This window comes from Peromyscus leucopus, chromosome 7, assembly GCF_004664715.2.
Source record: "Peromyscus leucopus breed LL Stock chromosome 7, UCI_PerLeu_2.1, whole genome shotgun sequence".
Classification (NCBI taxonomy): Eukaryota; Metazoa; Chordata; class Mammalia; order Rodentia; family Cricetidae; genus Peromyscus; species Peromyscus leucopus.
The window spans coordinates 84766395-84910573 of NC_051069.1; the positions used below are offsets into that span (position 1 = coordinate 84766395).

Here is a 144179-nt window from a genome sequence, read left to right on the forward strand (position 1 = left end):
GCACAGAAGCCCCATCCAGCTTGCAAGAGACCACCCAATTCCTTCAGCTTTTCCAAACAGCCAACCCGAGCCAGCTGGCTCTGTCCTACCAGGCCTGGCTTGGAGACCACAGAAAACCTCCAAATGTGGCTCTGCACCAACCATGCTACAACAGCTCTTAAAACAAAAATAAATGGGTGCTGCAAGCTGCAGGAAAATGTAATGGAGTCCAGCTACTATCACAAAAGCTACTACTTGGAAAAGTCAAGGACTTTCCCGAAGGTCAAGCCATGGCTTAAGAAGTCTTGGTGATATTTTAGCTTTTGTGTGTATTAGCTGGTTCCTAAAGTGATTTTCTTGTGTGCTTCCAAGAACTCCTAACAATGTAATTATCTAAAATGTCTATCAAGCATCCAAGGCCAAACAAAACCACATCTGTCTCCTAGGTCAGGCTGATAGCTTTATTTCTTGTGCAATTTAGGGTGAAACTCTCCTTTCTTATACAACTTTACTAGTAGACCCCTAACTTCTTACCTAACCACTTCTGGGAATGTAGACTGAGCACACAGATCCCCTTTTTCATATACTAACCAGTCATTAGCACTCAGTTGACCTCTTTTACCACTCCCATTTTGGGTTGTAAAAGAAAGCCTGCGGTCACTGCAAACTCTGTAAGAATTCAAGCCTGGTGACCTTGCTCTGCCAGAGGATTGCTGTTGCTTGGGTTATAACTCGATTCCTTCTAGACTTGGGGAGAACTGAGAGGCAGGAGAGAGAAAAGGATTTTTGAAGAGAGAATTTGAAGACAAGACAGAGAAGAGACAAGAGAACGGAAGAACTAGATGGATAAGAACTGGAGAGGAATGAACCAGATGGAAGAACTAGATTGAAGGGCAAAAAGAGAGGACCAGAGGAACAAGATGGAAGATGAGGAAGAGCCAGATGGGGAAGAACAAGATGAGGAAGAGCAAGATGAGAATGAGATGGGAAAGGAGCTGATATGGGAAAGAACTAGATGGATGAGAACCTAGATGGGGCAGAACTAAGATGATGGAATTAAGACAGAACCTAGAGGGACAGCAGATAAATGTAGAGAGAAATCAGGCAAGAAAGGAGCTAGGCACGAGAGCACAATAGAAGCTGTGTAGAGAGAGAACTGACACAGAATAATGAAGTGTGTGGACTAAGGAGTTTCGTGTACATAGATTCATTTCCTTTCATCAAAGATTAAATTATAAGCTGGTTATAGATTCTTCCTGGACCCCCATTGTCCCTGATTTAATGGGGAGGGGGCAGGGTTGGAGATGGCGGCTCAGTGGTTGGGAGCATTGACTGCTCTTTCAGAGGACCCGTGTTCAATTCCCAGCACCCACATGGCAGCTTATAACTGTCTGTAACTCCAGTTCCAGGGGATCTGACACCCATGGCAAAACACCAGTGCATATAAAATAAAAATAAATAAATAAATAAATAAATAAAACAAATGAGGGGCTGGAGAGGTGGCTCAGCAGTTAAGAGCACTGGCTGATCTTCCAGAGGGGCTGGGTTCAATTTCAAGGACCCACATGGCTGCTCACAACCACCTGCTAACTAACTCCAGTTCCAGGGAATCCAACGCCCTCTTCTGGCCTCCACATTCACCAGGCACTGAGGTGGTGTACGTACATGCATGCTTTAGACAAACACATTGGAGACATTTTTCTGGGGACAGAGAGAAGGGAACTCCAGCTGTGGTCCTAGCAAGAGTCACCTAAGAGTACGGGGACAGTCCAGGGCACCAGCCAAAATATGAAATAAGAATCTATCATATCTTCTGAGCTTTCAACAGTTTGAAGTTTTTGTATTTCACAATTTATATTTTTATTAGCGTCCATATTCTGCTAAATAAAAGCAGTAACAAGACATTAAAAAAACTATACAATTTATGTCTTGAGAATTTAATTTCATTCAAAAAACAAAACAAAACAAAAAAACTTGGTGTACATTTACCTAACTTAAAAATGTTGTTTCATCCATGGTCTAAGATACATGAATGTGGAAGACTTGATTTCCATTACTCAAAATCACCCCGTTAGTATTTTAAAATGTTTTACAACAGAAAGCTTGTCCTCCCAATAAAAAAAGATCCAGTCTCATTCAGCATGTAAAAAATAATTTAAAGCATGCACACATGCATGCACACTCACACATACACAGAATCAAAGCTAATACTTTCAGATCCACTTTTATTTTTTTCCTCCTCACATACAGAACTTCTCACACATTTCTTGCAGCTAAAGTCACTTGATGTTGGCAAGGTACCATTTTATCCCTAAAACTTGGTTGGCATCAAAATATGAGTTACCAGTGTTAAATCCATAAAATATTTACAGAGCACAGCACATTAAGCTTTAGACGTTTGGCAATTACACACAGAAGACGAGACCCCCACTCTGCATGTTTGGAACTGGGAGCTCACTGGTCCCTATCTGGCGACCGTACACTGGTTCAAAGGGCAGCAGCGGCAGCAGGCAGTTACTTCAGAGGACACTGAACACTATGATCTGGAAGCACGTTATGATGTCATCCCAGTGTGTGTACCACACCACCTCCTCCAAGGTGGCCTCAGATTCCTAGAATGGCAGGTCCAGCTGATACAAAATGGAGACAGCACAACATTTATTCTGTGGAGAGGCCCTACTCCTACGGGCGCACTGTGACTTTGAACACAACTCGTCCCAAAAACTTGTCACGTTCATCCTTGTTTTTGAGGTTTTGTGATCCATCAATTTTGCACTCCACGGTTGCTTCTTTCTTGGTGGCACTAGAATCAAAGAGGACCTGGACGGCGACCAGGGGCTGTCGGTACCCGACCTGGCAAACGGAGGAGCAGACATTAGTTCCCATTCTTCGGAAGTCAACTCACCTCCACTCAGGAGCCCAGCTGCAACCCTTTTTTTGAAACAAGGTCTCAATTTGTAGTCCAGGCTGGGTTCCCTTTTCAAGCCTCCTGCCTCAGGACTACAGGCACGTCCCTACCCTACCTTACTTACTTTGTAAAACTAAGTCTATGGATTTAGCCGATGATTTTATCTTCTTCACCTTCCTTCTCACTCGGCTCTCCCCTCAGCAAGCTCTGAGGGCATCCTGTGGGTGATAGGCCAGTTGACTTCTCCTGATGCCCTGATCCCTGGCAATTCCCCACTTTCTTCCCAGGAGTTCAAGGTTTCCACCCCCTGCAGTGTAGGCGTATTTTAAAGTCACAGCATTATTGTATTCTGATCCCAACATATTGATCAATACATTCCACTTACAAATATACTTTTATGAGATTCTAGCTGTTCCATATATGCTAAAAGATGATGTATATTTGCTATGGGCTCAATTATACATTACCATATTTGACAAATATTCCTAAGCTCAACCATTCTGATAATTTCACTTATGCACACCCTTTCTCTGGCATAATTGGGATATGTGTGTCACTTCTTGTGATCACTCTGGCTAGTACGTAGGAACAAGCCTACTGATGACTGATTCAACAAGAACAAATGCTAGAGTTTTCCAGAAAAGCTGGCACACCAACTCAGAGTTTCTATTCTCCCCACATTCTTACTGATGAACAAAAAGAAGTGTGACTTTACAATGTGGAAGCCTAGCTGACCACCTTAAGAGACTGTGGTCAACACACAATAATTGATTCAGTCAGTCAATAATGACCCTTCCTATATGACCTCGAGAAGAATACATTCACTCTCTCCCCAAGAATACACAAATAAATTTAATCAATGAGAAAAATTGATCCCAAAAACAAAAAATTCAAATTCCAGAAACAAAAAACTGCGCCATACATACCAACTCCAATCAAGCCCCTTCCTCCCTGCCCCCCCCATCTCAGACTCATTCTGAAGCGTACAGAAGCATGAAACGGAGGAGCTGAGAAGTTGTTCCAGATCCCAGGCTGCCAAGATGCTACAGCATGGCCTCTCACAAGGAAGAGGCCTATAAAGGCGCCATGCTCGTGCTTTAGCCCACAATGCACAATCGAAAGAGCACACAGATGGGTTAAGATACATGTTAAAATCTGGTAACACGCTTTCAGAAAACATACTATTCTAGCCATTTTGAGTTGGGAATAATTTCAAAAGAAGTTTAAAAATATGACAAAACTTTATATGTTTCTTTTTTGTATACATATATTTCAAAATCTTAAAATCCAAGCCCTGCTGTGTTTAGATAATGAGTTTTTATTTTTACACCTGACCTGTGAAGAGGACCTACTACTTCCCGAACAAAAGCCGCAGTACTACTCTGAAGACAGCCATCCTTTTGTCTGGGTACATGCTTTGCTGCGCCTTCCGTCAGTGGGGCACCCCACGATCCCTCCGTCATTGTTAAACCCGACAGACAGTGTGGATGATGAACGACAACACACATGCGCATCTACCAGACAAGCTGCCTCAGGATATGCAGTTTCCTAAGGGACGACTCTAAATACTTACGTGCCGTTTTTTCCCATAATATGGAAAATATTTTAAGTCTATAACTCCAAGGTCAGGATAAGTTGATATATTTGCTATGGTTTCATCCTAGAGTTGAAAACAAAAGAAATCCTTTTTAGCTCACAGTAAAGGTTTTAAAAATTACTGACAGCAGTTATGACAAAATTAAAGAAAATATGATGCTTCAGCCACTTTAATTACAAGTGTGTTTGAGAACTGCTTGTCTCTGCTGTTGAGACAGGTCTCACTTTGTAGCCCAGCTCTGTCTTAAAGCCATGGCAATCTGCCCACATCAGTCTCCCAAGTGCTAAGATTTCAGGCATGCACTACCACACCTGGCTGCTCATCTTGATTATAAATATTACATAACGAAATGCTTCACATAAACTATCCTGGTCCTCCCCACTTCCTGATCCACCCTAGAGTCTCTCCTCAGTGACAGCGAGCTCTGCTGCCCATGAACTCCTATTCGCCCTCTATGTGGGCAAAGCCAGCTCCTTGGCCACAGACAGCAGAAGCACTCCAGTACCGTGGGGTGAGGTTTTCCTAATGAGTGAAGTACTGTGCTTCTAGACGGAATGTATTGGCACCCACAAGCTAACAACCAGGAGAGGAGCACTCAGACCTACAAGTGGAGGCTACAGTTCAGAACCATTACCAACTGTAATCAGGATAAACCACGACGCAACCAACAGAAAAAGCATTCAGTGTCCATGAATAGAGAAAAGCACCAAATTCTACTTAAGTCAGTCACTAAGTGTCTGTGCATACACATCCCATTCACAGGCGCCCAAGTGGATCCCTAGCAGAGACAAACATGAACCCCACAAACAAGCCCCAAGCTGACAAGCCTCACTCAACACCCGGGCTTTCCATCTGGATGAACTTAGACTTGTGTGTGGTGCTGAAGTTCATGTGTGCTGAGCACACTTGCTCCCGCCGCCGAGCTGCAGGCCAGTCTGTGTGTGGTGTCTACTTCTGAGAACACACACAGAAGCCATGTGACTGCATAGACAGCAGCCTTGGGCTCTGCTTCTTGACTTCGTGCCCGGACGCACGTGTGAAGACACTGTGTACGCTGATGACACCCTCCCTTTCGCCGGTGTGCGGCAGGCTTTTGTTGTTTTCCGAGACAGATTCTGGCTAGGTAGTCCAGGTTGGATTATAGCATTTATCGTCATATAGCAAAACAAACAGCAAAAAGGGACAAGAAAACCCAAGTTCTAATGATCTAGATGAAATGATATGAAGACCAGTAGATAATGACTAAGAAACAATGGCCACATCTAAGAATGACCACCACTCCAAAAGGTATGTTCCTAATCAGGGGTGTTCAAGGCAAGTGTCGCTCACTACACTGTGTGCTCAGCACATAGGTGTAAGTGGATCAATCCCTAGCGCTGAAAAAGAAACTTACAATCTTGTATTTTAGGGCGGGCGGTGGTGACACACGCCTTTAATCCCAGCACTTGGGAGGCAGGGGCAGGTGGATCTCGGTGAGTTCGAGGCCAGCATGGTCTACAGAGTTCCAGGACAGCCAGGGCTGTTACACAGAGACCCTATCTTGAAAACCCAAGAATTACATTTTACATGAAGAAAAAGTCACATACTGATGGGTGTGCTTCCATGTTAACACTATTAGTAGTTTTCATTGAACCTATTTTACTTTAAACACGACACTAATGTGACTTACAAGCAATCTTATGTTCATGTTAAGAGCTCAGAAGTATATGGTAACTAGATTTTTAGAAGAATTTATCAGGAAGAGTTCAGCTACTGGGCAGATGGGATGCTCAGAGGATAAAGCTGCCCACAGCCATAGCAGACAACCTGAGTTTGATCTCCAGGACTCATACAGTAAAGAAAATGAACTTTCCTCCAATCTCACACATGTGCTTGTACAAGTGCACACATACATACATATATACATAAACATCAAATAACAAAAAACTCTTCAGCTAACATGTGACATGCATGTAGTTTTATTTTAAATCAACCCCCTTTTTGAGACAGGGTCTGACTGTCCTGGAACTCACTATGTAGCCTCAAACTCACAGAGATCCACCTGCCTCAACTTCCCAAGTGCTAGGATTAAAGGGGTGCACCACCACACCAGGCTTACCTTCACCCCTGAGTTAGGGTTTTTGTCTTGTTTCACTTAATTTGGGGGCACAGGGTTTCACTAGGTAGCCTTAGCAGGCCTCAAACTCAGAGATTTGCCTGCCTTGGTCTCCCAAGTGCTTGCTATTAAAGGTGTGCATCACCATGCCCTGCTTAAGGGAGGATCTTACTGTGTATCTCAAATTCTTAATTCTCCTGTCTCGCCATCCTGAGTGCAGACATTACAGGCATGTGACACTAGGCCCAGTTAAGCTTCTAGTTTTCTAAGTTTCTTGGAGAACTGAGTGTGCCACGTGACCTGCACACCCACCTAGAAGAGGAGCTACAGACTTCGTTCATTCACTCTGCCCTGGCTGACACTCTCAACTACCAAAAAGCAGCTCCAAGACGACAGCTCAGTGAGGCCTGGACAGTAGCAGCACCTGGACCCAGGGGCACAAGTCCTGGACTCTCCCCAAGAACTACTGAGTCAGAACTATAGGAATGGGGAACCAACAAGCCCAAGAGATTCTGTGGCATGATGACATCTGCAGAGCAAAGTCTCTGCCCCAGTAAGAAATTCATCTCTGACTTAAGAAAAGCTGTTTTCGGTTGATCGCAGTCCTCGGGGAGGACTTGTCCTGGAAGAGGTGGGAATGGAGGGTAGGCTGGGGGTAAGGGAAGGGGGGGGGGGGGGTAGAATAGGGGAACCCATGGCTGATATGTAGAACTGAATGGTATTGTAAAATAAAATATATATATATAAATAATAATAATAATAATAATAATAATAATAATAATAATAAAAAAGAAATGCTGTTTTCTCCTCAACTTGAAATGCAACATCCTAGGTAGCTAGTTCTCCATAAACCGGGGATGAACGCCAGTACCTGGCACCCTGACAAGGTTAGAGCTCAGCTGTGCGTCTTCAGACCTTTTTCACCCGTTGTCTACACGCGTGTCTTAGCTGTGTTTGCAGCATGGAAAGAAAACAAGTTATAGGATAGGAGGAAAAGGGACAGAGAAGAAAAAGAATGTCTCCTCCACCTTAAGGCAAAGGAGCAGACTGCGTTAATTCCCGGTGACACTGATGATAAATAAGCACATCGATTTTAAGACTTGAAAGAAAAAATCCTGATACAGGACGGGACCGCTGGTGTTGTAATGCCAACTCCATTACCAAACTAGAAAAACATACATCCTGGGATTGATGAGATGCAGTGTATGCAAACAAACAAACAGAAACCGCCCTTTTTAATGGTCTATTAGCTAACAGGGATCACCCGAAAAAGCCTGGTGATACCTATTTCAAGTATTTAAAAACCGTCAAAGTGCTGGCGTAGGGGTGGCGCACACCTTTAAGCACTCAGGGGGCAGAGGCAGGCAGATCTGAGTTTGAGGTCGGTTTGGTCTACAGAGTGAGTTCCAGGTCAGCCAGGACTACACAGAGAAACCCTGTCTTGAAGAGAAAAAAACAAAAACAAAAAACAAAAACACCATGAAAGCTTTAGTGATTTGAATACTAACCTTTGTCTCACACGCTATCCGTGGTGATCCCTCTGGTATCAGTTCGATTATCTAAGGTTAAGAAACATGGAGGAGTCAGTGTGTATAAATGCAGCGGAACCTCCGCTTCTATTGCTGGGGATCAGGGAGCAGCAGCTGAGATGAACATTACTCTGCAGACTCATCTCAGTCGTACTAACCTGTGTTCTACAACATAAAACAAACCTTCCAATACAGTGAAGGACTGTACTGAAGCGATTCAGTCATCAACTTTGCCACATTTACAACAACAAACCCTTAAGTTACAGGGGCAGAGGATAACAAACTATTCTGCTCACTTGTTTTGATAAAAGAGCTTGCTATGTCATAGCCTAGGCTAGCCTTGAGCATACTCTGTCTCCACCTCCCAAATGCTGGGAGGACAGGTACGCACCACTACAATCACATACAATAAAATATTCAGTATGAAATTATGTTCACATGGGGTTGGAGATTTAGCTCAGTGGTAGAGCGCTTGCCTAGCAAGTGCAAGGCCCTGGGTTGGGTCCTCAGCTGGGTGGGGGGGGTATGTTCGCAGCTATCCTGTCCCCTAAAGGCACATCTGAGAAGAATCCCAACTTATGTCTCTCCCACAGTGGGTTTCTGTGGTGCTAGGATGAAAGCCAGGGCCTTGACCATACTAGGTGAACACTAAATCGGAGCTGTAAGCCCAGCTGCTGAAGCTACAGAACAACATGGAGAGCAGTAGCTGGTCTCCACTCCTAACAGTTCTGGAAGCAACCAATGAGAAAAACCATGCCAGCTGGATCTGATGCCGCCCTGTGAGTCTGCAAAGCCAGTCTATAAAGCAAGCATGGCCTCTGATTCCCATCATGCAAAGGCCATTTCTAAGAAAAGAAACTCAGAGGGTGGTCCTCTGAGCAGGAAGTAGCTTTCCAGCAATATAGCAGACACAGTGGGGACAGATGTAGCAGGCCAGTGTTACTGAAGACATCCTCTTTAAAACGAATGTCTTAACTCACCTTACAGCACAGATCAAGTTCCACGTTCCTCCTGCCTTGCTGTTTTGGCCCTACTTCTTAGTTATGTCTTGTTAAACACCCCACTAGCATTGGCTATAACTACAACATTGTATTGTGCTCATTAGTATGTGGGTTTATTTATATCCCCACTATTTAATTATATGCACCACTCTATGCTTTAGTACTATTTAGGAAACTGCATAAAATCCACAATTAAACTATAGGAACCTTTTGCCATATTCATTTTCCCCCAGGCATTAACTAGCACTGCTGGCATTTTAAGTTAGTTATCTCAAAGAGATGAAAAGCAGCTATCAGCTTAGCGGCTACATCACATGTACATGACTGTTAGAAACGAGGAACAACAGAGGTAAAATATGTACGTACTCTGTTCATTTTCACAAGAATACAAGGTTGTCCTTTGGAATAGCCAAAATCAACATCATTTACACCACTACAATCTTGAAGCAAGGAAACTGGAAACTGACATGCTTGATAATCTGGACCAGTCTGTTTAAAAAGTATTCCATCAGTACAGTTTGTGAGATTCTTCTGTTCTTCTACAGAGTATGCTAGAAAGGAAATGTGTGTGCCAGGTTAGCCAAGAAAAGATACCAAACACAATCAGAAACAAGTCAAACCATTCCCCAAATGAATGTTTTTCAAAGACAACAACAGCAATGTGAATTACCAGGTAACAATAGCGAGTGCTCAGTAGAGGCTACGTTAGTTCCTTTGCCTGGTAACAGTAGCCAGTGCCCTAAAGCTTCCTGCTTCCCAGAGTGCCCAGGCTGGATTACAGAGAGCTGTTTCACTACTGCGTCTGGCACCAGCAACAGCTACAGAACCATTAGAAAATGCTGCATGTGCCCAACCTCAGCAACAGTGGCAAGGATGTGCAAAGGTGTGGCTGCTGCCCCCATGTCTAGTGGGCAACAGTATCATTTCAACACTGCAGGGCTATGGAAAGAAACAGCACTCTAACCATTTATGGCAAGGGGACCCCACTAACCTGAAAGATGTGTGAGGTAAGGTGGCAGGCAGGATATAGAAAGGCAGAAGCTGGATCATGTAAATTTTGTAAAAACTGTAAAGAACTGAGGCAGAAGGGTTGCCAAAAAAACCACGATGTGCCAGGCAGCAATGGTGCACACCTTTAATCCCAGCACTTGGGAGGCAGAGCCAGGGGGATCTCTGTGAGTTCTAGGCCAGCCTGGTCTACAGAGTGAGTTCCAGGCCAGCCTGGTCTACAGAGTGAGTTCCAGGCCAGGCTCCAAAGCTACACATAGAAACCCTGTCTCAAAATAAAAACAACAAAACAAAACAAAACCCCATTAAAAGATTTTATACCAGGCCGTAGTTACAAAGGGATGACGCCATCTATGTTAGTATTTATGCTATGCAGACAGACCCATGCAGAAAACAGTGAAACAGAGTCCTGATGCAGCACAGGTAAGACGCCAGCTGAGAAAGGTGTACTGAGCATGGTGACGACAGAGGTAACTAGTAAACCAAAATAGTAACGTGTTTAGGAACCAGAAAGGAGGAAAAGGGAGAGATACAAGTGTTGTAGAATATTATTTTAAGGTGTGTTACTTTTGTTTATATTGCATTTGTTTAACTCTGTGAAGCTGTGTTACTGTGCCTGTCTAACACACCTGATGGTCTAATAAAGAACTGAACGGCCAATAGCAAGGCAGGAGAAAGGATAGGTGAGGCTGGCAAGCAGAGAGACTATAGAGAAGGGAAATCTGGGAGGAAAAAGGCAGCAGCCAGAAGAGGAGGACTCCAAGGGCCAGCCACCCAGCTACACAGCAGCCACAGAGTAATAGGAAGATTTACAAAAATTGGGGGGGGGGGCAGGCAAGCTGGAGAGATGGCTCAGAGGTTAAGAGCACTGGCTGCTCTTCCAGAGGTCCTGAGTTCAATTCCCATCAACCATGGAGTGGCTCACAGCCATCTCGTAATGAGATCTGGTGCCCTCTTCTGGCCTGCAGGCAAACATAAAGACAGAACACTGCATACATAATAAATAAATAAATAAATATTAAAATAAGAAAAAAAGAGAGAGAGAGAGAATGGGAAAAGCCCAGAGGCAAAAGGTAGATAGGGATAATTTAAGTAAAGCTGGCTAGAAATAAGCCAAGCTAAGGCTGGGCATTCATAAGAAATAATAAGCCTCTGTGTATATTTATTTGGGAGCTGGGTGTTGGACACCCCAAAAAAAGTACCCCCCCCCCAGCAACAAACATGTACAGAGTACAATCTCACTCTGGGCCCACTGCACTACTGGCATTCAGCGGCATCAAGAAGAAGAGGTCTGAAGGGCCCTTTGCTCAGTGAGCCTGGTCTCGTGTGAAAGGCACTCAGAATTAACATACATGTGAAATTACCTAGTGACAGCTATTGGCATGTGCATACAAGTGGGACCACAAAAGCCATCTAAGTCAACACAAACAGGGACATTTCAAAGGGAATGCTTTCCAAAGAAAATGTAGTGGGGATTTTGTTTTGTTTTTGATACTTTGTGGATAAAAAAGTTATCAATAGTGATGGCTAAATTAGGCTGCCATCTCCACACACAAAGGAAGGAGACTCAACTGAAAAACAGCTCCATCAAACTAGCTTAGAAGAGTATGTCTAAGGAATTTTCTTTCTTTCCTTTTATTTTTCCCCATATACAGTGTTCTGCCTGCATGTATGCCTGGAGGCCAGAAGAGGGCACCAGATCAGATTACAGATGGTTGTGAGTCACCATGCTGTTGCTGGGAATTGGACTCAGGACCTGTGGAAGAGCACCTCCAGCCCTGACTGAGGAATTTCCTTAACTGCTAACTGATGTAGAGGGCCCAGTCCACTGTGGGCAGTGCCACCCCTGAGCAGGTGGACCAGGGCTGTATAAAAAAGGTATCTGAGCAAGCCAGTGGGCAGCTCTCCTCCACGGTCTCTCCTTCAGCCAGCTCCTGTCCTGACCAGCTTCCCTCAATGATGAACTCTAAGCTGTTCTCCCTGACTTGGTTTTGGTGGTGGTGTTTATGGCGGCAACAGCAAGCAAACGGTAACACAAGAGAATTTGTCTTTGAGAGGGATATGGTAGAGTTGGAACTCCTGGCTTCACACATTGTAAACATGTCACCTACCTCTGAGCTACACCCCTTACATGTATTTGGTTAAAAGCAAAGAATGAGTGGGACTATTGGAGGCAACTCTGACTCTCTTCACCCATTTCTCCAGGGTGTCGTTTGTAGCAAAGGGTGCTTTTAGACTGTTTGTCAAGCAGACTTTCACTTCTATACAAAATTAAATGAGAGGAGCTGGGAGGTATGAGCGCATCAGGGGAACACGGACAGTTAAGTTTCAGAGGAGCCAGAGTCCCAACACCCGAGGAAAACTTGAAATAAGAATGATAGTAAAGCCGGGCGGTGGTGGCCCACACCTTTAATCCCAGCACTCGGGAGGCAGAAGCAGGCGGATCTCTGTGGGCTAGAGAGTGAGTTCCAGGACAGGTTCCAAAGCTACAGAGAAAACCCTGTCTCGAAACTGACCCCCCCCCCCAAAGGTACTAAAGAAAAGGTTAATTTTAACAAAATAAAACTTTCAATTTAGAATCTATCAGGAGGGGGAAAAAACCCTTTATTTTTAAACCAGATATTTGTCTTTTAGACATGAAAAGGACATTCCTAAGAATCAACAATGACAGGTGAATATTTAAACACAAAACCAGTGTAGGTGAGATGGCTCAGCAGATAAAGCAGCCACTGCCAGCCTGATGCCCTGAATCCAAACCCAGAATCTAGGTGAGGAAAATGCTGCTCCTACAAGATGTCCTTTGGTCGACAAACACATGCACTATACCTCCCATTTTTTAAAAAAAGTAGTAAGACTTCAAAAAAAAAAAAAATCAAACTCCAAGGGGATTAAATGGTACAATCAGCTCTGGAGAGTTTTTTAAATATAAACAAAAATGAGAGAAACATAAGACCCAACACAGAGCAATACCAGAGAACCTGCAAACAGCTGAGTATGAAATGCTTCAAGTAACTGAAGGATGAACTGAAAAGCCTCATCACTTCCCAGCAAAATGGTTTGGAGGATGAAATCCAAAAAAATGCATTTTAATTTTAGAACCTTACTGAGATAAAAATTTTTTTTTTAAGATTTATTTATTATATATATAACATTCTGCCTCTATGTATCTTGCAGGCCAGAAGAGGGCATCAGATCTCATTATAGATGGCTGGGAGCCACCATGTAGTTGCTGAGAATTGAATTCAAGACCTCTGGAAGAGCAGTTAATGCTCTTAACCTCATAGCCATCTCTCCAGCCCCAAGATAAAGATATTTAAATGCAAGCTGGGGATGACTCGGGCCTGTAAGCTCAGCACTCGGAAACTCAGGCAAGAGGGCCTAAGTTCAAGGCCAGTTTGGACTAGATTCTACCTTAGGAAAGAAAAATTGTACTAATAAGGAAACAGAAAACAGGGCTAGAGAGATGGCTCAGAGGTTAAGAGCACTCACTGGCTGCTCTTCCATTCCAGAGGTCCTTAGTTCAATTCCCAGCAACCACATGGTGGCTCACAACCATCTGTAATGAGATCTGGTGCCCTCTTCTGGTGTGCAGGCACAACTCTGCATAAATAATCAATCAATCAATCTTAAAACAGCTTCCATTCTGCACTCTGGTTTCAAAAGCCATCCCAGTGACTCTTCAAACACGAGTTCAACCCATGTATATTCTCTTCTTAAATCTGCCATCTTGGCCAGTTATAGGAGCCAAGAACATAACTGGTCTCTAAGGAGCTTCAAAACCTGGTCCTCCTTTAAGCCCCAATGTCCATCTCCAACTACTTCCTGGCTTGCTGTATCCAGCCCTTCTCCCTCTCCGATGAACCTTGAACACACTGACTTTGGACACTTCTCTGGCTCCCTCCCCACCCCCTCATCTTTAGGGGGTTAGTGTCACCTAGGCATCTCAGATCAGCCTTCAAAAACTCACAGCCCAGCTGGGTGTTGGTGCTTGCCTTTAATCCCAGCACTCCAGAGGCAGAAGCAGGCAGATCTCTAAATTTGAGGCTAGCCTGGTCTACAGAGTTATTAGTTCCAGGACAGCCAGGGCTACACAAAGAACTCCTGTCTTGAAAAGCCACCCCCCCACCCCAAATTAATAATAAAAATTCAATGAAGTAGTTGACAAGGAGAATTCAATAGAGTACACCCTAGTGTGATGTTTCTGAGGCAGAGGGGACTAGAACCAGAGCAGCAGATGTACAAGTGTCCTCACATGAAGACACGCAGGTATAGGTACTTACTAGTAATGGAGAACCTGGAAGAGCACTGGCCTGAGCACTTCTACTATCCCTTTCTTCTTCTTTGGAGACTGGGTCTCATGTAGCCTAAGGTGGCCTTGAGTTTACTATTTAACTGAGGATGACGTTGACCTTCTGATCCTCCTGCCTCCACCAACCAACAGAGGTTATAAGGAAGTATCCCGGCAAATGTAATGGTGAAGTGGGTGGAAGCCCAGGCGCCTGCATGCCAGGCAAGCACTGACAGCTACAGTCCCATCCTGGCCTTTCTTCTATCGTTCGCAGTAAGACACTATGTTATAGAAGAAGGTAAGTTATAGGGAAGGAAAGGAATCAGAGGCCTGAGTAAAGGCTAGCAACAATCATAGCTTTAGAGCCAGAGAAAGACAATGAATGGGTAACCAGGCAGTCAGGCATGCCACCTGAGGGAGGGAGTGCTAATCCAAGAATTAGGTGGTTTTATCCAGAGCACAGCTCCACCACAAGTAATTGGCAGACTTAAAGACAAGGAATTTTAGAATGTCTGTCAAAGTAAAACTGAAGTGGAAAATCATGGCAATAAACTAGATGGGGGCGGGGCATGGCAGTGCACGCCTTTAATCCCAGCACTCGGGAGGCAGAAGCAGACAGATCTCTGAGTTCGAGGCCAGCCTGGTCTACAGAGCGAGATCCAGGACAGCCAGAGCTACACAGAGAAAGCCTGTCTCAAACAAGCAAACGCTAGACGAGGAAGAAGGCTAGAGGAAAGAGGCTGAGATAGTAAAACCGTCAGTGAGAGCCACTAGCACAAGGTACCGGGAGGAGGCCGACATGCTGGGAAGACACAGCGGTGCTGGGAAAGCTGCTCAGGGACTGGCAACCCGGGAACCACCGTGCTGAACCACAGCTGAGAAGGGGACAAGGGGATCACGTGAATCCAAGCTTCAACTACTTACTCATTTGATTCTTGTTATATTCAGATGAATTTGGTTAAGCCAGCCAGAACAAGGAAGATGTGGGCTAGAGTACTTACTAAAGAGCACCACATACTGGTGACTCTTTAACAAACGTAAAGCGAAGACGTTAAAAATCTGACATGGGTACTATCCCAGAGACAAGAGTTCCACACTGGGCCGTGGTCAGGCAGTGGGAGGTACCATGCTCCATTTCCAGCAGCACAGAGGCACTGCTGTACAGGACACAGATTTGGCTTTAGTCTTCCAACTAACAGTGAGCTTACTTCAGACCTTCCCAGCTGTCTGTGTTTGAAAGGGGAGAATAAGATCAGAAAACAGACTAAAGATGCTGCTTCTAAAGGCGGCTGTGTGTGGCTCTGGGCTCGGCAGGAACTCTAAGCTCTCCATCTTCTAGGACAACACACTTACGCTTTAGGAACCTCTTCAGTTCTTTGGTGAACTTTTCAAAAGTAGGTTGCTCAGACATGCTGTACGTATATTCCAAGGCAGTCAGTGGTTTTGGAAAAACCATAAGTCCTAAAAAGAGACAGGGAGGATTAACAGTAAGAACTGCTCCTCTTTCCTTGGGGCCATGTGTCCACAGATACGCTGCAAACGTTACCATTATCAACAACTCTCTATTTGGATCCAATTATGAAAGACATCTAAAAGAGCTCAAATCTTTACAACTAGTTAGACAAATTAATTAGAAACAGTCCCTAAATTTTATTATTTTCAGTTAATTATAACCATCACTCCTTACTTTAAAACATGTTTTGCCAGGTCTGTGTGCCTTTAATCCCAGCACTTGGGAGGCAGAGGCAGGTGGATCTCTGTCACTTCAAGGCTACCCTGGTCTACAGAGCTAGTTTCAACAAAAAACAAACCAAACACCACAAACAAACCAACCCTGCAAATGCTGCATGCATGTGTTCGTGCGTGGGAGGGCAGGGTGGGTGAGATACGCGCACACACACATACCAGAGGACAACTTCAAGTATTCCTACTCTATCAGTTTCTACCTTGTCCTTGACCTGGGGTCTCTCCGTGAATCTAGAGCAGACCGTTTTTCTGCTCAGCTCCCTGCCTTACCCTCTCCACTGGAGTTACTGGTATAAGTGGCAATGCCTAGCTTTTACTGACTGTTGGAATCTGAACTCAGGTCCCCACGTTTACATAGCAAGTTCTCTTACCACCGAGATATGTCCCTAGCTCTGACTTGGAACTTTCTAAACTCAGGTTTCTATCAAATGCTATTTTAGGTTTTTCTGTATGCTTGCTGCTTCAGATAAACAACAAGCATCTTAGCATACCAGAATACTAGGAGTGTAAGTATCAGCCACCAGCAGGGGCACCTCTGCTCTGTCTAAGCACTTTATCATTCAAAATACAACTCTGAAAACATATCAAAGACAGCCTACTCTTTTAGTTAAAGAGTTTCCATTTAGAACCCTGTAGAAAATATTCTTCTTTCAATAAGTGTTGCTCCAGCACTCAAGTATGTTTGTTACGTATCAAATCTGAATCACAATCAGTAACAATTTCACATCAGAAGTTGATACCCATGCATTATGGAGCAAACAAAAGGCAAACATACTTGTCTATAAAGAATAACATGGCTTCCAACTTTAATGTAAACATTTCTCTTACCTAATTTGTACTAAATACACATATATGTGTTTATATATTTACTTATTTATACTGTAAAACTACAATACAACTGATATTATTATAGAACTCCGTTTTGAACACACTTTACTGTTTAGATGGTTTATACAATTACAAACAGTTTAGCATTTTCTGAAGTAGATCAGACTATGGTTGATAATAACAAAGTCATATAATTTAGATGGCAAGAAAATGAAATTTAAATTAGTGTAGGCAGAGGGCAAAAAAGTGTATTAGGTGTAAACAAAAGAAACTGGAACCACCACCAAAAGTGGCTGGGAAGTTGGTGTGGAGTGGCTGAGAAGATGGCTCAGAAGTTCACACAGGAGAAAGAATAGACAGGGTTCCTTAGCCTCAGCATGAGTTTGAGCTGATAGGTCTGCTGGGAAGGCAGGCTGTCCTGCTCAGCAGCATCCCTGGCTTTTACTAGCAACTACCACTGCAGTTCCAACAACTAACAGTGACTCTAGACATTGCCAAGTGGTCCCTGGAAGACACATCCAAATTACTAACAAAGTTCTCGAGAGCAGCTTCCCACTTTGCCCACTCTCTTTGCTAACCAGATTCTACTCCTCTGGACAGGCACGTGCTAAAAACGTGTTTATCTGGGGAATCTCATGCATGCTTTTCCTCTGGAAATGTCATCAAGACCGGTTCCTCACTAACCTCTCTTACTTTATGGAGCTCTTTTTCACTTTTGCTAACAAGTCATTATTTACTCTGCTGAAAAGGCCAGGACCAGGCTAGGGATGTAACCTGGTGCCAGAGCACTTCCTTAGCCTTTGCGGTGGGGTGGGGAGTGGTAATGAATATTATACAGTTCAGTTTCCAGTATTGCCAAACAAACACTGTCAGCTCCCTGAGGCCAGGGGCCCTGTCCTACTCCCGAGGCAGAACTAGCATTCAAAAACTGTTTCAAAAGAATAAAATCAGGTGAAGAAAATGTAGTTTAGAGCCGGTTGGTGGTGGCGCATGCCTTTAATCCCAGCACTTGGGAAGCACAGCCAGGCGGATCTCTGTGAGTTCGAGGATAGCCTGATCTACAGAGAGAGATCCAGGACAGGCACCAAAACTACCCAGAGAAACCGTGTCTCGAAAAAAACTGAAAGAAAAAAAAAAAGAAATAGAAAAAAGAAAATGTAGTTTATATAAGCAACACTTCAGGTAAGTCTATTTTTTTAGTATAACAGATTTTTAAATGACAACAGAGAATTAGGCATATAAAGAACACACTGATTTTATTCTCTCATGACGTATTTACCACTTCCATACAAGCAATTAAAACCACAAAGCATCTATTTTATAAGACTAATAGTATAACTCAAGCCAGAGCCAAAATATGTGCTTCATATGTAACTTACTGAAGGCAGTATGAAAGTGCTATAACAGTATTCGCGAAACCATACCAACTCTTCATAACGACTCCAACATTCATTTCTGCTTATTCTTGTCAAAGGATTCTAAACTTACCAGTAAGTGAAACCAGCAGGTAAGTAGGAAAGAAATCGTTCATATTCCCGAACTCTAAGGTTTAACTTCTAGATGCTGTGATTTTTAAAAGCTATGATAATGTCAACATCGTTACCTGGACTACGAATCTGGTCTCGGTATTTCGGAATCTCATCATTCAGAGTCTGGAGCATGGCCCACATTGTGAATGTGAAGAGTGCAGCCAAGAACCCATAAAAAACTAGGTAGAAGAGCAAGATCAGACCTGCAGAGAGATGAACACAAGTGAGATGCGGAGATATACACAGGGACTCACATTGGGCTATAAGGGGCAAACCAACTGTTCATTGCAAGGCTATGAACCCATGCTTTGCCATGCATGCAGCCAAGTATCCTCATATTGAGGGTACGGAGGTTGTCTAAGCAAGGAGTTATGGCAAGCAGCTGCCTGGACCCCATGAGCCCTCCCTCCTCTCATCATGTCCTTCCTGCAAAGTTTCCACTACGCATACGCTGGTTCAAGTTAGAACTTTAGCCGGGTGGCAGCAGCACACATCTTTAATTCCAGCACTGGGGAAACAAAGGCAGCAGATCTTTATGAGTTCAAGGCCAGCCTGATCTACAAAACAAGTTCTAGGACAGCCACAGCTACACAGAAAAACCTGTCCCAAAAACCAAAACCAAACAAGCAAACAAAAAAAGGAGCTTTAAAAGTCCAGCACACAGGGGAGTGTTTCCCAAGAAGAATTTCATGCCCTCAAAACTAAGATGTCTTTAGGTGGGATAGCCTCCCCCGACATACTTATATGTTTAAGTGGCAAGTTAAAAAAAAAAAATCCTCCTCTATACCTGTATTTCAGACACTTTATATACAATAAAGTTGTTAGGGTTTTGGTGGTGGTGGGGCTTTTTTTTTTTTTGGCCTTTTTTTTTTTTTAAAGCTTTTTGAGACAAGGTCTTGATATGCAGCCTTGACTAGCTTGGAACTTGCTATGAAGACCAGCTTGGTGTGAACTCAAAGACGTACCTGTTGAGTGCTGGGATTAAAGGCATATGCTACCACACCTGGCTTTGCTTTTATGCTTTAAAGGCTAAGTTGACTTAGAGAATAACCAAGAAATGTGCAGAGAAGGAAGAAAATCACAACGATGAAATTCACTGGAGTCTGGAAAACACTGGCTAAGCAGAAGGGCTGGCTCATGCAGACATGCAGAGAGAGGAGGCAAGAGCAGAAGCAGGCCCTGGGCTGCAGGAGCAAGGCCTGCAGCTGCGCTGAGAGCGCCCTGTGACAGACAATTTCAACACCCAAACTTAATCCCGCCCCTCTAACTGGGAAACACTTGCGTCTATCTCAAGCCAATGATTTGTTTTGGGAACACCAAAAATAACCAGTATTTTCCCCCTCACTTACATTCCAAGTTCTAACAGAAATAACTATCCTCAAAATTATATATCAGAAGTCTTATTTCTATTTCAATGTTTTTAAAAATGATGTGGGGGGGGGGGACTAAACAACATTCAACTCCACGAGTTGACATCTTACCAGTTTACTTTACTCCCATCTTAATATTTGCCAAAGTCCCTTCTGAGTAGAGACACGGCAGGGATTCCCAAGAGGACTCCCACAGGAACAAATTCAAAGGGCTCATAAATTTCCGTAATAATGAAAATTTGAACATATCCATCCACACCCCACAAGTTGATACACAACTTTCTTCGATTCTCAAAGAACAAGATCCCAAAACAGATTATGCCCAAAGCTAGATAAACTTTCTCAATTGCAGGCCAAGAATCCACTTCAAAGGGAGACAGTCTAATCAATTCCATGTTACTTTAGATTAGCATCCTACCCTTCCTCCCAGTTACCAGGAGATAGAGTTGAGAAGACAGAAGGAAGACAGACAGATATCACCTTCCGGCAGCATCGCTTCCCACCACCCACTTCGGTCCTGCTGCAGAAAAAGAAAAAAGAAAAAGAAAACAAACAAACAAACAAAACAAACAAAAACCTCATGGGGTGAGTCACATGCTACAGTGAGAAAAGAAACAGCCCCCGCCACCAGAAGAGGCAGCAGCGTGAGGCATTCAGCTCCAGGTGCCCGGGAAATGATAAAACCAGAGTCACCCAGCACGCAGCCTAAGGAGGTCACACTGACAGAACACAGGAAGACGGAAGGCGGCCAAGAAAGCTCGCTGGTCAGTATGGAAGAAAAGTGCTTAAGAATCACCTCAAAATGTTCTCACATTTTCCAACTTGAAATTTCCAGGAAAACCAGTATAAATGAAACTTATGATATGAACAACACAATAAAAAGTGTTAAAACTTCACATAAGGGCTAGGCAGTGGTGGCATGCGCCTTTAATCCCAGCACTTGAGAGGCAGAGGCAGGGGGATCTATGAGTTCAAGGCCAGCCTGATCTACAAATCGAGTTCCAGGGCTACACAGAGAAACCCTATCTAGGAAAAAAAAACAAAAAACCCAAAACAACAACAAAAAACAAAACAAAAAATCCACACAGCATCACCAACAAAATAACCAAAAGACACTAACATGAATTTAAAGATTCTGAAGAAATGGGGCTGGAGAGACAGCTCAGCAGTTAAAGAGCACTTGTTGATCTTGTAAAGGATCCAGGTTCAAATCACAACACCTACAATGGTGGTTCACATCCATCCTCAACTCCAGTTCCAGAAAGTACAATGCCCTCTTCTGCCCTTGAAGGGCATCAGGCAAGCTTGTGAAGCGTGCATTATGCAGGCAAAACACACATACGAGAGAGAAAAAAAAGAAGAAAGAAAAAACAAAAAAAACCCGATGAAGTATCACAGCCAGCCAGGCATGGTAAGTCACAGCTGTGATCTCAGCACAAGGGAGGCTGCAGCAGGAGGCTAGTCACAGAATGGAGGCCAGCCTGGACTACAAAGTGAGTTCTAGGACAACCAAGGTTACACAGCAGAGCCCTGCCAGAAAGAAAGAGAAGGGAAGGGGTCCAGTTTATTACTGAACAGCATTCTCTGCAAAAGCCACTCTTGCTGTACAGCATTCCCACAAACACGACCTTCTGCTCCAGGACCTGTCAGCATGGACGGACGGACGGACGGACAACTAGAAAGCCTTTCCTCTTCAGAGGGCGTGGCTGACCTCCTCCTGCTTTTTCTTTTCTTTTCTCCCATCATACTGGGGATCGAGCCCAGACCTTTATTTTTGGTCTTGAGAAGCCCAACTTTCGAACTGCACCTCCCTGGTTTCTGATGACGAGGGAGCGCTGGGACAGAGCTCCAGCTGGAGCCAGTGAGCCACGGTTACCGTGGGTCTTGCTAGTTTGCCCCGATCTAATCTAGTTCTGACTTCCACTTCTCCCTCCTGCCCCCCAAAAGAAGTTAACAGTGGCACCTAGCTAAGTATTCAGTTCACAGAAAGGAAACCTGGAAAGTCAAGGTGTTTTTGCTTTCCCATTCACTATTGTGTGCATGTGGGACTGCTGTGGCAGGCAGGACAACTCTCAGGTCCTCTTCTCCAGCATGTGGGTCTCAGGTTCCAACTCAAGAGAGTTGATAAGATAAAAGAAACATGTTTGGAATGGAACTGCAATGAGGTTTCACAGCAAACTCAAGGTTTCAAGTTTAACCTAATCAACTGCATCTACTCAAAAAAGAAAAAGAAAAAAAAAAAAGCTTACTTGAGGTCTGGTTCATGTGTTATCTACACAACTAAGAGGCAAGAAATCTGGCCAAGGTTTACCCTGTCTCACTAAAGAAACCAGTCCCAGGGGCTGGAGAGATGGCTCAGTGATTAAGAGCACTGCCTGCTCTTCCAGAGGTCCTGAGTTCAACTCCCAGCAACCACATGGTGGCTCACAGCCATCTCTAGTGGGATCTGATGCCATCTTCTGGCATAAAGTTGTACGTGCAGATAAAGCACTCATATACATAAATAATAAAATCTTGAAAGAGAGAGAGAGGGAGGGAAGGAAGGAAGGAAGGAAGAGAGAGAGAGAGAGAGAGAGAGAGAGAGAGAGAGAGAGAGAGAGAGAGAAAGAAAGAAAGAAAGAAAGAAAGAAAGAAAGAAAGAAAGAAGGAAAGAAAGAAAGAAAGGAAGAAGCAAACAAACAAACCAGTCCCATCCCACCCTACCACTCTGGTTCAGCTCTAACTGTAAAATGTAGCCCTGCCACCAGGTGAATACAGGCCTCAGATGCTCCACTGGAATGAGTACACAGGAGGAGGCTGGGGCCCAGCAATATCTTGGAAATACTTTTCTCCTTAGCCCTCAGCTTCCATTCCTTGCTAGAAAATCCCAACAGAACTCAGGAGAGCTGTATTTGGGATTTTGAGTCATAAAGCAAGCACACAGGTCCAGGAGGGATGCAGGGTTTCTATCAGGTCCTGGGGTCAGGGCAAGCCTCCAGCACATCTGTTCCATACCCTGGGGGCCCCCCAAATACAGCTTAGTGTGTACTGGGGTCTCATCTTTTAGTGAGGCTTGACTGAATCCTAGGCTGCTCAAGGGACTCAATTAACAACCCCTTCTTCCTTCCCTGGAAGTCAACAGAGTTCAATGTCCCTAAACCATTGGATCCTTGGGTGGCCTTTCAGGTAACCAGCCCTCATCCTGCAGCCAGGGATCTCACTTAAATTCTTTATCAGCATAACCAAGACTATCACCCAGAAAATCCCAGGGTTTTAAAGATCATACCAGAAACCTAGGATAAAGACCAAGTTCTTCAACATACACCACCAGCCTGTGTCAGAGGCCTGGACAAAAGTATAGCAGTGAAGTGGAGTCAGCCTGGGCTACTGTGTGAGGCCCTGGCTCAGAAAGACAGAGCCGAAACAGAAGCAGCCCTGAGTACACACCCTCTAGTTACCCACAGGCACCTGACATGAAAGACAGCTCAGAGGATTCTGTGGCCTGAAACTTTCACCTGATAAATAACCACTCTGTTTATAGTTTTAATTGTTTTAAGGCAGCAGCAAGTATTCTTTAAAAAAAGTAATTCTGGCCGGGCGGTGGTGGCACACGCCTTTAATCCCAGCACTCGGGAGGCAGAGCCAGGCGGATCTCTGTGAGTTTGAGGCCAGCCTGGGCTACCAAGTGAGTTCCAGGAAAGGCGCAAAGCTACACAAGAGAAACCCTGTCTCAAAAAAAAAAAAAAAAAAAAAAAGATTAAAAATTCAGATACACTAATTTTTTAAAATTAGTGTGGTGCACAGAATTACTTTTTTTTTGTTTTGTTTTGTTTTGTTTTGTTTTTTCAAGACAGGGTTTCTCTGTGTAGCTTTGCGACTTTCCTGGAACTCACTTGGTAGCCCAGGCTGGCCTCGAACTCACAGAGATCCGCCTGCCTCTGCCTCCCGAGTGCTGGGATTAAAGGCGTGCGCCACCACTGCCCGGCCAATTTTTAATCTTTTATTCTGACAGTGTCATACATGTTCACTTTGTATCCTCCCCCTCCCCATGTCTTCTCTTTCATTTATTTTATTGTAGTGCAGCCTGCTGCAATACTGACCATCTTGTGAGGCTTTGTGCGAGTTATTAGAATTCAAACAACAACAAATTAGGAAAAAAGAAAAAAACAAACATAAAACTAGAATGTTACTAGTATATGGTTTGCACCGACATTCAAATGTACTATGTAGTTTAACTGTTTCTAGTTATGTCCAGATTTATACAACTTGACCACAAAACATTTCAGAATATTTTAAACAAGATCTATCTCCTACCTACTCCATACTTATCTTCATTCTTTGTCCTCTACCTCACCAGGTTCCTGCAATCACAAATTTTTTAACCTATTTTCTAAATATGTTACATAAACAGAGATGTCTTCTTTTATATCTAAACATGTATGAGCATTTCAGCCCTTTCTGTGGCTGAAATTGTATTGATATACATTTCACTGACCTTTGAGCTACCATTACAAACTAGGCTAGAATATTCCCGAAATACTCTTAGGTATTTATCTCTGTGTTGAACTGTTGGGTCTCATGTACTTCTGAGCTTAGTGAGGTCCCCGCCCCTGCTGTTGTGGATCAGACCAAGGACCCTGTGGTGCTGGTAAGCACTCTATAGTTGAGCTATATCTTCAGTCCTGTTTAGCATTTTGATTTACTGATTTGCAGTGCTGGGGACTGATGTCAGGGCCTTGTGCGTGCTTGGTTACATGACGCCCCGACTCAAGTTAAAAGAGACAGTGTTAGAGCTAGGAACCTCCACGACTTTGTGTGGGTTCAAATTCTGCAGTACTGTTCTTGCTTTATGTATATATATATATGAATATGTAGATAGCCCCACCATCATGAATAAAGACTCAATGTACCTTTGCCAGATGTCCAGAAATTGAGTGATAACAAGGACAGCAAGTATTTTTCAAACACAACCAAGTTGCCTAAGATACACAGAACTGGGCTGGAGAGATGGCTCAGTGGTTAAGAGCACTGGCTGCTCTTCCAGAGGACCCAGGTTCAATTCTCAGCACCCACATGGCAGCTCATGCCTATGTGTAACTCCAGGATCCAACCCACTCACACAGAAATACATTCAGGAAAACCACCAATGTATACAAAATAAAAATAAATAAATTAAAAAAAAAAGATACACAGAACTTTGTAGTCAAAAAACACATTCTTCAAATCTAAGAGCATTTGCCCACAAATTAGCCATGAACTAAATGAAAAAAAAAAAGTGGGCTAGAGGTATAGCTCAGTGATAAACTCCTCTCAGCAGGTGTGAGGCCCTGGCGTTCAATCCCTGGTATCTCTTGTACCCCCAGAAAACTATTTTTTAAATGTTTAATTAAAAAACAGGCAGGTACAGTAGCACATGTCTGTAATCCCAGCACTTAAGAAGCTGAGGCAGGAAGATCAGGAGTTCAAGGCCATTCTTGGCTACATAGTTTGAGGCCAACCAAGGCTACATATGATCTTGTTTCAAAAAAAAAAAAATAAACCAGGCATGGTGGCGCACGCCTTTGATCCCAGCACTTAGGAGGCAGAGGCAGGCGGGAATCTCTGTTAGTTCAGGACAACCTGGTTTACAGAGTGAGTTCCAGGACAGCCAGGACTGTTACACAGAGAAACCCTGGCTCAAAAAAAAAAAAAGAAAGAAAGAAAGAAAGAAAATGGTCTCTGAAATAACCATTGAGCCAAAATTTTTATTTTATTATTTTTTTTTTTTAAAGAAAAACTGGGCTGTGGATACAGCTCAATAGCAAAACATTTGCTTTTTGTGCCCTAGATTCAATACTATTAAACAAAACACAGAAAGGGCTGATAGGGTAGGCCAGCAGGTAAAGACACCTAGCACCACACCTGACCACCTCAATTCATCCCCAGAACCTGTACAGTGGAAGAAGAAATGAGTCCTCTCACTTTCATCCCCACATTATGATGTGCAACATTTTATTTACATGTGCAAAGTAAATAAGTGTAATAAAAAATAAAACACTGTAAAATACTGAAATAGAATATCAAAATGATGTAGTCAAATCAGAAACCAAAGAAAAACCTATACTCTAAGTGTATTCACTAGAGCTGGAGACAGTTCAGCATGAACTCCTCACTCTTCCAGATGACTCAAGTTCAATTCCCAGCACCCACAGCAGGTAGTCACAACCTCTTCCAACTCTAACTCCGGAGTATCTGATGCCTCGGATTTGTGCTGGCACCTACACTCACTTGTATACCCCCCCCCATACATATTAAAACACATTTTAAAAAAATAGATTGACTTTTCAAAAGAGATGAACAAATGTCAGGTTTTCAGTTAGTTGAAGAGTAACTGGGGCTGGGGACATAGCTTAGATTTTAGAGTACTTGCCTAGCACACATGAAGTCCAGGGTTCAATTCCTAGCACAGCATGAAACTAGGTGTGATGGCAGAGGCCTGTAATCCAGCACTCTGAAGGAAGGAGGATGAGAAGCTCAGTTACTGTAAGGAAATTTGTTGCAACTCTGTGGGTTTGGTGCTATCTAGGCTATTTTTAGTTCCAGACAACCTGGGCTATAAGACCTTGCTTAGGTTAGACTTAAGGCCTTACGACTTAGGGTAGAAACACCAGAGTAAAGCCTGGGCTACACATGAACCCCTGTCTCAAAAACACCCAAAAGAGAAACTGATGAGAAAGCACAGCAGTTAAGGGCACCAGCCCCCACATGGCAGCTCCAATGCCCTCTTCTGGCCTCTTTAGGCACACACACAATGCACACAAATGCATGCAGGCAAAACACATACATCTAAAATAATAAACAAGATGGAGTAAGCTGGGCACAGGAGCTGCCCCATGCTATCACTTGGTAGAATGGGGCAGACAAACTGAGTTTTGGGTCAGCCTGGTCTGCACAACCAGTTCCAGATCGGCCAGGGCTACATAGTGAGACCTTGTCTCTAAACAACGGTGAGGATCTAGTTCAGTAGTACAGCACTTACCTAGCATGCACAAAACTAAGTTTAATTTCCAACAATGAACACGCACACTAAATGTAGACTAAAAAATAGAATTAAAATATTTAAAAAGAATAAAGAAAAGCACAAACAGCTACAAAAATATACAAAGGCAGTAACAACAGCACAGGTCTGGGAAGGTAGCTCAATCAGTAAGTGTTCAAATCTCTAGTATGCATGTGAAAAGCTGGGCACTGATGCTCCTGCCTGTGTTTCCAGCACTGGAAGCAGAGAGAGGCAGATACCCAGAGCTCATTGGCTACCCAGTCAGCCTACCTAGCCAAGACATGAGCTTCTAGTTCATCACAGACCCCATGTCTCAAGGCAGTAACGGGGAAAGTAGCAAGGGAAGACTCCGACATTCTGCTCTGGCTTCCAAATGCACTCATGGGGCGCACACACTCACATGGATACAGCACTCATAAAGGTTGTTGCAGGAGCTGCAGGGGTTTGAAATCCCAGCACTGTGGTGAGGTGGAGCGGGGCAGAACCCTGGGGCTCACTTGGCTGGCCATCACAATCTACTTGTTGGGCTACAGGTCAGTGAGAAGCAGCTCATGAGGAACAAGGTGGGGGCTGGCAGGACAGCTCAATGGGTGAAACGCTTGCCTTGAGAGTCTTACAACCTGAGTTCAATCCTCAGAGCCCACAGTGGAAAGAGAGCCAACTCAACAAGGGTGCCCTCTCACCATCACATGCAGACACAAACACTAAATAACTTAGAAAAGCAATCTATAAATCTGTACACTAGGGAATTGTATGCAGTTGTTCAGAAGAATTAAACAAATCTGCATATACTGGTACTGAAACACAGCAAGACATGGTAGATAGAAAAAAAAAAGAAAAAAAGAAAAAAAAAATCCCAAACTGTCTTTTCATATAAAAGTAGAAAAGAAAGCGCTGATGGGAAACTGTAATTTTTTTTAAAAAATTATTTTTATGTGCTGGAGAGATGCCTCAGCAGTTAAGAGCACTGGCTGCTCTTCCAGAGGTCCTGAGTTCAATTCCCAGCACCCACATGGTGGCTCACAACCATCCATAATGAGATCTGGTGCCCTCTTCTGGCCTGCAAGCATATATGTAGGCAGAACACTGTAAACATAATAAATAAATAAATCTTTAAAAAATTGTTTTTATTTCTTATGCATATTGGTGTTTGCTTGCATGTCTGGGTGAGGGTGTCAGATCTTGGAGTTACACAGTTGTGAGCTGCCATGTGGTGCTGGGAATTGAACCGGGGTCCTCTGGAAGAGCAGCCGGTGAGTGCTCTTAACCACAGAGCCATCTCTCCAGTCCTGAAAACTGGAATTTCTGTAGGAAACAGACTGGTGATGCCATTTCAATCAGTATTACTTACAAATAAATGCACAGGCAAGTTGAATGAAATTTAACAGTGATCACCCAGAAGCCCACTCAGTCTACAGTTACCATTTTACCTTCCTGTGTCGGGTTTCTGAATGCAGTTCAAACAGCAGGTGTCAATGTCCTTCACCCCCAAACCATACAGCATCCTACTAGCTAAAGTTGAGGGGCAAGTTTGCATTAAAAAAACCAGATTAATCTCCAACAGATCATTTGACAAAATCCGTTCATCTTTGTAATCCCAACTCCTACCAAAGACAGAACCTCACACCATCACAGTAGATCTCTATTCCCCCTGCTCTAAATGCGGCCATCATTCTGGACATTTCCACCGCATGCAAATGAAATCATGTAGTATGTACTTTCTTCAGTGAAGCGTTCCCAATCATATTACGAGGGTGTTTGTTTGTTTGCTTGTTTTTTAAAATACACGGTCTTATGATGTAGCTCTGGCTGGTCTAGCAATCCCTATGTATACCAGGCTAGCCTCAAACTGCCAACTGCTGGGATCAGAGGCATGTGCCACCACACTCAGCATTATCCATCATCCACGTGTGGCCCTTAATACATTTTTCTTTCTTTCTTTTTTTTTTTTTTTTTTTTTTTTTTTTTTTTTCCGAGACAAGGTTTCTATGTGTAGCTTTGCGCCTTTCCTGGAACTCGCTTTGGAGACCAGGCTGGCCTCAAACTCACAGAGATCCGCCTGGTTCTGCCTCCTGAGTGCTGGGATTAAAGGCGTGTGCCACCACCGCCCGGCCCTTAATACATTTCTTACAGCTGAGTCGTCTTCCACTGGGTAGACACACCAGTTTGTCTGTCTGTTCTCCCACTGGTGGACACTGGGGCTGTTTCCAGTTTAGAGCTATTATGAAGAGAACTACTATGCACATTCTTGTACAAGTGTTTTTGTGGACATGTTTTCATTTCTCTTGGGTAAACACATAGGAGAACTGCTGGGTTGGGATGTAAGTGTGTATTTGCTTTTATAAGAAGCTGACAGACTTCTACCCAAAATAGATACATCAAACATCACATGTTTAAAAGCACCAACACAAATAATAAATAGTGATTGCCCAGAGAAGCAATGGATCTACTGATATCTACTTGTAAAATTGCAAACAAGTGTGTTATCTCTGTTACATGAGAATAGGAAACCCAAGAATCTATATGCCATTCAGACCAGTTCACGATTGTTTTTTCCTTCCTTGCCTTCTTTTGGGAATAGAGGGGGTTGAGGCAGCCTCATACAGCTCGGGCTGGCCTCAAACTATGCTGTGTAGCAAAGACTGGCCTTGAACTTCTGGTTCTCCTGCTCCATGTCCCAGTTGCTAGGATTGATTACAGGTGTGCACTACTGAGTCTGGCCCACTTCACTATTTCTTGAGTCAGTCCACAAGGACTACTTTTTTTTTTTTTTTTAATTTATTTATTATGTATACAGTGTTCTGCCCGCATGTATGCCTGCAGGCCAGAAGAGGGCACCAGATCTCATTACTGATGGCAGTGAGCCACCATGTGGTTGCTGGGACTTGAACTCAGGACCTTTGGAAGAACAGCCAGTGCGCCTAACCTCTGAGCCCTCTCTCCAGCCCCCCACAACGACTACTTTTAAGTCTAGAGTCAACAGTTGCAACTCGTTTTTGTAATCAATACAGACTCACACAACTGTCATCCACTTGGAGTGCCAGTAAAGCTCCAACAGGCACTGTACAGTCAGCAAAGCCTACAATACTCATCTGGTCCTTCAATGTTTGCTGCATTCAGACAGGCTTCATACAGTGACATCTGTAATTACATACCCTTTCCTCTTTACAGAGGCCCAGAGGCTTTTCAAAGAGAAATCTAAGCTTAGATACAAATGTGGAACTGGAATTTAGGTCTGTATTCTATCCCAGCCTGATCATCTTCTTAGTGGACTTCTGAAAGACATCAAGTTATATACATGCGCATAGGTTCACCCTTATTATGACACTTGAAACTTCAAAATCAGTGCAAAACTTAGTGGAACACAGAGTAATCTGGCTGACTGAATTACAACTTTTTGTACAACAAATGCCATCAAACTTTCAATATACAGCTAAAGCAACTAACTCAAAACCCTCAATTTTACTTCAAGGACTAAATGAATCACAAGCTAAAACATTGCTCGTCCCAAAACACACACTACTAGATGCTACAGGGATATAATTGCAGGTGAAAATCCTGCATTATGGAATACACACACCAGGTTAAGATATTATGAGAAATAAGTGATATTATTTTCACTTAGAGTACATCAGAAGGCTTGTGGCAGATCTGACATGCAAAAGAAGTCCAACAGGGAGAATTAATACGAAGAGAATGAACAGCATGGAGAAAGGAATAAGCTGGTCATTCCAGACCATGGAGGCCTCGAGAGCAGTGCAGACTATCACAAAGAGATAAGTGTCAGACCACAGGAAGATCTCTGCTAGGCAGCAGGCTTATAATAATAAAAAAATCCTATGACTAGACAGACATGTAGTCCTCGGATCCTGATACAACGACACTAAGGCTGTGAGGATACACCGCACAAGGAAGCACACACAGTCCTTTGTGCCTGTAATCTAGCACTAGCACTTTGGAAGCTAAGGCAGTCGCAGGACTGCCTCAAGTTCAAGTCTTCATAGTAAAACTGTCTTTAAACGAGACAGCTTAGTGAGTAAAAGCATCTGCTACCAAGAGGACCCTGGGACCCACAACGGTAGGAGATCAACTCTAACAAGTTGTCTTGAGACCTCTACACATGCACAGTTGAAACATTTACATGTGCGTGTGTATACACACACACACAAATATATATATGTATATATACATATATATATAATTAACAAATAGGAAAAATGAAACGTGGATACTTAATATATTAACTAAGCTTTAAAAAGATAAAGTCATTCTCTTTAAACATAGAATGACAAAAATCAGCTATCTATATTTTAAGTATTATAAGCTTTAAACTTTTATTTACATATAGGAGAAGAGACTATTAGAATGTTAACAGCAACTACATGAAATGGTCAGAGAACAGCAGTATTTCTACTTAAAATAAATACAATACAAATATCAGAAAACAATAAATTTATCTTTCAAAAGTAAATGTTTTGGGGGCTGGAGAGATGGCTCAGCAATTAAGAGCACTGACTGCTCTTCCAGAAGTCCTGGGTTTGAATCCTAGCAGTCTCATGGTAGCTCATAACCATCTATACATAACTCCAGTCCAAGGGGATTGGACAGCCTCCTCTGACCTCTGAGGGTACCAAGCACACACAGGGTGCAGAGGTAGGCATGCAGGCAAAACACTCACACACATACAAATAAATAAAATCTTAAAAAAAAGTAAAAACAGTAAACCTTAAAAAAGTAACTGTTTTTTCTTTTACACAATCAGTGCTTATATAACTAGTCCTTAATCAAATGTAATAATAAACCATTGCAAAATCGTTACTGTAGGTAGGTCTTTGTTTCGTTTTTCTAAGGCAGAGTCTCACTATGGTGCCCTGGCTGTCCTTGAACTCAATATATAAACTAGGATGGCCTGGAACTTACAGCAATCCTCCTGCCTCTACTTCATAATTCCATCTTCAATCTCCAAATGATGAAATTACAGATGTGGACTGTCATGTTGACCTATTAACTAGTTTAAAAAATAAAATAAAAGCTACCTATTAGTACAAGTTTAATTCTGATAAATTTTCAGAAATCTACTTTAAGGGAGGAGGAAAAAGCAAACAAACCATTTGGGAGTGAGGTTCTTTAATAACATTAAAATACATGCGTTACAATGGTCCTGTGACCTCTTTCCTTCCCTCCCATCCACTACAGGTCTACTTCCTGCACAGTCCAGGAGTGACGTCTTAGTCCTGCTGGTGACAGTTCAGTACATGCCCTGATCTGGGGCTGCCCCTCCCCCACCGTCCTGCATTTATAACCTGAACACAAGGTAAGGTAAGGTAAGGCTTGTAATTTTTCAAAAGTGCCCATATCTGTAAAATTTCACAAATGTCTTACTCACTAGACAAAGACAACCACCTTATAAAGCTACAGAATACTGGAATGATAAACACACTTGCCTTCTCCTACAGCTAGACACTACCATTAGATGGAATCTATTCTCCTGTGCAGAACATTTGCTAAGGTCTGACCCAGAATGGAAGCAAGTAGTTGCCAAAATGGCATTCCATGGATCTACAATGACAGAGTAGGCATATGGACACATGCAGTCGGCTAGTTATGGACCAGAATTTATGTGACTACGCTTAGTAATCAGAATCTTGAGTTCTAAGTCAATATTAATTTACAACACTGATCAATAGACAAACAAAATAAGATAATGGACTCCAAAGAATGCCCCAAGTGTATCTTTAATGATACCATGCCGGGCATAACTTACAAAACAAAACCTCTGATCTAGGATTCTGTCCTCTCACTAAGTGACTTTTCTCACCTAAGTCTTGTGTACAATTCCTGCTGGAAACATATTTCTTACATCACAGTATTTGTTTTTTTTTTTTATTTTTTTTTATTTTTTCGAGACAGGGTTTCTGTGTGTAGTTTTGCGCCTTTCCTGAACTCCCTCTGTAGTTCAGGCTGGCCTCGAACTCACAGAGATCCGCCTGCCTCTGCCTCCCGAGTGCTGGGATTAAAGGTGTGCGCTACCACCGCTGGCTTACATCACAGTATTTGGTACCTGATGTAAATTTATTTTTTACAGTGTATCTATACACACAATATACAGAAACAATAATAAACAACTCTTCCTTAGGTATGTTTTTTGCTACTATATGCCATAATTACATGTTACTTGTAAACCAGATGTGGTAACCAATGCCTATAATCCCAGACTCAGGAAGTGGAGGTGGGAGAGCTCGCAGGACTCCAAACAACCAAACAAATTTATCTGCAACACACGGTACACTGCCTACCTTAACACTACATTAGCTCTCATTGTGTCTAATTCACAAGCTTATTTAATGTCTGCAGAATCAGGCACCAGGCACCAACATTTCTTGTTCTGTTTTGTCAGAAATGGCAATACTTATTCCTGCTGTGTGCTTACTGTTCAGTTTCAGAAACAAACACTAGGTATACCTCAATCCCCACACTGCCTCTGCTTTACAGGGCTGTTAGGGAAACTAACTGAGGTGTATGCAGGCATTCTGAGACTGCTGTAACCCAGTGTGCAAGATTATCAAGTAAATACACAGGGCAGCAGCTACTCAAAAACTTCAGACAGCTGTTTTCAATATGGTAATGTGATGCAACAAGCAAAAAAATTCATTTTCTAAAATATTTACAGCAAAAGTACAGACAGGGTTCCTCTGTGTAACAACTCTGGCTGTCCTGGAACTCACAGAAATCCTCCTGCCTCTGCCTCCCAGGATTAAAGGCGTGCGCCACCACAACTGGCATAAAATTATTTTAAATATAAGATTTTTAAAATATCTAACATACTTTGTAAAAGGAAACACCTCAGATCAAGATGGAACATGCTGCAGACCTAAGTATAATAAAACCAGAAAACTATGGACATCTTTATAAAATCTTGGAAGGGAGGTCTTTATACAAAACAGACTGAGCAACTTTACAAAGTAAAAAAAAAAAAAAAAAAAAAAATCGCCGTTTTTCTTTACAACCACCTACATACATTAAATTTATGATAAATATTTGCCCACATAAAGAGTTTTTTTTTTCCAAGAATAAAAAAGCTATTACCAGAAAATGTAAAAGCAATCACAAAGTTAAGAATAGCTTCAGCTTGGAAGATAAAACACCATCACACCCTCACTGGTGGGAATATACTCAGACAAATTTCCAGGAAGGCACCAATGACAACATGTTTTCAAACTCTCAAATTTGTATGAGCAGCCTAGAAATCCTATCAGTTTCAACAGATTCCAAGGAGGGGGGCAGGGGATGAAGGATGGACCAGTACATATAGTGGGGAAAAAGGATATTTATACAGTGGGATACCAGTCAAGTAAATAAATTAATAAAAATGGTGATATAGATCATTTTAACATAGGAAGGTGTTTACAAATACTTAGACGATTATATGGTTATGATCTCTTTTGGCTTAAAGCAAACAAACAAAAAATCATACAAACTGCGAAAAGACCTACCAGAATGTTAATGGTGGATCAGGCAGCTGGCTCACACAGGGCTTCGATGACTTTAAGTAAAAAGCACCCTCTTAGCAGACAGCCCCATAGGCACCTACCTGTCCAAACCTCGGTAAAGCCAGAGTGTAGGAGCCCTTCTCCAAAGCAGACCCGCCAAGACCACTAGGTCCTTGGCCTTGAAGGCTGAGAATGGACTCCAGCCTCCTCCCACCCACATTTTCTTAAAAGAATGTCCTTGTGCTGGAATCTAACCAGCCATGCAATCTGCACAGGCTTACAATTACAATAAACTCGAAATTTACTATTTGAGCATAGGGCTAATAAATACTGATTCTGTAAAGAAGTTTTGCCTAATTCTTTCTGCTACAACCCTTATACTTTGCCCAATTCTGAGATACTTTGTACAACTTACTATTTAAATGCCTATTACCAAGGAAATCTCTATTCTACAACAGCACCGTCTGAGCTGCCATGATGGTCCACTCATGTAAGTGGCTGAGACAAGAGGACGACCCAGAAGTTAGCCTGAGGCCAGTCCGGGCTCCGGGGAGGACCTCCAGAAGCGCTAGCAAAGTGAAGACGCTCAGTGCTAGACGTGAGAAAGGCAGACAAGAAGGCAAATGGTAACCTACAAAAATAAATCTCCCCCCACCCCACCCCCAAGTCGCTTCGGTTGAAAGTATCCTCCAGAAACAAGCAATTTTCATCATTCTCCTTTTAACTCTGGGTGGAAGATTTATTTCTTCATCACATAGTGTGCTCCCAAGAAAAGACAGCAATTTAAATAAAAGTCGTACATGATTACTGGGCAGTTAGGCAAGGCATCTGTAAGATAATACAACCACTGGACTGGGATTAAAGGAGACTGGGCTCTTTTCTTGGCCCCGTGGAATATGTAATTTTACATAGGCAAAATCACAACCTCTGGGTCTCATTTTCCTCGTTTCTGGAGTGGAGGTTGGGAATTTAAGGAAAAACAAAAAACAAAAAACCACCCTTCCAGGGCCCCTTTCAGCTGGTGACAGGACGTCAAGTCGCCTTCCATCCTGGAGGAACTCACTTCAAGCTGTTTTCCGAGCCACAGAGCTCACTTAAGGTCCTTATGCTTCTCTTAAAAAATGCCATGCTCCAACGGTTCTCACTCAGCTCTAGAAATCTAGTCTTGCTCGGAATGAAAAAAAAAAAAAAATCTGTCAAGCTCCCCTAACAAAATACTCTTTAAAAGGATTTCAAAAAGATAAAATTGTTGAAGCACAAAGGTAATCATGGAACTCGCTTGTCCACCTTCTTCCCTAACATTTTTTTTTTGGAACAAAAAGGGCACCTTAAAGCAGCAGCAGTACGACACCCAGAAGATGGATTCACTACCTCTTTTTAAAACAATGAGTTCGCGCAGGGAAAAGCTGCTAACATTCAACCATCACTCCAGTGTTTGGAAGGCTCCGGGCGGGCGCGCGGGGAAAGGCTGTTTAGACAGGACTGCCTTTCCCCAAAACAAAATCGGCAAGGCAGGAAAGCGCCGTGACCTCCGAGCACGAGGAAGCCCTCCCCGAGCCGGCCTTCCTCGGTCGGAATTCAAGTGCATTTTCGCGGACAATGTGCCCCAGTGATTAACTCCGCCGTCACACGTCCCTGCAACACACACACACACACACACACACACACACTCACACCCGGCGCTCGCCCGCACTCTCCCGGGCGTCCGGGTGGCAGCGTCGCCGAGTCACAAGATAGCGGACAGTGGAAATTTCCTCTCCCCAGGCAGGCGAGGGGCAGGTCCGGCTTCCCCAGTCGGCGCGGCCCGGGCCTCCAGGGCGCGCTCCCCACAAAGGAGGCCTGGCCCGGCCGGCGGGTCCCGCTTCCGGCGCCGCTCGCGGCGGGAACCGGCCGCACGTGCGCCCCGCTCGGGCCGGGGAAGCGGCCGCCTTAGCGTCGGAGCGGGGCCACCAGGCCGCGGGCAATGAATGGGGCCGTCCGCGGCGCCGCCCGCCCCGCCGCGCGCTCACCCCAGCTCTTGGCGGTGCGCCCCAGGAACTCTCCGCTGGTCGGGTTGTAGAGGAACAGCTTCCACTCGGCCAGGCTCTGATGGAAGGACTTCTTCTCAGTCTTCGTCATGGTGGGCGTGCGGAAGGCGAGGCGGACGCAGGCCGCGGGGCTGGAGGCGACGAGGGGCTCGGCGGCGCGTCCTGGCGACGGCGGCGCAGCCCAGCGACTGCGGCAGAGGACGGCAGGGCCGCAGACAACTCTCCGTTACTAGACCACTCGAGCCGACTGCGCCGCGCCGGGCCGCGGGCGGCCGCTGGGGCCGCGGGAGCCTGACGTCTCCGCCCTCCGCAGCCAATCCCCGCGCCGCTGGCGCGCACCGCGGCCGCTGCCTCCCGCCCGGCTGGGCGCGGCCCGAAGGCCCGGGGCCGCCCGGGTGGCCCCGCCCCCGGCAGCCACGCCCATGACGCCAGCGCCCCGCCCCCGAGCAGGCCCCGCCCCGGCTCCCCGCGCCTGTGGCCCCCACCCAGGTGCGAGGAAGCTAGCACCGCGGGGCTGCGGGCGGAAGTCTGGAGGGCACAGGGACCAGCTGGGTGGTGGCCTGAGGACGGTGGGCACCGGAGTCTGCCACGCTCTCCACTGGAAAGGCCTCGGGCCATCAGCCTGAGGTGTAGCCGTCAAAGCCTGGAGGGTGTCCTCGCTCGGCTAGGGAGCCTCCTGCAAACCGTCGCTGGGCGTTCTCCTCGGGGTCTCTGTGACGTCGCTAAAAGACACCTGCGGCGAGGCTTCGGCTGCATTTGTGGCGTTCAGTGTGGACTGGCTGCTGTGGGCCACCTGACCCAGGGCCTCGGGCATGGCAGTTTTGTTCTAAATGTGCTATTGTTAACGAAATGGAGCACCTCATACGTTTTCTCCAGATTCAATTAAGCATATCAGTTAAATCAATATAAATGTTTTCCTGAGATTCCTGTCCACTGAAAGATGCCCTGATCTTTTTGCCCGGCCACTCCAGTTGTTAACTACAATACTTGATGGAGTGTGGATGCTTGAACCACTTTGCTGGTGTTTTCTTTGCCACTGGTGGCCGCTGCGCCGGGGAGGAGCGGAGGATGCAAGCGGCATTCTACAGGAGATGGAGCTGAAGAGCAAAGAGCTCTCACACCATAGATGGGTTTTTTAAAGACTCAAAATGGGAGTTGGAGCAGAAGGTGAGAATTTTTTTTCCGGAAAGGAAATGGAGCATTGCCTCTGTTAAATAACAATAACGAATGAATAAACGCAACACACTTTGTTTGCAATAATTTTCTTCATTAACACCCCCCCCCCCGATTTATGATGACTATCCAAAATCAAGTTTGGTTTGGCTTGTGTCAGGGCCTTCCTATGTAGCTTCAGCTGACTTGACACTCTGTATCCTCCTGCCTCAGCTTCTTGAGTTTACAAGCATGTGCTGCCATCCTGATTTCCAGTTTTTAACTGTTTTGTTTTGGGGTATTGGGGTTTGGGGGCAAGAATGGAACCCATTGCCTCATACGTACACTACAAGCACATTACCAACTGAGCTGTATCCTCAGCCCTCCAGTTATTTTTTTTTTTAAGCTAATGACATCAGAAGGTTTGCAGAAGCATTTTGTAGAGTTTGGCATGGAGCTGATATTAGAAATACCAAAATATCATGCAAGGAGCCTAGAGTACATTTCTTTAGCTTATAGGCAATGTTAAAGACTAAGGATTGGAAATAATTTTACCTCAAAAACTGAACTGAACACGAGGGTACAGCTAGAGTGCTGAGAGAATTAACTACAAGCTTTTTAGTTTAGTAAGAAGAAAGATACATAGTCTATCTGGAATCAGATATAAAACCTGTCTGCTTATTTGTGTGTGTGTGTGCTAATAACAAGCATACTTACATAGTTACCTGATACACACAAAGAAAATGGAAAATAACATTATGAAACTGTGTTTCAAAGATGGTAGTGTCTGCCTGAGAGTTTCAGTTTCTGTGTTTTTAGTAGCCATAATATGGCTTTTATACTTAGTGCTTTGTGATTTTTCTAAATAAGGGTTTAAATACAAATATAATTCAGTAAACACTTTCAAACCCCATGCCTAGTCTAGTCAGTACAGCAGCTAGTCCCAACAGATTTCAATTTGGCAAAAATATCATACTCTAATCCAGCAATATGGGGACTCTTTGTTTCTCTTCTGTGTAATAATCGAGCATGACCTGGAAGAGAAAACACTGATTGCCTTGGGATATTAGCCTGCCAAATATGAGCAGATGAAATATCAAATTCAGTCAGTTATATTCCATGTAAGTAACCTTCTATTTTACAAGAGAAGTTGCTTTGCCAAGGTAAAATGCAGGATGCCAAATTAAATTTGAATTTCAGAAATGATGCATAACTTTCTTATTATAAATATTTTTAATTTTTTCCCTCTTTTTTATATGTGTGGGTGTTTTGCTTGCACTATGTCTGTATAACACGTGTGTGCAGTGCCCACGGAGGTCAGAAGAGGGCGTGTCCCTGGATGTTACAGACCATCGTGAGCTGCCCTGTAAGTGCTGAGAATTAAACCTAGGTTCTCTGGAAGAACAGCCAGTGCTTTGAACTTCTGAGCCATCTCTCCAGCACTAGTTTAAGTATTTTTATTCGGATATTTGGCCCAGGGCTTGGCAGGGTAAGGGACTTGCTGTCAAGTCTGAGGGCCTGCGTTTGATCCCCGGGACCCACATGGTAGAGGGCGAGAACTGACTCCTGCAAGTTGTCCTCTGGCCACCGCGCATGTGCTGTGGGATGTTCAAGCACACGCACAATAAATAAATAATTGGAATAAATTTAAAATAATAATAATAATAACTTGGGATAGTTGCCCTGAAAAACACTGAGTTTTACCTATCTGAAATTTAAATATAGGTGTATTCAACTTTGAGTATCTTGTATTTGTATTTGGTGAATCTGACAGCCCTACCTACCTGTAGAAGACAAACTTAGGAAATAATGACCATGCGTAGATAACTAACATCCTTGCCCTGGACTGAGTGGTTAGTGTGATTTATTTCATAATCTTCACAAAAACCCAAATCTGAAAGTGTTTGCCTAATTTTATAAATGAGTAAACCAATGTGTAGAGAAACTAATTCACTATGGTCACAATGCTAATGAATAGCAGCAGTTAGATTTAAGTGAGTATCTCTCTTCTGCTGCTCAAGGTAGAAATCTGGCAAAAAGTCATCAAGCTGAGGGAATCGAAAGGAAGACCCAGTTGTAGGCCACTTACTGGGTGGCAAAATTCATTTCCTACTTTCTGTGAATGCGGATAGAATTGTTCGGCCCTTAATTTACTGAAAATCTTAGGATCATTCCTGAATTTTAGAAGCACGTATAGAAAAAAGAGTTGGGGTTCTTCTAACGACTTTGTCTTTTGTAAGTGGGTTTATAAGGGATATGATGTTGGCACTGAGTTGCTGGGAGCTTTGTTCCTGAGAGAATGGATATTAAAATTTCCTGAGCCAGGCCTGGTGGCATCTGCCTCTAGTCTCATCACAAGGGAGGTGGGAGGATCAGGAGGAGTTCAAGAGGTCAGCCTTGGCCACAAAGCAAGTTTGTGGTCAATCTAAGCTACATGAGACCCTTCCTCCACAACAACAAAAATAACAAGGTTTCCTTACCAATACTGTGCTGGCATCTCATTGTTTTTGAGTCATGTTCACACACTCCTTTCTGCAGAGTGACTGATTTTATTCCTGGGTGCTTTTAAGTAAATCCTTTTGCAAATGACATCTCTACACTCTTGCGGATTGCAGAACAGACACATTCGTTGATTATCTTAAGCACAGCATGTAGTCCCAGCACTTGGGAGGCGAAGGTAAAAAGATGGTCAGTTCAAGACCAGCCTGGGCTCCATAGTGAGTTCAAAGCCAGCCCTAGCTATGTTGTAAGACCCTGTTTCAAAAACTCCAAAAACAAAATTGCCTTAGCAGCAGGGAATGGTGGCTTGCACCCTTAATCCCAACAGTTTGGAAGTGTCTTAGTTACTTTTCTGTCGTGGTGAAAAAACACCCAGACCAACACGATCGATAGAAGAAAGAATTTATTAGGGCTTACAATTTCAGAGAGTGAGTCTGTAACTGTTGTGGAAGGGAGCATGGCGGCAGGCAGGCAGGCATGATGCTGGAGCAGTAACTGAGAGCTTACATCTGACTCACAAACACAAGGCAGAAAGACAGCTAACAGTGACACACCTCCTCCAATAAGACCACACCTCCTCATCCTACCCAAACAGTTCCACCAACTGTGGACCTAAGATTTAAACACATGGGGCCATTCTCATTCAGACTACCACACAGGACGGTTGCTGCAAATTTGAGGGCAACATGGGATACATACTGAGTTCCAGGACAGTCTGGGTTATATAGTGAGTTCCAGAACAGCCAGGGATACATAGTAGACCCTCTCTCAAAAAAACAAAAAACTGAAAATTTTAAAGGGTTAGCAAAATGGCTCAGCAGATAAAGGCCTTGCTGTACAAACCTGCCAACCTAAGTTCAATCCTGGTGAGACCTCTTAAAAAAAGGAGATAATTAATTCCATAAAGTTTTCTTCTGAGCCCTGCATGTGCATGATGGCACAAATCCCCCAGCCACTCAATAATAAAAGACAAATAAATATTATATTTATTTGTCTTTTATGTGTGTGTATGCAAGTACACATGCCATGATACCTTTACTCACTGCACCATATTTCGGAGAATGGAATCCAGGGCCTCACACATCATAGACTCTGAGCCATATCACCAACCCCTGGTTGTTATGATTGTAAATACTGTCAGTTGTTGCCATGGTGTGGATGTGCTCTGAGTGTATCTCTCAAAGGACCCTGTTTCTAGTATAGTGGTGTTGAGGTAGTAGAACATTTAAAAAATGGGGCCTAGCTCTGGGGGCTGAGCCCAGAGGTCAAGGAGGGTCATAGTGAAAGTGTCTTCTGGACACAACAGAACCACTGCACTTGGAAACTCACAGGAGCCATGGTGGAATCCAGTCACCATTCCAACCTAGAGGGGCTCACAAGACCCCACCCCTGGCTGAGGATGAGGGACTGTGGACAGTTGGTGGCTTCTCAGGGAGGGAGAGTCAGTTTCCTTTAAAGGGTGTGACCCCCGGTAGGTCGACCACACTCCAGTAAATGGTCCCACACAGGAGTGGAGTTTATGGGCAGTAGAAATTGGACTTGGGAGGTTAGTTAAATAGCAGAAAACAAGAAGCAAGAAAACCCGAAGCTGTGAGGGGGTTGAGGTAGATCTGGGAGGAGTTAGGGGAAAAAAGGGGGGCAGTGAACATGATTATTATGGTATGCATGTATGGAATTTTCAAGGAATAAAAAAAAAAATTTTAAAGGAAGAATCAGAGCCCAGATCTGGAGATGTAGCTCAATGGGAGAGTGTTTAACATACAGATGCCCCGGGTTCAAACTCCAACACTGGCCAAAAAAAAAACAGTCAAAAGAGGAGGAGGGAAGAAGAGGAGGCCTGGGCACAGAGGAAGTAATTAATCATATGGCTTATCTATGGGATTGACACAGTTTTCACACGACCAAGTTACTTCTTCCAGGAGCAGCTTGCTTGAAGGCGAGGGAGGCTGCCCCATTCACGGAGCCCCTTGGCAAGTGGACCAGTTCTTTCCTTTGTCATGTAGTGCAGCCAGAATACCATCGCAAGAACCAAGAAAATGCCAGTGCTGTGCTCTAGAGCACCAGAACTGTGAGTTAAATAAACTTAATTCTTTATAAAGTAACCAGCTATCTTAGGGTTTCTGTTGCTGTGAAGAGACACCATGACCATGGCAACTCTTTTCTTTTTCTCTTCTTTCTTTTTTCATTTTTTTGAGACAGGGTTTCTCTGTGTAACAGCCCTAGCTGTTCTGGAACTCACTCTGTAGACCAGGCTGGCCCTGAACTCACAAAGTTCTGCCTGCCTCTGCCTCCTGAGTGCTGAGATTAAAGGTGTGCACCACTACTACTACTACCACCACCACCACCACCAAGCAACAGCAACTCTTACAAAGGAAAACATTTAACTGGGGCTGGCTTGCAGCTTCAGGGATTTAGTCCATCATTGTCATGGCGGTGTGCAGACAGACAAGGTGCTGGAGAAGGAGCTGAGAGTTCTACATCTTGATCACAGGCAGCTGAAGCAACTGTGAGGCACACTGGACAGCTTGAGCATATAGGAGACCTCAAAGCCTCCTCCACAGTGACGCACTTCCTCCAACAAGGCCACACCTCCTAACAGTACCACTCCCTATGGACCAAGCTTTCAAACGCCCAGGTCTGTGGGGACCACACCAGCCTCAAGGCTTTGCTTATGGCAACATAAAACAGATTATATAACAATTGTGTTTGGCATTTCGAAAGAAAAAGGTCATGATACAGGCCGGGTATGGTGGCACATACTGGAATTCCCAGCAGCTGAGAAGCAAAAGCAGAAGAATCTCTGTGGACTTGAAGCTAGCCTGATGGACACAGCAAGGTCCAGGTCAGTCGGGACCTGTCTCAACAAACAAACAAACAAGCAAACGGGCTGGAGAGATGACTCAGGGGACAAGAGCACGCTGGCTGCTCTTCCAGAGGACCTGGGTTCAATTCCCAGCACCCACATGGCAGCTCACAAGTGTCTTTAACTCCAGTTCCAAAGGATCAGACACCCTCACACAGACATACATGTAGACAAAACACCAATGCACATAAATAATTAAAAAACAAAAACAACCTGGGTGGTAATCCCATCACTTGGGAAGCAGAGGCAGGCAGATCTCTGAGTTTGAGGCCAGCCTGGTCTACAGAGCAAGTTCCAGGATAGCCAGAGCTACACAGAGAAAACCTGTCTCAAAAAAAACTGAACAAACCAGATATAACATAATAAATCCAAATGACTGACTCACTGTGAGAGGTTATTTACTTAATTCAGTTATGAAATTTTGCAGCACTGAATGGAGGTAAACCACGGGTGTTGATTTACTGAAGCTGATAGATGGATTAAAGGGATCCACTAAACTTGGTCTGCTTTGTGTATTTTTGAAATTTCCCAGTATTGGCAGTACTCAGAGAACGACCAGTGCTTCAGTAGCATGCATGATGTCTTAAATTTAATCCTAGGGCCAAATATGGGCAGAGGATAGGCAACCTCCCTGATACGTATTTTTCTGATTCACTTAGCTGAAAAACAGCCAGAAGGAGCTATAAATCCAATGCTGTTGTTCTTCTGGTTGTTTTAAAGGGAGCACATGAGGTCTCACCACTAGTCGAAGCTATTGGTAGTTAACAGCTACCAAAAGTGCGTGTATGTGTATAGTAGTACTAAAAATAGAAGCTGTTTTGGGGATGGTGATGGTGCACACCTTTAATCCCAGCACTGGGGAGACAGAGGCAAGTGGATCTGAGTTCGAGGGCAGCCTGGTCTACAGAGTGAGTTCTAGATCAGCCAGACTACACAGAGAAACCCTGTCTCCAAAAAACGAACAAACAAAACAAGGAAGCTGGGACCTCAGCAACTGCGAGGCAAGCATCGAGCTAAGCCCTAGTCCTCTTTTTACTCTGAGACAGACTCTCACACACTTATTCAGGCTAGCTTTAAACTTAAAATCCCCCTGCCTCGACCTCCTAAGTAGATGGATGGGATGGCAGGCCTGTATTACAAGGCGCAACTAGAAGTTAAAATTTTCTAAAATTAAAAAAGAAAATCAGGGCTGGGGATAAAGTTTAGTTTACAATGTGCTACCCTAACATGCATGAGGTCACTGGTTTGAGTCCTAGCACCACATAGGTGTCCCACACCTATAGCTTCAACACTTGGGAGGCAGAGGAGCCCTAACCCTAACCAGAGGATCAGCCGTTCAGGGCCATCCTCAACTACATGTTGTTTTCGAGGCCAACACGGTCAGGAGACTAGTTCCAAATACAAAAACATCAGTTCGGGCACAGTGATGCACATCTGCCATCCCGGTACTCAGGAGACAGAGGAAAAACGACAGCCACAAATTGAAGGCCAGCTAGAGCTATGTAGGGCTTATCTCAAACATGGAAGAAAGAAAAGCAAACTTAAGGGCTGAAAGGAAAGCTCAGTGGACTCCCACAGGAAAAGGGAAAAGACAGAGGAAAGGAAATTTTGTCAGAAGTCCAGAGACGAGGTTAATGTAGCAGCACACGGGCAACTAAGAAGTCGAGACGATGCTATTGAGGTAGGGTGGGGCATCAAGGGGGCTGCCTGAAGAGTATCCGCCCAAGGCCATAGCAGCAGGGGAGGTTTTTATTAAAAACAAAAATCTAAAACGACTGAAAATATACATTTAATAATTTGATTTTTTACAAGTACGATGGCTATTATAATGGGAAAGAAAAGAAAATGCAAGAGACAAATAACAAGAAAACTTCCTGAGGTGAAGGAACAGGCAGTTCTCAGACTGAAAGCGCTCAGCAAAAGAAATGAAAATGCACTGATACGTAACTTTACAACTTCTAAAAATTACATTTTTTGTTTATTTATGTGTTTGTATGTATGTATACATGAGCCATGTATGCCGTGGCACATACGTGGAGGTCAGAAGGCAACTTTCAGGAGTCGGTTCTCTCCTTCCACCTCGCGGGTCTCAGGGACTGAACTCAGATTATCAGGTTTGGTTGTAATGCCTTTGCCTGCTGAGCTACTCACTGGCTTGATTTTGAAATTTTATAGTACATAAAATACAAAGAGGGAGCCAGGCGTGGTGGCACACGCCTTTGATCCCAGCATTCGGGAGGCAGAAGCAGGTGGATCTCTGAGTTTGAGGCCAGCCTGGGCTACAGAGTGAGTTCCAGGACAGCCAGGGCTACACAGAGAAACCCTGTCTCAAAAACCCAAAGCCAAACCAAACCAAACCAAAAAACAAAGAGGGCTTGGACACATGGCTCAGTGATTAAAAGTGCTGGCTGCTCTTCCAAAGGCCTGAGTTCAGTCCCCAGTACCTACATTAGATAGATTACAACTGCCTATCACTCCAGATCCACAGGATCCATTGCCCTCTGGCCTCTGCATGCACATGGTGCACATAAACTCATGCAGGCAGGCAGGCACACACACACACACACACACACACACACACACACACACACACAAAATAATAAAATCAGTCATAAAAAATGAAAATAAGGGGCTACAAAGAGAGCTGGCTCAGCAGTTAAAAGCATTTACTGCTCTTCTAGAGGACACAGGTTCAATCCCTAGTACCCACATGGCAGCTCACAACCATCTGTAACTCCAGTAACAGGGGATCTGATATCTTCTGGCCTCCTTGAGCACTGCACACATGTGGTGCATTGACAGATGTGGGCAAAACACCTTTATGCATAAAAATAAAGAAATAAAGATAAGAACTTATAGGGCATGCTATTACTATTGTTTAGCAGAGATTCTTAGAGATTCTTCCCTAGGGTCTATGACCTAGTCAGCCACAGACTTTTGGCCCAGTTAATGGTACCAAGCATGAGTTCCATCTTGTGGGGCAGGCTTTAAACACATTCAGGAAGTGGTTGCTTACTCCAATAACATTTATGCCACTATGGCAACAGTGGGTATATCTTGCCAGGCCAGTCATTTTGTACCTTGCAGGGTTCACAGCTGGGTAAGGCTGCTGATGGCTTTTCTCCCCTGGTAGTGTACGTAGAACCTTCCAGCACTATGGAAGCTAGCCAGTGAAACGAAGCCTCCAGGTGGTCAGGACTCTTCCTTCTTATTCGAAGAAGCCACCAGCTTCTGGTTTGCTGGACTAGAACAAAGCTGGAGCAAGTCAAAATTGGAATCTAATTTTCTAGTTACCAAGACCGTATCCCTGGATTTTGTTAGTAAATGGCTGACGTGCTGTTGTATAAGGGCTATCTCTCCCTATCAGTTTGATGTTTTGTTTTTAGTGAAAAGTAATTGTGTCATGGAAGTGACTATGCCCTGTTAAACACAGGAAGTCTGTCACAATCTGGCTAAGGGGAACATGAGGGAAATTTTAAACGGCACCATTGGCAATATCAGCTCATTATTTTCTGAGAGACTTGATAATGTGTTGGGGTGGGTGGGTGGGTATTCCAGTTCCTTTATTCTGATTATTTTGCCATCACATGCTGAAGACCATAACTTGATTACTTTTATATATATCCACTGTGTTCCAATGCCCTGCATGTAAATATGTAACTTTACCTTACAAAGAATATTAAGGGAAAAAAATTGTCTTTGGGTTAAATGTTGATTTGGAAACCAGGAAACCTCCATAAATTCATATTGTGTTTCACATTCTTAAAAATCATATAAAGTTGTGTTCGTTATTTGTCTTTCCCAAGAAATAGAGTACATAAACCACAGATTCTTAAACATTGCAGTTCCATTTTGGATACCTACCCATGAGTTGTTTGTAAGGGAGTTCCCTGTGACCCTCTACCCCTATCCTAGGCTATTGGCACTTGTGGTGGTTTGAGTGAGAAAGGCTCCAATAGGCTCACAGATTTGAACGCTTAGGCTTCTCATCAGGAAGTGGCACTACTTGAGAAGGATTAGGAGGTGTGGCCTTGTTGGAGAAAGTGCATTACTGGGATGACTTGAGGTTTCAAAAGCCCAAGCCAGGCGCAGTGGCTCTTTCTTCCTGCTGCCCGCAAATCCAGATGTAGAACTCTCAGCCACTTCTTGTGGTGGTATTCTAATTGTACTGAAATGTGATTTTGATTGTATGTTAATAAATAAAGTTGCCCCGGGGGTCAGAGCTATTAGAGCCATAGACAGAATGTGGCGGTGGTGTCACACGCCTTTAATCCCATAGATCTCTGTGTGTTCAGGGATACAGCCAGCATTGGAGACATATGCCTTTAAGACCTAGGGGGCTGTACATTCAGACAGTGACGAGCTGTCACGTGTTTGGGTTTACAACCAATGAGAAGGCAGAATGACTGGAAAATCGACGTACACACAGGAAATAGCTCTCTTTCGAGAAGCTGGGACAGCAGGAGGGTGAGATTTTAGCTCTGAGCTCTGATCTCTCAGCTTTCTCTTTTACATTGTTTCTGTGTTTCTTATTTAATAAGACGGTTGGTTACATCTACAACTTCTCCAGCACCATATATGCCTGTGTGCTGCCATGCTTCCTGCTCTGATGATAATGAACTAAACCTCTAAAAATGTAAGCAAGCCCCAATTAAATGCTTTCTTTTATAAGAGTTGCCATGGTCCTCATGTCTTAAATCCCAGCACCTGGGAGGCAGAGGCAGGCAGATCTCTGTGAGTTCAAGGTCAGCCTGGTCTACAGAGTGAGTTCCAGGACAACCAAGGCTCTGTTACACAGAGAAATCCTGTCTTGAAAAACTGCCACCACCACCACCAGCAAAAAGAGTTGCCATTGTCATGGTGTCCCTTCATAACAATAGAACAGTGGCCAGGACAGCATTGATTTTGATTGCCAACCAGAATTAGGTGAAAAACCTATTGCTGAGCTGGGTGGTGGTGTCGTCGTCGTCGTCGTCGTCGTCGTCGTCGTCGTCATCATCATCATCATCATCATCATCATCATCATCATCATCGTCACACGCCTTTAATCCCAGCCCTTGGGAGACAGAGCCAGGCGGATCTCTGTGAGTTCGAGGCCAGCCTGGTCTACAGAGTAAGGTCCAGTTCAGGCACCAAAACTACACAGAGAAACCCTGTCTCAAAAAACAAAGACAACAACAACAAAAAAAACCTATTGCTGAAGACAACACACGTGTTGGTTACAGAACATAGAGAATCAAGTTGGAGGTTTCCTCCTTGCTGTCTGGCTTCCATAGTCCTGGTAGGTACGACGCAGGCTGCTCAGGGGAGTGTGGGGGGGAGTCATCAATAGTCTTATCCAACTGTGGACCCTCACACTCCACTACTGACCTTCCAGGCACGGTGTACACACTGGTACAATCGGGGCATCACTGTTATGGGGCAAACACCTGCTTTCTGATTGGACTTGTGACCCGCTTCACAGGGAGGAATTCAACTCTGATGATGCAAACAAGGTAGAAATTCCCCTCACTGATTAAGTCAATTTAAGTTGCTTGTGGCTTGGGAGATTATAATGTTGGTTTGATAACTGGACATGTTGTGCCTGTCAAACTGCTTTCTAAATATTTCTATTTGTATTAATTAATTTTCTATTGCTTTGATAAAACACCATAACCAAGACAACTTATAGAAGAAAGATTTATTTGGGCTTATGGTCCATGAGAGTTGTGGTCCCTAAAGGTGCAGACAGCCTGACAGCCGGCATCAGATATGGAGGCTGGAGCTGGAACTGAGATCTGAGAGTTCACACCTTGAACCACACGCATGAAACAGAGAGCAAACTCTGGGAATGGTGTGAATCTTTGAATTCTCAGAGCCCATCCCCAATGACATACTTCCTCCAATAAGACCACACTTCCTAAGTGTCCCCAAACAGCACCACTAACAGGGGACCAAGTATTCAAATGCCCAAGATGAGGGGGATGTCTTATTCAAACCACCACAATGTCTATTCGCATAGGTTAGTGCTGCCCTCAGTTTTGGTCCCAGAAGCTTCTTTTGTAGTAGACAACAGCTACTGCAGAGACTCAGAACCAGTCGAAGTGCCGAGAATCAGGGACTGCTGAGTGCTTAGCCATAAATGGGAAATCTACATCACCTCCTCTGGGATTCAGAGAACATCGAAGGGGGGCCCGAGAGGTCAAAAGAGAGTTAAGAGAGGAGTGCTGTGGAATGCTGTCTTCCCAACACAACATGGCTGCTTACATTCCTAACTCCCAGAAGCTGTACAATTTGGACTCTTCAATACTCTGTGATGGACAGGGGAGGGGACTCCTGAGGCTCCATCCCTGCCTGATTGACAGTTAATGGTTGCTGGGGGCATGGGAGATTTCCCCCTAGACTGGCAAAGGGAAATGCCACCTCACCTGTGCTTATGTAAACAGGGGCTGTTTCCTAGGGGCTGGAGAAATGGCTCAGGGGTTAGGAACACACACACACACACACACACACACACACACACACACACACACGTATATGAAGTGTGTTGGGACAAGAGAGGATAATTTGGGGTGAATATAATCAAAATACATTACTACATGATAAACAGGTATGAAATAATAAAAAGGAAACCCATACATCCATACATACATCCATGCATCCATTTATCCATAAATAAATAAGAAAGAAAGAAAGAAAGAAAGAAAGAAAGAAAGAAAGAAAGAAAGAAAGAAAGAAAGAAAGAAAGAAAATGAAATTGACTTGAACAGTAAGGGGAACTTACAGGTGAGCACTGCTGGAAATTCCAGAGGTTACTGGCATCAAGAAAGGTTTGGTTCAGGGCCCAAGTGATCTAAACACATCCTGGAATCCTGCTTTCCATCGATTGTTCCATTACCTCATGGTTTATTTTCAGAAGCGTATAGGCCTGCAGGATTTCACACAGAAAAGACAAACTCTCAAAACTCCCACATGTCATGTCATTGACCTTGGTGGCCCTGAGGTCCTGTGTTCATTTAAAGCATTCATGGAACCAGAGAAAAGGGGTGTGCTGATTGGGTAAAGCCTAAGATTACACTACTCTTGACCTGTGTGTACTGGTTCAGAAATTTGAAGTAGTATTAAGAAGAAAAGGGAGAGAAATTCTATAATCTATTTAAATGCCTTCAGGGCCTGGGAATGTTGCTCAATAGTAGAACACTTACGTAAAACATACACAAGATTTTTTTTTTTTTTTTTTTTTTTTTTTTTTTTTTTTTTTGGTTTTTCAAGACAGGGTTTCTCTGTGTAGCTTTGCGCCTTTCCTGGATCTCACTTGGTAGCCCAGGCTGGCCTCGAACCCACAGAGATCCGCCTGCCTCTGCCTCCCGAGTGCTGGGATTAAAGGCATGCACCACCACTGCCCGGCTAACATACACAAGATCTTAGCCTGATCCCCAGCACACACACACACACACACACACACACACACACACACACACACACACACTAGCACTTGAATTCACAGACACTCATGTATTTACTGATTCATTAGGCAAACTTTTCTTTGTCTCACAATATACAAGGCCTTGAAGTTACCCCCTCTCCCCTTGCTAAGGCTAAAACCCAGGGTCTCAAACATGTTGGGCAAGCACTGAACTACTGAATCCGTACCCCCTCTCTTGGGGTTTGGAGACAAGGTCTCACTGTGTACCTCACACTGACTTTGAACTCACTGACCTGAAACATGTAATCAATCCTGTCTCTGCCTTGAGATCACTCATTCCCATGCAAAAGCAAGCAGCGAGAACTGGACTTTAGAATATGGGCAGCATTGGGAAAGGCATTAGGGAGACCAGTTCCCCAAGAATGGCCTGATTTCTAGACTGGTTCCTCACATTTTCACCTTTCTAGGAAAAGAAAATAAACAACCAATCAGCCACCTGCATACCATACCAGGCATGCACATCTTCCTACTGTATCATTCACTATTGGAATTAGAGGCTGAAGAGATTCCTTTAAACAGTGGTTCTCAACCTTCCTAATGCTGCGACCCTTTAATGCAGTTTCTAATGTTGTGGTGATCCCAAACCATAAAATTATTTTTGTTGCTACTTCGTAACTGTAATTTTGCTATTGTTAGAAATTGTATTATTTTCGATAATGTATTTTCCAGTGGTCTTAGGTGACCTCTATGAAAGGGTTTGTTTGATCTCCAAGGGGGTCTTGACCCACAGGTTGATAACCACTGTGAGTCTAACCCTACAACTTAAGACCTCTTAGATTCTCCCTAAGACTGGAAATGTAATTTGAGGGTAGAGTGCCTATCTAGTCTAGGCAAGGCTTGGGTTCAGTCCCTAGCACTTGAAATGAAGGTGCAAGGTAATAATGATATTGTAATTTGACGTTGATAGTTCAAACAGTGCTATATTTTGAACCACCAAGGAGAGCCGGCACATTCTACTTCTCTGGAGAAAGAAATTACCTTTGCATTGAGTGATGAAGTTGTTACAGTATTTAGCAGCTGAACCTAGAGGGTCTCCATCTCCCTGCCCCCACGATCCACTGAACCCTGCTTGGAATTAGATCAGAAAACTAAACCTCAGCCAAGCATAGTGGTGCACATCTCGTTAATCCCTATACTTGGGAGGCAGAGCCAGGAGGAACTCTGGGTTTGAGGCCAGCTGGTCTACAAATCCAGTACAAATCCTGAGTTCCAGGACAGCCAGAGCTACATTAGTGAGACTGACCCTGTCTCGAAAAAAGAAAACTAAATCTCTCTCCTGTGTGCATTACATAAAATAAGGCCTGAGACTTACTCATACGTTTTGGACATTGCCGCTGCCAGAGCAGGAAGTTGCAAGGCGATAAGGGATGACTAAGGCCTTTCCTCAGGCTCCCTTTGGGAAAACACGCCGTGGCCTGGGAAGCACAAGGGAACCACGCCTGACTGGGCCTGTCCGCTAGACACAGTGTTTTGAAAGACCCAAGAAGTCACATCCATGAAGAGAGGGAAGTCCTGTGACTGCCATTCCCAATGTCTTTCTGTCTGTCGGAGCTGACTATTTCTGTGGACCGAGGGGATCCATTTGTATTTCCTTTGCTTGGTGTGCAGTGGGATGCTCTAGGCCTCGTATTTCGGGCTTTAGTACTTGTTCTAACGTCATGGTCTCAGGGAATGCACACCTACAGCGAAGCTGGGAGGAATAAGAGGGAGTGAGGAACAGAACAGAAGCAGGAAATAGAGAAAGACCACAGAAGGCTGGCAAAATGCTGCGGAATAAACTCCTTCGTGATTCCTACAGGGTTGGACTATCTGCTCTATGGCAGATGTTGTGCTGATGTTCTTTAGGTGATGGTGAGGGAGAAAATGGCCACCTAGTAGAAACGTCTAATTTATTTTGTCACTTGCAAGTGTGCATGCTTGTGTTTGCATGTATCTGCTTGTGTGTGTATGTTAGTGTGCACCTGCTTGCACACATGCACACATACACACATAGTGTCCAGTGTGTTTGAAAGCCAGAAGTCAATCTAAGGTGCCATTGCTCATGAGTTGTCTATCTTGTTTGTAAGGCAGGGCCTCTCATTGGCCTGGTACTTGCCAACTGGGCTAGACTGGGGGCCATGAGTGCCAGGGATCTGCCTGTCTCCATCGACCCAACACTGGGATGGCAAGTCCCTAACACATCAACCTAGCTGTTTAATGTGGGCTTTAGGGAATCAAACTCAGGTCCTCATGCTTGAAAAACAAGTACTCTGTGGCCTGAAGCATCCCCCCAGGCCCAGGCCTGAATTATTTTTACTGTTTTATGTGTCTGAGTGTTTTCCCTGCATGTATGTCTGTGGACCAGGTGTGTGCAGTGTCTGCAATGTCAGGAGAGAGTGTAGATTTCATGGAACTGGAGTTGGGCTGGTTGGGAACTGCCATGTGAGTGCTGGGAATTGAACCTGTGTCCTCTGGAAGAACAGCTAGTGCTCTTAACCTCTGAGCCTTCTCTCTAGTCCCCTGGCCTATTTTTAAGACAAATGTAAGTCTGCCTAGAGGGAACCCAGATCCAAACTTGGCCTTGGGCTGTGTGCAGGGCCTTTCCCAGGAGCTGACCACTTATGATATTTCTGGCCTTTAGGGATGAACACACTCTCTCTCTCTCTCTCTCTCTCTCTCTCTCTCTCTCTCTCTCTCTCTCTCTCTCTCTTTCTCTCTCTCTCTCTCCCTGAGACAGTGTAGTTTTGGTGGCTGTCCTGGATCTTGCTCTGTAGACCAGGCTGGCCTCGAACTCACAGAGATCTGCCTGGCTCTGCCTCCCGATGCTGGGATTAAAGGCGTGTACCACCACTGCCTGGCAGGGATGAACTCTCTTGAGAACGGAGTGCCAACTAACATTAACTTTCTTCTGTGTTCTCGGGTTCCAAACAGGGCTGATCTCCAATGAGAGGCTCTTAATCTGGCTTTGGAAGGTCTTCCTGCATCTGATGTTCCTGCACCTTCCCGTGCTCAGCAGCCCTTGCCTTTGGGGCTCACAGCAGCTCATCTCTCGTCAGTCCCTTCCCTGCAGCGCTCTCTCTCTCTCTCTCTCTCTCTCTCTCTCTCTCTCTCTCTCTCTCTCTCTCTCTCTCTCTCTCTCATCCTCTTCCCCCTTCTCTCTCCATATCTCATGGAACCCAGGTTGGCCTCAAACTCACTATGTAGCCAAGGATAACCTTGAACTCCAGATCTTTTTGCCTCCACATGTCAATGCTGAGATTACAGATGTGCACAACACAGCTGGCCCCTTTTCTTAGCAATTATCTTGTGGGCCTTTTCTGACAACAAATTCAAATACTAAGGAAACAGTTGGTGTGTCTAGGGTAATGAGCTTCTCTTGGGACCTTGCCTGGCCCTTCCCTAGCCTTATTGCCTACCTCCAGGCTCATTCCTTCGGCCTCTAACTCCAGAAAGCTCTGAGAATGGCCCATTTTGCTTTATCCTTTTCTGTCTTCGCCTTGGCTCCCAGACTCCTAGCAAGCAAGCGCCTGCCTCATTTCCCCATCTCTGACTCACCCCGGGTTTGTTTCTAAGTCCCTAGCAATTACATTGCCCTCCCAGGTCCTCAGGGGGGTGGCTGCCTTCTCTGCTTTATTAACTAGATTTGTCCTAACCCCCTGCCTGATTCACCACCTCACATTCCATACTTCCTGGGCCTGGAGTCACTTGGCAGCTCCCCCAGCAAAGGCATTCCAATGTGAACCTGTTCTCTTGGGGCATGGAGCATGTATTCACTTACCCTTGATTTTGAAATGTTTAGTAAGCAGAAAGCATCACATCTGTGTTATTCATTTGTTGTCTGTCCTTGTGATGTTTAATATCATGTAATATTTAATATCGATTGCCAACTTGATAAGAGCTCACCTAAGAGATAAGACTGTGGGCGTGCCTGTGAGAGATTACCTAGATGAAGCGGACTGAAGTGGTAAGTCCCACTTTAACTGTGGGAAGCACCATTGCATGGGCCGGGGACCTGTTCAGACTAAAAAGGAGAAAGTGAGCTAGCCACTAGCATTCACGGCTGGCTATTCCCTGCATGTGCATACAGCGTGACCAGCTGCCTCAAACTCCTGATGCCATGACTTCCCTCCGTAGACTGTACCCTCAAACTGTGAGCCAAATTAAGGCCTTCCTCCCTCAGGCTGCACTTATCAGGAATTTTGTCCCGGCAACACGACAAATAACTAATACAGATTATTGTTGCTGAGAAGTTGGGCTGCTGCTGTAATAGACCTGATCACACGGTTCTTAGGTCTTCAGAACTGGTTTTTGGGGTGTGTAGGGGGGAGAGGTAGAACAGTTTGCAGCCATGGGTGACAAAAGCCCCAAAGTGCTAAAAGCAGAGCTTAGTGGGACATTCTGATAGGAATTGGAAGACTAGAACACCCAGAGAAATGATAACCGTCAAGGTTGGGCTCACAAAGCTTCACAGGGGAAACATGACTGTTGGAAACTGGGCATTCATGTTGTATTCTGGTTTTAAAAAAAGAAAAGAAAGCCAGGTGGTGGTGGTGCACGCCTTTAATCCCAGCACTCGGGAGGCAGAGGCAGGTGGATCTCTGTGAGTTCGAGGCCAGCCTAGTCTACAGAGTTCCAGGATAGCCCAGGCTACACAGAGAAACCCTGTCTTGAAATCTCCCACTCCAAAAAAGAAAAGAAAATCTGTTTGCAAGCTTGGTGTGGTGGTACATGACTTTACACTTGGCACTTAGGAGGTAGAGGCAGGTAGATCTCTGTGAGTTCAAGGCCACCCAAGAGCTACATAGCAAGATCCTCTAAAAAGGGGGAGTGGGGTCTGTCTGCATTCTGCCCATGCCCTGAGAACTTGAGGAATGCCAAATGCAGGAATCGTGGTTTATTTTCTGTGGTGGAGAAAGTTGTCTGATAGCATTCCATTCAGTCTGTGGCACAGCTACTTCTCAGAGCTCTTCTTCAGGTCTATGGGGAGAGAAAGCCGCTATGGAGAAATCTTACTCCCTTCATTGGGACAATAGGTACCTGAGGGCAAGCTGCCAACTATGAAAGGCACCGACTTGTGAAATGCAAATTTATGTGAGGACAGGACAGAGAGGAACTCACTGAGAATGCCACTGAGAGCTGCCCAGAAGGTGTTTTATTGATCATTCCTTAGCTCACTGACCAGCTCCTGGTCCTATGGCAACTTCCTCTACCCTTAGGAAGCTCTCCATCTCTCACTAATGAGACATTAGATAATGAGACAGTCTCTCACCAGGAGACATTTCCCAACGGATGGGGTCCATGGCCCTCCTTAAATATCCCTGGGACCCTTACCCTGTGGTTCACGTGGATGTTTTTTTCTCTTCTATTCTTTATTTGGGGTGTAGAGAGTATGGCGAAGCCCAGGCTGGTCTTGAACTCACTTTGTAAACAAAGATGAGCTTGAACTTCTGACCCTCTTTCCTCCACCCGCTTGGATTACAGGCATGTGCCACCACCCCCACCCCCCAGCCACGTGGGCTTTTCTCTTTTTTGAAGGTAAATCTTGGATTATTTGTTTCTTGTTGGTGAATTCAGCCATTCTGCTTCCTGAATCCTTTTTGGTAATTTATATTTTTCCTGGTGATCTGAATCTTTAAATTCATTGGAATAAATGGGGATGCAGCCTCTAAAGGAATCTGACATCTCTGCATCCTGTTTTTATTTGGCATGCTAGTGTGCCTTTTTTCTTTCTGGCTTACATTTGCCAAAGGCTTTCTATGTTCTGATCTTATCAAAACGTAGGACTTAGGTCTACTGTTTCTGGTTTTCTATTTGATATTATCTACTTCACTTTATTAATCCCTTCCCTCTCTTCTCTTATTTGTTATCCCTTTTCTAGTTTCTGGAGGTAAAAGCCCAGTTCATTTACTTTTTCTTCTTCTTTGCTTTCCAACATCTGGGTTTAAGATTGCAATTTTCTCCCTAATAAACAATTTGTTATGTCTAAGTTTGGCATGCTTTGTTCTGCTTGTCATTGATTTCTAGATAATTCTACTGCCCTTCCCTGTGGGAGAATTAGACTTCCTTACTTCACTGATGCTAGACTTGAACATGTGACTTGCTTTGACCAGTAAAACATGAAAGAAATAAAGTTCACAGTGGAGCCCCATTATCTTTTATCTTCATTTGGGAAGTGGTGGGACATGGGGGGGGGGAGGTTGCCCACACACATGTGGATGCAAGAAGTTGATGTTAGGTGTCTTCCTTGGCAGGGCTCCACCTTAAAAATTAAAAAAATCAAGCATAGCTGGGCAGTAGTGTCACATGCCTTTAATCCCAGCACTCTGAAGGCAGAGGCAGGTGGATCTCTTCGAGTTCGAGGCCAGCTTGGTCTACAGAGCAAGTTCCAGAACAGCCTGGGCTGCACAGAGAAACCCTGTCTTGGCACACAGATATACAAGCATGCAAAACACCAATGTGTAGATGTAACCAACCATCTTATTAAATAAGAAACACAGAACCAATACAAAGAAGAAAACCAAGAGATCAGAGCTAAGAGCCTTACCTGCCTGATGCAGCTAACCTCTTTAGCCAAGAGACCTCTCCAAAAGAGACCTACTTCCTGTCTGTTTGTCTTTATATAGACTTTCTGTTCTGCCTTCTCATTGGTCGTAAAACCAACCACATGACTGCCTCGTCACTGTCTGTTGGACAGCCCTCCAGGTCTTCTATGGTATTGAGATTAAAGGTGTGTGTCTCCAATGTTGGCTGTATCCTTGAACACACAGCTCTGCCTACCAAGTGCTGGGATTCAAGGTGTGCACCACCAACTCCCAGCTTTTGCTATGGCTCTAATAGCTCTGACCCCCGGGCAACTTTATTTATTAACATACAATTAAAATCACATTTCAGTACAAATAAAATACCACCATATTTCCCCTTTTCTATTTTAATAAAAAGAAAAAAGGTTATAACTAACATAAGAAAAACTATATACAAAAGTACAATAACTATATACAATATATACAAGTAATAAATACCTAAACAATGTCTAATCCATTTGTATTTGACAAATCAGAGAAAATAATTCCATTATCTATCCTATTTTGGTAAGTCCAAAATGTACCTGATTCACTTTCTATCCTAATTAATCTTCAGCTATAACTAACTAATCTTCAACTCCCTCAGAGACCCAAGAAGGAAATAATATTAGCTAACAAAAATATAAAAAGGAAGTGCATGCAAGCAACTTCCAAAAAATTTGTGAGTTGACAGAAACAGCCAGCTGCCTGGACAGTCACCTGAGGTTTCCGAAGTGTTGGGGCATCATCTTCAGCCTATAGGTTTATCGTATCTGACAGACTCATTTGTGAAGTAGGACGTACACAAGGTCAACAGTTCAACCTCACATTGGGTGAGAGCAGTCCATGTACCAGAAACACCTGAATTCCACTAGTGTCATGTCATGATTCAGGATTTTAAATTCTGGAAATTGTTGACGGTTTTTGAATTTAGCTGTCCATTCTTCTTGGCTGTGTTTATATGGCTTCATCTCAGCATCCCGTTCTTCTCCACATCCCTCTATTAAATGCCAGTCTACTATTGAGAGGCGTGAGCTTAATTATTCTTCAAGAATAACTGTTCAGTTGCTGTTCCATTGTACATCAGAAGCCTCAGCCCACTGCCTGTTCAGCTGCCTTCGAAGAAAAGGGCACCGTGCCTTTTCTGGATTGCGAAGGCCACTTCAGAGATGGTGCCATATTGTCCTGGCCTCAGAAGATACCTTTTGATAAAGCCATAAAACACATTTGTTTTGGCAAGAATCAGTAGTCCTTTGTATTGTGTCCTGTCTGTCCATTTTGTCCTGTTGATTCGAGGATACTTTGTTGTCCAGTGGCTAACTTTTGCCACAATGAAAGTTAACTCCATATGCAGTTTCTTCAATGCCCATATTTTCTCTGAAGTAGATTGATACTGCCAGGAGCCTACATGTCTCATAGTCATAACAAAAAAGAAAAATTTTCTAAGTTATTAAAACATTTTAAATGCCATATTCTGTAGATCTCTGAAGGGTTTGAAGATGACCTGTCTATCTAAAATATATCTGTTCAATCTTGAAAACATACCTAATATGACTACAAGTTCTATTGTACTGTTTAACTACTAACTTTCATTTCTTTATATCCTAATAGTTGGTAATAATAACATTCAAGGATCAACAAATTGCATTACATTGTTAAATGAATGGTTTAAGTACAATTAGAAATATACATATAGCATTTTCTAACAATATCAATTTCAATATATATAATTTGTATATAATATAAAGCAATCCAATCCAATGTAAAGTATTTAAAACTAGTAATTGTCTTTTTCTTTTTCTTTTCTTTTTTTAAAACAAGAACCTTAAATCTAATCTCCTTTGGTTAGCCTTTTTCCTAACCCTTGACAATAACTTGTAACCAATTCCCCTAAACAATGAAAATTATCCCAGACCCAAAACCCATTAAAAGGACCAAAAAAACCACCCGCCCCACACCACTTCTTTGGGAATGTGGGCATCGTATTCTTAAAATTGCTTCCTGCTGGGTATGGGCGAAGTTATCTTTATCCTGAAAGAAAAATTTTAGGTTAATTGTCAAATTCTAGGAAAGGTAACTATATCCTTCATTATCCAGTCTGTGTATAATGCCAAAGTTCAGGGTTTATCTCTGGAGGGATCCGGAGGTGTCCTTATTCAAGTAGTCTTTGAGACTGGATCATCTCTGCTAGCCCTCTCAAAATTGCTAAGCACCTTGTAGTTCAAAGCTGATCTGTAGATGATGTTTGTCAGCTTAGTGATATTATTATTGTCCACGTGGAATTGTTGTTGTTGTGGGGCCCTATCTTCTTCCTGGAGACTTCAGTTGATGTTAGGCCTGGCCGTGATTTCCTGCAGAAAACTGATAAGAGACTCGAACACAAAGACATGTAAAAAAATAAAAATAATAAAAAAATTAAAAACAAACAAAGGGAATATTTTCCTATGTGGTCCAAATAACATTTTCTTTTTTTAATTAACATTTAATTTTTTAGGTTAGCATACAAAGTAATGGATTTTGTGCCATTTTCTCATCTGTTAGTATTGTCTTCAAAAATTATCTAATACTTAATATTATTTAATACCTTAATTTCGTTCTTAAATGACTTTTTGTTTTTTGACAGGATCTCACTGTGTATCATAGCTGGCTTGGAACGTGATAGGTAGACAAGGCTAGACTCAAACTCCCAGAAATCTACCGGCCTCTACCTCCCAAGTGCTGGGATTAAGGGTGTGTACTACCATTCCTGACCTCAAATGTCTTTTATAGCTGGTTTCTGCAGACTATGAACAAGGCCACCAAACATTCCTCTTAATTATGGCTTTCAAGCACCATTTTACCTATACTAGGGCCTCTCTTGTTTGACAGGGTCTTACTACGTAGCCCTGACTGGCCTGGAAGTGTATAGACCAACACTCAAGGCAGAGACAGGCCGATCTCTGTGAGTCTGAGGCCAGCCTGTCAGTGTTTCACTCTGAGGGGTAGCCTTCCCCAGTGAAGAGTTTCACTCTGAGGGGTAGGCTTCCCCAGTGGCAGCATTACAGCTCTGAAGGGAAGGCAGTCGGGAATGAAGAAATACCACAAAAATCACACTGCACAACAAACCTCACACAAGAGATTTATTGGGAGGGAAAAACCTAGGAGGGTGACTGCCTCTGCCCAGGGGAGAAGCAGCAGAGAACTGAGCAGGAGACGGAGTGTATATAGGGTTTCTTGGAGGATGGAGCTCTCCAGGGTGAGGCTTGATGAGTTTTCAAGTCCTGAGCTTGGGTTTTTCATTCTGGAGGCATCCGGAGGTGTCTGGAGGGCCTGGGTCCAGCGTTATGGCTATTAGAGTATTCTGTGGGGAGAGTCTGGCAGTTGGAGGTCCTCAGGTCCTGGCCACTCAGGCACCTGAAGGGCCTGACACAGTCGTCACAACACAGCAAATTCAAAGCTGACCTTGGTTACATGAGACTCTATCTCAAAAACCGAAAACCAAAACCAAGAACAAACAAACTTTTAAAAACAGTGCTGGGAATGTCGCTCAGTTGGCAGAGTACTTGCCCAGCATCCACACAGCCTGAGGTTTAATTCTCAGCATCTCATAAACCAGGCTTGGCAATACCCATCTATAATAATACTTATCTATAATTGCCCTTGGGTGGTGTGCAGGAGTATTGGAAGTTCAAGGTCAGTTTGCAGGCAGCCTGGGCTTCAAGAGAGTATCTCAAAAAATGAAATAACTGGGACAGAAGAGATGGTTGTGAAGTAAGAGCATTTGCTGCTCTTCCAGAGGACCAGGGTTCAGTTCCTAACGCTCACCGGGCGGCTCACGACCGCCTCCAGCCCCAGCTCTAAGAGGGTGGATGCCTGGATTTGTGTCTTTGTCCAGTGAACTGAAGAATGGAGAGCCACAGGGCACCTCCGCTTTCAGAAAGAGTCACCACTGTTTATCCCTCTTCCCAAATGGCCAAACTGTTTTCATAGGGAGTAGTCCCTGAGTCAGGGATGCTGGTCTGGTCTCTGGAATATAAACTTCATACCACAGGGGAAAATCAGGCAGCAATCATACATAATATCCCCTTCCAGAAGACAAGCTTCTTGGGTGACACACAGAGCTAGTTACTCACAAGTGGGGGGTCATGGCTCGCACCTGTGATCCTAGCACTTGGGAGGCAGAGACAGGCTAATCGTGAGGTCAAGGCCAGCCTGGTCTACACAATGAGACTGTCTCAAAAAAAAAAAAAAAAAAATCAAGGATTGAGGTTGTATCCTGATGTTAGTGTGCTTGCCTAGCATGTGTCCTGGGTTCAATCCCCAGCATTTCAAAACAAACAAACAAAAGTCGCTACAGTGGTTTACAGTCCTTTATAGTCATTTAGTTAATGAACACTGTCAACGAAGATAACGCAATAGACGAAACCATCAGTACCACTGAGGTCAAGAAGGAGGAATCCTTTCTTTCTGTAGAGGTCTTGAGCATGAAAGCTGTGGTTGGAATAAAGCCCTCTAGGCTTCCTCTAGGAGGAAGTTTCTGGTATTTGGAGGCAGTTTCATTCTGTAGATCAGTGGTTCGAGTAGAATGACTCCATGGGTTCAGATGTTTGGATGCTTGCTCTCTAGTTGGTGGTGCTATTTGGGTAGGCTTAGGGAGTGTGGCCTTGTTGGAAGAACTGTTTGTCACACATTATTCCCGATTCACTCTCGGTTTTACCCTTGTGGTTCAAGATGTGAGCGCTCAGCTTCCAGTTCCATCCACCATGTCTTCTGCCTCCTGCCGTGATGTCCCTGCCATTATGGATGCCAACATTGTGGAACCATAGCCCCAATACAGTCTTTCCTTTATAAGTTGCCCAGGTCATGGCATTTTATCACAGCCACCAACAGAAAAGGAACTAAGATAATCAGGTGGGCGTGGGCTTGCAATCCTTCTCCCCCCAGTCTCCTAAGTGATGAATGGAATGGCAGAGGTGTGCCACCATACCCAGCTGAAGTTTATTGTTTGAAGATGAAGTTGAAAGAATAGTACCCACTGATGCACCTGCAGGAGAGGCAGAGACTCACGTAGAAATAAGGACTTTGAATGGTGGTGCAAGGCTAGATGAGGTGGATTCTTCAACTCCAGGCTAAACAGTAAAATGGGACTTCGTAAACTGAAACTACTGCTCGTTTCTCAGCAAGAGGTGGAGGAGGAGGCAATTAATGTTAGGTTCTGTTTGCTCTGGTTTGTTTTTCTTTTGGACTTGGATCCCACCGGCCTTTTGTTTTTGTTTTTTGAGACAGGGGTTCCCTGTGCAGCTCTGGTTGTCCTGGAACTCACTCTGTAGACCAGGCTGGCCTTGAACTTGGAGATCTACCTGTCTGCCTCTGCCTTCTGAGTGCTGGCATTAAAGGTGTGCAGCACCACACAGCTTTGTGTCAAGTTCTTAAACTTAGGTTCAAACTAAATTAATGCTCAAGCTCAGAAACCTGTCTTCCTACTTTGTAAATGATGATTAATAAATAAGGATTATTGAAAAAATATTAAGATATGAAAAAATATTAAGATATAAGTCATAGAAGAGCAGTTTGCTTCCTTCTGTGTTAGACTCTCAAGCCCAAGAATTTTCCTGGGGAAAATGGGGGAGCCACTGGAGGCTGTGGCCACCTTCTAGTTGGGCAGCTGGGACAAGTCACTGGTCACACAAGTTCCGGGATAGGATGATATAGAAGAGGAAGCAGTGTGTAATGTCATTTTGGTTTAATTTTTAAGAACAGGACAGGGTAGGCGTTGTGCAAGAGCACAGGACATGACATCAGAGGAGCACTATGAGCCAGCCTTTACCAACTTCTCATAACCGCGTGACCCGAGGACGACGACGACGACGACGAGCCCACTCAAAATAAAATAAAATAAAAAATATCCCTCATCTATAAATAAGGAGAACACCTTTCTGACACGGGTTGAAGGGAATTTACATGGAGGTGCGATGAAGTACCGCAGAATGTTAAAACATTTCCTATTCAGAAGGTGCCCTGAATTCTTTCCTCTCCATTCTCATTTTTTTTTTTTTTAAAACTGGGGCATGCTGAGCACCCCTGCCTTGCCTCACTGCTTGTCAGGTCTCCTGGCATGTTAGACTGGATAGACCATGGAAACCAGAAAACCATCAAATCCCCCTATAGGCATCGTGGTAACTCATGTATAAGATTTTAATTTTTCAATATATGTGTATTAACTCTTTGAGAATCTCATGCAATGTATTTTGATCATATTCATTCACCCTCCCCTTCCCAACCCCCTCAACCTTCCCCCCTCCTCACCTTAACTCTTCCCAGAGCCTCCTCACCTCCACCCCCAACCTTGTGTCCTCTTTTCTTTTTCTCAATAACCCAAGGAGTCCAGTTTGTGCTGCTCATACACTCCTGGGGGTGTGGCCATTCGCTGGAGCGTGCTCACACCAAGGGTCACACTCTTTTTTTTGTTTGTTTGTTTTGTTTTGTTTTTTGTTTTTTCGAGACAGGGTTTCTTTGTGTAGCTTTGGGCCTTTCCTGGAACTCACTTGGTAGCCCAGGCTGGCCTCGAACTCACAGAGATCCTCCTGCCTCTGCCTCCCGAGTGCTGGGATTAAAGGCGTGCGCCACCACCGCCCAGCTAGGGTCACACTCTTAAAGGAACAGACTTTCCCTCTCCCTGAAGCCATCCGCTGGTTCTAGCTCCTCAGTTGGGGTGGTACTGCTTGTGAACCATTTCCCTTCCATACGAGACTGTCAACTGGCTTGATCCAGAATAGGGGACACAGCTGTCCTGAGTTCTTTAGTGCAGCGGTCCCCTCAGAAGATGCTGTTTCACCGTGACCTCTAATTCTTCCGATCTTGTCCCTCTTCTTCATGGCCTCGAGCCTTGCTGGGGTGTGTGTGATGTGGATGTCCCACTTCAGGTTGAGTGCTCCATTGACCCTTACTCTTTGCAGCTTTGACCAGTTGTGAGTCTCGATGTTAACCATCATGTACTGTACAAAGCAACTTCTCTGGTGAGATCGGAACGCTGCACTCACTAATCAGTGACTAGAGCGATTTAGAGGGCAGTTAGATACTGTGTTCATAGAGTAGAAAGCAGCATGCGTTTCCTCCTGCAGTCAGTCCTTAAATCCAACCAGAAAGTGCTTGGTTACCCCATAATATTTGGCCACTATTGTACTTACAGGTGTGTCTTGCTGCACAGGTCATTACTGTAGTTCATAGAGTTCACTGCTGGGTAAGACTCCATGACTTTACTCTCTCCCTCAGAATAGCCTACATAGCATCTTCCAGCACGATGAAGCTAGCCAGCAGGGAGGGAGCTTCCTGGGCAATACCAGCTGGATTTCTCCATCTCCTGTGAGCAATGTGTCTTATGTCTCCAGCAATAAGGTCTTACTATCGAGTTTCTGTGGGCAACCAAGAACAATGACAGAGCCTGTATTATTATGGGGGTCGCCAAGATGCCCCTGACCAACAACTCAAGGGAAAATATCCCAAACTTAGTATTGGGCTTTTTATTATTGACTTACGGCTGCTGGGAGGAAAATAGCCCACCTTGTGTAGTTTAACTCCAATTAGACTCTATTATATGACTCTACTTATACAGCTTCAAATATCCTTAGTATGAGTTATCCCTCCCCTCCCTTCCCCTCTCTGCTCTACTCTCCCCACTGATACCTCCCTCCCCCACCCACCCTCACCCCTTCCCCTTCATATTACCCGTTCTTATTACCTCATTTTTATTTATTCTATGTGTGCACACATGGAGGGGGGCATTCTCGGGCCTCAGTGAGTGTGCGGAGGTCGGAGGACAACTTGAAGAGTCAGTTCTCTCCTACCACATGGGTCCTGGGACTCAGGTTGCCAGGTTTGGTAGCAAGCACCACTATCCACTGAGCCATCTGGCCCTCTTTTTTTTTTTCTTTTTTTTTTTTTTTAATGATGTAAAGATGAAGGTTTCCAACAAATGGGCTATTTTTTGTTGGTTTGGTTTTGTTTCTTTTTCTTGCTTTTTTTTTTCCCCCAGAGCTGAGGACCAAACCCAGGGCCTTGTGCTTGCTAGGTAAGCGCTCTATCACTGAGATAAATCCCCAACCCCGGTTTTGTCTATCACTGAGATAAATCCACAACCCCGGTTTTGTTTCTTTTTGTTTGGGTTTGAATATGTCACCCAGGCTGGCCTTGAACTTGCATGATCCTCCTGCTTCTACCTCCCATGTTCTGGAATTGCAGGTGCGGGCCACCACACCCAGCCCCGTTGTTCGTTTCTAATGTGGTGCTGGGGGTGAAATCCAGGACCTTATGCATACTGACCACGCATGGCTTTTCCTCATGCCACATCCCTTCCCCTTGTTTTTACTTAGTCTCGGGCAGAAGAATCATCTCTCTCCTCTCCCAGGCTGGTCTTGAACAAGTGGCTATCTGCCTACAGTCCCATGGCAGAGGGAGTTAGGATGAGCTCCTGGGTCTCTGGAGGGAGAGCTGAAGAGTGGTGTGTGGACCGTCCCCTCTGGCTATCACCAGTCTACAGAGTGCTGATTGAACTTGGGTGTAGGCTCTTTCCACAGACCACGTGCATGGACGCCTTTGCTGCCCTGGGCATGGCACAGGGGATGTGGTTAAACTACACAGCACTGGAGAAAACGCCCAAACTCTTCCTCCTTACTCATCTGTCATTCACACACTCGGTGTCAGACATTGGGGTGAGGGTACAGTTTCCTTAACTGTGATCTGGAAAGGAACCACACCCCTCCCGGGACTTCCCTGTTCTAATAAAAAGCTTTTTTTCCTCCACCCTTTTGAAATGAGATTCTGATTCTATTTATAGACGATGCATGTCCCTTTCCCCCAAACTAGCCTAAAATTCAATGAATTTCTGCATGGTGTCAAAGCTGAACCTTTACTCTGAGTGGCAGCCTAGGTTTATGTGAAAGTGATGTGTTCACTTGTGAATCAGGCCCTAGAACAAGGGCAGAGCTAAGCCAGCTTTCATTTTTCTGAAGAAAGGCCCAGTGAAGGCTCACATGCAGAAAAGCATGGAGATAGAGAAAGAAGACAGATGAAGGAGAGCTGGTCATGGTTATGACACCTGCAATCCCAGCCCTGAGAGGGGAGGCAGGAGGATCAGGAGTTCAAGGTCATCCTTGGCTACTAGCAAGTTTAAGGCCAGTCTGGGCTACATAAGACCCTGTTTCAACAACAACAAAAACCATAAGCAATGAGAGACAAAAACAAAAAAGGAGAAACTGTATATTCTGTGTGTGTGTGTGTGTGTGTGTGTGTGTGTGTGTGTGTGTGTGTGTACCACAGTATGATTGTGACATCTGGTCTCTTCTACCATTGGTTCCTAGAGACCAAACTCAACCTGTCGGGCTTGGTGGCAGTCACTTTTCCCTCTGTATCATCTCGCCTGCCCCAGCTTGCTCTAGCACAACACTAAGAAGTTATGTCATGCAGGCCAAATACTTTCCAGGTATTTCTGTATTTCATGCAACCATCTGAGGAAAGTATTACTGCCCTCCCTGTCTTAAGACAGTGAACCTCACATTGAATGGTGTTGCCCAGTGCCCCCCATCCTTTGGAGAGAACACACCTCCCCAGAAGCTTCTGCAAACTGTTTTCTGACCCCGCACAGCTTGGACTTACCTCACTTGAGTAGGTAATTTCCTGATTCAAAACTATAAGATCAAAGATCTCATCTGGAGCTTGGGGTTTAGCTCTATGGTAGAGTGCATGCCCAGCACTCATAAGGTCACGGGTTCCATTCCCAGTGCTACACACACACACACACACACACACACACACACACACACACACACACAGGGAGAGGGGGGGAGGAGGGAGAGAGAGACTCAATTGTGACTCTTCATGAAATACTTCTCTTTGTTGACTCTGAGGTCATGTCTCTCGATTTCTTAGAGTTTCATTCTCTGTCACTTTTTGCAAGTTCATGATAATTCCACAACCCACTTGAACAGACTTGCCAGCACCCGCCGGCCAGTGCCTTGGCTGTGACTACCTCTCCCCCAGTGACCTTGACTTCCCATCTGTGTCAGAAGCCAGCTCTTTACTCATGAGATCTAATAGTTCCTCTCTCTTCTTCCTTTGAGGTTAGGTGTGGCTTCATGGCTGAGTTCTGGACAAAGGAATATATAGTCCCCTGCCCGCACACTCATTTTCTCCGAGCCTGATGGAGAGTGCCAGAGGTCGGTGCTGAGGCCCTGGAGCAACACCAATGGAAAACTCACAGCACACTGTGATTGGAAAGCCGGAGATCAACCTGTGTGTGCTGGGCGCCTAAACTGGAGTGGTTCTCGTCTATCAGCCAGCTTCTATGGATACACACCTGGTTGCCCATCCCAGCCTCAGACACTGCGATTACCAATAAACCTCCCCTGTTCCATCACCCCTGCCTTGCCCTTCCTCACCCCTCCTTGCCTCACACGATGTATTTTCAACTCTCTTTTCCTAACACTGCACCCTTAGCTCTGTGTGACCACACTCCCTTCTTTGACCCGGACCTTTATTATCTGTTTTCTCCTTCCATATCTCCAGCTCCTTGCCCCTGCCTCTTCCCAAACCCGGCAAAGCCTCTCTGCCTGTGCCCAGCTGAGTTTGGACAGGGTAAGCATCGAGACCCTGCCTCTTTGGAAATGAATGACCGAATAACACCTGAGGCCGGGCTTTGCTGAGCACTGGCAAAGGGTCTCCCACGCGGCTCCTCTAGACAGGCCCGACCGACCGCTTCCCACCCTCTAGTCTTCCACTTCTCCTCCTCCCCCTCCCCCTTAGCTCTGTCCCAGCTGCCTGTTTCCCAGGAGAAAACCGCTCTCCCGCTGCCACACAGCAGCCTCCACCAGGGAGCCCGAGCCTCTCTGGCATGGCCTCCAGCAACGGTCTCCTCTCTTCTCTGCAGCGGAATTATTTTGCTTTAGATCTTTTAAAAATGTATAGATAGATAGTCATTGTGTGCGTATCAGGGGTGGGGGTGGGGTGGGGGGGTTTGCATGCTTGTAATTCTAGTATTCATGAGACTGAGATAGGAGGGTTTAAGTTTGAGGCCAGCCTGGGTTACACAATGAGACTCTGTCTAAATTTAAAAAAAAAAAAAAAGCAAGTACAGAGAATAAAATGTACACACACTTTAGATATATTGAAGAATGGCAATCTGGAGTGTCCCTGGTGAATGAACTTTTGTGTGTATACTCATACACCTGTGTTACTGGCACCAGATCAAGAGAATAGGGTGGGTAATTTTTGTTTTGTTTAATTTTTCTAATCTCTCCCTCTCTCTTTCCTGTGTGTGGGTGGGTGTGTGAATGTAGATGTACAAGTGTCACTACGGGTGTGCGGAGGTCAAAAGATGTCCTAATTAGCTTTCTATTGCTGTGAGAAAGCACTGATCACAAGCAACTAGGGGAGGAAGGGTATATTTCTTCTTACACTTTCAGATAACAATCCATCACTGAGGAGAGTCAGGGAATGAACTCAAGACAGGAACCTTGAAGCAGGAACGGAAATAGAGTAGACTAGCAGAGAAGACGAGAAAAATCGGTGAATTGGTGCTATAAGGGCCTTGCTGACATCTGCAAGTGCCATTTAGGTAGAGAGGAAGAGATGAGCAAATGGCTGGAGTGGACTCAAGGGAGAAGGGAAGGAAAGGAAGTGAAAAACAGAACATCTAGAAAACGCCAGAAATGTTACTGAAAAGGGAAGCGAAGAACGGAGCTGTACACGGGACCAAGAAATTCTTGTTTTTGTTTTGCTTTTAAGAGATAGAAAGAACATGAAGTCGGGTGGGTGGGGAAGGTGAGGGGGTCTCCATTCATTCAGTGATGCCTTCACTGTGCTTCTGGGAATTTACCTCCTTGATATTCCCTCCTGTTGTGAAATATTTGGTTACACTGTGTAAAGATATGTCAATGTGACTGGTTTAATAAGAAGCTAAATGGCCAAAAGCTAGGCAAGAGGATAGTTGGGACTTCCGGAAAGAGAGAGCCCTGGGAAGAAGAGAGGAGGAGCTGCCATTCGGACACAGAGGAAGCAGGACAAGCAGGAGGAGAGGTAACAGCCACGAGCTGTGTGGCAGCTCGTAGAGAATAGAAATGGCTTCATCTGAGTTGTAAGAGCTGGTGAGAAACAAGCCTAAGCTAAGACCGAGCTCTCATGGTTAGTAAGAAGTCTCCATGTCGTTATTTGGGAGCTGACTGGTGGGACGGAGAAAGATTCATTACACTCTCCTCTTTATCCACTGTCACTGCGGGTGTCTATGCGACACAAATCTAGACATATTCGGAAGAGGGACTCTTAATTGAGAAAATGTCTTCATAAGATTGGTCTGTAGGAAAGTCTGTGGGGGATTTCTTGATCAGTGATTGATATGGGAGAGCCCAGCTCCCTGGGACTCGTGTCTGGGCAGGTGGTCCTGGGTTCTATAAGAAAGCAGGCTGAGCAAGCCAAGAGGAGCAAGCCAGTGAGTGCATTTCTCCGTGGTCTCTGCATCAGCTCCTGCCTCTCGGTTTTTTTGCTTTGAGTTCTTGCCCTGACTTTCCTTTCTGACCGAGTGTGACCTGAGAATTGTGAGCTTAAATAAACCCGTTTCTCAGCAAGTTGCTTCTGGCCACACTGTTTTATCACAGCAATAGAAATTCTGAATCCAACGTCACGGCTTGAAAAACCATCCATCCTCTGATTTCTTCCAGATTTTTATCTCCAGTCTACACTTCTGCCCTGACGTCAGCTTGTATGACCTCACCCCCTACCTCTTCCTGTTGTGGAAATTGCTTTAGCTGTGTAATGATGTATTACACTTGTTTATGCTGCAGAGTACGACTTTAACTGTGTAAAGGGTGTTACATTTGTTTATGCTGCAACTGTTTAATGATGTAAGGATGTGTGTTTAAGTATGGAAAGATACATTGCCTGCCTAAGGCACCTGATTGATCTAATAAAAAAATGAATAGCCAATAGCTAGGCGGGACAGGGAGAGGAGGGGCTGGCGGGCAGAGAGACTAAGTAGGAGAAGAGAAGGAAGCAAGAGAGGGAAGAGAACAGGGAGAGAGGGACACCTGGGCCAGGGGCCAGGAGCCAGGCAGCTGCCAGTCAGCCATGGAGACAGACAGCAGGAAAGTAGGATGTGGAGGGGGGGGAGGTGGAAGAAAGGAAGGAATAAATGTAAAAAGCCCTGAGGCAAAACATAGAGATTAAAATAAATTAATTATTTTTTTAATTAAGGTAAGAGCGAAGCAAAGGCCAAGCATTCATAACTAATAAAAATTTTCATGTCACGATTTTGGAGCTGGCTGGTGGCCTAAGAGGAAGCCTGTTACATATGTGCTCCGGCTTTGCAGGTCTCTTCTGTCTTAGAAAGTCCCAGCCCGGCCCAACCTCACTTAGAGTCTGTTCTTGCTGTCTCCTCTCTCTAGAGCACTCCTTCCTAAATGTAAATGTGTGTGTGGCTGGGTCCTTGTCCTTCAGGACTGAATGAACCAACAGGTGAATGACTGGATGACTTGAAAGTTATACTTCTATTATATTAACAGTAGTATATTACTAATTGCATCTATCACTATCTAATCTACCTATGTCTATATACATATATAGATATAAAACCTTGACTATCACAATGGAAAGTTTAACTTTGGTTGCATAATACTTTAGAGAAATTTAATCTTCAAGAAACCAAATAGCTAGACTGAAGGCCAATTTCCATCTTCAGGGTGTTTTGCTTTAAATCAGAAACTAGACATAGAAAGTCACAATCTCAGCCGGGTGATGGTGGAGGTGCTGTACACCTTTAATTCCAGCACTTGGGAGGCAGAATCAGGCAGACCTCTGTGAGTTTGAATCCAGCCTGGTCTACATTAGTGAGTTCCAGGACAGCCAGAGCTACAGTGAGACCCTGTCTCAAAAGAAAAAAGGGAAAAAAGGAAGTCACAATCTCGTTTTGTCATTCATAAGAGGAAGAAAGCTGGAATCTTCTGCAAGTTTAGCCAAATCACCAAAATAAGGCATCAAATCTTATTTGGATATTATAGATGAGGTCCTTTTGTGTGCACATGTGAATGCATGTGTGTTTTAGATGAGGTCTTGTGAGCATGTGTGTATAGATGAAGTTCTGTTGTGTGCATATGTGTGTGCATGTGTGTAAAAATGAGGTCCTATTGTGTGTGTGTTCATGGAATTCAGCATCATTATCCTCCTCCTAATTCACTAAGCCAGGAGCCTGCTCAAGCAATTTCATTAAATTTAATGAGTCTCATTAAAGAATACTTGTTTCCCCCAGAAACTGAGGCCATCCAGCTTTTAGTGTGAACTGGATTCCGGTGCAGCCACAGAGAAAATGGAGACTCCCAGGCTGACATTGCCAAGACAGACAGTTTGTGCTTAGGGGAAGCAATTGCTCTTCCCTCCCCGAGGGAGACCCGAGGCTTTGTTTTCTGAACACAATACAAACCTGTAAGAAATAAATAATGCGTGCCGGGAGCCTGCTGCTCCTCATGAATGGGAGCACAGTCCCTGTGCCTCATCCCGAAGAACAGTTCAGCACTGAACTTTAAAAAATAGTTTTTAATTATTACATGTGTAAGTGCAGGTGCGTGCAGAGTCAGGAATCCCCTGAAGCTGGAGTCATAGGCAGTTGTGAGCTATTGGATGTGGGTGCTGCCAACTGAATTTGGGTCCCCTGCAAGAGCGATTTGTGCTCTTCATCGCTGAGCCATTTCTAATGGCCACCATCCCCCAACTTTTTTTCTAGTCATCTGTGATCAAAGATAATTAAAACCAAATTAGTAAGGAAAGCTGATTTATAAAAATAATTGTTTGCTTTGTAGACACAGTCTCACTTTGTAGACTTGCCTAGCCTGAAACTCATTATGTAGATCAGGCCGGCCTTAAACTTCCCATTATCTGCCTGCCTCTGCCTCCCTCAGTGTGGAGATTACAAACTTGGGCCACCACACCCAGCTTTAGAACATTTTATATCAAGAAACATTAGCCAGGTGTAGTGGTACAAGCCTCCAACCCCAGCCAGCAGTTGGGAGACAGAAGCCGGAGATTTGGTGAATGAAAACTGAGGACATGACTCCTAGGTATGGCTGAGGAGAAGGTTTTATTGTAGATATTTGAGAAAATAGCCAGAGGCATCCGGAAGAGTCCAAACTTAACTGGGCCATGATGGGATGGGGGGAGGATCAAAAGAGAAAGAGAGGGGACCAGGAGCTGTGAGAACCAAGAGAGGGGAGTTGAAAAGGCTGAGTTGATACAGGAAAGAGAAGCTGGGGGACGGGAATCGGAAGGCCAGCCCCTGGAAGGGAGGGGTTTAGGGCAGGGGGCGGGGTGAGAGGCGCAGGGAGGAGCCACAGGCGCGGGTGACACCTGTCCTGGATTTCTTTGAGACTTAACATCCTCTGTGCTATATAGTTTTTGAGTCTGAGGCCAGCTTCCAGTCCAAAAAGAAAAGAAACAGAAAGAAAACCTGATGGAGCTGGTGTGTGGCTCGGTTGTAGAGCACTTCCTAGTATGTGGGAAGTCCTAGTTTCACCCCTAGCAACAAGCAATAACAACAAAAACAAATTTAAAAATTACACATAACATATGCTGGCTTTTAATAATGTGTAAATGGAGTGTTTCTGTGGTGATGCGTATCTATTCAGTCTTTCTCCCTCAGGATCGTATTGTTAGAAGGAGGAAGCAGTTCAGAGGACAGCGGGCTCGCCTGGCATGCGAGAAGCCGTTGGTTCAATCCCCAGCACCACCTATACTGGCATGGTGGCTCATACCTGTAATCCTAACCGTCGGGGTGAAAGCAAGATCAGACATTCAAGGTCATCCTCATCTACACGGTGAGTTCCAGGCCAGCCTGGGCTACATGGGACTCTTCCTCAAAACCAAATGTCATATTGTTAAGTACAATTTTGCAATGTTTTTCTCTCTCGTGTTAAACGGTGTCCCACGCCACTGCCTGTTCTTGGACAGCATTTCCAGAAGGATGTGCAAGGATTTACTTAACTGGTTCCTCGCGGTGACTGGGGTGTCTCCAGTTTCCTGTCTTCTAAACAGAACTTGGGTGTGCATTGTCTCGCTGCTTCCTCAGGGTGACTTCCAGAGAAGCAGAGGTAGTGGGCCACGGGCATGAACCTCTTCCCAGCTTCTGATTCTCATTACCAAACCCTCCAAACATGGCGCCAGTCACGGTCCTGCCCCTGGTGGACTGGAGCACCGTGAAACACTGCGAACACAAAACAAGCCCTGCAAGTCGGGTGGTTCCTCTCTTGGGTGCCCTTCCGGAAGCCTAGTGCTACAGAGGGAGCCTCAGGGGCTGGTTCAGTCCCTGCACGGAGGTCTTGCTCTGCCCAGGCTTAATCGGTAGCTCCCCGGCCAACAGCCAGCAGGTCGGAGAGACAGTCCGCCACACACAGTGTGGCTCCGTCCGTTCACTGCCTGCCACTCTTCCAGGACCACCTTCCAGGAGCCCGGCTGTGCAGCAAATTGCTGTCCCACCCAGATCCCTGCCCTTCTTGCATGGCCTGCAGCTATTGGCTCCACTGTGTCCTCCAAAATTGCCTAAAGATCCGGTCCTGGGTAGGGGTAGAAGCCCTGACAGCAGGCGCTGGTGCCTGTCACTCCGAGTTGTCCCTCCCCTGTGCAAAGGTGGACCCCCCCCCCTAGTTTGAGGTGTCTAAAAGCTGAGGCCCAATTATCATTGATATTACAAAACTCAGCACTTTCCCCTCCATTTCCCCCAAATCTGAAGGAAGTGAATAAGAATTCTTTACATGCTTTTAAGTATTTTTTGTGTGTTGCTATTGTTATCGTAAGTCAAATCTGAAGCAGAAAGGAAGGGAGGCCTCTGGGAAGTCTTTGACCTCTTACATCTTTACTAAGTGAGGTCCCCAGCTTGTGCGGCTGGGTTTTAATATTTCCAACGGAACTGCGGACAAGGTGGTAAGGGTGGGGAAGGGTGTGTTTGTAGGGAAAACATTGTTTCTGGATAGCAGAGAGATAGAAAACACCTGTGGGTTTGTAAAAATGACCTCTGATTCAGTATGGGGAGGGGTTGCCAGACCCCATCTCCCATCACAGTCTCCAACTGGAAGCACCCGTGTGTCTCCCGACACCAGACTGGAGAAATCGGCTGCAGTGCGTTCACACAATAGATTGCCGTAGCAATGAAACACCCAAATGCCCTTGCCCCAAATGTGGAAGCTGTTTGCAAATGCATCATTAGCTGAAAGAATCCCAGAAGATGGCCTTTCAAATGACACCATTTATACAAGATTCAGGAATGGGCAAGAAGCAACTACAGTGTGTAGACATGATTGTAAAGTATAAAAAGGGAGTGGATTGGGGCTGGAGAGATGGCTCAGAGATTGAGTGCTGGCTTAACCTCCTAGAGGTCCTGAGTTCAATTCCCACCCAGCAACCGCATGGTGGCTCACAACTGTCTGATGAGATCTGGTGCCCTCTTCCTGGCGTACAAGCATACATACAGGCAGAACACTGTATACACAATAAATAAATTAAAAAAAAAAAAAAGGAATGGATTCCACACAGGAGTGGAAGGGGTCACGAGAGGGCTTCTGGGTGCTGTTGGCAAGCCTTTCTCCCACCTTCCCTCCTCTGTCTATGCAGCCCAGGCTAGCCTCAGACTTGCAGCAATCTTCCTGCCTCAGTTCCCAGAGTGATGGGTTGCAGCCCTGTGACAGACACCATACCAGCTTACTGGCTTTCTTTTTTTTTTTTCTCTTTTTGGTTTTTCGAGACAGGGTTTCTCTGTGTAGCTTTGCGCCTTTCCTGGAACTCACTTGGTAGCCCAGGCTGGCCTCAAACTCACAGAGATCCGCCTGGCTCTGCCTCCCGAGTGCTGGGGTTAAAGGCGTGCGCCACCACCGCCCGGCACTAGCTTTCTTTTTCTCTTCCTTCCCTCTTCCCCCCTTTCTTCCTCTTCCTCCTCTTCTTCTCCCCCACCTTCCTCTCTCTCTCCCTCTCCCTCATAGGAAGAGTATTGTGTTAATTACTTTCCTTGTTTCTGTGACCAAATACTCGACATAACACAGCTTGGAGAAAGGACTTGTGTTCACTCTCTGAGGAAGCGCAGCCCCTTGTGGGAGGAACGCATGGCAGCTCCGTGGTGGTAGGAGAGCGCAGTGGGGACTCCTCACCTTCCCCCTTCCTTCTGAGACAGCCCTTCTCTCTTTCATACAGAGAAGTATTTGTTTTGGAAAACACGATGAGCCATTTCTTGATGTGGGGATAAATCATATGGGATTTTTTAAAATTTTCTAAGACAGGTTTCTCTGTGTAGCCCTGGGTTTCCAGGAACTCATTGTGCAGAGCAGGCTGGCCTCGAACTCAGAGATCCACCTGCCTCTGCCTCCTTTAGTGCTGGGATTAAAGGCGTGTGTCACCACTGGCCGGTTCACAGGGGATTTTTAATTAAAATACTTCTATAGTCCTTTTTTTTTCCTCACATTTTGTGCAATATGTATACATACATGTGTGTGCATGTTGTGATATATATAACAGATATATATGTATATATATATCACAGTTTAAAATTTTTTGTTTTTTACAGTAATATATATACGATATATACTGATCTCTCTCTCTCTGTGTGTGTGTGTGTGTGTGTGTGTGTGTGTAATTTTTTTCTTTCCTTTTTTTTACAGTAGTCTCTTCACACTGCCCAGGCTGAACTTGGACTCCTGGGTGGGTCTCAGGATTCTCAGTGATCCTCCTGCCTCAGCCTCCAGAGACGCTAGAACTACAGGGAGGTCTCACAGTACCTAGCACTCTGCATTCTTGAGTCCATCTGTGTCTAGAAACAGTGAGTGTTTTCTGGGGCAGGCAAGTCACACATTGACATGTTCTGGGGCTGTGGCTTCATCACCGGCCCTTCTGGGTCTCCTCTTGTTGGTTCATTGTGGCAGATGACTGGAAATCTGTGCCGAGTCCCAGAAGAAAGTCGGAGAAAAAGAAAAGTCCACTACAGCACAGCACTGCTCTTGTGCTCAGCCGTCTCCCGGCCCGCACTTCCAGAGCCAGGGGTGTGGGTCAGCGGTAGAGTGCTTGCTTGCCCAGCATGTGTGAGGTCCTGGATTTGATTTCAAGCTCTAACAAAGGTAAAACAAACAATAGAGAATAAATAAGCACAGGGTAGCAAAGACCACAGAGATTGCTCCCAGCTCTGGAGGCACAAACCTGTGCTCTCAGCCGCTTGGGAGGTTGAGATGGAATGATCATTTGACCCCAGAAAGCCAAGAGTTCAAGCCCAATAGGAACTGTCAAAAAAAAAAAAAAAAAAAAAAAAGCGTGTCGTGGGTAGGGGCAGAGGATACTCTATTGAGCAGAAATTCCCATGTGTTGGAGGCAGATAGATGGGACCAAGCTGAGGATGCTAGAAAACTGAGCTTAACAACCCCTCCTTCCAGGGCTGTGCTCTACTTCTTCCCACTCTGCCCACTGCCTACCTCCCACCTCTCCCAACAGTGCCCTCGTGTTCAAATCTACCAGAAAAGTGGATGGCACCAGAGGAACCATACCAGATTGTCTCTGACCCCCACATGCATGTGCACACGGCTGCACATTCATACACACGAACATGGACACATACAAAACTCCAATAGCAATTTAACCGATTATAAATTTAAATATAAATAAATATAAATTTAACTACTAATAAAAATAGCTTCATTGTAAATAATGTGTGTGTGTGTCGACATATGTGAGTCCGAGCACACGCATGCCACAGTGCGTATGTGGAGATCAGCAGGCAGCCTTGGGTGTTCATCCTCACCTTCCACCTGGCTGGAGACAGATCCTTGTGTGCTGGTGCATTTTCCAGGCTAGCGGGCCAGCGAGCTTTCGGGAATTTTGTCTCTACCACCATCCCACAGTAGGAGCACTGAGGTTGCAGGCGCTTTAGCTGGCACATCCTGTGTTCCCTGGGCTCTAGCAATCTCTGCTCAGGTCTTCCTGCCTTCCCAGTAATTCCTTTACCCACTAAGACGGCTTCCACATCCAATATTTTATAAACTAGTGATATCATTCACCATCTCAGCACTCCTGTGGGATGGGGAATTTCCTCTGTTTCCATGCGGCAGATGAGGAGCAACAAAGGAAGGAGACTGTCTTAGTCAGTGCTCTCCTGCTGTGAAGAGACACCATGACCTCGACAGTTCTTATAAAGGAAAACATTTAATTGGGTGGATTACAGTGCAGAGGTTCAGTCCATTCTCCTCATGGTGTGACCTGGTGGCTGTGCAGGCAGACTCGGTGCTGGACAAGTAGCCAAGTGTCCTACATCTTGACTTGCAGGTAATGGGAAGTGGTCTGAAACACTGGGTGTGGCTTGAGCATATATGAGACCTCAAAGCCCGCCCCCACAGTGACACACTTCCTCTAACAAGGCCACACCTCCCAATAGTGCCACTCTCTTTGGTGGCCATTTTCTTTCAAACCATCACAGAGACCAAGAACACAGCAAGAGGTAGGATTTAGCCTGGCGGCGGTGGTGGTGCACACCTTTAATCCCAGCTCTTGGGAGACAGAGACAGGCAGATCTCTGTGAGTTTGAGGCCAGTCTGGTCTACAGAGCGAGTTCCAGGACAGCCAGAGCTACACAAAGAAACCCTGTCTCAAAGAACAAAAGCAAAATGAACAAACAAGAAAGGTGGGATTTGAACTTCTGATTCTTGAAGCCATGTGCTTTCCTTTTCCCACTATTCATCCCTCCAATCAGCTGGGTTACTCACCAACAACAAGGATTGTTTGCAAGATTATTTATTTATCTTTTGGAAATTTAGCCTAGCTTTTAAAAAGCAAACTTTGAGGACTTTTGGGTGGCTCTGTGGGTACAGGTGCTTGCTGCTAAGCCTAACCTGAGTTCAATCCCTAGACCCCACATGATGTAAGAAAGAGCCAATTCTTGAAAGATGTCCCCTGGCCTCCACGTATACACTGTGACATGTGAAACCCCTTCAAATAATTAACTAAATAAATGAATGTAAAAACAAAACAAAACTTTTATCTTTGAATGCAATGTGTAGGTCAGTTAGAACTTAGAATCCCCAAAGTAAGTAACTTTATTTAGGTCTTAGGAACTGAAATTTGGGGAACACAGGTTCAAATGATGCTAAATTAGCATGCTAAGGGAGGGAGGGAAAGTTGATATTTCTGTACTGAGAAGGGCAGGGTGTAACTAGAGTTTTCCTGCCTTGCCCATAGTCAGGACAAATCTCTGTCACCCGCCAGTCCCACAGCTGCTCAGATTTGACCAAGTAAACACAGAGACTTATATTGCTTACAAATTGTATGGCTGTGGCAGGCTTCTTGCTAACTGTTCTTATATCTTAAATTAATCCATTTCCATAAATCTATACCTTGCCACGTGGCTCGTGGCTTACCGGCATCTTCACATGCTGCTTATCCTGGCAGTGGCTGGCAGTGACTCCCTCCGCCTTCCTGTTCTCTCAATTCTCCTCTCTGTTAGTCCCACCTATACTTCCTGCCTGGCCACTGGCCAATCAGTGTTTTATTTATTGACCAATCAGAGTAATTTGACATACAGAACACCCCACAGCAGCAGGGGCTTACATAGGTGATAAAAGATAAAAATAATTGTCTATAAAACAAGAGCCAATGGTGCATGCGCACACATGTACATTTTCTTGGGGGTTGAAAAAAGTCTCTCTCACAGGTTAAACAAGTGCTCTACTTGTGAGTTACATCTTTAGCCCTGGTTATTATGAGACAAGGTCTCACTAAATTGCCCAGGCTGGCCTTCAACTTGCAATCCTCTTGCCTCCAGCTCCCGAGTATCTGGGATTATAAACGTGTGCTGCCACCCAGCTCAATAGCCTTTTGATACACATCTCAAGTCTCCAGCACAAAAGTAGCTATGTGATCCCTTGTTTAAGATCTCTGTCTTCTCTCTCTCTCTCTCTCTCTCTCGATTTAAGATATTTCAAAGTTCTAGAACACAAGTCAGCCATATTTATATTTCCCAGAATTCTAAAATTGTGTATTATGTAATTGTGTAAAATGAGTATTCAGATGCCGGGTGGTGGTGGCGAACGCCTTTAATCCCAGCACTCAGGAGGCAGAGCCAGGCGGATCTCTGTGAGTTCGAGGCCAGCCTGGGCTACCAAGTGAGTTCCAGGAAAGGCGCAAAGCTACACAGAGAAACCCTGTCTCGAAAAACAAAAACAAAAAACAAACAAACAAACAAACAAAAAAAGAGTATTCAGAACACATTTCAAAGACACAAGTGACCCGCAGTGTTGGTGCCAATTACTCTATCTGCTGCACTTGTGAAAACGACAGGAAAATTCCAACAAACGCAGCATTGGACTCTTCAGGATGGAGCTGGGAGGCCACTGCCTGGGGAAAGTCAAGGATGTCTGCTCGCTCCTCAGAGAGAAAATGAAGTTTCACCAGACAGAATTACAGTCTGGGTTTTACGAGCTTGCTCGACTGACTTTGTTTCTGAGTCTGGAATTGGGCAACATTTCGTTACGTAAAACGCAATGAAGTGTTCCCACGAGAACAGTAGAAAAAGTTGGGGTTTTTTTTTTTTTCCTTTCATTTTAAAATACCTCAGGTTGGCCTCAAACTATGTAGCTAAGGATAGCCTTGGAATTCCTATCCTCCTCTCTTTATCTTCTAAGTGCTGGGGTTAATAGTGATGGACCATCCCATCAGTTCATGTAAAGTCGGGGTTCGACACAGAGCCTCTTTTGTGTGCTAGGTGAGCGAGCTCTCTACCAACTGTGCTATGCCCCCAGCCAAGAGGTACGGGGTGGGGTGGGGGTGGGGTTGTAACATCAGAAAAGGCCTAAAGAATGCAGGAAGTGGATTGGCCGCTTGAAGGTTGGGGGACACAGAGGAGGAACAATGGAAGAGCGACTGGTGGGTAGGCAGTAGGTTACTTCAGGCTGCCTGTCTTGTGAAAGGATTAAGACAGAGGGAACTTCCTTGTCGTGACTACTGAAACTTGCCTGTCGGGGAAAATTTGGCTCTGATCTCTCTAATCCTGATTTCTCAGAAGGCTGAATAAACAGGGTAGTTTCAGCTTGTTGGGGTGGAAGTGGAGCGTGAGTGACTCCATTTTTAGTTTGCTTTGCAAACTGGGGCCTAGTGAGGGAGTTTATTCCAAATCAAACAGCCCCGGGGAATTTGTGTTTAATGTCTGTGGTGATGGTGGTGAAGCCCGAGGAAAGAATAAAGAAAGGATCAGCGACAGCCACAGGCCTCAGAGAACAGAAGCGTTAACACGCTGGAATCAGCAGGCCTCGTTCCCCAGGAATCAGGGAGCTGAAGTCGAGCACAGCACATAGAGATAGAAACAAGGATGTTTAATAACCATAAGATCTGCCAAAGAGCCACTAACATGCAGACCTGTGTAAAGAAAATTCACCAGGCAGAGCGGCGCATGCCTGTAATCCCAGCTTGAGGCAGGAAGATCTGGAGTCTGGAGTTAGCTTGGGCTATGTAGAGAGTTCAAGGCTAGCCTGGGCTGCATAGGGTGTCAGGAGGCTGAGATATCCTGCCGGGGAGAGAGAGAGAGAGAGAGAGAGAGAGAGAGAGAGAGAGAGAGAGAGAGAGAGAGTTCGGTCGGTGTCTAGGATGTTCTCTGTTTTCTTAACATCCTTCCTACATTGCCTTCTTGGTGTCCCTCAGAGGTGTCAAAGAGCCATGTGGCAGGTCCACCGATGCTGGGAGAAAGGCCAGAGTGTCACAGCCCTGTCTGCAGCTCACAGTCCCAGACATCACAGAACACACCACGGGTGATTCCTTTCTGGCCCTGAAAAAAGCATGCCCCAGCTCATGGGGCTTATGTTGCCGGGCAAGCTTTGGCATCACAGGAGATTAATTTGAAATGAGTTTTTTCCTCAAGCAGGAAAAAAAAAAAAGTAATTGAAAAAACTAAGGAAACAAGCTGAGAAAAAAAACCAAACAAAGAACAATGGTTGGATGATTCATGAGGTGGGGTTCTCCTTTCTCACACACATACAATTATTATTCCAAGATTGCAATCTGCCCGAGGCTGTCTTATTCTTTAATGACCGTATTCTCTTTCAGAATTTTAAGTGTAGGTTAGGCCCGGACCCAGTCGAGAGTAGCAATGAAGGGTCTTTGTTATAAGCAGGTTCACTGTCTCCGCCGGCCCTTCCCTGGAGGACTGCGGCCATGACCCCTTGGCTAGCTCTGTGGCTCAGCCACAGCGGCCCCTGACTGGCCATGCGGTTCATTATGCATGGCTACCTTTGGGGATGTCAGGATGAAAGAGGTTTTTTTAAAACCTGCCTTGGTTTGCGCGGAGAGACTTAGGGGAGCCTGCCGTTGTAATGTCCCAAGGCAGAGAAACATCTTACTGCTACGGGGAACGCTTTCCTTGTCTTAACCAGTAATAACAAGGGGCAGCCAGCTTGCTTCTCTCCAGACAGGAAGAGCAGTCAGTTGGTACCGTTCACAACACACAATGAGTGAGCATCTGTCTTTTGTAGAGCCCAAAGCCTAGAACTTCATTCAGCCCTGCCCAGGTTTCCGTAAGAAGGATTGTGAATGCCTCTCGAAGGAGGCCAGGAAATGGTTTGCTCAGAGAATGACAGTTTTCTATTCACCAAGTTGGAATGAAATCTTTCCATTAGGGCCTAGCGGGTAGGTGTCGGGGTGGGTGTTGTAAAAAGCAGGCACAAGATTCCAGTCACACACGGGTTACTGGAAAATTGGGTGGGGACCAGCCTGGCCTGAAAGGAACCTACGAGAGAATGTATTTCTTTCAGGGGCTAAGGGCATGGCTCGGTGATAGACATATTTGCAGAGTGCGTGAAGCTCTGAGTTGCATTCTCAGAACTGCTGGGGCACGGGTGTGGGCAGGACCTGTCAACGGTTTAAAAACTAAGGGATGATCTGGGAGTGGTGGCACACACTGGAAATCCCAGCAGGCAGGAGGCTGAAACAGAAGAATCACACGTTTGAGGCCAGCCTGGGCTACATGAGACCCTGTCTCAAACAAATAAAAGTGATGATAGCCCATAGCCAAATCTGGGTCTGGGAAACCGCCTAGGGAATGAAAAACTAAAAAGGAAAGGAGGACATGACTGCCTCTCGGTACGGTGGAGGAGAAAGTTTATTATAGATAAAAGAGAGAACGGAACCAGAGGCAGAGACAGCTGGGAGAATCCAGAGTGGGCATGACCCTGAGCCTTGTGAGGAGGTGGGGCTTGGGAAAAGGGAGAGGGGAACTAGGTGTGGCAGCCAGGAGGCCCCAGAAAGAGGATCGGTAACCAAAATATCTGGATTATATAGGGAAGGGCATCTGGGGGCCGGGCAGACCAGTCCCTGGGCTGGAGAGTTCAGGGTAGGGGCAGGGTATGCCGGCCAGGAGGACCCAGTAACAGGCAGGGACTGATGGAAGAACCAGGCAGCTAGTGTTTGCTTGGGGATGTTAAACAGACTGGCTTTGAAACCTAACACCTAGAAGTTAGTATGGGATTCCCTATGTACTTGTGGTTTTGGTCCAGTTCCTCAGTTCCCCTCAGTCCCCCTTAACTTGTATGTAAGGCGGGGCTAAGGTGGTACCAACATTACAGGGCTGAGGCTGGAGACAGATCAAATGGTCACCTCGTAGAAATCGCGGAGGAAATTCTCAACAGATCTTAGCTATAGACGTCAAGACTGACGGCACAGCAACCCCCCATAGCAGAAATCAGCCAGAGTTTCAGCTTTGAATGATCTGGGTGCTCTTAGGTCTAAATTTTCTCATCTATAAAATGAGAGGGTTGGATCAGATAAGATCCAGGCTGACTTTTAAGGTCCAGAGTTACACTGTTCGCATTTTTCCTATTAAAAATAATGAGCCGGGCGGTGGTGGCGGTGCACGCCTTTAATCCCAGCACTTGGGAGGCAGAGGCAGGCGGATCTCTGTGAGTTCGAGGCCAGCCTGGTCTACCAAGTGAATTCCAGGAAAGGCACAAAGCTACACAAAGAAACCCTGTCTCGAAAAACCAAAAAAAAAAAAAAAAAACAAAAAAAACAAAAAAACGGGGGCTGGTGTGCCGCTGTCGATAAAGCATTGGCTCGTCGGAACAAGGACTTGAGTTTGCCTCCTAGCCCTCACATGAAAGTTGGGCATCGCGGTGTGTGTTAGCAGACCCAGTGCTAGGGAGAGAGAGAGAGACGGAAGATCACAGAGTGAGCTGGCAGTCTGCCTTTGCCGGTGAGCTCCAAGGCCCATGCTCCCACGCATCTCCTGCTCCTTTACGCAATGTGCAGCTCTTCTTTGCCCCCACCTTGCCTCAGATAACTGTGTGTGAGCCGGTGTGAGCCCTGACACCACGCTTTCCCTCTCTACAGTCATGCTCACACTCACGCTTTGAGGTGCTTTAGTGAGTCCTGGTTCCACACTGGTCGGTGTTGTTTTCAGTATGGCTTCCAACAGGGCCACACCCTTACCATCCCCACCCACCCCCCATATTTAGTTGAGGACAGAAGAGGGTTAATATAAAATTCTGGGCTCACGCATCAGCTAGGATGGGTAGGGGGTATGAGCCATATGTCCCAGGTAATTATATTATGTAATTATATAGTGGGTTTTTATCCCCCCTCAAAAAGTTTTTTTTTTTTGAGACTTGAATTCATTTCATCTTCATTATCCCTGTGAAGTTGGTAGGGTGAGAGGAGGGAAGGTTAGGCGTTGGATTTTTAGGCCAAAGACTGCCATTTATACAAATTTGTTGCCAACTGTAGCACCGTGAACAGGTTTGAGATTCACTTTGCTATCTATACCATGAGATCTGTGCTGCCGGCCTTGCAGGGCTGTTGTAAAGGCAGATGACGGAACATATAGGAAAGATTTGTAAATGGTTAAAAAAAAATAAAATAAAAATAAAGCGCAATCAAAGAAACAAGAGAAGGCGGACGAGTGCACCTCTCCTTGACGCCTTGACACTTGCCAGCCAGTGACAGCAGCCTTGGCCGTGGACAGTACTCTACCAGTGTCCCAGCAACTGGTCCTCGGTGTGCTTCTTAAACTTCACTATTGGTGTGTGTGTGTGTGTGTGTGTGTGTGTGTGTGTGTGTGTGTGTGCATGCCCATGTGTGGGCAATGGAGAGATGGATCATGTGGTAAGGGAACTGCAAGCCAACATGAAGACCTGAATTGGCTCTTCAGAGCTAAGGAAAAAAAAACCCAGGTCTTTTTTTTTTTTTCCTTTTATTTTATTTTACAATACCATTCAGTTCTACATATCAGCCATGGGTTCCCCTGTTCTCCCCCCTCCCACCCCCTCCCCTTCCCCCCAGCCAACCCCCTATTCCCACCTCCTCCAGGGCAAAGCCTCCCCCGAGGACTGAGATCAACCTGGTAGACTCAGTCCAGGCAGGTCCATTCCCTTCCTCCCAGACTGAGCCAAGTGTCCCTGCATAAGCTCCAGGTTTCAAACAGCCAACTCATGCAATGAGCACAGGACTTGGTCCCACTGTCTGGATGCCTCCCAAATAGATCAAGCCAATCAACTGTCTCAACTATTCAGAGGGCCTGATCCAGCTGGGGGCCCCTCAGCCTTTGGTTCATAGTTCATGTGTTTCCATTCGTTTGGCTAAAAAACCCAGGTCTTTATTTGTTTATTTTTAACTAAAAACTGGGCAGTGGTGGTGCACACTTTTATTTAATCCCAGCACTTGAGAGGCAGAGGCAAGTGGATCAAAAAACAAAAAGCAAAACCAAACCAGGCCTGGTGGAATGTGCTCATAATACACCCCCCACCCCCCACCCCAGCCCCAGCCCCCCCGCACTGGGAGCCAGAGACAGGCAGATCACTGGGGCTTGCTGGACAGACAGTCTAGCCTAATTAGCAAGTCACAGTAAGAGACCTGTCTCACAAGACAGGGAGGCTAAGGTTGAGAAAAGACACCTGAAGTCGACCTCTGGCTTATACACTGACCCTCACACATACACACGAACACCTGTGAACACACACACACACACACACACACACACACACACACAGCCTTTCAGATTGCTTCTCGGCCTTTTGGCTAAGATCAAGTGTAAAAAGAACCTTTAAGAAAAATAGATGAGCTAAGTAGTGGTGGCAGTACACACCTTTGATCCCAGCACTCAGGAGGCAGAGGCAGGAAGAGCTCTGAGTTCAAGGCCAGCCTGGTCTACAGAGTGACTTCCAGGACAGCCAAGGCTATACAGAGAAACCCTAAATAAACATAAATAAATAAATACATAAATAAATAAGAAAAATCTATCATCTATTTGTCTGTGTGTCTGTCTAGCCATCATCCTCTTCTCGGACTCTCAAGTACTGGGTCCTCTGTGTGTGTCAATACATGTCCCACCCTGAGTTATACACCTCAACCCACTTTTATTCCTTAAATGACAGCAAAGACTCAGAAATTCAGCTGTCAAAATTCATTTAAGCTGTAAAGAGACTGCGTGTGGGACATGTCTGCAATCCCCAAATTTGCTAGGAGAGGCAGGAGGATGGAAAGTTTAGGGCTAACCTGTGCTATATAAACTTTTTAAAAGTATTAAATAAAAGTATTAAAGCTTATAGTGTTCAGGAGTCTGAAGAGGGTAGGGATTCTCTTGGCTGTGGCGGGTTCCGTGATACCATCTGGAATCTTGCTGGCTATTGTGCCTACCTGCTTCTTTGCACGCTGCTCTTATCTGTGAGAGCATAGCTTGTGATCTCAAATGCCTACGGGCCCAGCCATCACTGCCCTCTTAGAATATGATAGAGCATTCAGAAGGAGGAAGAAGTGGACTTCATGTGTCTTTCTCCTAGATTAAGAAAAACAAAACAAAGCAAAAACCACCCAGAAAGCATCCCAACAGCATTTGATGACTACCCTTTGCCAAGACCTCACCCAGACCAATCACTGGCAAAGGAAACAGTGGGTGTGGGACATTCATTGTTACAAATAATCCCACAGTAAAGGCAGAAATCCATCCTGTCGGCAAGGCCACACGGCCTGCCATAGTGTGTCACCTGCATGCAGGATGGAGCGGCAGCTGTCATATAACCCGTTTTGATCCTCTAATGTCCTTCCCACGGGCCTGGAAAGTACACGGGCTAGGCCAGGATCAAGATCAAATTCAGGGGCAGGAAACAGGGAAGTGGTTTGCTCCAAGGTAAAACCTGTAGTTTTCCTTTACAGAGTAACCAAAGAGATAGAGGAAGAGCCGTGAAATGATAAATGGACGAGACAGCAGACCCTCCTAACTGAAGTGGCTGCCGGCAAACCACACGCCGAAGCCTGCTGTGGTGACCCACACCCGCTGTCCCAGCACGTGGAGGCTGAAGAAGAGGAGACTGCCATGAGTTCCAGGCCTGCGGAGAGAGACTTGTCTCAAACCAACCAACCACCAAACCCCCAAATCCTTTATCTCACTTAATGAACCCGTCTACCGAACAATTATTCAAGCTCCTGGGATAAAATAAAAGTTTTGAAAGATTTAGACCGTTTTTGAATGTACGTGTGGTGTGTGTGTTTGTGTGAGAATGTGGCATGTGTGAGTGGATGCCCCAGGAGGGCAGAAGAGAGTGTCAGGTCCCCTGGGGCTGGAGTTACAGGCAGCTGTGAACCCGATGTGGGTGCTGGGAAAGGGTCCTCTGGAAGAGCCAGAAGCGCTCCTAACCACTGACCTGGCTTCTCCAGAATAATGTTCCCTTGTTTCTCTGAGACAGAGTCTGCTGCGCAGCCCAGGAATTCACTGTGTAGCCTAGGATGCCTCAAGCTCAAGGTGAGCGTGACTCTGCCTCAGTCTCTGCAGTACTGAGGACCGACTCAGTCCTTTCTACCACACCTGGACAGAGCATACATTGTCTTCATTTTTGGTTTTTGGTACCAACATCTCAAGATGTTGCGGTGTAGGCTGGCTTCAAACCTGGAATCTTTCATGAATGGCCCCTCTGCTCCTGAGGGAAGAGGGCAGCGCAGGGGCTCCAGTGCATCAGTGGCCAAGCTTCCTCCACACAGAGAAGAGCTAGTTAAACATTCTGGAATCTTCTCCAAAGGAAACCCTCACATCTCCCCAGGGATTTGGAATTTGCTTCCTTTTGGTTGGTTTTGTTGTTTGGTAGCCGAGGCTGACCTCGAACTCTTATGCGGCTGAAGAAGATCACAAGCACGTGATCGTCCTATGGCTCCCTCCCAGGTATTTGTATTGAGATGACAAGTTCAAGTCACCAGGCCAGGCTTGGATTTGGGACTGGTTTCTACTCTTACCCACTGCCCTCCTCCTAACCCCTCGGAGGTATCACCAGCCTCTTCACAAAGGGGTGCAGAAGGCAACCCCCCCAAGGCTATCAGTACCTTCTACATGTCTCCAGCATTGCGAACAAGAAACCTTCGATTTAGTGAGACACTTGTGGCTCGTTTGCGCTGATTGGTCTAGGGACTATGCAGAGACAGGGGCTGTGGGTGGGCCGGAGAAGGTGAGCAGATGAAACTTATTTAATTTCTGGAGAATCCCAGATTTCAGTTAAGGGCTTTGGTCTTTGTAAGTTCCTGCTCCAAAATCAAATAGATGTCTCTCTCTCCCCTCTCTCTCTTTTCTCTCTCTCTCTCTCTCTCTCTCTCTCTCTCTCTCTCTCTCTCTCTCCACCCCCTTCTCTGTCTCTCAGTGGATGAGCACCGTGAATAGCAAAATGGCCAAGAATGGACTATGCAGGTAGACAGACGTGATAGACAGACTCCAGGCCGCATGTCAGCCTTGAGTGACTGAGCATTGGTAGACCACGAAACGAGGGTGTCACGAGCTGCCGCTGAAGCTATGCACAGCCTAACAACGCTGCAAACCCACATGTCGGGACAACACCGTGTGCTGAGTCAGCTGTGCCTTTATGGGCCTGGCACTAGAATGTGAGCAGGCAGAGAGGCCAGGCCTGGAGGGCACACCGCCCCCCAGAAGTGAGGTGCAGACAGGGCCTGGCCATCGTGCCCGAGCTGTTTTCACCAGTGTCTGCCGCCTTACTGGTCATGACATGCACGGCCTCAGCCTTCGCCCCCTCGTTCTGCTGGCATCCATTAGGACAACACTTGCCAGCCCTGCTCGGGATGTGTCTTCCAGCCTGGCTGTAACTTTCCACTTTTGTGGGGGTGTTGTGAGGGTTTACAAGACTGGATTTGACAAAGAGTCTCTATCAGAAGCTGTGAGAAATTCTCCTAAAGAGGAAACTGGATTTGACATACACTGAAACATAAGCATCAGATAAAAAACAGCAGGAAGTGGCCTGAGAGATGGTCCAATGCGCGCAAGTCTGACAGGTGAGTTTGGTCCCCGGAATGCACTCAGTGGTAAGAGAGAATCGACTCCCAAAACTTGTGCTTTGATGAGTGTGTGAGTGAATGTACATATAAGCCTGCTCGAACACACACACACACACACACTCACACACAATGCAGAGAGGTGCAGCTGTCATCCCTCATCAAAAAGAGTTTCTTCTGCAGCAGATGGAGGCTACTCCAGAGATCCACAAATAATCAAAAGTCACAGAAGAAGTGTTCATAGAGAGCCCCGCCCCAACCAGGACATCTACAACACAACCCCTAGACTTAAACCTCAGGGAACAGCCGGACGGTGGTGGCACACACCTTTAATCTCAGCACTTGGGAGGCAGAGGCAGGCGGATCTCTGTGAGTTCGAGGCCAGCCTGGTCTGCAGAGTAAGTTCCAGGATAGCCAGGACTACACAGAGAAACCCTGTCTCAAAAAAAAACAACCAGCCAACCAAACAAAAAACCTCAGGGAACATCTCAGACCAGGGGACAGAAAGATTGTCAGAACCAGAGGACCAGGACATCCGCTGTGAGATCGTGTTCTGGACATGACAGGGAAGCCGCACCATGAACTCTCAGTGACGTGGTCGATCACACAAGACCACAGCGGTCAACATGCCAAGGCGGATGGGGGAATTTTCACAAAGTCCCACACTTACAGAGATACAGTCAGTCAATGGCTGCTGGGGGAAGGAAGGAAAACCCATTTTTTTTCAAGGGATGAGCCCCCCTTAAGGTTTCCCTAGTCAGCCCTAAACACATGCATATATGGGCAACAGTAATTTGATTCAGTAGAATATATAAATGCGTGTATGTGTATAAATGTGCGTGCACATATATGTACATATATGTGCTAAGTATAAATTATAAAAGGGTCTTGAATTTGAGAGGGTGCAGGAGCTACATGGAAGGAATTGGAAGAAGAAAAGAGAGGGGTGGGAATGATGTAAATACAGTACTTATAATTAAAACTGAAAAAAGGAATTGTGAGAAAACAAATTATCATTATTTTTTAAAATGTAGTAAAGCTGGGTGTGGCGGGACACACCTTTAATCCCAGCACTTGGGAAATGGAAGCAGAAGCCTGGCGTTCAAGGCTAGATTTCACTACACGGAAACCCGTGTCTTCCTAGCCCTGCCCAAAGCCCTGAGTTTAATCCCCAGCACCACAGGCAGGAGACAGTGTGGCATAGCGGCAGTACTTGGGAGCCCAAAACAGGAGGGTCGGAAGTTCAAGACCAGGGGCTGAGAATGCAGCTTAGCTTATGGTGGAGTGCTTTCCAGCGCAACATGAGCCGGGCATGGTGGTACAAACCTGTAACCCGAATCCACAGGGAGACAGGTGGATGAGAAATTCAAGGTTGTTCTCAGCTATGTAGAGCTCCAGGCCAGCCTGGAATATATCGAACTCCGTCTTAAAACAATAGCAAAGTTCAAGACGAGCCCCAGCTGCACAGCAAGTACCCTGTCTCAAAACAAGCGCTTATTTGTTCTTAGCCTGCTGAGACTGATCTAAGTTCTGTAGAAGAGGTGTTATTATTTTTGTTGTTGTTGTTATACTATTTAGACGGGGTTTCAGCCCAAGAAACAGGTGCCTAATTTTCTGTGTATTGGGAGACAACCTTAAATTCCTCATCTTCCTGCCTCCTCCTCCCAAGTCAGCATGTCCCACCATGACCAGTTTAGGCTGTGCTGGGAATTGAACCCAGGGCCTTGTGCATACCAGGCAGGCACCCTAAAAGCTGAGCTCCACCTCTTCCTCTGTGGGAGATATTTTAAGGAAGATGTACAGAATCAATTCCTGCCTTAGGGTGCCAAGTCCTTCCAGATAGACTTGGGTTTATCTTACTTAGCTCCTTCTGAGTCTTTGGGCAGGTAGCAAACCTCTGGGTGATTCCACTCTTCCTCTGTGAAATGCCAGCAGCAGAGCCTTGCAGGACAGTTGTGAGCATGGATGGTAACCCCAAAAAGTTCTAAGTACTGTGTGTTCCATGAAGCATGTGCCCCTTGGGTGGGTTCTTCCCAAAGCAATGGTCAGCAACACCAACCAGCCAACTCCCCTTAGGAAAAAACATACCTGCGGACTTGCCCTTAAGATAGCCAGAAACTGGGGTGGCGTGATGGCTCAGCAGGCGAGGTCCTTGCTGCCAAACTTGACAACCTGAGTTCAATCTCCAGAAGCCACATGAGAGAGGGAAAGAACTACTCCCAAAGAACGTCCCCTGAGCTCCGCGTGTGCCCATCCACATTCGCAAATGAATGGATAAATACGTAGAAGAAAATCAAAGAAACAAAACCCCACAACACTCAGAAGCTGCACCCAAAGACAGATCTAGCAGGTCCATGTCAGACTCGGGTTGGCACATTGTGTGTACTGGGTTAACGTCCCCTGTATTTTCTTTGAGCCTGACCACGGACAGTCTCGTCTTACTTGATGATCTATGTATGGAGACTAAGGGTAGTTTTCTATGGTAAGAGTGACCCACGCAATGTTTCGTGTAGATAGAAGAGCCTCATTCGTTGTTTCTACACAGATTTAACAGGCCAGCCTGCGTTTTCTACCTGGCAGTCCTCAGGGAAGACCTTGAAGAGACCCAAGAACCACACCTGACTTGGGTGTGCCTGGAATGCACCACGGCCCTGGGGCTCAGCACACGCTGCACTCCGAGCGAGCGGATGAACCACTGACATCCTCCTCGGGGTTCTTGGCTCCTGGCTTCCCCCGCCTTGATTTCCTCATCCCCAACAGCTTTTCCTGCTGCATGCAGGGACTAGCTGCAGCAAAGGACTAGACAGCTGGCAGGACAGAGGGGCAAGCTGGTTTAAAAATATCCAATAGTCAGCTGGCCACATGCGCCTCACCCGAAGCCCCCTGGGAAATGCTGGCTGTCTCCCAGAGTCACCAACCCCTCCCTCACCTCTCCCCCTCTGTTGAAGGGCTCTTGGTTCTGTGTGTTCATGAGCACAAAAGGGGAAGGCTAAGAACTTTCGCTTATGGAATGAGAATTTCCGAAATAAGCCTTGGGTTCTGTGATCTCAGAGTGATTTTAGGGTGTGTGACTGGCTTCCCTTCAAATACAGATAAAACCATGACTGCCATACAGAAATTGAAGTGACTATATACTGAAGAGTTGGTTTAACTCAATAAGGAAGACACTGGTAAGGTACTATGATAACCTCAAAGAAGTAAATAAAGGAGACAAATGCATGTAAAGTGATGTCGAAATGGGTGAGCAAATCGACCTGAAGAGGGGGTGTCTTGAGCCCAAACACAAATTTTGTGTTTCTCAAAATTCCCTTGTTGAAGTTGCAATCCCTTTGGAAATGCCGATATTTGAAGCTAGAATCTTAAAGGAGTAATTATGTTAAAACGAGGCCAGTACACTGAAGCCTAATCCAACGTCAGGGAGGAGATTGGGCTGCATATGGCAAGAAGATGGCAGGATTACACTGGAAGAAGACAGCCACTGCACGCCACGGAGCCAAGCCTCAGAAGCCAGCCCTGATCTCAGATGTCAAGCCTCTCAAGCCAGGGCTCATCCCTTGGGCCTTGCATAGGCTTGTACTCTACCACTGAGCCACACCCAACCTCCTGGATTTCTGGAGTTTGCTTTGTTTTACGATTTATTTCATTTGTGTGTGTGTCTGTTTCTGTTTCTCTGTTTCTCTGTTTCTCTGTTTCTCTGTTTCTCTGTTTCTCTGTTTCTCTGTTTCTCTCTCTCTCTCTCTCTCTCTCTCTCTCTCTCTCACACACACACACACACACACACACACACACACACACACACGTGTGTGTGTGTGTGTGTGTGTGTGTGTGTGTGTGTGTGTGTGTATTTGAGTGTGTGTAAGTGCCCACTGGGGCCAGAAGTGTGTTGGGGGTCAAATCCTTTGGAACTGGAGATGTTGATGTTTTTAAACTTCTGATCTGGGTGCTGGGATCCAAACTCTGACCCTCTGAAGGACCAGTGAGCACTCCTAAGTGCTAAGTCATCTCACTGTGTTTTGTTTTTGAGACAGGGTCTCATGCAGCTCAGGCTGGCCTCAAACTCCCTACATAGTTGAGGAGGACCTGGAACTCCTGCTCTTTCTGTCTTCAGCTCCCAGGAGCTGGGGGTAGAAACAGTCCTAGTTAGCTTTAACTGTCAACATAACGTAGCCTAACGCTGTCTGAGAGGAAAGCCAGGATGGAGGAACTATCTTTATTAGTTGGCCTAGGAGGGATTGTATTGATTGCTAATTGATGAAGGAGGTCCCAGCCCACTGTGAGCAGTGCTATTCCTGGGCAGGTGTTCTTGGGCTGTACAAGAAAGCTAGCTGACCAGGAGCCTGAGAACGTTAGCAAGTAGCATCCCTCCATGCTTCTCCTCTAGGTTCGTGTCTGGAGCTCCTGCTCTGACTTGCCTCCGGGAGGGACTGTGACCTGGGAGGGGAGATGAGAAACCCTTTCCTCTCACGCTGCTTCTGGTCAACAGAATGGAACTCCGACACAGGCATGCGCCACCATGCCTGCCTCCTCGCTTCTGCCGTTTAAGCAACGCAGCCTGAGAATCTGTTATGAAAGCCCAAGCTGACCAACACAGAGGCATGCTTGTGATGAGAGTCATTTGTGTTTCCATTAACTGTCTGCAGCTTACGGAGCTGAAGAATGTCTCCCAGGAATCAGATACCCCAGTCAGCTTAATAATGACTCTCTCTCTCTCTCTCTCTCTCTCTCTCTCTCTCTCTCTCTCTCTCTCTCTCCTCTCTTTCTTCTTCTTCCTTTCTTTCTTTGTGCTGGGAATTGAACCCAGAGCTTCACATATGCTAGGCAATCTATCTTTCATGAAACTAAAGCATTAGCTCAATACAAGTTAATTTCTAACTAGAATTAGTAAACTACTGTGTGGGCCAAATCCAGGTACACTGCCTGGCTTTGTAAATAAAGTTTTATTGGAACACAGCCATGCTCAATCTTTCACACATTGCTCATGGCCATTTTCCCACTACAAAGATAGAGATAAGTACTTACCATCTACAAAGTATCAACTATTTACTCTGTATGTGTGTGTGTGTGTGTGTGTGTGTGTGTGAGCTCACACAAGTAGAGACCAGAGGCTGACATCTACTATCTTCCTCAATCACTCTCCACCTTATTTTTCCAAGTCAGGGTCTCTCACTGAACATGGAGCTCACTGACAAGTGAGCTTTCCCATCTTGGATCATCTTGTCTTCCTCAAGGCTGCGGTTACAGGTGTGTACTGCCATAGCTGTCTTTTTATACAGTGCTCAGGGTAAAACTCAGGTCCTGCCAGGCGGCGGTGGCACACGCACGCCTTTAATCCCAGCACTCAGGAGGCAGAAGTAGGCAGCTCTCTGTGAGTTCGAGGCCAGCCTGGTCTACAGATCCAGTTCCAGGACAGCCAGGGCTGCACAGAGAAACCCTGTCTTGAAAAAACAACAACGAGAAAAAAGTTCAGGTCCTCATACCAGCACTAATGCTACCAAATAAGCCTCGGCTCAGCCCCAGGATCTGGCCTTTTATAGACACGTGTAGAAGCTCCTATAACACTATGCATTGTTTTCTGCTGAAGCACAAATGTTTCCCGTCCGTTGTAATGTGGCTCAAGGTCATTCAGCCTAAGGATTCCATTGTGAGATTACATGAGTCAGGAAATTTTCAAAGTACAATTTTTTTTGAGGGCTGGCCATACAGTCTCCAATGCTCACTTGTGTCAAATAGCAACTAGTTCATTTAAAAGAACATTTTAACTACCCATAAAATAAAATAGTCTACAGTGTGTGGAAGGCTGGCCACATTGTCCTCTCTTTTATTTCTCTGAGTTATAGTTAAAAAAAAAAAAACAAAAAAACTTTACCTCTGACCAGATAGTTCATGATCCAGATTGTGCAATCACTGCTTGGCCCAACCTTGGGTGCCAGCTGCTGGCTGTGTCCAGGGAGACTACTGGCTTGGATTCGGAGTCTTGGACGTATGCCCAGAACCTAGACCCATACCCTGTTGGGGAAGGAGGGTGTCTGGGAGTGGGGACTAGCTATGGCCACAGTCATCCAAGGCATGTACCTCACCCTACTCCAGTCCTTCTTGCTTTAAATCACATATTTATATAATAAAGACATGTTGCATGTAGAAATTTGCTGAAATGTGCAAATTATAGAATCTGTGTCCGTTTACAGAGTTTTAGAGATTTGCTCTCCACAGGAGAACATTAAAAGATTTTTCTAATCTACTGCTCCCAGAGAGACACAACCCTGCATACCTCCCCAAACCAGAATGGAGGCCAACACATGACAGGAACCCAGATTTATTGAAAGGGTGATTGAATAGAAATCTCTGGAATTGTTTCCCTAGATAATCCAGTAATTCAGCAAAGTATCTGTATTTTAAGATACTGAAAATCATTATAGTAAATCTTCTAATATTTCATGTAAATTTTTCCTTAAGTTGCTGGTATCATGTTGCTAAGAACAACTATTGAAGAAACAAGGGATGTTTGTTTTTACTAATTAGTTTTCATCATATTTTACTGTCCAAGATTTTCCAAGAATGAAGTCTCATTGCTCAGCTCACCCAGTGACGCATACAGGTACACGGATCTTCACAAAGTGACTGAGAACTTTAAGGGCATGATGGTCCATATTTGTAATCCCAGTACTTGGGTGGTAGAGGCAGGAAAAGCAGGAATTCAGGGCCAGCCTACATCACATATTGACTTGGAGACAAGTATAAGCTACATGCGACCCAACCTCAAGAAAATGAATAAATAGTAATTTTAAATTGAGACCAATTATAACCTTCCATGGCTTGCAGCATCCAAAATTAAGGGCTTGCCACTCTTTTCTATGAAAATATCGTCCATGTCTTCTGATCTGCAAAGACATTATAAGACCCTTAAAACAGTTCGTACACTCTGTCTTCTGTGGATAGGCACACAATTCAGTGGCATAGATTGCTTAGCATGCTCAAGGCCTTGGGTTTCATTCTCAGAGCCATCAAAACAAAATCTATGTTCTCTTTTTAAGAAGAAGGATTATTATCTCAAAATAATCCTGAAAAAAACAGAAGAATAAAATTTACCTCTTCACTGATAATTAACTTAGGGGTAGGAAGCTTACTTAGCATGCATGTGGCCTTAGGTTCAATTACTAGCAACATGTGTGAGTGCACACACACACACACACACACACACACACACACAAAGATGGAAGAGGACGGGGGCAGCGGATGGGACATAGAAGGAAGGAAGGGGCAGTGGTATGGTGATATTTTATTTGTGCTGAAATGTGATTTTATTTGTATCTTAATAAATAAAATTACCTGGGGGTCAGAGCTAATAGCAAGCCATAGTAGAAGCCAGGCGGTGGTGGTGCATGCCTTTAATCCAATCACATGGCAGGCAGAGTGTGTTCAAGGACATAGCCTGCTTGGAGACACACACCTTTAATCTCAATACCAACCATAGAAGACATGGAGTTCTGTATAGACAGGCAGTGATGAGGAGGTCATGTGGTTGGATTTACAACCAATGAGAAGGCAGAACAGAAAGTCAATAAAAAGACAGACACACAGGAAGTAGGTCTCTTTTCTCAGGGGAAGGACGGCAGCAGCAGTGTGTGGTAAGAAGGCAGTTTTAGTCTCAGCTCTCAGCTACTACTACTCTGACCTCTTGGGCTTTTAACTTTGCATTTGGCTCTGTGTTTCTTATTTAATAAGACTGTTACATCTACACAGTGGTGATTTAACCAAATAAGAATGTATGGAAAAGGCTTATGGAACTCCACTACTTTGTATGCTAATTTTAAAAATTAAAGGACTTTGAACAGAAGTACTCTACATGGATGTACAATGCTTCTCTCAGAAGACATGCATTATTAAATGAGAAATCTAAATGCCAGGTGTGGGATACCTCCTATGAGTTATAGGTCAGGAAGGCTTTAGAGAACCCTAAAACAACACAAGTTACTGCCATTGCTTTTTTTTGTTGTTGTTATTATTTGTTTTTTTTATTTTGTTTTTGAGGCAGAGTCTCACTATGTAGCTCTGGCTGTCCTGGAACTCACTACATAGACCAGGCTGGACTTGAACTCACAGATATCTGCCTGCCTCTGCCTCTGGAGTGCTGAGATAAAAGGTGTGTGCCACCATGCCCTGCTATTGCCATTGCTTCAGATTGGCCACCATAACCAGATGCTAAGGTCTTATTGCTGACGGCATCACACACTTTAATTGCAGAGCATTGAGAAATCAAACTGGGACTGACCTGGAAACTTCCTCTCCGTTGGCTTTCCTAGTGCTGGGAAGCTCTGTGCAGGCTGATGAGAGAGTGGTAAACCCTGCATGCTACACTACTGACCTGCTAGGTAAGATGTGTCTACTAGCACAGTGGTGGACATGACTGTTGGGGCAACCAGCCACTTCTGATTGTACTGGAGTCGTTCTCCACAGGCTGGGAGTCAGGCCTGGCACTGTCAACTTGGTCAAAAACCTGTGGCTGTGGAGGTCAGAGACCCTAGGGGAGAACTTATTACTGTTGCTTTGCTAAATGGACATGCCATCAAATTGTCTTCCAAATATTATGTTTACACCCATTGACCTGGGCTGCTCTTAAACTTGGGCAGAGCAACTGTAGATGGTGGTTAATGCACAGACCCACTGCTATTCAAGTGTTGACAATAAATGACTGTCGACTGCTCAACCCTACATGGGACATCTGTATAACCTCTGCAAGGCTCGAGAACATTTCCTAAGAACAGGTAGGAAGACTGTAGAAACTGGAGGGTGGGGAGGAGAGCTGTGCACTGCTAATCTGGACATGCCATGGCTGTTGGACTCATGACCTCACACCAGCTACAGTTGCCTATACAAAATCAAGTCGGGCAACATTCCAGGCTGGATAGGGGAGGGTTCATGAGGCCCCACTCCTAGTTGTAGATAACAGTCTTATTAAATAAGAAACACAGAGCCAAATGCAGAGTTAGAAGCCCAAGAGGTCAGAGCAGTAGCTGAGAGCTGAGACTTAGAACCACCTTCTTACCCTTCCCGCCTCTGCCGTCCTTCCCCTCAGCAAGAGGCCTACTTCCTGTGTGTCTGTCTTTTTATTGACTTTCTGTTCTGCCTTCTCATTGGTTGTAAACCCAACCACATGACCTCCTCGTCACTGCCTTTCTATACAGACCTCCAGGTCTCTATGGTTGGTATTGAGAAGGAAAAGAAAGAAGAAAAGAAGATGTGAAGTTGGAGTTGGAGGAGTTGAAGGTAGTGTGGGTGGATGTGATCATGATACATTGTATACAAGTATGAAATGGTCAAAAAATAAATTTTGACCATTTGACAGCTGGGCAGTGGTGGCACATGCCTTTAGTCCCAGCACTTGGGAGGCAAAGGCAGGTGAATCTCTGCAAGTTCGAGGCCAGCTTAGTCTGCATAGCAAATTCCAGAAAAGTCAGGACTATATAATGAATCATGTTTCAAACAAACAAACAAAAATCCTTCAAATAAACAAGTGCCATTTTTAAAGTAATGTATATTTATTATGTGACTCTATTTATTCTGCTTATAACAAATCTTCCATTAAAGTCAATAGAAAATATATTTTCTTTCTCTTTTTTCTTTCCTTCCTTCCTTCCTTCCTTCCTTTCTTCTTTCTTTCCTTTTTGGGGGTTTTTCAGGACTACTCTGTGTAGTCCTGGCTCTCCTGGAACTCACTGTGTAGACCAGGCTGGACTCAAACTCAAAGATCTACCAGTCTCTGTCTTCTGGGTGCTGGGATTAAAGGCATGTGTCACCCCCATCCCCCACTTCTCCACCTCCCAGCTTTTAAAATGTATTTTCTTATAAAATTTAATTTATGCTTTAAAGTTAAAGTTTAATTACTTCATTTCTTCCATTCCATTTCCTCCTTCCATCTCCTCCCACAATCCTTCTCTCTCCTCCTTTTCTAAAAAATCCCACAACCCTTCTCTTGCCTCCTTTTCTAAAAATCCCTTCCTTCCTCTGATGAGACAACATCCGCCTACATTTTTTTTGAGACAAGGTGTGGTAGTTTGAATGTAATTGGCCCCCATGAGCTCATAGGGTGAGGCACTATTGGGAGTGTGGCCTTGTTGAACTAGGTATGGCTTTGTTGAAGGAACTGTCACTGTGGGGGCAGGCTTTGAAGTCTCCTATGCTCAAGATACCACCCAGTGTCTCAGTTCACTTCTTGTTGCCTGTGGATCAAGATGTAGAACCCTCAGCTACCTCTCCAGCACCATGTCTTCCTGTATGTCACCATGTCCCACCATGATGCTAATGGACTGAACCTCTGAACTGTAAGCCACCCAATTAAATGTCTTCCTTTGAAAGATTTGCTGTGGTCATGGTGTCTCTTCACAGCAATAGAAATCCTAACTAAGAGCCAGGTGGTGGTGGTGCAAGCCTTTAATCCCAGCACTTGGGGGGGGGGGCAGAGGCAGATGGTTCTCTGTGAATTCAAAGCCAGCCTGGTCTACAGATCGAGTTTCAGAACAGGTTCCAAAGCTACACAGAGAAACCTTGTTTCAAAAAACCAAAAAAAAAAAAAAAAAAAAAAAAAAAAAAAAAAAAAAAAAAAAAAGACAAAGAAGAAACCCTAACTAAGACACAGGGTTTCTTTGTGTAGCCCTGAGTGTCCTGGAACTCACTCTGTAGACCAGGCTGGCCTCAAACTCAGAGATCCACCTGTCTCTTTCTCCTGAGCGCTGGGACAAAAGGCATGCACCACCACACCCAGCTGCTCACTTCTTATTTAAGCCTTTACTTGACTCTCACCAAGAACCTGAACCTATTTCTTTATACTTGCTCATTTCTCTTTGTTTCCCACAATCTAGTCTCCTTTCCAGGCCTCCCTCACTCTGCTCTTTCTTGGAGTACTGAGTTCTCTTTGATGCTTCCCAGCCATCCACAAATGTAAACGGAGGCTTTTCTCTGTCCTGCCTCATTCTGTGGTCACTTCCCAAATTATCACTCAGAGGCTTATATTAATTATAAATGCTTGAACAATGGCTCAGGCTTATTGCTAGCTAGCTCTTACATTTAAATTAACCCATATTTCTTATCTGTGCTTTGCCACGTGGTTCATGGCTTGTTACCTCATTTTCTACTCATCTTGCTTCCTCAGCAGCTGGCTGGCATCTGCCCTGACTCCACCCTTCTTCATCTCCATCTTCAGTTTGATTGTATTGCCTATCCTTATTCTGTCTTACTATAGGCCAAACAGCTTTATTATCAACCAATGAGAGCAACACATATTCACAGCATAAAGAAGGACTTCCCACAGCATACAAAGGCTCAATGTTTCAGACCTCAATACATACTTGGTGATTCTTATTTATTATTTAGCCATTTATTACTTATTCAGCTATTTTTCTGAGTTAGTTCTGAGAAATGAAACATTTGATTTTAAAATGAAAAAACAGTAAAGATGTATACCAATGCATCAAGATATTTAAATTTTCTTGTGTTTCTTTTAAGTCTTTTTCCCCTCTGTCATTGATATATATCCTAGCCTCCTCACTATTCATTGGGACAGGGTCTCATATAGCCCAGGCTATCCTTGAACTCCACGTAGAGTCCACCTCCCAAGTACCAGGATTACAGATGTGCATCACTTTTCTCCTGCTGCTGTGATAAACACCATGACCAAAAACATCTTGAAAAGGAAAGGACTGAACTTCATTTGATTTACATGTTACAGGGTGTGATCGTTTGAATATATTGGCCCCCATAAGCTCATAGGGAGTGGCACTATTTGGAGATGTGGCTTTCTTGGAGTAGGTATGGTTTTGTTGGAGGAGGTGTGTCACTGTGGGGGTGGCTTTCAGGTCTCTTGTATGCTCAAGCCATACCCAGTGTCTCAGCTCACTTCCTGTTGCTTTTGGATCAAGGTGTAGAACCCTAAACTCCTTCTCCAGCACCATGTAAACCTCTGAAACTGTCAGCTGCCGCCTCAGTTAAACGTTCTCCTTATAAGAGTTGCCATGGTCATGGTGTCTCTTCACAGCAACAGAACCCTAACTAAGACACTGGGCCTCAACAAGAGAAGCCAAGTCAGGAACCTGGAGGCCAGAACTGAAGCAGAAGCCATGGAGGAAAGCTGCTTACTGCCTGCTCCCTGCGGTTTGCTCAGCCTGCTTTCTTATGCAATCCCAGAACCACCTGCCCAGGGGCAGCACTGTCCACAGTGGGCTGGGGCCTCCCACATTAATCATTAATCAAGAAAATGCCCTATAGTAATGCCCACAGCCCAATCTGATGGAGGTAATTCCTCAACTGGGGCTTCCTCTTCCTAGGTGACTCTAGCTATGACACGTTGACAAAAACCTAACCAGTTGACTCCCTGTCGGCATGGTGCTGGGGGGTCAAACCCTTGCTTCCTGAGTGCTAAGGAAGCACTCCATCGAATGCGCCTCGCCCTCAGCCCTCTTTCATTCATGTTTTAAACTGGGCTACTTGTCTTTGGTTAGTTGTATTAATTTTCCCTACCATCCAGCTTTATTAAGACATAATTGGGGCTGGGGTGTTGGCTCACCGGGTAAGAGACCTTGCTACAGAGGTGTGAGGACCTGAGTTCAGATCCCCAATACGCATATAAAGGCAGGGATGGCTGTGGACCTTTGTAACTTCAGTGCTGGGGGTGGAGCAGGGGCAAGCAGAGACAGGAGGATCGAAGCCAGCCTGGTCTACAGAGCGAGTTTCAGAACAGCCGGGATCTTACTGGATCTCAACCAAGCTCAGCTCCCTTCAACTTTATTTAGTGAGGTCAGAGTTGCATGGCGTAGCCCTGGTTAGCCTCAAGTTCACAGATTCACCTAAGGCTATCTCCTGACAGCAGAGACCAGAGTTTAACACCAGCCCCACCCACCCCCACCTCTCCACTTTTTGTTTGGCAATTTGAATTTAGGGAGAGGACTAGCGAAGCTGATATTTACTTGTCTGGAGTTACCAGAGAAACAGGAAGCGGGGTCCAATGTAGACCACGAGAGGGGTTCCTCCTCAACGCCTCCCCACCAAGACTGTCAACCTTTGGAGCACTTTTCAGGGAGAACATCTATTTCCAGCTTCAAATCCTGCCCCACCCTCGAAGAAGCAGCCGATGCTGGAAGTCAAGGGGGAGAGGGAATACAAAGGACAGTAAAATGAGTATGTACTAAGAATGTGAAGTGCGCATTTCCCGGGCTTACCACAGAGCTCCCCTTCTCTGCTCCCCGGGGGCTTTGCGGAACTCACAGAGACGCCGTGATGGCACATGCCTGCTTTCCGTTATCAAAATAAACCGGTGTTCCTTCTCCTGACCTCAGTGAAAACCGTATCCTCGCTGATGGCCGTGGGGGAAAGAAGAAAACGTGTCCAGGTTGTGAGCTCATCTGCCTTTCAAACTGCTCTGTGATAGCATTGCCCCTTCTGATGATCAGTCCCCACTCAGAAGGCTGTCGTTGGGGCCCTTCATCAGGAACAAGCGAGGCACCGCGGAGAACCTTGTCAGCGGAGACTCCCTTCTCCCTCTGCCTGCTGCCCCCTGGCAGAGAACGATCTACAACAGCAAATACACTCTAGTCCCAGTGGGTTACTCTTCCCACAACACTACAGTTCTGCAGAGACCCGTTTCTACCATTTTCTTCCCGCCACTCAGTGGGGGAAGCACGCACTGCAAATCTTTGGTAGAACTTAGCTTGGTCATGGAATCCCATCACCCAGACCTCTGAAGGAATCCTCAACTGCATCATATCATTTGTGCCTAACATAAACCACTGCAGGATCTGACACAGGCAGGGGCGTCTCCTACACCAGCTTCCGGGCCAGGGAGATCGCTAATTTGAAGAAAGGCCGTTTACTGGGTCCCCTGACTTTTCTCTGTGGGGGAGGAGATGATCGAGAGAGGCAGCTGGAAAGCTTTAGTAAGAAGCATCCTAACCATATGAAGTATGCCGCAGCCTTTCTCCCATTCCAGTTCAGTTACAAAGACAATTTAATGATATAAAGAATTGCTTCCAGGGTTGGAGAGATGGCTGAGTCTTAGGAGCACATATGCCCTTCCAGAGCACCTAAATTTGATTCCTAGCACCCACACTGGGTGGCTCCCAACCACCAGCGTCTTCAGCTCCAGGGGGGCTGGCTTCCTCTACTGATCTCTGCAGCTATCTGAATTTACCTACATAGACAAACACACACACACACACAATTTAAAATTAATCTTGTTTTTGAGGCAGGGTCTCACTATAAAGCCCTGGCTGGCCTAGAACTCACCATGTAGACCAGGCTGGCCTCAAACTCACGAAGACTCCCCTGCCTCTGCCTCCCAAGTGCTAGGATTAAAGGAGTATATCACCATGCCTGGCTAATTAATCTTGAAAAACAAAAAGTAGAATTCCTTGGAGAAATTGGGGGTTGCTCAGTTAGTACTCTTGCCTAGTATGCACCAGGCACTGTGCTCAAACTCCAGAACCTGTAAAGAGACTGGTGAGGCACACAGTAATCCCAGCACTGGAGAGGTAGGAGCAGAAGGATCAAAGTCACCCTTGGCTACATGGAGTTCCAGACCAGCCTGGGTATGATGGGTCAATGAGAAATGCTCCCCTATAGGCTTATGTAGTTACTATTTGTCTCCAGTTGGTGGCGCTGTTTTGGAGAGGAAGTTTTGGTGCCTGTCCTGGATCTTGCTCTGTAGCCCAAGCTGGCCTTGAACTCTCAGAGATCCACCTGGCTCTGCCTCCCAAGTGCTGGGATTCAAGGCTTGCGCCACCACCGCCCGGTGAAACCCTGTTTTGAAAAACAGAAACAAACAAACAACAGCTAATCATAATAATAGTAGTAATAATAATAACAACTCTGAGTCTACTGATGCATACCAGAATACTGGGCTTGCTGACAAGCCAGTTTAGCCCAATCAGAGAAGGAAGGAAGAAAGAAAAGAGAAAGCAAGCCAGGACACTTTGGTTCTACAAGATGAAATATTGACAAGCTTCCTTGGGGGGAAAAATGCTATCTTGGGTCATTGCCAGCAGCGGCTTCACCCAGCAAAGCCCTCTCGGAAAGCATCTGTTGTTGTGATTGTTTCAAATAAAACTGTGACATTGCAGGAAAAGCTTACAGGGAACAGCTGCTCTGTGAAAGAGGAAGCCTGCCAACACTTTCGTTCCAACGCTGTGTTTGGGAAGAATTCATCTGAATGAGACGATGTTTGCTATATGTAGAGGTGTCCTCCTGAGCCAAGGCAGATGCCTGGACAGTGTTACCCAGAGCTGAGCTGAGCTACCCCGCCTCCTGTGTCCACAGGCTTCTGAGACGCATGAATTCCTTTCTCTCTGCTTCTTTTCATCTTAAAAACCTGAAAGCTGAGAGGCAGAGGTCAGGGAGGACGGAAGCAAACGATGTCTTCTGGACGTGACAGGTTGCTGCACTCATGACCTCCCAGAGGCTGAGGCTGCCTGCAGAAGACCTGCACCAGATCGAGCCCGGCAACATCCTAGCATGAAGGGAGGATTTCTAACTTTCCACTCCTAACCAAGGAGCTATGGGCAGCCAATGGCTTCATGGTGGAAAGTCAGTTTTCCTTAAAGGTGTGGCCCCTGAGGCGTAGTCTGCGTCCCAGTGTCTAGCCTGACCCCCAGGAGTGGAGGGGCAACACACTAAAGTTGGTGGGCATGGTGGTTTGCATGAGAACAGTCCCCATAGGCTCATATATTTGAATGCTTAGTCACCAGGAGTGGAACTGTTTGAGGATCAGAATGAGTAGGAGGTGTGGCCTTATTAGAGAAGTGTGTCACTGGGGGTGGGCTTTGACGTTTCAAAAGCCCAGGCCAGACCTATTTCTTCCTGCCTGCTGTCTGTGGATCGGCACATATCTCTCAGCTTCTTCTCTAGCATCGTGCCTGCCTGCCACTGGGCTCCCCACCATGGTGATGATAGTGTTTGGGATCTCCCCTGGAGCTGCCCTCCCCAAACCCCACCCTCAGAAAGCCTGCCAAGGGTCAGCTCCTCCCCTGGGCTGCTCCAGACCACACCTACAGGGCATTCAAGACCTGGTCACCAGGCTGGCCATGCGATTGTCTCTCCTGCCTTTCCGAGAGTCACCTGGGAGGTGCTCTGCTCTTTTTTTAAACCTAGACTTATTAATTCAACTTGATTGGCCTATTGCATCGGCAGAGTTACCCACTAATGGGAGATATTTTTACTTAGCAGATAGGCTAGCCCTCTGAAGTTGTAAGTTCACCCCCAATTAAATGCTTCCTAAGAGTTGCCTTGGTCCTGGTGTCTCCTCATAGCAACAAAACAACAACAACAACAACAAAAAAAAAAAACAGCAACTAAGACAGTGGGTTATTTAAAAAAGAAAGGGAGAAAGAAAGAAAGGGAGAGAGGGAGGGAGGGAGGGAGGGAGGAAAGAAGAAAGGAAGAAAGGAAAAAAATAAAAGAAAGTCAGGTATGGCTGTTCACACCTTTAATCCCAGAACCCAGGAGGCAGAGGCAGAGGCAGTTAGATCTCTATAAGTTTTGAGGCCAGCCTGGTCTACATATTGAGTTCCAGGCTAACCAGGACTACATAGTAAGACCTTGTCTCAAACAATAAAAAGGAGGATAAAAGGAGGGGACAAGGAGGTATGGTATGTTTGGGCCCAGTTAAGGAGACCAGTGGGAGGTGAATATGACCACAATATATTGCAAGAAATTCTCAACAAATTCATAAAAATATTTTTAGACAACTTTGAAAGCTGGGCATGTAGCTTGCCTGAGTACCAACCCCATGTATGATTCCCAGCATCACACGAACCAGATATACTGAAGTACACACAGCAAAGGATCAGGAGTCTGAGGATGTCCTGATCCACATAGTGGGTTCAAGGCTGGCCTGGGTTGCATGAAACCCCCTCTTTAAAAAAAATTCTGGTGGGGCATGTGGCACACCCCTTTAATCTGAGCACTCAAGAGGCACAGATGAGCAGCAGATCTCTGTGAGTTTGGGGCCAGCCTGGTGGACACAGAGTTCCAGGCCAGCCAGGGCTCCATAGTGAGACCCTGTCTTATTGGGGAGAGAAAATAATCTGGCAATGACTGGGTCTACAGGCAGGCATGAATCAGCATGACACTGCCGTTGTCACCACAGCTAGTATATAATTTGGGTGACCATATAGCCCAGTTTGCCTGGGACAGTCCTGGTTTACCTTTGTCATTCTGGCATCTTTGATTTTGCATTTGTCCAGACAAGAGGATCTCGTGGGCGTCTCTGAGGCCCAGAATGGCCTTATTCATCTTTGTGTCCAAACCCAGACACTTAGCACAGAGTTTTCCTTGGTGCACATCCAACACCATGATTGTTAAGTAAACAACAGCAAGGAGCTATTTTCCAGGTCAGCGTGCAGCAAGTATTTATTAAGCCATACTCTGCAATGAGTTCCCAGGATATCGAGACATAGAAAGTTCACTCTGCCATTGATAATTTAGACTGGTGGAGCCAGACAGGTCAAAAGGTCAACTCAATAAAGTAGAGTAAATCGTAAAATGGAATGTGGAACAAGGATAAAGTGGTGTGAGTGTGTGCGTGCGTGCGTGCGTGTGTGTGTGTGTGTGCGCGTGTGTGTGTGTGTGTGTGTGTGTGTGTGTGTGTATGTTGGGTAATTCACAGAGATATATGATGGTGATGGAGTGGATCTGTCACACTTGAAAGGCCATCCAGGTAATAAGCATTGCAAGACATAGAACCAGGGGAATACAGAAAATATCCAGGGAAATTTAGAGGAATTTGTATTTCTGGAATGTGAAATCTGTGAATCTGTGGTATGCTGTAATGGATGTGGAGTATGGAGTTCTGTTGAGGGGTATCCACCAGAGAAGACTGTTGAGACATGGGTTTAAGCCAACAGAAAGCATTAGCTGGCTGAGTACTACACTGGGCATTCCAAATCCCAGTGTAGCCCTGAGCCTTCCCCAGAGTGAGTTTTTCAGCACAAAAACCATTTCCTGGATTGACATACTTCAGTTCAAGAACAGTTAGCCAGAAATGGAGCTACAGAAGCCGAAAAGCAGGTTAGTACATTTAGAGAGTGTCTCGGAACTACAGACTTTGATGGATTAGGTCTTTGTTTTAGTTTTGGCAGGTGGTGCTGTCTACTTGCTGATTCTTATGGAGTGAATGGGACTTCCATCATGGAGTCAGTTGTGCTAAGGCCTGGGGGGTGGGCTGTTACAGTTAGAGGTGTAGCTGAGATTGAGAAATTCTATAGCAATATAGAAAATTCCCCTCCCCATCTCCCTGCCTCCACTTACCATACAAGCCAAATACCTGAAGATGGCAACTTTCCACATTTTTTGTACCTTTGAGCAGTATGGTGTGGTGTGAGCTTTGAGAGGTGTACAAATGGAAGATGCCAAGAATTGGAAAAAGGGAAGGGGCTTGCTTGGAAACAGAACTGACATATGATGGGTTAAATGGTTGGAGGATGGTTACTTGGATAAACATGTGGTAAATCTAGTTGTCTATTAATGGCAGAAAATGGAATGTTGTTGGTTATACAAAGCATCAGTAATTGCTATGACATTGATGGACCATAAAAACTTTATGTTCAAAAGGAAACCAGTCACAAATGACTGTGTTTTATATAAGCATATTCATATCAAAGGTCCAAAATAGACAGTTTCACAGAGACAGGATGTAGACTGTTGATTGCTGAGGAGGGGGAGGGAACAGGAGTGAATGCTAAAGGTACGTGGTTTCTTGAGGGTAGGACAAAGAAATGTTCTAATATTGATTTTGGTAGCATGTGCATATCTCTATGACTGTTAAAAGCAGTCAATTTGGAGCTGGAGAGATAACTTTGTGGTTAAGAACACTGGCTATTCTTCCAGAGGACCCAGGTTCAATTCCCAGCACCCACATGTGTCTCATAACCCTCTATAACTCCAGTCCCAGGGGATGCCCTCTTCCTGCCTCTCTGGGTACCAGGCACGTATGTGGTGCATAGACATATATACAGGCAAAACATCCATTCACATACATTTAAATTTTTTTAAATTAAAATCAAATAAACCCAACAGACTTTCCATAGGCAGATTTTCTTTTATTTTAAATTACAGCTCAATGAAATGACCAAAAATGTCAATGATAGAACTCTGGAGAGTAGGTATTTCACAGGTCCTGGGTGTGAAAATATCTCAACTCTCTTGTGTATTTGAAAAATTTTTATACTAGAATATAGACTGGGGGAGGGGGTGGGGTGATGATGCTGGGCTGGCTGATGATTCATCAGGCCTGATAGACTCTTCTGAAAGGGGCACAATGAGGGACCACAAGAGATCAGAGGGAGAATCCAAGTCCCTCCCATCTCCTAAACAGTTAGTTAGTCAAGCATTTATCTCCAAAGCTAAAAGGTCTGTATCCCCAGACTTAGTATTCAACCCCTGCACAGCATGATACTTCATCCTGCTAAGAAAGTGAAAGCAACCTGACTTGGAGGAGTTCTAGCAGGGTTGGCCCAAGGCAGAGGGCTATGTAGAGGGGTTTGCGGCCAGTGGGACAGGGCCTGACATTATGAAGTCTCTCCAGGTGTGGATTCTAGCATGGCTCTTTACATCCCATGTGCTGGTTCTGAGTGGACTCCTCAAAGCAGGAACCAATTTCCTTCTCCAATTCGTCACTTTCTCTCTTCCATTTTTTCCTGTTCCTTAACCTTTTAAAACTTTTATTATTTTTTTTTAATTTAGCGGAGTGAATGTTGATTTATTATTTTCACTTTTTTGATGATCCCAAACTTAGTGGTGAATGACAGCACACAGGATGCAGAGGCAGACTGATCTCTGAGTCTGAGGCCAGCCTGGTCTAATGCTCAGATCCTATCTGAAAAAAAAAAAAAAAAAAAAAGTCCCAAACTCGTCCCTTTGTTTTACTTTCGCTCCTCTCTTTTACTCTTTAAGGTGGGAGGGGAACTTCCCCTATGGTTTTTTGTTTTTTTAAATGGTGAATCTTGGGTTTCATACTAGGAACCATAACACCATCTTGAGCTTTTTTATTTTTATTCATTTTTAATAATTTATTTTTATTTTATGAGCATTGGTGTTTTGCCTGCATGTATATCTGTGTTAGGGTGTCAGATCCCCTGGAACTGGAGTTACAGACAATTGTGAGCTACCATGTGGTTGCTGGGAATTGAACCCAGGTCCTCTGGAAGAGCAGCCAGTACTCTTAACCACTGAGCCATCTCTCCAGCCTCCTTCCTTTACTTTTTATACAACTCTTCTACTTAAAAAACAAACAAACAAACAAAAAGACATTTTATCACAGGAGATTTCAGACATTCCAAAAGGAGCCTATCTAGAATAGACTGTACCCTCTGCCTGACTTCAGTGACTATCAAGCATGGGCAATCCTGTTCCTTCTGGGGCCTTATTCTCCCTCCCCTGACATCAATCATCATATCATTGGTGCTTCACAGTCAATCTCTAAAAGATAACTGCTGTGGAATCTCCTTGTACACTGTAAAGATTTGTCACTTGAATTGTTCTAATAAAACACTGATGGGCCAGAAGCTGGGCAGGAAGTTAGGTAGGAAAGCCAAACTGAGAATGCTGGGAAGAAGGAGGGTGGAGTCAAAGAGTCACCAGCCAAGCACAGAGGAAGCAAGATAAGAATGTTGTTTTGAGAAAAGGTACTGTTATGCCCAGATCTCAGGAACCCCCCAAAAGTCCACCAAGGAGACCAAATCCCATATGTAAAAGCAAAGAGCCTTTATTTTCAAGCTCAGAGCTTGGGCTCTCTGTCTGATGCTGCAGAGCCCAGGCAGGGTAGGTTGTTGTTTGTTTGTTTTTTTTTAAATCATAGCAGAGGTTGGGGTGAGGGGATTTCTAGGGTTCGGACTGACATTTGTCTAGGGGTACAGGGAATGTTTGGAATGTCATGTATTTCCTCTTAGATGCAGGCTCCTTTAGATGCAGGTGGGGTCAGCTTATGGCTTTTCCTAGGCCAGGGTGTTGCCCGCCAGAAGGTTTGTCTGGGCCTCTAAGCCTGTCATGGCAGCTGTGTGGTCAAGCTGTTTGCCACCCCCACCCTAGTACCAAGTCACATGGCTAAACATGGATAAGAATTATGGGTTAATTTAAATCTAAAAGCTAGTTAGTAACAAGCCTGAGCTATTAGGTGAGCATTTATAAATAATATTAAGTCTGAGTCAATTATTTGGGAAGTGGCTGCTAGGTATTTGGGAACAGGCAGGCTGGAGAGAAATTATCTCTGTTGTACCCATTTCAAGAAGGCCCCAGAGACCACCAAGGAGCTGGTTTCCGATGCAAGCACATACAGGTCCTTTTATTGTCAGGTTTGAACCTGGGCCACACATGGCAGATAGGGGAAAATGTGGAAGCATCGGTGGGCCCAGGAGTAGAGAGTTTTTATAGGGAAAAACCTCAAGCCCGGAGTTACATGCTTTGGCAATTTGGGATTGGGTAGAAGGGATATGGGGCAAGGTGATTTTTTGAAACTATTGGTCTAGACTTGGGCTCGAAACCACATTTGAAGCCATTGGGTTAGACTTTTTGGCAGGGAACCACAACTTCCTGAGCAGGATTATCTGGACTGCTCAGCAGGATTATCTAGATAGCTTCAAGGGCCATAAACCGCAGACAGAATGTCTGCAGGAGCATACTGCCCTGTATCTATTCGAGTTGTCATGGTACATCCCTGAGGTCCTTCCTGGAACTAAAGATGGTCTAAGATGGTAGCCCTACCTAAGTGTATTGCCTCCACACTGCCTACAGACAATATCACTTGCCTGGGATGTAGCAGAGCACTGGTCTACCATGTGCAAAGAATTGTGAAGAAAGCGAAGCGGGAAAATGAAAATAATACTGGACACAATTCAGTGCTTATTACATGCTAAATAGTTTAAGTGCTCATATGAAATTTGTTCCTTATTAATCTTCATAATGACCCTATGAGACTACCATTTCTCCTCATTTTGCAGCTCAGAAAACAGAATAAAAATATATTAAATATTAGCTGGGCTATGGTGGCGCATGCCTTTAATTCCAGCACTCAGGAGACAGAGGCAGGTGGATCTCTGTGAGTTCCAGGCCAGCCTAGTCTATAGAGCTCCAGGACAGATGTTACACAGAGAAACCCTGTTCTGAGAAACCAAAACCAAGAAAAAAAGGATATTGAATATTGCCTAAAGTCACCCTCCTAAATTTCCAACACAAGCCTGTATTTTGTTTATTTGGTGTCTTTGTTGTTGTTGTTGTTTTTCTTTCTTCCTTTTTTTAAAGGGTCCTATGTATCCCAGGCTAGTCTTGAATTCCTGATCCTCCTAACTCTTCTTTCTAAATGGCTACGTGCGACACCATACCTGTCTGTTTTGTTAATATGGTTCTGGGAATCAAATCTAAGGTTGAGCACATGCTTTAACACTGAGCTACACCCCCCGTTGCATGAATTCTAAATGGTCTTATAATAAAAACTCAGGCCCAGATATCAGGTTAATGTTGAAAGATCAGAGGCAACAAGGCACAGCCACTTCTCACCTCACCAACTTCTCAGCTGAAAAGAGAAGATCCTACTTCCATGAATCCTCCGACTGAATGCCTCTGAGTCCTCAGCAGAAAGGGGCTCCAGTTCCTGTCTCCTCAGGCCTTATGTGCCTTTCTCCACCCAGCCATTCCACTTGCTATCTCAACCTTCCTAGTGCTGGGATTAATGGTGTGTGTGCTTCCCAAATACTGGGGTTAAAGGTGTGTGCCACCACTGCCTGGCTCTGTTTCTCTCCTAGACTGGATCAATCTTATGTAGCCCAGAGTGGCCTTGAACTCACAGAGATCCAGAAGAATCTCTGTCTCCCAGTGATAGGATTAAAGGCGTGTGTGCCACGGTCTGACCTCTATGTCTAATCTAGTGGCTGGCTCTGTCCTCTGATCTTCAGGCAAATTTTATTAGAGTACAACAAAATATCACCACACATCCCATCCCAACAGACATATATTACCATCATCATCGTCGTCGTCGTCGTCGTCGTCATCATCATCAGCAGCAGCAGCACTTGACTTTGAACCCAGGCCCTCGTGCCCCACTATGCGCTCTACCCTCTGCCCTCAGCCCCTACATCACAACACCTCAATGGAAAAGGATGAAGTAGCTTTTCTTCAGTCCCAAGTCCCGTCCATTGTTATGTTAAGATGCTTCCCTGCATCCTTCTCCCCCTCCCCCAGGCAGGTTTTCTCTGTGTAGCCCTGGCTGTCCTGGAATTACCTCTGTAGACCAGGCTGGCCTGGAACTCAAGAGATCCACCTGCCTCTGGAGTGCTAGGATTGAAGGCTTGCACCCCCACTGCCCAGCATGCATCCTTGCATTCTATTCTAGTAATTTCTCCATGCTTTCCCTGTCTTTGCTCACTAGGCTGGCTCTCCTGTGCCACCCAACAGAGGTTCCAGAGACTTGGAAACTAGACCCCGAGGTGTACTCTGAGATAACCTTTCTCCCTCCCCAAGGAAACACATGAAGAATTGTTCCCTCAGCTAGGCATGGTGATACTCATCTGTGATCCCAGCACCTGAGAGGACCAGAATTTCAAGGTCAGCCTTGTCTACACAGTGAGTCTGGGGCCAGCCTGAGCTACATGAAACCTTGTGTCAGTAAACAAAAACCACAAACAGAAGAATTAGCCTGTCATCTGTGCAGTCCTTGGGCCCTTGGTGTAGCAAAAAGACCACAAGATCACCTTCGGGGTAGCCTCAGACTCATTCCCAATGATTTTCAGGACTAAATTACCTATTGTTCCGAAAGAGAAGATGTGGAATCTGAAGGGCCCTCCGGGAGCTATTTCCCCGAGGAGGACAGAGGCAGAGGCAAAGGCGCATGCCAGACACCCACATTCCATTACAGCCTCCAGCTGAAAAAATTAGTTGCCTGCTCTTTATGCCATTTGTCTTCTGCATGTGAACTACCTCCTCAGAGTGGGGTGGGCGGAGAGAACGCCAGGCAGCTGGGAGCAGGGTCCAACCACGCTGGTCTCTTGCTGCTCTCTTAACTCCTGTGGTGACAGATCGTCCTGCGCATTAATCTCTGGCATCAAAACAGTCCCTTGGCCCCAGTGACCAGAACTGCCATGGTCCCGGGCTGTAGGGATCCCACAGACCGACCAGTGGGAGCCCTGTGTTTGCTTCGTGTGCGTTTGCCGTTGGCTTTAGTTACCCTTTGGCACTGCCACACGCTCCACACCTGCTCAGGCAAAACAAAGCATACCCAACATTGCCGTCGCACTTCAGCCTGCCTGGGACCAGGGTTTAGGACGCTGGTAAGGTCTACTCCCTCCTCAGTCCCCATCAGGAAGTCACTCTAGTTCTGCAAACTCAGTGGATTGCTTAGACCCACCTGTCGCTCATAGGTGACCTTGAAGGTGGACAGACCCGGATCCTGCGCCCTGCCCTCTATTACTACTGCTCTGACCCATGGGACAAAGGTGGCACGGTCCGGGCAGGGTAGACTGCACCCTGTGTATTCCCAGTACGGCCCCTGCACAACAGTGGGATGTGACTGTGGCTGCGACGATAGCCGGGCGGGGCCTCTCGATGGAGCTGAGAGAGGCCAGGGTTCCCATCCTAACAGTTTTCCATGTTCTGAGCTGCAGTTCCTTCAAAGCCAAGGTCACGAGTCAACCTGCAGCACTCACTACATCCCATCCCATCCTCAAGAGCAATGCTCGCCTGGTGTGGCTAGGCGTCTAGGCTGAGGACAGGCAGGGCGGACAGCGCTGCCATCATCCGGCAAGGCGAGCCAGAAGCCGCCCGGGATGCCTCTCCCCCAGCTCATCACAAAGCAGACCCAGTCCGCCGCGCAATCCAAACACCGGAGGGAATCAGAACGTACATCTTTTGTTTGCCGTGGCAGGAGAACTGTTGAGCAGAGGAAAAAACAAGCTGAGCTTAGCGCTATCAGCTGCTTCCTGGGGCTCGCTCCTTCCTTCCTTCCTCCGAGGGGGGCCTGGCCGCTTTGTTCTCGTTCCCAGCTGCTCCTCTGCGCCTTTAAGCGGTGGCCTCTGCAGACCTCGGAGGAATGCAGCCCTAGGACCCCAGGGGACTTGGCTCCGGGCTCCGCCCGATGACGGCCCCAGGCTCCCAACCCGGGTGCTCCTGGCCTTGCTAGGTATCGGTCTTTCTGCCAGCCACTTCCTGGCTTGTGGGGGAGGGAGGGTGAGCCTCCCCAGGGGGGCTTCCTGTTTTCTTTGACAACCCTGGGAGGACACGGTTTCAGAGAGTCCCACAAGCAGTCCAGAGAGGGGTGTCCGCAGTATAGTAATGTCTCGTGCCGTGATTGTCTAGGGCGGAATCTGTTCGGCCTGGCATCCGTTTGCCCTGGTTCAGATCTTAGCTCTAGCGGTTTCTAGCCGGTCACACCCCCAGCCTCAACCTCTCTGAGTCTCAATCGCCATCTAGGGAAGATTAAAAGCGCTAACAGAGATTTGGATGCCTTCCCAAATCTTGGCTCCCGGGGGGGGGGGGGGCTCTCAACAGGTGTTAGCCAATTGTCACTATGCCTGGGTTTTTGGTTACTTCAGCGACACAGGAGAACCAAACAGAACCCTTTGAGACGCCATCATTTTGAAGAGAGGGCGGGGCACAGTCAGCGCTCAGCAGCTGGGCTTTCACCGGAGGAGCGATCCTCAGTGTTTTCGTGATGTGCGGCTCAAACCCCCTCCCCCTCCCTCCCTCCCTCCTCTCCACTCACTCTCCCTCCCCCATGATGTGGCAGATTTCCGACTGTGCCTCTAATTCGGTTGAATAAAACTGCAAGTGGGACCCCACGTGGTTGCATTTTCTGGCTGAGAGGAGGCAAGACAAACTGCAGGTCCCGAGGTTCAGCCCAAAGACAAGGGCTAGGCTAACTACATTCACCCAGCATTGAGGACCTGGAGGATCATGGTCCCTCTCGGAGATCCAACTGCGGAGACCACTGACAGGAAGATCTGCACCGGGGGCACTGTGGCCAAGGGGCTGGCATTGCCGTCTTCATTTATGTTTGTTTTGAGACTGTGTTTCAGGCAGCCCAGACTTGGATGACCTTGAACTTCTGATATTCCTGTCACTATTTCCTAAGTGCTGGGATCACGGGTGTGCCCACCATACCAAGATAATGAAGTTCTGGGGATCGGACCCAAGGCTTTGTACTTTGTCCTAGGCATGCGCTCTTCCGATTGATGCCCTCTCCTCCCTTTTGAAACCGGAGCCTCACTTAGGGAGCTCCAGCTGGCCTGGCCCGTGCAATTCTCCTGTCTCAGCCTCCCAAGTGCTGGGGTTCTAGGATTATGCCACCCCACTTAGGCCCCTTCCTGTGTCTCCGTCATCCCGGCAGCCTGACTAGACAGACAAGCCTTACTGACCAGGCTTAGAGAAGATGTCTGTCTGAACTGCTTGGGGCCTTATGCTGGGCGGTGATCATCCTGTGTGGTTTTATCTGTGCCAACAGGAAGCCCCTCTGATGGGTCTTGTGGGGGGGGCACTGGTAGCACGCCAGCCCCTTCCCTGTCCCATAGCCTGGCACCCCTCATGCGGAGTCAGCCTGCCCATCTGTGTTCAGGATTCTACCACTTGAGTGGTAGGATTCTACTCCTCCAGTTTGCTGCAGGACTGCATTTCACTCACTGTGTGTGTGAGCCAAGTGGGTACTCTGGACTTCCAACCGGCATCTTTATCAAATTAGATGCCATCACCTACACCCTTATGTCACGTGACAGCCTGCTCCTGTCATTCCCTGCAGGCCTCTCCATTCAGGCTCCCACAGCTTCCTGGAGGTATGTCCTTGTGCATCTGTGTCCCCAAGCCTCTGCTTCACCCCTCCCTTTAGTCTCATTCCGACTCCCTCTTTCTGATTTTCCTTTGAGGATGACTGTGTTACCTCTCTGCTTTTCCCTTTCTCTATACTTCTGGGTTCAAAACTTCCCACAAAGAAAGTGACAGAACACACACACACACCACACACACACACACACACACACACACACACACACACACCCCTCAGGGCTGCTCAGGCTGGCAGTGTAGGTCAGTGGTCCAGCATTTGCTTAGTGTAAGTGAGGCCCTAGGGTCAATCCCCAGCAAAGCATGAGCGCGCACACACCACACACACACACACACACACACACACATATCCCCCCTCTCTTATCACCTAACTTATCTGATAGTAGGTGATAGGACTGGGCCCCATTACCGAGGAAGGAACACTGAGGGAAGAAGTTTACATGGACAGGCCTCACTGGCTTCCCCGCCTCATCTGTCAGCATTAGATGACACCCTTTGTCCAATTATATTTCCACCCATACTTGAGTGAAATCTCTGTAAAGCCCCCAGGGCAGAGTTCAGAGCTTTCAGCGAGCTGAACACATGGAGGCTGAGAAGGTGGCAGGACCGGACAAGGCCTGGGAGTTTCTCAATGCCCCTATTCCTCACTCCTTGCCCCAGGCAGCTCAGTGAGTACCTTTTATAGTGGCTGTGCTGATAAACCAGCGAGCGAGCTTCCCCAGGTTCTGTGAGCCATTTGGGCATATCAATCAACACCAAAGAGGGGTGATAGGAACTGAATTTTTAGTAGGCAGGTCAGGACCACAGAGAAGACAACTTGATGGGATGGGGGAAGTTTGGCTCATTGGGTAAGGTTGCTCACTGTGCCGAGGATCTGAGTTCAGATCCTGGCATGTAATAAGCTGGGTGTGGCCGTGCATATTGGTAACATCAGTGCTATGAAGGGCAGGAACAGGAGACTTGCTGCCAGCCTAGCCCCAGGTTCACTTGTCTCAGGGAAAAGGTGGACAGTGATAGAGTAGGGTACCTGGTATCCCTTTCTGGTCTCCATGTGGGGTATGCAAAGGCTCAGGCGCGCGCGCACACACACACACACACACACACACACACACCCCAAAGAAACAAACTGAGCTTGTAATTGACATCTGAAATGGAAGTAGGGAGGGGTGAAGTCCCGGGGAGCCCGCCCTCAGTCTGGGATCTGATGCTGTCTCCTGGTACAAAGTCGGAATTGAGTGAAATGAGGGCCAGGTGTGGCGGTGCATGCCTGTAATACCAGCACTCTGGAGGTGGAGGCAGGAGAATGGGAGTTTAAGGTCACGCTCAGTTATATATGGAATCCAAGGCCAGACTAAGTTATGTGAGACCCTCTCTCAAAATGAATGTAAATAAATAAATTAAAAAGAACTGAGTTAAATTGGGGGACCCAGCTGAGGTCCACAGCGAAGGTGCTTGCTTGCTTGATCTACGCGTTACATACGTCTGGGGCAGAAGTGCCTGTGTTGTAAGCACGTAATAGGAAAAACAGTCCCTGAGTCCAAGCTTGGCCGTTGCCTCTTTCCCCCATTTCATTGCTCAGAAACCTTCATTGGCCCCCCAGAACCCTTGGCATTGGGTTCAAATGCCCATGTCCAATGCCTTCAGCCCTTTAAGACCTGGCACCCACTAGGCTCTCTGTCTGAATCTTTGTCACCCGCTTGTCCCTGTGACTCCATGCTCTAGGCAGGTGCACAGCCCTTTGTCCTGCGGCTGGGCAGCAGGCCTCACACTTAGGGTATTTCAGCTGCCCCTGGCCACTGTGGGCTGGCTCATTTTTGTTATTAGGGCTGCGCTGGGCCGTTTCTGCCCCCGACTCAGTAGATGCCGAACACGTTCCCAGTGGTGACAACCAAAGCTGTCTTCAGACGTTGACGCGCACCTTGGGAAGGTTTGGCCTTGCCGCGGCAGCGGCAGAGCTCACCTGTGCCCTCCTTTCTCTCTAGCTTGCGCTTTCTGCATTTCTACTTGGTTGTTAGTTCGTCCCGTAAGCCCTCCCAGGTCCTGGGGCCCCATGTCCCCATGGTGGGCTGGGAGACCTTGCTATGTTCTCAACTCAGGCCTTTCTGTCAGTAAACAGAAACAGTATGGTCACTGCCCACGGGCTCGCCGGGTTCTTCCCTGTCCTGAGGCTTCGTGAAAACCCAGACTGTTCCCTGGTTCAGCGAGGCAGCCAGACACACGTGATAGACCATCCTTGACATCTCCTCTCCTTTAACCCCACATCCAGTTAATCCCCAAATGTACCCACCGTGCTCTGCCTACACCATTACCTCTTGAGCCACACCATATCTCCTGTGGATTTCAAATGACCTAAGTCCCTCTAATCAGTTCGCACGTCAGCTGGGGATAACCTTTCCAAAGCAAAATGCTAAGCAGATTGCTCTCCTGGCTAAATCTTTTTAAAGGCTTTGCAGGGCTCCAAGGCACTAACAACGGAAATCCTTTCACGGCCTGCAATGCCAGGCTCAGCATGGCCCCCACCACTAGCGGCTTTGTTTGGTCTGTGATGCTTTTTACTACATGCTTTTCCTCATTTCCCCAGAGCAGAGACCACTTCTCTGACTGTTCCCATCATGCCAGCTCCCCACTGTAGTGGATACTGGACCCACACTCTCACTCTGGATCCATCTCAGCCTCTTCTACCAGTGGTTGAGCTCAGAACAGCTTCTAGTGATCGTGAACAGGACCCCGAATTTAGCCGCAACCCAATACTCAGTCTTCATGCTGTGTAGGGATTGTTGGCATCTGTGATAATTTTTCTTTGAATTTATGCTTCTTTGTTTTTTGTCTTTGTTTGTTTGTTTGTTGTTGTTGTTGTTTTGCAAGACAGGGTTTCTCTGTCCTGGCTGTCCTGGAACTCACTTTGGAGACCAGGCTGGCCTTGAACTCATTGAGACCCACCTGCCTCTGCCTCCAAGTGCTGGGATTAAAGGCATGCGCCACCACTGCCTGGCAAATTTGTGTTTCTTAACAGTGAGACATGAAGCAGAGGGTCCAGGACTTGGAGCCTCAGCACACTCGGTTCCACCTGCTACCTTGACTTCCAGGGATGAGTTCTTGGTTGTCTGTTTCCCTATCCCAATGACTTTTATTAGTTTTGGCTCTAAAGTCATGTACAGTGGGAATTGGGGGCAGGCACATAGAACCTGGGTGCCTGTGAGAGTTTCTTCCATACATTCAGTTGGGAATTCCAGAGTCTGAGGGGGTATAACATTATTACCCTCTAATACTCACACTTCTTAATAGTGTCATTCTGTATGAGCTTATGGGGGGCAGACAATTACATTTGAACTATCACATTCTACTCCCTGGCCCCCATAAACTTGTAACCATATCATAATGTAAAAAGCATTTAGTCTAACTTCAAAAGTCCCCATAGTCTATCACAGTCTTAACAATGTTTTAAAGTTCAAAATCTATTCTGAGATTCAGGCAATCTCTTAACTGTAATCACCTATAAAATCAAAATCAAAAGGCAGATCACATACTTCCGACATATAGTGGCACAGAATATATATTACTATTCCAAAACGTGGGGAAGGGAGCATAGTGAGGAAATACTGGACAGAAGAAAGGCTGAAAACCAGCTGGGCAAACTCCAAACTCTATATCTCCCTGTCTGGTATCAAAATGCTCTTCAGATCTCCAACTTCTCTCAGCTTTGTTGACTGCAACATATTCCTATCTCTTGGGCTGGATCCACTCGCTGTTAGCAGCTCTCCTTGGCAGGTACCCCATGATTCTGGCATCTCCAGCATCTTGGGGTCTCCAAGGAAATCCAGGCTTCAAATTCACAGCTTCCTGAAATGGCTTCTTTAAGGCCTCCATTCAGAGACATCCCTGACACATGCCTAGCCTCAGCAGCTTTCCTTAGACACAGATGAAGGTTCCACAGTCCCTTTCTTCTATCTTTGAATGTAAACCCAGAACCATGTGGCTGGCCAAAGCTGCCAAGTTCTGCTGCTTGCTGGGGCCAGAACATAGTCCTACCCTTTCATTACATCTTCACCAGCTTTCTGTTTTCTGTGGTTACCTTCACTGCCTAAGCTTTGCTGTCCTGGAACTTGCTCTGTAGACCAGGCTGGCCTCAAACTCAGAGATCTACCTGCCTCTGTGTTGTATGAATTTTAAAAGGTCTTTAATAAAAAACCTGGAGAGAGCTGGAGAGATGGCTCAACAGTTAAGAGCACTGGCCGTTCTTCCAGAGGACCTGAGTTCAATTCCCAGCAACCACATGGTGGTTCACAACCATTTATAATAAGATCTAGTGCCCTCTTCTGGCCTGCAAGCATACATGCAGGCAGAACACTGTATACATAAGAAATAAATAAATCTTAAATCAATCAATCAATGTAGCAGGAATCTTAAAAGTTCTTATTAATAAAATCAAACCCGAGACCAGTTATTGGGGTCAATGCTGGTAGATCAGAGAGACAGGACAAGCCACAGCTATCTCACCTCACCAGTTCCTCAGCTGGTCCTGTTTCCTCAGACTGGAAGCCTCTGAGTCCTCATCCAGAATGAATCTCAGCTGAACTGTGTTGCTCCAAAGCCTGAAAGCTTAACCAGCCAAATGCTTAACCAGCCAAACGCTTCTAGTTTCTTGTCCTCACGCCTTATATATCTTTCTGCTTTCTACCACCACTCCCTAGGATTAAAGGCTGGCTTTCTGGGATCAAAGGCGTGTCACCATGCTTGGCTATTTCCAATGTGGCCTTGAACTCACAGAAATCCAGAGAGATTTCTACCTCTGAAATGCTAGGATTAAAGGCGTGTGCTATCACTGCCTAACTAGTGGCTTTTCTGTTCTCTGACCCCAGATAAGTTTATTAAGGTTCACAATATTTTGGGGAACACAATACCACCACAAATCAATCAATCAATCAATCAACCAATCAATCAATAAAAAACCTGGAGCCAGATATTGAGGTAAATACTGAAAGATCAGAGAGACAAAGGAACAAGCCACACCCACTTCTCACCTCACCAACTCCATGAATACTCTGACTAAAAGACTTTGAGTCTTAACTGAAAGGGCTCTCTCTGCCGAAGGCTTTTCTTCCTATCTCCTCATGCCTCATATACCTTTCTCCACCCAGCCATATCACTTCCTTCGTAGGGCTGGGATTAAAGACATGTGTGCTTCCCAAATACTGGTAGCAAAGGCATGAGATCTCAAGTGCTGGGATTAAAGGCTTGTGACTCCCTGCCTGGCTCTGTTTCTCTCCTAGACTGAATCAATCTCATGTAGTCCAGAGTAGCTTTGAACTCACAGAGATCCAGAGGGATCTCTGTCTCCCCAGTGCTAGGATTAAAGGTGTGTGCCACCACTGCCTGGCCTGTATGTTTAATCTAGTGGCTTGTTCTGTTCTCTGATCTTCAGGCAAATTTTATTAGGGTACACAATATATCACCACACCCATGCCTCTAGAGTGTTGGTATTAAAGGTGTGTACCACCACGCCCAGCTCTGAACTTTTCTTTAATCCCTTTTCACAAGTTGGAGGCTTAGCTGGATGGGATCTTGCGCTGAGGTCACCACTTCCCTTATTTCATTTCTTAATTTGTTTATCTCCTTGAACACAGGTCTTAGCTCCATTTCACTTCTTGTGGTTCCTTTTCTCCTCAAATTATACATTTTGTGTTTTTCTTTCTCAGGTTGAGCCTTTTCATTATAAATCTTCATTAGAGTTAACACTAATAACCACACAATAGAATCAATACTAGATTGTTTTGAGATTTTTCTCTGCCAAAGGAATTAATCTAAAACTTTTCACTTTAGTTGTAGGCAAACTTTTTGGAGCAGGGCAAAAAGTGGCCACCTTTGTCATCAAAAATATCACAGGAACGATCTCTAGGCCACATATTAATATTCTTCTTCTCTGAAACCTCTAGAGCAAGGTCCTCACAGTTCATCAGATCACAGTCAGCACCACTGTCTTCCATGTTCCTACTACTGTGGCCCATTAAGCAGCACTTAAAGCATTCTACTGCTTTTCTAACCCTCTGATATACCAATGCCCAAATTCTTCCAAACAAAAGCATAGTCAAGCCTATCACATCAATACTCCAGCCCCTGGTACCAACTTCTGTCTTAGGTTTTTGTTGCTGTGAAGAGATACCATGACCATAGTAACTCTTTTTTTTTTTTTTTTTTTTTTTTTTTTTTTTTTTTGGTTTTTCGAGACAGGGTTTCTCTGTGTAGCTTTGCGCCTTTCCTGGGACTCACTTGGTAGCCCAGGCTGGCCTCGAACTCACAGAGATTCGCCTGGCTCTGCCTCCCGAGTGCTGGGATTAAAGGCGTGTGCCACCACCGCCCGGCCACAGTAACTCTTATAAAGAAAAACATTTAATTGGGCTGGCTTACAGTTTTAGAGGTTTAGTCCATTATCCTCATGGTGGGACATGGCAGCATGCAGGCAGACATGGTACAAGAGAGGCAGCTGAGAGTTCTTCATCTTGATCTGCAGGCAACAGGAAGTGAACTGTAATGCTGGGTGTAGCTTGAGCATAAGAGACCTCAAAATCCACCCCCACAGTGACACACTTCCTCCAACAAGGCCACACCTACTCCAACAAGGCCACATCTCCTAATAGTGCCATTCCCTCTGAGGGCTGAAGCTGGATGATTGAGCTACAAAAGTGATACCTTATCTTTAAAAATAAAAAAGAGAGATGGACACTATGGCCAGGTGACAACTAGAGCATGGATATTTCCTTGATATTCTCATAAGGAGTACCACATTTTCTTTTCATACTGAGCCCTGCAAATCATGTTGACAGTTGTGATAAGGCCACTAACTGCCCGTGGCTAACATATGCACCCTTCTGTAGAAGGGAACTGTCTCTTGGGCTTCCACCTCTTTCTTGAAGCTGTTCAAGTCGTTGACTGGGTCCCTTAGAGATCTGGAGGCCTGGATCCCACCTCAGTTTGGGACAGCTCAGAACAACCATCCAACTCCAGTTCCCTGAAGGACTGGCTGAGGCTTTGTTGCCCGCTCTTTAAAGGTCACCTTTTCCCTCTTCCCAAGCATGCCTTGCCTGCAAACCGCAAGAATACTGCCCCCCCAAAACCTATGAATAATCTGAATTAGAGTCTGATTTAGGGAACCCTATTGGAGGCACAAACTCATCCACTGTACTGAGTGAAAACCTACCTGTTGCTGGATTGAGGGGTACATCCCTGTAATCCCAGCACTTGATAGACCAGGCTGGAGGATCACATGGTAAGACCTTCTCTTGCTGGGCGTGTTGGCACACACTTTAATCCAGGCAGTCGGGGGGGGGGGGGCAGAGGCAGGTGGTTCTCTGTGAGTTCCAGGCCAGCCTGGTCTACAGAGTGAGTTTCATGACAGCCAGGGCTATCTATGTAAGAGCCCTGTCTCAAACAAACAAAAACAAACAACAAAATAAGACCCTCTCTCAAAACCCAGCCAACTCGCCGGGCGGTGGTGGCGCACGCCTTTAATCCCAGCACTCGGGAGGCAGAGCCAGGCGGATCTCTGTGAGTTCGAGGCCAGCCTGGGCTACCAAGTGAGTTCCAGGAAAGGCGCAAAGCTACGCAGAGAAACCCTGTCTCGAAAAACAAAAAAAAAAAAAAAAAAAAACCCAGCCAACTCACAAACTAAGCCTATCCAGGTGTGGGATATTTGATTGCACTGTGAAACTCTGAGAGTGTGTTAATAAAAGTAACCTTGGATCAGGGGCAGAGCCAGCCACTAGTTGACAAGAATTAACTATAGAGAATGCTGAAGACCTGGGAAGACAGGTGAGACAGATGCACAGGAAGAAGAAGGGAGAAGCTTCGAGGGCCTCTTTGGTTTGGGACAGTGTGGAGAGATACTCTCTTGCTGGGTCTCCAGCTGAAAAGGAAGGTCAACTGGTTGCTTTTCAGCTTCTCTGATCTAGCAGGTTTTCAACCCCATATTTGAATCCTGAGTCTTTATTAGTAAACAGAACAACTTAGGTTAAAAACAACCCTATCCTATCACAGTGTGAGGTTCTGTGTTGAGTCTCAGCAACCACAACACTGTACCAGACAACAGCGGTAAGTTCTTTTTTGTTTGGATTTTCTTGAACCAGATTCTCACGTAGCCCAGACTGGCCTCCACCTTTCTGTGTAGCTAAGGGTGACCTTGAATTCCTGATCCTTCACTCTTTACCTCCCATGGACTGAGATGTGAGTGGACCTTTCAAAGGAAACGTTCAAAGCTTCTTACACAGCATTTATTCACTAATTTCTTTGACACTGTACCGGGTGAAAATGGAGGCTTCAGAACAAACAGAACAGCTAACCTCTGCCTCCCAAGGTCCTTCCGTGTATGAGAAGTCAGTTCCCTGCTGCAGGCCGGGAAGAGAGAGCTCACAGGGAGCAAGCTGCCACGTTCCTGATCCAACTTCACTCCCATTCCTGACAAAATATCAACTTTTAATGACTCATGTTGCATAAAATCTGAAGGTCATTGTTCCCTAAATAGAATGCTGAGTTTGAAAACTCCCAGTGTTGGTTCCCCCGTCTATTTTTCCAATTACATTTCTCCAGAGTCACTGAAAATTAATATGTGTCCGTTTCACAGTGCACATGTCCATGCCAGCCAGGCCCAGGCAGGGGCAGCTCAAAGACGTTAAAAATGAACGCCAGCTGGGCATGGTGGCTCATGCCTGTCATCGGAGCACTTGGAGACTGAGGTAGGAGAATCATTTTCCAGCCTGGGCTACAGAGTAAGACACTGTCTCAAACAAAACAAAACAAAAATAAAGAACAACAGTGGCCAGGGCCACATTTTATTGTGTCGTGCCTATGTAGGAGGCTGGCTCTGGGACACCAGTTGCCATTATTCCCTGTGTGGTCACAGCATTCTTTTCTGAGGGCCTCCTCTGCTTGGCGGTTCAGTTAAGCTTTTGGTTAGTGTTTACATTGGACCAGACTGGCACAATATTCTAATATCATCACATGCTTACCTGAGTTGTTTTGTTTGTTTTTGGCTTTTTCCAGACAGGGTTTCTCTGTGTAGCCCTGGCTGTCCTGTCCTGGAACTCCCTCTGTAGACAGGGCTGGCCTCGAACTCACAGAGATCAGTCTGCCTCTACCCAGGATTAAAGATGTGTGTCACTACCACTGATTTTTGTTTTGTTTGAGACTGAGTCTCCTGTAGCTGAGGCTAGTCTTGAACTCTTGACTGACCAGCCTCCTAAATGCTAGGATTGCATACATATGTCACTATATGTAGCCTTTTTATCTGAGGTTTGGCTTTGTTTTTTAATTAAGGCTATAGAAGCAATCGAGTTAGAGGGATCCCAAATTCAAAGTCATCCTGTACTACATAGTTAAGCCTTATGAAGCGGAATCAGGAAAGGGAGGGTGGGAGGGAGAGGGGCAGCCAATTATAATACATACATACATACATACATACATACATACATACTAATTATAATAATACATACATACTCAGCCAACCAAGAACAGAGAGTGCAGAGACTGAGGAGCAGCTGGGAGTGTTTTGGGCAGGGCATGGTGGGTCTCTGGGAGGTGAGCTTGTCAGTTAAAGTCAAGAAGAGGCCAGCTCGAGACAGCAGCATGCAGCTTAACAGCTTGTTCCAGCCTTCCCCCCTCCTGGATTCCTGTTTCCGTCCCTCTGTGCTGTGGGTGCACACACAAGCAAGCGACTCGGACCTCTGCCTCCTCTCTCTCTCTCTCTCTCTCTCTCTCTCTCTCTCTCTCTCTCTCTCTCTCTCGTGCTTCGTTCGGCCCACACATTTCTGCTCCCTCCACTTGGCTTTCCTCCAGGCAGAGGGAGCCTTTGGAGTTTGTTTTTATTTGGTGTGTGTCGAGGGTGGTGTGTATGTGCCCACCACAGGACGATATGCAGGAGCTGTTCCTTTGACCATATCGGTTCTTAGAACTCAGGTTGTCAGCTTGGTGGCAAGTGCCCTCATCAGCTGAGCCATCCCACTGGCCCAAACTTCTGAGTTTGAATGAGCCCTTTAGGCCATTAAAAATGAGGCATTGTAGCTGGGTTTAGTGGCACATGCCTTTGATGTTAGCACCCAAAAGCCAGAGGCAGATAGATCTCTATGAGTTTGAGGCCAGCCTGGTCTATAGAGAAAGTTCCAGGACAACCAGAACTATATAGAAAGACCTTGTCTCAAAAAACCAAAAAGAATAAAAGAGATATCATGGTTAGTGGCTTAGTTAGGGTTACTATGCTGTGATGAGACACCATAACCGAAAAGTTGGGGAGGAAAGGGTTTATTCAGCTTATACTTCCATATTTTGGTTCATCACCAAAGGAAGTCAGGACAGGAATTCAAGCAGGGCAGGAACCTGGAGGCAGGAACCTGGAGGCAGGAGCTGATGCAGAGGCCATGGAGGGGTGCTGCTCGCTGGCTTGCTCCTCATGGCTTGCTCAGCCAGCTTTCTTGCAGATCTGAGTTTGAGACCAGCTGGTCTACAGAGGGAGTTCCAGGACAGCCAGGGCTGTTACACAGAGAAACCCTGTTTCGAAAAACAAAATAAAAATTGCCCTGGAGGCTTGCCTGCAGCCTGATCTTGATTGAGGGTCCCTCCTCTCGACTCCAGCTTGTGTCGAGTTGACAGAAGCCATGCAGCCCCGTGGGGAAGGTAAGACAGCTCCACTGTCCACGGGAGTGGGAGGCCGTTGGTCATGCCCACAGCCACAGAGCACATAGAGAATCCTGGTTCTCAGCAGGTCTCCCATTCTTCCTTTTAATTCAGCCTGGGACTCCAGCTCGTGGGATGGAGCCACCCACATTCAAGGCAGGTCTTCCCCCCTCCATTAAATCTTTCTGAAAATGTCGCCACAGACACAGCCAGAGGTGTGCACATACACACACACAAGCAAGATTCTCATCTAGGTAGAATAAAATAAATAGATCTAAAAATCAGAGAGAGAGAGAGAGATAGCGCAAGCACGTACTCACAGATGGCCCATGTTCCATTCCCACTATCTACATGGCACTCTACAAACATGTGTAACTCCAAACGCAGGATGTCTGATGCCTTCTTCTGGCCTCTGGGGACTCCTGCATGTGTGTGGTGCACATAGCCTCACAAGTACATGAAAGAGAGACAGAGAGAGACAGAGACAGAGACAGAAAGACAGAGAGAGAGAGCAACAGAGAGAGAGAAAAAAAAAACAAATGAAAAGAGTGCGGTTTTGCTGAGGATCCTGGGGTTCCTTACTTGTGAATCCCATCCAGGATGTGGCCTCTGCGGCAGTCAGAATGCCCACCATCCTCCTCTCTGAGCTCTTTCCTCTCTTTTGGTCCCCTTCCCAGAGGCCGCGTGCTGGCTAGTTTTATGTCAACTTGACACAAGCTGAAGTCATCTGAGAGGAGGGAACCTCAGTTAAGAAAATGCCTCCAGCCAGGAACGGTGGCTCAAACCTTTTTACCTCAGCTCTCAGGAGGCAGAGGCAGGTAGATAGATCTCTCTGAGTTTGAGGCTGACCTGGTCCACATTTCAAGTTCTGGGACAGCCAGAACTGTTACACAAAGAAACTCTGTCTTGAAAAACCACCCCCTCGGGGGGAAAAAAAAAAGGAAGAAAGAAAATGCCTCCATGAAATCTGGTTGTAGACAAGACTATAGAGCATTTTCTTAATTCGTCCTCGATGGGGGAGGGCCCAGCCCATTGTGGGTGGTACCACCCCTGGGCTGGTGGTCCTGGGTTCTATAAGAAAGCCGGCTGAGCAAGCCAGTAAGCAGCACCCCTCCATGGCCTCTGCATCAGCTCCTGCCTCCAGGTGCCTGCCTTGCTTGAGTTCCTGTCCTGACTTCCTTTGATGATAAAATGATGAATAGCAATATGGAAGTGTAAGTAGAATAAACTTTTTCTGTTTGGGTAGGAACTCCACCTCAACCCCTGGCACCCTGGCATCCATATACCAAAGAGTCTGGAATGTTCTGGTGGAAGCTCCACTTCAACTCTCCTCCCCCATTTCTGTCTCCAAACCAACCCTGTCCCGGCCAGCGGGATCTTCAGCAGAGACCCTAGAAGGGGGAATGGCAAATGAAGGAACAAGAGACACAAAGAATTGACAGCAAGACAGTATTCTGATCAAGCTGCAAAATTTTATTTTTCTCAGGTGGGTTTTATAGTAAGCAGACCAGGAAACTTTCTTTGGGAAAAGATCAGGGGACTGTTGAGTTGCCAAGCAACCCAACCAAGCAACCCAACCACAAAACATTGTTACTAGTGGTCACTGTAGCAGAAAGATAAGGAAATGTTAAGTTATTTTCTAATAACTCAAGACTTGTCCAGGCATGTCCAAAGTTTCTGGTCAGTGGCTCAATACTGGACACCAGAAACTTAACTTAGGCAGGCAGTATGGCATGGCTCTTGAAATTGTCCTCGGCACCACCCCTTCAGAGCTTGCCAAACACGGCTCCTCCCCCAGAGAGGCTCAAGACCACTCCCACAGAGTCTTTAAGCTGCATCCCAGAAAACAGACACGTGGTCTTCCGATCTCTCATCCCTGTCTCCTCTCTGGGGGGCCAGAGAATCACCCGGGAACGCTTTACCCATTAAAGTGGGGCGTCTCTAATGTGGTCTGATTTGGTTTGATTTGGGTTGCTGCACCGGCAGAGAGGATTATCGGGGTGCAAAAACCTCTCACTTTCCTCCCCAATCTGCTTTTTAGTCATGGTGTTTTGTCGCAGCGATAGAAAACCTGACTAAGCCAGGTTGCTAGTTACTGCTTAGTGCCAGCCTTGCTTCTCCTACCCTAACCAGAGCGTCCTCTGCTCCCCAAAACAAAACGGCAAAGGTGGAAATCATGCCATGATAGATTCCCTGCAGGCAGGAGCAATTGATAGATCGGATGCAGGTCCAGCCAGTGATCGCTGGTGTAGGCTGCTGGGTGTGCTTTGAAGAAAGCTCCTGAGAGAGGCACACTCGGCAGCTCCATGTGTACCCATTTCCTCCTCTTCTCCTCTTCTTTTTGACACAAGGTCATGTAGCCCAGGCTAGCCTAAAACTCACAATTCTCTCCCCTTCCCCTCTCAAGGACTGGGATGACAAGAACATGTTTCCACTTTTGCTTCCTTATTTCTTCTGCCTGGAACACGATCCTGATGGCTGGAGCCACAGCAGCAGCTTATAACACACAGAAGAAGCCACAATTATACAGATGGCGATCTTATCACCTTTTAACTGATGAATTGATGGGACAATGTCCGGTCCCTCGCCTTGTTCCACAGGAATCTAAATCCTGTCTTGTCTACCCCATTGGCCCTGTGACACACAGCCCTGACCCAGCTCTCATTGTTTCCCGGATTCTGTCCCTGCTCCTCTTCCCTGCTTGTCCCATTGGCCCTGTGATACACAGAGCCCTGACCCAGCTCTCAGTGTTTCCCGGCTTCTGTCCCTGCTCCTCTTCCCTCCATGTCCCATTGGCCCTGTGACACAGAGCCCTGACCCAGCTCTCAGTGTTTCCCGGCTTCTGTCCCTGCTCCTCTTCCCTCCCTGGCTGTTTCCTAACTGATTTAGTAGAGCTTGAAGCTTCCCACGATGACTCCAGATCTCTATGTCCGGCCCCAGTTCCTCCTTACAGCATCAGAACTGCAGGATCAGCTGCCCAGAGAGCTCGACCCGCCTCCACTCTAAGAGCACCACGGACAGAACACGCTGTTGCACACGCCTCTTCCCGCAACACTCCTCTGACCCCTGGAGCTACAAACCCTCTCACACAAAGTAAGTCCCCAAGTCCCATAGGATCTCTTCCCATAGGCTGCAGCTTGCTCCTGATCCTTCAGTCCACTGTCCGTACGGTTCCCGTGGTCTCCTTCAGGCCACTGTCCGTACAGGCCCTGTGGTCTCTGCCTGGGCCTCTGCTGTAACCCCACATCTAGTTTTCCTGACTCCCACCCACCTTCCAAATTCTTTTGAGCTAGCTAGAACTTCTTTCTGGAACTCACTCAAATTCAGAGATCTGCCTGCCTCTGCCTCCCAAGTGCTGGGATTAAAGGCGTGCACTACCACTGCCTGGCTCAGATCCTGTCTTAATAAAACAATTAAATAATTATTTCACTTTCCCTCCATGAAAGATGTTCCCTTGTTTTATGTTCAAGAGAAAAATGATGTTTGTTTTTAACATATGTGATAGCTAATCTTGGTTGTTAACTTGACTACATCTGGAATCAATCAGAACCTAACCTGTTGGGTACCTGTGAAGAATTTCCTTGATTGGATCACTGGAAGTGGAAAGGTCTACCCTAAACCTGGGCCACACCTTCTGGTGGTGGCCCACAGAAATGGACAAGAAAGAAGGAAGCTTTTGCTTTTGCCTGCTTTGCTCTTTTTTTTTTTTGAGAAAGAGTTCTATGAAGTCCTGGCTGTTCTGGAACTCTCTATGTAGACTAGGCTGGCCTTGAACTCACCCCTGCCTCCCGAGTGCTGGGATTAAAGGCACACACTACTAGGACTGGCCCTGTCCTCATTATTGATAGCAAATTCATCATCCTGTTGCTGGAGTATTAGAATTCTTTGGGATTCCAACACAGACCGACAACCAGCAGCTCTCGAGGACCCCTCAGGACTCCAGCACCTGACTAGGATTGCCGAGATGGCTGGCCTCGTGGACTGAACAACTAACTACTGGATTCTTGATCTTTCTGTCAGCAGAAAGATCCTACCTACCTACCTACCTACCTTGTTTGGTAGGACCACAGCCTCAAGCCACGCTAATAAAAGCCTGTGTGCGCCACCATTGCCCAACTAAGATTTCCTTTCCTTTTCTTTCTTTCTTTCTTTTTTTTTTTTTTTGACAGGGCTTCTCTGTGTAGCTTTGTACCTTTCCTGGAACTCACTCTGTAGACCAGGCTGGCCTCAAACTCACAGAAATCCGCCTGGCTCTGCCTCCCAAGTGCTGAGATTGAAGGTGCGCACCACCACTGCCTGAAGATTTCCTTTTCTATGACAGTCATATTCTTACCATTTTCCTTCTTCAGACATTTCCCTCCCTCCCTCCCTCCCTCCTTTCCTTCCTCTCTCCTTCCTTTCCTTTGTCCAGTTTCTCTTTTCTTTCTTTCTTTCTTTCTTTCTTTCTTTCTTTCTTTCTTTCTTTCTTTCTTTCTTTCTTTCTTTCTTTCTTTCTTTCTTTTTGGTTTTTTGAGACAGGGTTTCTCTGTGTAGCCATGGCTGTCCTGGAACTCTGTAGACCAGGCTGGCCTTGAACTCATAGAGATCCAGCATGAACACGGTCCCAAAGAGGCTAGTGTACGCTGACAGAAAGCAGACCAGTGATGGCCAGTGGCTGAAGTGGGAAAGTGGGGAACAGTTGTTAGTGAGTGCAGAAGTGATGAAAATGTCTTGGACTTAGAGGGAACGGCTCGCAGCATTGTGAATGGAAGTCTCACAGAACTGGGCACTTGAACTGGCAGGATGGGGAGGATGGCGGACTAATTTTACATCTTATGAACTTCCCATCAGAATGGCTTTCTACACTGATGAGCTGGCCACAGCACTCTTTGTTTTTTGTTTGTTTTGTTTTTGTTTTGGGGTGTGTGTGTGTGTGTGTGTGTGTGTGTGTGTGTGGTTTTTTAAGACAGGGTTTCTCTGTTTACTCCTTACTGTCCTGGAACTCACTTTGTAGACCAGGCTGGCCTCGAACTCAGAGATTCTCCTGTCTCTGCCCTCTAACTGCCAGAATTAAAGGTGTGCGCCATCACTGCCCAGCGGCCACGGCACTCTTAAAGATGTGTATTTTCTTAGTGAGACATCCTTCTCACACCCCCACTGTGACAGCTAACTCAAAAGGAGTTCCATCCCATACTATGTCATTCCTGAGGGCTCAAAGACATGTAGCAAGAGCTCAGAAAGTCCACAGTTTGTTTGTCTCTTGTGCCGTCTTTGAAAGCAATAAATAGATAAGTGGCTTTGGGGCTTGGAGGTTCCTCCTCCAGCTGCTTTCAGGGACATTTATCCGTCCCCAGCCACCTTTCCCCAGCACACAGAACTGGGTGAGGTACTGTCTAACTCAGATCACCTCTCTCCAAGAGTTTCCATGGCAGACACCTGTGATAGAGGGGATTGGCCAGGAAGTCCTGGAATCAGGTCACCAGGGCCTGTCCCTCTTCCTGCGGGTTCTTTGTCCACAGTCTGTGCAGTGTAATTCTCGGCCCTGAGGTCAGTGGAGTAGGGAGCAGCATGTTCAGGTTCCCATGTCCACCATGGTTACGGACCAGATGACTTGTATGGTGCCTGAGTTCAACTGACATGCAGGGACTGACCATGGGCAGCTGGTCTGCAACTAGGACCCACCAAGGCCAACAAAGAGGTTTCCAGTAAGAAGCCTGATGTCTTAGAGTTTCTATTGCTGTGAAGAGACACCATGACCACAGCAACCCTTATAAAGGAAAATACTTAATTGTGGTGGCTAACTTACAGTTTCAGAGGTTTAGTCCATTATCATCATGGGGCAACATTGTGGCATGCAACAGACATGGTGCTGGAGAAGGAGCTGAGTGTCCTACATTTTGCAGGCAACAGGAAGTGGTCTAAGATACTGGGTAGTATCTTGAGCATATATGAGACTTCAAAGCTCACCTACCTCCACAGTGACGCACTTCCTCCAAGGAGGCCACACCCACTCCAACAAAGCCACACCTCCTAATGGCGCCACTCCCTTTGGGGGCCATTTTCTTTCAAACCACCACACTTGGCTGCTGTGGACATCTGGGCAGCACCGCTGCTCCACCATACAAGATGCATCCCGGTAACCTGCAAAATCCTTCATCTAAAGCTGGGTTGGGCCTGAGGACGTGGTGACCTGGCACACCTTCCATTAAAATCAAACAGAGAGGGTCATCCTGACCCTAAACAGTAAGTGATATAAGCAGAAAAGGCCAACTTCCTAAAACAAAGAGACAAGGGAATCAGCTTGGAGTGTGGGCTCTGAATGAGGCAGGAATTTTCCATGACTCCAAAGACAGGAAGCAGGCCGCCCTGGAGCACGTGGTCTGACTGTTTCAAGGACACAGTCTAACAAATGGACTGTGGGTGCCAAGGAGTCTGTGGGACACCAGAGCAGTAATGTTCCAGGGGGCTGGTCCACATCCCTGCCTCCAGAAGCAAGGCTGGAGGACAGGGAAGACTCTCGGGTCGAGCGCACAGCGCCTGGGAGCTCACAAAGGGCAGAAATTGTTTTAGGAGATCAGGCTAAGCACCTCTGCTCCAAAAATAACAACTGTGTCCTGAGGGGAAGAATAGCCAGGCTTTCACACATCAAGGCTAACACAGCTTAAAAACAAAGTCATTCAGTATGAAGGCACAGTGGAGAGAGAGAGAGGGAGGAGAGGGGGAGGAGAGAGGGGGAGAGAGAGAGAGAGAGAGAGAGAGAGAGAGATGTTCCCCCCCCTCTCCCCCCCCCCGAACAAACAACCTCTCTCACACTGTCAAAACATTGTAGTGACTGCTGTCAGCCCCGACTATTCCCAGAGCAGATGCAGCTCGGAGAATTATGTAATGGACTTGAGGCAACCCTTTGGCTTTGTCCTCTGAGCTGCAATCACCTGTGTCAGAGAGATGGGTGATGGGCACCAGGGGCCTCATGCCATCTGCTCTGATACCTGCAGGAGGCCCAACTTTTTTTTTTTTTATCTTTTATTATAGGTCTGTAAAAAGTGTATATGTGTGTGTGTGTGTGCGTGCATGCACAGGGACCTACAGAGTCCAGGGCATCAGATCCCCAGGAGCTGGATTTACAGGGTGCTGGGAACTGAACCTGGGTCCTCTGGATGAACAGCAAGTGTGAGCATCCCTCCAGCCCTGCTTTGTTATACTTAATCTATTATCCCAGACCCACATTTCTTAGTAGTGAAAAATCAGTATGAGAATGTTTTCCACGGAGGGAATGCCCTTTCCTGTGATTCTTAGGAATGCCACAGCAACCCACAGGGCAGAAATTTGAGAAAAAAAAGTACCTTTCCCACCACACGGACATCTGATGAGATCATCCGTGGAAAAATACCTCACTGACAACGGTATGTGCTGTGGGCCTCTGTGGATCCTTTTTAAACCGGTGAGTCACTTAACCTGGCTCTGTCCTTGGATACCGAGGTGGTCAATTATTGCATAGCAGTTTCCTCTGATTAAAACCTTCCATCTTGGAGGGAAACAAGACAGAATGTGAAAGGGAAGGGAAACAACAGGGTATTCTAGGACAGGATGGGGAGACAACAGGATGTTCTAAGAAGAGGTGAAAGACTCCCATCCTGCAGGGAGGAAGCTCAGAAAGTAAGCTCAGGAAGTAAACGACTCAAAATAGCTTCAGGAAGTCCCTGAGTCTGACCAAATTCACTAGGTCCCTCCCTCCCTAAAAGTATATGAGTGATAAAGACAGTTGTGAGGACTGGCTCAGTGAGATGGCTCAGTGGTCAAGAGCACTGACTGCTCTGCCAGAGGACCTGGGTTCGATTCCCAGCACCCACATGGTGGCTCATAACTGCCTGTAACTCCAAGATCTGACACCCTCACACAGACATACACGCAGACAAAGCACTAATGCACACAAAATAAGAATAAATTATTTGAGGGGGGAAAAAAAGAATACAATCAGACTGTTGTGAGCCACTCTCAGACAAGATCAGCTGTAAAGTAGACTTCTCAGACAAGATGAGTTGCTTAGAAGAGTCTCAGGCTGAGCAGCCTGGAAGAAGCAGAGAGAAGATAAGCCAACTGCAAACAGACACTAGCCGAACTGCCTAGAAGAAACAAAGACCATGTTGCTTAGAAGAGGCTGAGACCAACTGAGTCACCCAGAAAGGACATTCTCCGGCCCCTTGAGCTGCCTGCAGGCTGTGCAGTATGCTCCAGGTTCCCAGCTTTTGTGAGCTGTCACTCATGCTGGGGTGGGCTTTGGTGATGCAGCTGAGTCATTTCTGACCCTGTAACTGGCTCACCAAGCTGGATTTTTGTGGCCTCCATACTTTGATCTGTCATGGGTTTCATGTCTGGGGTTAGTAGACTTTTGTTGTGTCTTCTCAGGAACAGTGTCACATGCCAGTAGGCTATCTTATCTTCTTTTTTGAGTCTTCAGATCCTGGTGTTGTGGAATAATCCTTTTGTACACTGTGAAGATGTTTTGCTCTCATTGGTTTAATAAAAAGATAACTGGCCAGTAGCTAGGCAGAAAGAGATTAGGTGAGGGGGCCAGACTGAGAGAATGCTGGGAAGGAGGGTAGAGTCGCCAACCAGATGCAGAGGAAGCAGGAGATGAACATGCCGTGCTGAAAAAAGGTACTACTATGTGGTAGAGCATAGATAAAAAAAAATACGAGTTAATTTAAGTTGTAAGAGCTAGTTAGTTACAAACCTAAGCTATTGGCTGAGCATTTATAATTAATAATAAGTCTCTGTGTGGTTATTTGGGAGCAGGCTGGCAGGACAGAAAAATCCATCTACATTCTGGTTTATATTTTATGTTTATAGCATTTCTCAATTCAAAGTAGCCACATGGCAATGTTCTATGACCACTTCCTGTACAGCACAGACTGGACTTTTTTTTCTGTTGGGCTTTTCAAGACAGGATCTCTCTGCATAGCTCTGCCTGTCCTGGAACTCACTCTGTAGACCAGGCTGTCCTCGAACTCAGAGATCTACCTGCTTCTGCCTCCTAAGTGCTGGGATTAAAGGCATACACCACCATCATTCAGCATGCTGGACTTTTAAAAAAAGATTTATTTACGTGTGTGTGTGTGCCTGCTTGTATGTGCACTTTATGTGTGCAGTGCCTAAGGAGGACAAGAGAGGGCATTGGGACCCTTGAAACTGGAGTTATAGGCATAAACCCAAGTGTGGTGGCACATGCCTGTAACTTCAGCACTAAGAAGGTGCAGGCAGGATCCGAAGTTCAAGATCATCCCCGACCACATAGCAAGTTTGAAGCCACCCTGGGCCACATGAGATTCTGTCTCAAAAATAAGAAAACAATAACAAAAATCTTACTTTTATTAATTAAAAATGACCTGACAAGGGCTGGAGAGGTGGCTCAACCGTTAAGAGTGACTGGTCTTAGCCGGGCGGTGGTGGCGCACGCCTTTAATCCCAGCACTCGGGAGGCAGAGCCAGGCGGATCGCTGTGAGTTCGAGGCCAGCCTGGGCTACCAAGTGAGCTCCAGGAAAGGCGCAAAACTACGCAGAGAAACCCTGTCTCGAAAAAACCAAAAAAAAAAAAAAAAAAAAAAAAAAAAAAAAAAAAAGAGTGACTGGTCTTGCAGAACAACCAGGCTTGGTTCCCAGCACCCTCCTGGTGGCTTACAACCATCCATAGCTCCAGTTCCAGAGGGATCCACAGCAAGTGTCTTTACCTATCCAGACATCTCACCTGCCCTGCAGTATCTTAAGATTAAAACCGTGTGTGTGTGCGTGTGTGTGTGTGTGTGTGTGTGTGTGTGTGTGTGTGTCTTCATGAGTATGTGGGTGTCCCTCCTCCTATGCCCCCCAAAACCAGATGCAATAAAATCTTAGTGCCAGGTACCAGTGAATGTGACCTTGCTTAGCAATAGGGACTCTGTAGATGTAATAAAATTTAATTGACATCATTCTGGAGAAGAGTGGACCCTAAATCCAAGGAATGGTGTGTTCATAAGACAAGGGGGAGAACAGAAACATAGAGGAAACAGAAAAATAGCAGCTTGAATGAGCGGCAGGGTGGAGGGAGATGCTTTGAGAAGCCAGACAACGTCAGGGGGTGCCTGGCAGCCACCAGCACCCGGCAGGGTATATGGAAGTCTCCCTCGGGTTCCTCAGGAGCCAGCCCAACAGCTGGATGTTAGAGTGCTAATGCCAAATTATGAGAGGATCAGTTTGGGGGGATTCTGTGCCACTCAGTCTGTGCTGATCCATCCCGGCAGCCACGGGAACACAGGGCTGCGGCAGGAGCAGGCAGAGTGGAGAGGCCTCATCTGCCAGAGACCTCAGCCAGGACGCTGGAGAGGGAGAGCGGTGCTGGCATCTCTCTCTCCACTGGCAAATTCTGCTCGGCAGTTAGAGAGGAGGGGAGGCTGGGAAATGGAGAGATCAAGGTTGTATGAGGTAACCCCCCATGGGCGGTGCATATCAGAGAAATACCTGGAGTAAATAGGATTGTGGCCGGAACAATTCCCATGCCTTTATCCACGGAGAGGTACCCTTCTAAGGATTTGATCTGTCACCTGAGGACAACTGGAGACCACTGGTGTTCAGCTCTGCAACATGTGTTTCAAATGACCCTCGTGTTGGGGGAAATAGGGATAAATATAATCATATTTGTGTGTGTGTGTGTGTGTGTGTGTGTGTGTGTGTGTGTGTGTGTGTGACAGAGACAGAGACAGAGAGAACTCTCAAACAAACAAAAAACCCCAAAGATCCTTGCAAGTCCAGTTTAGCGGGGTTGCTATGCCAGCACTCAGAGTTCAAGACAGGAGAGTCTTAAGTTCAAGACCAGCCTGGGAAAACAAACAGAAATCGGGAGTCTGAAGTTTATTCTAAAGACAAAAGGGACAGGATTTGTTGACATAGAGGGTAAGGATGATCGCAATGAAGGGAGATTCCGGGGGTTCTGGCTTGGTTATTATCAGCATTTGGGGTCCTGACAGGATACATCGTCAACTGCAGCCACTAAGAGCACCTCCTGTGCACATTCACTAAGTGTGCAAGGTGGGCCTTGTACACTTCCTTCTCTTTCTCTTCCTTCATTCTCTTCCCCAGGGACCAGTCTCTGCCCCTTCTCTCCCCTCCCTTCAGTAAATCTCCCACTTGGGCCCTGTTGGATGGTGTGACTCCTTCCCGCCACCACATCACTTTTAAAATACAACACTCGGTGTCATGACTCACCTAGGCTCTTCTGGCAGTCTGAGACAGGCCAGGACCTGGGACCCAGTCTGCTGGTGACAGCCCTGCGTCCCCAGCTAAAGGATCACTGGACTCTGCATTCAACACCAACGACTGGAAAGCATCCCCACCCCCGCTCCCCACCCCACCCCCACCCCCACTTCTGGCCATTTTCCAGGAATGAGTCTTCATTTCTCGAGCACAGTCCTTGCTTCCTGGCTTTTCTCAAAGTCCTAGTACCAGGCGACTGTGTCTCACTTGGGCTCTTAGCCCATCGGCCTCTGCTTTTTTGGATGACTGTCCACCAAGCAGCTGTGCCTCCTTGTCAGTTCTTGCTGAATCTCTGGGACACTTGAGATTCCAGACCTTGGACCTCTACCTCACTCTTGGAAAAGGCGCCTGCCTCCATAGATCATCTGGTTTAAGGGCTTAACTTACCTGCCTTTGCAGTCAGACTTGGTCCTATTCTCCTTAGATGCCAATCAAAATGGCCGCTTACCCACACCCCATCTCCCGGTATTTCACAGGACCTTTGCAGCTTCTGCCAGGGATCTGATAGATGGAAGGGGTACCCCACTTTCAAGCTTTCTTTAATCAAGTCCCTTCTCAATTCCCAGCAACCGCATGGTCTCGAAGAAACCATCTGTAATGAGATCTGGTGCCCTCTTCTGGCCTGCAGGCATACATGTAGGCATACATGCAGATAGAACATTATATACACAATAAATAAATCAATCCTTACAAACAACAACAACAACAAAAAACTAACTTTGTACTAACCTTGTTGTCTGTGGCATGTTTGTTTAGTGGCACACCCTTGGCAGGGCCCGCCAAGGATGCCCACTTCACGCTGGGACCCTGCCCACCTGCTCCACCCGCAGCAGATTCGCTCTCCTCCACCTGTAACAAATCTGCTTTCTCATTCAGCAACAGTTTGCATTCAATACCAACAATTGGGTCTCTGGTGGGGCTACCTGCCTCTGACCACTCCCCGGATGTGAGACTGGCCTCAGTATGCCATGGATCAGGCAGTTGGAGGACCAAGAAAGAACTGTCCACTTTCTTTTTCTTTGCTCCAAGACCTGCTTGTGTCTGTCTGCTCTCTCTCTCTAAATGTTCTGTTTGCTGCAACGTGCGAAGCAGAGATGGAGAGGCCAGCTTCGTCTTGCACACACTGGTGCTCCCTTTCTATTTACTCAACTCCTGTTTAATATGTGTGTGTGTCCATGTGACTATTAACAGCAACCTCGTGCCTCTCCTCCATCTTGGCTGGTGACCTCATCATGATTTCTTGTGAGCTCCAGGGAGTCGCCTTGGATCCATCTGAACAGCATCTTGCCCAGTCCAAGCGGTGTTGGACGGTTCCACAGAGCCTGGACAGCAAAGTGAAACAGCCAGCTACCTCAGGACATGGCCAGCACCCTAGTTTTCTCAGGTCCCCCCAAAGATGATCAATGACCCCCAGACCAGCAGTCTCGAGAACATGGTACCCTCATCCCTGCCTCACCTGCTACCCCTTTCTAACGCCTCACCTTTTTATAATAAACAAAAGGAGTTATGTTAGCATTTAGGCATCTGTACTGGCCCGCCCGTAGGTTCCTGACAGGATAGACCTCAGCTGCAGCCACTAAGAGCGCCCCCTGTGCACATTCGCTGTGTGTCCTTATAAAAGGTGGGCCTTGTACACCTCCCTTCGCTTTCTCTTCCTTTGCTCTCGTCCCCAGGGACCGGTCTCTGCCCCTTCTCTCCCCTCCCCTCAATAAGCCTCCCACGGGGGCCTGTTGTGTGGTGTGACTCCTTCCCGCCACCACGCCGTTTTTAGAATACAACAGTTACGTCATCCACCAAGGCGGGAAAATCCTGGGAAAAGGTTCAGTTTGTGTTCAGATTGGGGGTGCTGACTGGGGAGTTGGAGGGTCTGGAGCTCCGAGGGGAGCCTGGCCAGACAAACAATATCCAGTCTCAGTGGAGTGAGGTAACTGCTGTCTGTCGGTATTGAAGAATCCAAGGGGAGAAACTATTATTGAGAGATTTGCGGGACAGGAGTTGAGCCTTGGGGATCATTAACATTTAAAAGTAAGGGAAGGGAGGCCCAGTCCTGTAAAGGAATGGCCAGGAAAGTATGGTGCACTAAAGCTAATCTGACTCCTTAGGGGTGGCTGACTCCTGGAATACTGCTTGGAGGCTGGAAAGCAGACGGCAGAGAAACGTCAGCAACAGTGTGGGATTCTGGAATACAAACACCCACCCCCACCCCCACCTTTTTTTTTTCTTCTTTGAGTCAAGGTCTCACTATATAGTCCTGGCTGTCCTAGAACTCACTATGTAGACCAGGCCTGCCTCGAACTCATAGAGATCCCCCTGCCTCTGCCTCCGGAGAGAGCTGGGATCAAAAGCATCCCCGACTGCACCAGGCTTTCAATGCAATACTCCGGGTGGCACAGCAGGGTTGCAAGCCGAAGCAGCCGATGGAAGAGAGAAAAGCTGCAGCTGCAGCAGACCATAGTGGGTGAAGGGAGTAGAGATGTGGAGAAGGGCAGAAAAACAGTGCTGCTTCCGAATACACGCCGGCCGGCCGGCCGAGAGCTGGGAACTGATAAGTGGAACAAGGTTGAAATAGAGGAAAAATTACTCAAGCTTCCTGGGAAGTTGGCAGGGGACCTTGGAAGCCCAGAAGGGCTCCTCGGCAGTCACATGGAGAGGAGAAGAGGGAGTCTGACTGTAAAGGCTTGATGACTGGGAAATCAATTATGGAAAAACCAGGATACAAAGTGCTTGAAAGCTATTATACAGGCAGGCACCAAGTGTAAGGAGCGAGAGAGAGCAATTAATGCTCCGGTCTGCAGGCAATGTCAGAAAATAAGTGTTTTCAGCCAGGTGGTGGGGCGCATGCCTTTCATCTCAGTAGGCAGGCAGACAATCTAGGCCAGCCCAGTCTAAAAAGGGAGTTCCAGGACAACCCTGTCTCAAAACAAACAAACAAACAAAAACAGACAGACAGACAAAAATACCCCCCAAACCCCAAACAAACCAAACAACCAAACAAAAACCACGAAGTGTTTTCCTATTAACTGTAAGCATTGTCCGCCAATCACACACTTGCTTGTTAAATGCCGGCAGCCCTAGTATGAACCCAACATGTGACAAAAACTGAGACCAGAAAAAACAATTAGCCTCAGACTTGGACTAGAACTCAGGGTGTCACTTTCCGATCCGGGCTCATCTCATGGTGCATCCTCCCTAGCAGAGAGCTGCTTAAGATAAACAAATACAGCCTGACACCAAGAAGAAAGCTGAGGTCGTATTTACAAATGGTACAGGATGCTGGCCCCCGTGGAAACAGCAGAACTTTCCTGTGAGGCCTCAAGGTGCAGTGGTACCATGGTATCGAGCTAACAGCTGGGTCCCTGGCTCCTCCAGTCAACAGTGAAAGGTTCTGTGCATCTAAGAAAAAAAACCCTTTCCACAGGCAGCTGGACCCACTTCCCAATTCATACCCAGGACAGAGAGAGAACTGTGCTCTTTGAAGCTACTTCAGACAGAAAGCTCACGTGCTCTAAGAAGAAAGAACAAATCTGTAGCCCTGCTCCAAGTTTCTTATTTCTACCATAAATTACATCTATAACACAAACATCGACCTTTAGGACCTACATACAGTCTGGCATAACATAAACACTGTCCTTTCTGAATGAGACTCGAATTATTTAAACAATGACCACACACCCATAACAAGAAGTGTGCTTTTTAAAAAAATTATTATTATTACTTTTATTTTTTGAGACAAGATCTCTCTACATAATAGCCCTGGCTGTCCTCAAACTCACTATGTAGACCAGGCTGGTCTTGAACTCGCAGAGATCTACCTGCCTTTGTCTTCCTAGTGCCGGGATTAAAGGTATGAGCTACAACACCCAGCTAGGAGTGTGCTTCCTAACCAAAAGAGCCACGGAGGCCGAGAGAAACTAGGTGTGGTGGCCCAGCACTTGGTAGGCAGAGGCAGGCGGATCTCTGTGGGTGTGAGGCCAGCTATGGCTACATTGGGAGGCCCTGTCTAAAGAACTAAAACTAAAACTAAAAGCTGAGAGAGTGATTGGTTTACTGGAAGGTAATGACACATACCTCCTGACAGAGTCGGCGTAGGAGTTAGTTATGGCAAGTATGAAGTCTAAGATGAATATATGTGAATATATCAATCACACAGTGAGAGCTCAGAGTTCTCTTACCGCTCTGGAAGGGAGAGATCAGAAGAAACTAACACAGCTATGTTCGTAAGTACAGCAAAATCAGTTCCCCAAGACGTTTATTTCTTCTGTGGGGATGGATATCCATGGGAACCGTGCAGGGAAAAGCTCTGTGGTTATAAGAACGAAACCAGGGCACCAGAGGTCAGGTTATTTTTAGTAGACTATAAAACACTTTGTATTCTGGAATAGAGAGATGGGAAGGGCGTGCTATAAATTTTAGCAAGTCAACTCTGTAAAAGTCTCCCTCCCCCACCCTGTGGAAAAACAAAATATTTGAGAATTGCAAGAATGAAGGCATTACAAGAAAAGAGTGAAAAATGTAAGCGTTTGGACCACGCGGCTGGGGGAGGAGTTATGCTAAGAAATATGTCAAACCCAAGTTTCATAAACAAAGTAACTGTAGAGTCGTTATGTCCCTAGGCAGCGGCCATGACAGAAAGCTGGACTCATGGCATGCACTATACCCAACTGAGAGGCACCTTACCACCTCACCCCTGACATGGCATCTCAAGGGATGCCCGTGACACAGAAGAAGAAATTAGTAATGTGGGTGTCACTACGGCACGGCAAACGAAGCCCACGTGTCGTCTTACTTTTCCCGGGGGGCACGTGAACAAACATCCACTTACTCCACAGGGTACCATGACAGACAGAGGACTCCATCCAAGCCCAGCTGGGGAAGCCGGTGTGTTTATTGGGCTTTCTAAGAGTATGGATGAGGGGCTGCTTACAAGACTGTGGGTGACACCCCAGACAGACGAATCACCGAAATTCCGACCCCATCATGGGTGATTCCTCACAGCAGATTTAGATTTATCATGGAGTCCTTCACTTAACATTTTGTGTGTCCTATGCTGTACTGTAGGTGCTCCCAAGACCACCTGCAGCTGGGAAGCAAGAGGGGGTGGAATCTGCTTTCCCAAGGATGCCTGTGTCCCCTCCCCACCCCCAGCTAGGGAGTGTTAACAATCCATCACCCCACCACAGACCCAGCTAGCACTGCCTTCTGCTTATTTCCTTATCACCACTCCTGGGCCAAGGTTATCTCTGGTCCATTGTTGGTGATGGCTTAGTCATGTCAGGTCCCTTTGCCCCGTATTAGTCCCCCGCACGCTTTTCATTTATCTCTTCCATCGCTGCATTCATCTCACAAAAAAACGTACACGTCTGCCTACTTATATTTGCTTTGGCTGGGCAACTGTTTGCTTACAGCGAAGCCCTTTCTGGTTCCGCGCAGGCTCAGTCACGGCTGCGTGCAGCCAGTGGGCGTGGGGCAGTAGCTCAGACCTTGACTCCTGTGGTCTCTCCTCTCAGGCATCCTAAAAGCATCATGGCTTCAGGGCTGCTTTCCAAAAGGACCCAGGCAGAGACTCAGTCCTGAGGTCTAGGCACTGGAGCGTCACAGCTTCGTCCATGTTCTCCTGGTCAGGACAAAACCATCTTAGGCTGATAAGAGGAGCTGCTCAATATTGTAGCCACACTCTAGATGGTAAGTGCTGAGGGAAAGCAAGCAAGGCAGGAGGATTCTGGGGCATGAATATATTTATTTATTTACTTATTTATTTGAGACAGTGTCTCACTGTGTGACCTAACAGGAGGGTACCGTGGATTTGGAAGGACCCCGGAGCTCCTGGGCTTTATGGAGATGACTATATGCACTCACATGACCTTAGTTATGGCTTCACAGCTAGCACTCCAGCCTCAGGGCCAGGGAGAGCTATTTTAAGTATAAGACATGGGGAACGGGGGTGCGCAGGGTTGTGGGTAATCTTCATGGCCCACCTGACTAGATTTAGTATCCTCTAGAAGACACACCTCTGGAACGCCTGTGAAGGTGTTTTTAAAAAGGTTTCACTTTAGTCCCAGCACTCAGGAGGCAGAGCCAGGCGGATCTCTGTGAGTTCGAGGCCAGCCTGGGCTACCAAGTGAGTTCCAGGAAAGGCACCAAAGCTACACAGAGAAACCCTGTCTCAAAAACAAAACAAAACAAAACAAAACAAAAAAAAATCATACAAAAAGGTTTCACTGAGAAGGGAAAACTTACTCTGAATGTGGGCAGCTCCACCTCACAGATTAGGGCCCCAGACTGAATAAAAAATGAAAAAATAAAATAAAATAAAAAAAGAGCGAGCGAGTTGAATTGCACAGCAGCAGCAGCAGACATTTCCCTGCTTCCTACACTCAGAGGGGGACGTGATGTGACCAGCTGCCTCCTGATCCTGCTGCCTCGTGACCATGACACCCTGCCATGCCAGGCTGTGCCTTCAAGCTATGAGGTACAGACTCTTCCTTTCTTAAAACCAACCAACCGACGCAAAGTGAACCTCAGGGTGGAGGCTCCAGCTGAGGGGTAGAGAGCTTACCGCCCGTCCGAGGCTCTGGCCAGACCCCCAGCACTTTACAGCACTTGACTGCCGAGAGAGAGAGAGAGAGAGAGAGAGAGAGAGAGAGAGAGAGAGAGAGAGAGAGAGAGAGAGAGAGAGAGAGAGAGAGCGGTACATGTTGGCTCACATTTGTCATCAACCCAGCAGTTGAGAGGCCGACAAAAAGGCCAGCCTGGGCTGCAGAGTGAGACTCTGTCCCCCCAAATAAAAAAGACTTCCAACTCAAAAAGTCAAAGACACGCTAAGCCTCTTGTCGCAGAGTCCAGAAGGCAGAGGAAAACTTCAGACCACACAAACACTTTGTCTCACTTAAGTCCCCGAGACACATTCCCAAAGTCACTTGGCATGAATAAAATATTTCCCCCCAAGAAATACCTCTTCCACCTCTTACTTCTTGTCCATTTTGATAAGCCTCTGAAATGCAGAGCCTCTAATGAACTCCTCGGAGCTTTCTCAGATTGCCTCCACAGGGGACCAGAACAAGAAGAGAAGCGCAATTATTTTGATTCGAGTGCCTCCTTGAAGACTCGAGCATTAAGACAAATGGAACACCATCAACAGTTTCCCACACTTGCACTTAGCAAACTCAAAAGGGTCTTTGCAGATGAGCTCTTAAGTAAGCACTTCGGAGTTTAAAAGCATTCTGGTTTACGGCTTCTTTGTTCTTTTCTGGTGCGAGGAA

At 46.0% G+C, this 144179-nt stretch overlaps 1 protein-coding gene and 1 long non-coding RNA gene across 2 annotated transcripts; one reads left to right on the forward strand and one right to left on the reverse strand.

Moving 5' to 3' along the window:
* Positions 1-2187: 2187 nt before the first annotated feature.
* Atp1b3 (ATPase Na+/K+ transporting subunit beta 3) lies at positions 2188-36779 on the reverse strand. The gene is made up of 7 exons (XM_028866028.2): positions 36396-36779; positions 18583-18711; positions 15759-15866; positions 9476-9660; positions 8088-8138; positions 4461-4547; positions 2188-2832 (listed from the first exon to the last, which is right to left on the reverse strand). The coding sequence occupies exons 1-7, from the start codon at positions 36502-36504 to the stop codon at positions 2662-2664; spliced, it is 840 nt and encodes a 279-aa protein (XP_028721861.1). The 5' UTR covers positions 36505-36779; the 3' UTR covers positions 2188-2661.
* A 75-nt stretch (positions 36780-36854) lies between these two features.
* Positions 36855-67321, forward strand: LOC119088362. Its single transcript, XR_005092029.1, has 2 exons — positions 36855-37580; positions 67031-67321. It is a non-coding gene; the product is annotated as an uncharacterized LOC119088362 (long non-coding RNA).
* The last annotated feature ends 76858 nt before the right edge of the window (positions 67322-144179 follow it).

Bases quoted from the DNA above. Each gene is read 5' to 3' on its own strand.
- Atp1b3 (XM_028866028.2), bottom strand. From the start codon at position 36,504: ATGACGAAGACTGAGAAGAAGTCCTTCCATCAGAGCCTGGCCGAGTGG. The intron at 15,867-18,582 runs GTAACGATGTTG...GTCTCTTTTTAG, and splicing joins AGACCAGATTCGTAGTCCAG to GACTTATGGTTTTTCCAAAA. The intron at 8,139-9,475 runs GTACGTACATAT...TCTTAACCTTAG, and splicing joins TTCTTGTGAAAATGAACAGA to ATAATCGAACTGATACCAGA.